The sequence below is a fragment of the Ochotona curzoniae genome, unplaced genomic scaffold (genome assembly GCF_017591425.1).
Source record: "Ochotona curzoniae isolate NIBS_2020 unplaced genomic scaffold, NIBS_Ocur_1.0 scaffold_4505, whole genome shotgun sequence".
Classification (NCBI taxonomy): domain Eukaryota; kingdom Metazoa; phylum Chordata; class Mammalia; order Lagomorpha; family Ochotonidae; genus Ochotona; species Ochotona curzoniae.
In genome coordinates this window covers 32,940,923-33,063,523 of record NW_024467118.1, presented here as the reverse complement: position 1 = coordinate 33,063,523, position 122,601 = coordinate 32,940,923, and the positions used below count along the sequence as shown (strand labels likewise).

The 122,601-nt window shown below is 47.4% G+C and overlaps 1 protein-coding gene across 1 annotated transcript; it reads right to left on the bottom strand.

Moving 5' to 3' along the window:
- Positions 1 to 23,508: 23,508 nt before the first annotated feature.
- SCARA5 (scavenger receptor class A member 5) lies at positions 23,509 to 115,827 on the bottom strand. The gene is made up of 8 exons (XM_040966109.1): positions 115,716 to 115,827; positions 98,114 to 98,242; positions 63,068 to 63,730; positions 57,055 to 57,135; positions 55,073 to 55,171; positions 53,428 to 53,484; positions 32,421 to 32,615; positions 23,509 to 23,982 (listed from the first exon to the last, which is right to left on the bottom strand). Exons 1-8 carry the CDS (start codon positions 115,825 to 115,827, stop codon positions 23,846 to 23,848), a joined length of 1,473 nt encoding a protein of 490 aa, XP_040822043.1. The 3' UTR covers positions 23,509 to 23,845.
- Positions 115,828 to 122,601: the final 6,774 nt, after the last annotated feature.

Sequence of the window (122,601 nt, the reverse complement as noted above, 5' to 3'; positions counted from 1 at the left end):
GTGTCCTAGCTGCTTCACTTCCCATCCAGCTCCTTGCTTGTGGCCTGGGAAAGCAGTAGAGGATAGCCTAAAGTCTTGGGACTCTTTACCCATAAGTGAGACCCAGAAGAAGCTCCTGGCTCCTGATTTCAGTTTGGCTCAGCTCTGGCTGTTGTGGCCACTGGGGAATGAATCAGAGGATGGAAGATGTTTCTCCCTGACTCTTCCTTTAAATCTTCCTTTCCAAATAAATAACTAAATGATTCTTAAAAAAAAAAAAAATTCACTCATTAAATTAAAGGAGTGGTACAAACATCAAGCCAGTCCAGTACTCCAGATCATGAGACTCAATCTAATTGTTACCTGTATAATTAGCATGCTCATGTTAGTCTCTATTTTGACAGGTTTCACAGGGACCTCAGGATCTAATTAAACAAAAATGCCAGAGTCCAGCTCCAGCTGAGTTCGGAACTCGAGAAAGGTGCATGGATGAGGTGCAAAGAGAGAGAGAGAGATGGACCACTAGGATTTCATGATCATAATGGACAATGCGGGAAAGCTGTCTGCTTTATTTATACAAAATCAGTCAAACTCTGGCTCAGACTTTTTACGTCATGGTCAAGTTGGGAATTTCTAAGGATAATTCTGCCATTAGTTTTACCTAGAAACAATAGAAGCTCCTGCTACAATTCTTATGCTACAACTCAATCTTGTATCACAAAGAAAAGGGGAATCTAAAGAAAGAGGAAAGAATGAAAGCCTCCAAGACAGTAGGAATAATAGAAGGCCCTTTTGCAAGATAACCTCCAAGCTCACATTGAGTAAAAAGGCCAGCCTCACAGTAGCGAACAATGCCTGGATGGATTAAAATTCTTTCGCAGGGTGGTCCGGTGTCCATGCAAAAGAAGGTGGAGCTGCATTCAGGTGGTTGTAGAGACAGCCACCGGGCCCTGCCAAACAGCGGGAAGTTCCTTGCGGCCCTGCCTGCAATGGAACAACACTCTTCACCCCTTCGTGTCCCCTACATCCACTGCACGTGCCCCGTCACAAAAAGTTACCAGTTGACCCGTAGACTGCAGATGGGCCAGAGCCCCTCCTGCAGCCTCATGGGAATGCACTGGCCTCTGATCCAAAAGCAGGTTGTGATACTGTGAATGAACTAGAGACCTGTGCATGACGGGGCCATGCACTACTCAACTCCAACTTTCATATATAATATTCTTTACCCTTGATTCTTCAGGGAACCTAAAAATTAAACATTAGCTGACTGACTCCTTGATTTGTACATTACAAAATAAACTACTTTTTTCCCATCACCACATATTGGCAGTTGGTTTGCTGGACATCAGTCAGTGAAGTGATCTCATATTTGGGAGTGGGAGAGGGGTGATAAAATGAAATAAGGCCAATAGGGTGGTGCTCTCTGATTAAATCCTAGTGGTGTTATGAAAAGAGGGAGAGAGACACACAGCCCCTCCCTTTCTCATATCTCTTGTGTGCCCTGTGCTCCCTAGGAACTGTGCAAGCAAGAGGCCAACACCAGATGTGGCTCCTCAACTTTGGACCAGAACCATGAGTCCAGATACATCTCTTTTCTTTATAACTTACCCAGTGTACAATATTGTGCCACCAGCACAGAAAACAGCCCAGTACAGATTAGGGAGCTATCAGAAGGATAAGCTAATCTTCATGGTCCCCAAACCAATGCTTGTTAATATTCTCAAAAATGTATAGTAACTCTGAATATAAGAATATGTTTAAGTTAGAGATATAGATTATTAAATGGTTACTATGGTTAATGAAAATTATTTTCTTTATTTGCTTATTTTTTCTTTATTTTGAAACCAAACTAGATGGACTTTGATGAATCTATTCCTTCCTTATGTGTAGAAAGAGAGTACACTTTAAGAAATCCTCATGGAAGTTCTAAAATTATGGGTGAACTCATTCTTTACCTTCATGACTCTCATTCATTCACTGAACAAATGATCCTCAGCCTGGTGTAGGGGGTTTTAAAAAAGAGACAAGATTAAAAACCTAGGATATCAAATGTGCTAACAGTATGCATACAAACCAGCTAACAATTAAATCAAATACAATGCATTACGTATACAATGTGAAGCCAAGAGCGTGGTATGATGGCCCCACTGGCTGGCTAATCCTCCCTCTGCAAGTGCTGGAATCTCTTGTGGGCACCAGTTCTGTCCTGACTGTTCCATTTCCCATTCAGCTCCCTGCGTATGTCCTAGGAACGCAGTAAAGGATGGCCCAAAGCACTGGGTCCCTGCACCCATGTGGGTGACCCAAAGAAGCTCCTGATTGCTGGCTTTGGATTGGTTCAGCTCCAGCCGTTGTGGCCATTTGGGGAGTGAACTAGTGGATGGAAGATATTTCTCTGTCTCTCCTCTCTGTAAATTTGCCTTTCCAATAAGAAGAAATAAATCTTTAAAAAACCAAAAAAAAAAAAAAAAAAAAAGTGAAGCCAAGGAGTCTGATTGTACTTGAGGGATCAGGAAGATTGCATTGACCTCAGTCTTGAGTGATGAGCTGTTTCATCATGCTCCTGGTAGCTGGAGTGGCAGGGCTCCCTGTACAGAAGCTCAGACTCTAAGGAGGGTTTGAAAAAAGGATGCCTAGTCTTAGGAAAATAAAGTGGGGGGAAAATGATTAGGAAAATAAGGAACAGTCAGATCCTGAGCTTTTCAGAGGGAAGGGATTTAGATTTCATTTGGTAAGGGATTTCTAGCAGAACTTAAAGCAGAAGAGACATAATCAAGGTTATGTTATTAGATGAAGAGAACCTTTGATGCATTAAAAGGGAATGATAATGGAAGACTGTTTTAAGTCCAAGCGAGAAACCATAGGGGTTTAATGGATGGTGGTTGTGAGCTGCAAAGGACAACGTTCCTCAAGGCAGTGCTTCTGGAGTAGAAGTAATTGTGGGGCTTGACGGTCACGAGCAGACTATCGCCAGATCATGGGGAGCTGATCTCTTGGGAAGAGTATTACAACATGGACAGAAGAGAAAGAACACAAGGACTTTCTCAAATGCTACCCCTCTCTGGCAGAGACAGGCAGAGGGCCGGGAAGGAAGGAAACCATGGGAAGGAAGGAAACCTGGGTTACACTTCTGAGTTCACGCTGTGGTTTAGGACTAAAAACTTAGTGGAATATAATGAACAATTCCAGCCTGGACCACGACCCAGGGGATGTCTTTTGGTATCTGCTGTAAGTTTCTTAATTGAACTTAATAGACATACAGAAAAATCACGTGATTTATGGGGTACTATGTGATGTTTCATTACATATATAATCATTGTGTAAAATCCAATTAGAGTAAATCTATCCCTCCAAGCATTTAACATTTCTTTATAGTTAAAGCATCACAAATCCTGTCTTCTAGATTATTTAACAGAGAAATATATAGTACATTAACATTATCTATAGTCCCCTGGCTGTGTAATAGATTTCTCCCTATTATCTTATTCCTATAAAGCTATAAGCTAGTAACCATTCACCAACCTTCTCCCAGCCATCCTCCTGCACTTCTCTCTGCAGCCTATAACTGCCACTATATGAGATCATCTATTTTTTTTTTTACTGAATTGGAATGTTATTAATAGATTTGAGTCAAGATTAACTTAGTTTTGCATCTTAGTACTTAGTTCTGAGTATATACAACACCTTAAATTTTTTTTCTTTCATTTCATTTTTTTCTTTTTTTTAAGAGAAAGTTTGTGTATCTCACGTGTATAATAATCTTTTTTTTAAGATTTATTTTATTGGAAAGGTGGATATACAGAGAGGAGAGACAGAGAGGAAGATCTTCCGCCCAATGATTCACTCCCCAAGTGAGTGCAACGGCCTATGCTATGCTGATCCAAAGCCAGGAGCCTCTTCCGGGTCTCCCACGCGGGTGCAGGGTCCCAAAGCTTTGGGCTGTCCTCGACTGCTTTCCTGGGCCACAGGCAGGGAGCTGGATGGGAACTGGAGCTGCCAGGATTAGAACCGGTGCCCATATGACTTCTCGGCATGTTCAAGACGAGGACCTTAACCATTACGCTATTGCACTGGGCCCTTTCATTGATTTTTGTTGTCTTGACAGTCTGTTTTTAATGTGCTATTGGGTTTGATTCGCTAGCATTTGTTCGGCCTGTTTGCAACTATGTTCATTAAGGATATTAACATTTTCTTTTCTGTTGTATGTTTGATTTTAGTGTCAAAGTATTTCTGGCCTCATGGGATGAATTTGGAAGAATTTTCTCCTTTTTTGTTTTTTGGAAACATTGTAGTTCTCGGTTCATGACTCTGCTCTCCATTTTAGCTGCATGCTCACGTGCACCCTAGGAAGATGCAGGTGCTGCCTCAAGACCCTGGTTTTCTGCCACACACATGGGAGAGCTGGGTTCGAATCCAGCTAGACCCGTGGCTTCCTCCTGATCCAGCCCCAAGCATTGTAGGCGCTGGAGGAATGAAACCACAGAAAGGAGATCTATGTGTCTGCCTCGGAAGGAATAAAAACAAGTACATATCACCCTGGATCTCATTTTGGCTTGAAAGAGTCAGTCCAGACAGGGAGACTCTGCCACAATTGTGATTTATTTTCAAACCTGTTGTATTGCAAAGAAAAAGAAGACTTGAATGCATGTTATTTGCTTTGGGAAATATTTTTCTTTGTTCCATTGATTCCCTTTATTCCAAATCATTTGCAGGAAGAGTGAATCACTTGATTTCTCTTTGAAAAGGGAAAAAAAGAGAGAAAAATCAAAATTCTTATAATTGTCTATGGAACAGCATGGAATTACAAGTGGAAAAATGAGACACAAATGATGCATTGCAAGCACTGCGGAGGGGTTGCCCGGACAGCCGGCAGTGAGTACCGGCTCTCTCTTTTCAGCATGACATATTTTCCACAGGATTTGATTCTGATCTTTACCCTGCCTGGCCTCTTAGTTACTGGAAATCCACTATGCCAGTTCTTGGCTAAGTGGCTTTGGCAAGGCCTTTGCTAGCATTTAATCACAAGAAGAAGGCTCCAGAGACGTTATTAGCTGTGTGAAGAGTTATAAAGATGTTAGTCTAGATTGAATGAAGTCCAGAGCAGCTGTTCTGCTATTCAAGTGTATATGAATTTCTCAGAGGTGGATTATGCTAATGAAACAGTATTCTGGGATTTTTTTAAACTCTAAATCATGCTATAATAAACTTAGGTGTTTTATATTTTTACAAAATAGGTATATTCCTGAAAAATGGTTGTATAATTCTGTCTTTTAGCCAGTCCTACTTCTGCATTCAGTACAAAGTGGTTCATCTCCATTAATGGCTAAACATCAATGCATTTACTTGTATCCTTTATTCTTTTACTTTTCCATATTTCTTTGGCAAATACGTGACTTATGAAATATCTATGTACAAGGGCAGCTAGCTACTTAAAGGAATTCTTGTAAAATACTTTGGTAAATATTCACCCAATATTTTACTTTTTATATATTGACAGGAATTAAATCTCTTTGTCCAAAATATACCATCTGGGTTACTTACCCTTCCAAAATGTATTTGTGTATATTAAAAACATTCTATCATGAAGTGATGGTAGGTGGTTTTGGCTACGAAAGAGACTAAACTGTTCTTCCTTTTTAGGTTATAGACAAAAATACTTCATGTTGAAATAAGTATAATTAGTGTATATTTCATTAATCATTAAATGTTATGAACTTCCATTTAATCTAAATCTCAATTTATTCCAATGTCTGATAAGATTACATCAATGTTCTTAACATAAAATCTACAGAGCATGCATCCCTCCATAATAGTTTTCTGTGTTGCACAACAATTTACTCCAGCCTTAGCAGCTTTAAGCAGCAAACACTTAGCTTTCTGCTTCTAGAATAATAGCAGGAGGAATTCCACAGTTTCCAGCTAGTCAAGCATAAGTAGTGGAAAATACTTTAAAAATTCTAGCATTTAAGGTCTCTGGAAGTTGTCCAAAGGCTATATAGTAATTAAACAGAAAATCTAGCAAAACTTGGTAAGAGCAGGGAGACCCTATGGTATTTGAAGCATGACTCCTTGTTATTCCCCGTTAACTGTAATAGAAACTCCACTGCAGGCCAGTGAAGCCAGGAACTCAAAAAGTCTCCTAGCTCCCGCTTGAGGATGTCAGTGCCTTCCTGAGAGGTACAGGCCGACAGACTTTCAATCACAGCTGGCTGCATGTCATAGGACCTAAGTTCCAGGTGAGTCCTGCTCAGAAGCCTGATAGTTTCATCTTCCAGGCAGCCTCACTCACAGGGTGGCGGTACCACAGCAGATGCATCATGTTGAGAATGCTGGGGCTCTAATCGCGGTTCTCCAACAGGTGGTAAGAAAGCAGCTTCTTGCAGGTGGAGTGAGCCAAAAGGACCAGAAGCTGCCACCTCTACCAAGTCCCTTGCTCCTAAAATAAGGTGTTTTAAAATCCAGAGTCAACTTCAGGGTTTTGGTTTGGTTGGACTTTTTGGAGAGTACATTTCTATGAATTTTGACAAATGTTTGGTTCACTCAACCACCACCGCTGCCCAGACATATAATTTCATCTCCTAAAAAAATCTCCCTTGTGGTCAAATTTCCTTATTCCTAAAGCCTGGTGACCACGGCCACAGTCCTGGGCTTGGCACTTCTGCCTTTTCGAGAACAGCTGTCAGTGTAATTACAGAGGATAGAACCTTTGAATCCTGGCTTCCTTCACTTGGCATTAGGCATTTGAGCTTCTGTATGGCGTAGAGCAGTTCAGTTCTAATTACTCCTAAGCGACATTTCATTGTAGGAGTGTGCCTCCATGTTTTGTCCACGTAACCGTTGTCAAAAACTGGTTTTTAGTTTTGACTATTTGTGATGAATGCTGCTGTAAATTTTCATGTACAAGCTTTTGTGTGAACATAGGATCTTAAATTCCTCCAGGGTGAAAAGCTAACATTAAGGTTGCTGCTTCATGGAAGTTTTACCTTTAATCATAAAAACCTGCTCAGCTAATATAGCTGTGCTATCTTACATTCCCAACAAAGGATGTAAGTTCCAGTTGCTCCTTGTCTTTGTTACAACTTGGTATTATCAACGTTTCTTTGAAGAGTTTGACCATTGTAATGGCCATGTAGTGATATGATCTGAATAATGTTGATTTTCTTTTTTATGTTCTTTGCTGAAGTTCCTGTTCAAATCTCCTGCCTAATTGTAATTGGAGTGTTTGCTTTCTGATGAGTGAACTGATTGTTTTACACTTGGAAGGCCTTCGGGATATCTAGGTGATAATGTTGGCCCTTGGAGACACATGTTGGGATTCAGAGATGTCTGGCCTGGAATCAGTGGTGTTAAAAAAAAAAAAAAACATGTTATGGTGTAGGTTGTGCTCAGAGCACTGAGCCTCAAGGAAATCCAGTAATTACTAGGCAGGGGGGAGAAACCTGAACCTGAAAAGACAATAAGGATAAGCAATTACAGTGGTTGGAGGGAACTCAGAAGAGTGTAGTGTGAACAAGTCATGAATCAACCTGCTGGACAGTACTGCAGATAAGAAAGGCTTTAGGGGACCAGCACAGTGGCACAGCAGTTAAAACTGCCGCTTGGGACCTGGCATCCCCTGTGGACACCAGTTTGAGTTCAGGCTGTTACACTTCTGATCCGGCTCGCTGCTAATGGAAAAGCAGTGGAAGATAGCTCAGGAGGTTGGGCTCTTGCCACCCATGTTGGAGAGCCAGAAGAAGCTCTTGGCTCTGTCCTGACCAAGCCTTGCTGTTATAGCCATTTAGGGAGTGGAACTAGGGGATGGAAGATCTCCCTCTTGGTGTCTCCCCCTCTCTCTGTAACTGCCTTTCAATAAGTAAAGCCTAAAAGTGAGAAACAAATAAAGGAAGGCAGACTGATTTTAGAGGGTTCGATTAATCTATATATATGCAGAAGTCATTGGCAAGCTTTTGGACCATTCCAGTGGCCTTGAAAGGATGCTTGGATGGGGGTCATGCTGAGGCAGTAGAAGGGAGGAAATTATCTTTTTTGATTCTTTTGACAGACAGAATAGAGTCTTCAAGTAGGACCAAGGAAATCGTATTCTTAAAGCATTGCCAGAATTTTAGAATTTCCAAATCAAACCTTGAATTTCTTTTCATTGCCTCATTCAATATTGATGAGGCGTTTCACGGAGCCAAATACCATGTGCCTCCCTGAAGAATAAATGCTGAATGTGATGGAGGCCTCAGGGGGACCAGCATCAAACTGTGGAGCCAGTCCTCTACCGAGATCAACCCACCCGGGAAGAATAGTTTGGCATCCTTGACATGAAGGCATATGAGAGTCCTGACCACTTATGTTTGCCTTCTGTGGACATTGTAAATTTTGTTTTAGGTTAGTCTGAGTCCCAACAGCTCTAGTTTGCTCAAGGCCACACGTTCTGGAAGTGACAGGTTCAGTGATAAGACCTTTATCTTCTGCTTCCCAGTTCACGAAAATTTCCACCACCCCATGCCACATTGTGCACACATGTGTCCATTCCTGCACTTCTAAATTAATATAGCTTAACCATTCCTTTAAATGGCAACGTTAAAGAATTCCACGAGGCAGTGCTTTCACTGCCTTCATCTCCACCATATTCTGCCAATTAATTGTGGTCTGGGGGTTAATCAGTTCCAAGGTCCTGGATTATAAAATGTGGTATCAGCTGTTTTTTTGGAAGGTAATTCATTCCAAAGCTTGGACTAATTACACCTAATAGAGTTGCAAGTTAGCTGAATTTGTCTCTAATGTCCTTGAATTAAAAACCAGCACTCCTGTTTGTTTTCCCCCATAGCGTGGCTGCTAGAAGCAGTTGTGTTTGGGATCGGGAGAGTGTTCTGTGCTAACGGATACTGCAGGGCTTGCTCAGGCTCGTGAAGCAACCTGTAGTCACCTGGTGGGTGACAAGCCGGGGAAGTTGGCTTTGGGAGCTGGCTCTTCCTCCTTGTTATATAAAACAACTGCTTTTATGCTCAAGGCTTTGGACAATCCTAACGAACACTGGTGGCCTCTGCCATCCCGTCAAATCTCTCACCAGAGCAAAAACTAGTCCTGCTCTGCTTCAGCGAGCCACGCGGCCTGGAGCAAGTAAAATCATTGCTAAATATTGGAGCTGGAAAATGTGGGGAAGGAAAAAGTTATGTTCCCTTTATCCTGCTACCTTCTTCTCTGGGACCCCTTTACAAACAGTTTAACAAGAGTAAAGTGAGAAGGGTCTATAAACGTGCAGCTCACATGCCATGGGAACATTTAGGGACAAAGTAGCCCTCGAAAAGGCCTGTTATTATAGCCTCTTCAACACAGAGCAATGTAGTTTTAAAGACTGACAAGAAAGAACTCGAACTAGAGTTTCTGGGACAACAAATTTCATGGGAAGGCAAACAGGTGAAATCTCGAGCAAGTTCCTCTGGGGCCACTTCACACACAGTGGCCTTCAGATGGCCACATAGTGCCTTCGGCTAGAGCAGAGAGAGCAGGGACAGACCCCTTCACAAATTTGTGTCTTGCTTGTAGGCATCCGGGGGAGAACAGAGCACTTTTATCATATATGTATTTTTTTGCTGATTACCTTCAGTTGAAAATAATCCTATGCCCGGGCCCGGTGCAGTAGCCTAGATGCTGAAGTCCTCCTCTTGCATGCACTGAGATCCGATATGGGCGCCAGTTCTAATCCTGTGAACACTGCTTCCCATCCAGCTCCCTATTTGTGGCCTTGGAAAGCAGTTGAGGACTGCTCAAATCCTTGAGACCCTGCACCCATGTGGGAGACCCAGCACCCATGTGGGAGACCCAGAAGAAGCTCCTGGCTTCGGATTGGTTCAGTTCCGGCTGTTGTGATCACTTGGGGAGTGAATAATTGGATGGAAGATCTTCCTCTCTGTCTCTCCTCCTCTCTGTATAGCTGACTTTCCAATAATAAAAATAAATAAATCTGTAAAAAAAGAGAGAAAATAATTCTATGTCCAAGTGACATATTCCAGGGCCACATGTGCTACTACCCTTCGAGCTTTTTCTTTAAGCTCACATAGTTTGATAATATGGACAAGAAGCCCAGGCCAAGGTCAATGAACCACTCTGCGTCCTGTATATCTGTGGTGGTGCCTGCCCCTCCTTTGTTTTCCTCTCCCTCAACTGCGAAATGCGAAGGTTGATAAGATGACTTCTAGCAGCCTTTCTGTCTCCGACAGCTGCATTCTGGAAGTTTGTCCCTTTATGTTTTGCTGCTCAACAGGTGATGTTGAACAAGAGCCTTGCCACTTCAGTCAGAAGCTTCTTAGAGTGAAGTGTTTTGAGTGGGTGAAAATATGGATTTGAGCAATGCCCGTGAATTACCTCAGTACTTGTTAGAGTCAGCTTTGGGGAGCAAACTGGCTTTTCCCCTGGATATTTTGTCATTACCCTAAAGCTCTCAGGTCTTCCTTTCTAGTTGGCCTGCAGGGGTCAGCAAAGAGCTAAGCATGGTCTTACTTGAGACAGGGAAGTAGTTTCCCCTCTCCACACTCGAGCGTTTCAGCTGCCCTGAGATCCGGTGGAATTACAGGGCAATGGGTTCTGAAGCTGTAGACATCACAGATACCCCCAGTTCCGCCTTTGCAGAGAGGAGCTGGACCCAAGTCTATGAGAAGAAAAATTAACGGCATGAGTTAAAAAGCAAAAAGTTTCAGATAAATCAGACCTAGATATTACTATTTTAACAATACAATCTAACGAATCTAATTTATTTTGGTACTAGAATTTATTTACTTATTAAGGCATTTGTATGTATTTTATTATTCTATCAGTTCCTACCGTTTCTAAATTTAGTAACAATCTTGCCAATAAGTCAAAAGCCAAAGTTTACTTGCTGTGCACAATTGTGTATATATCAGTGTAGAGTTTGTAGAATACTTACAAGTTAACTTTGGAAAATCCTCCTGACACAGGATGTGGAGTGTTTCCCATTTAGAATAATGACTCTTAAGTCGGAGGTTCATCAGCAAATTGTGGAACCAGGACTTAAATCCAGGCCTTCCTTTTTTGAATGTGCTTATTAAATTTTCATATATTTGAAAATCCCAAAGAGTGTGTGAGAGAAAAACTTACGAGAGAGAGAGAGAGAGAGAGAGAGAGAGAGAGAGAGAGAGCGAGCTGCCTGTGATGGTCCAGGTTGGGCCAGGCTGAAGCTGGGATGTTAGAACTCACTCCAGATCTCCTACATAGATAAAGATCTTTTTCCTCCCACCTTCCTATCTTTATTCCTTTCAAATACATGCTTGCTGGCTCCTTCAGGTTGTTAGAACAAACTCTCACAGAGCGAGTAACTTGAAACTAAAAGAAACTCACTTCTCAAGCTCTGGCTTGGCAATGTCCCAGATCCAGGCACAACCAGATTCCGTGTCAGGACTCCCTGGTTCCAAGTCAGCTGTCCTCTCACTGCCTCCTGATGTGGCAGAAGGAACAAGGGGATTTTCTAAGGTGCTAATCTATTCATCTGGAACCCATCTTGACAAAGCAGCCCCCTCCAAAGGCCCCACCTTCTAACACCATCCTATTGAGGGGTCAGGGTTCAAGTACATAAACCCAAGCAGGACACATTCAGTTAATGTACCTAGTGTTTGTCAGGCCCTCTAGTGAGGTGTTGATTCAGCGGAGAATAAGCCCCAGCTCCTGTCCTCATGGGGCTGATGGTCTCTCCACGAAGTCCACAGTGGGCAGATAGGGGTAATGATGTGAAAGGGAGGAGCAGGGGTCTGTGGAAGTTGATCCGGCAGGACATCTGCTTGTGTGGGGATGAGGGAAGGCACCCCTCTGGAGCAGTGATGTTTAGTCTGAGACCTAGAAGTTAGGGGTGGGAGTGGGGCAACAGAATGCACTCCATGCTGTGTTGGACAGAGCAAGAGGGATGAGAAGTAGAGATCAGGAGAGTGTGCCCGGGGGCCAAGATGTGACTGCAGAGATGGTTCTGGGCCACATGGGAAGGAATTCTCAAAATCAAACTTGGTGCTTCTTTAAAAAACAATTACTGATGTGAAAGGCAGAGGTTCAGAGAAGAAACAGATCTTTCATGTACTCCAATGGCTCCAACAGTTGGGGTTGGGCAAGGCTGAAGCTAGGAGCTAGGAACTTCATCTGGATCCCGCACATGGGTGACAGGACTCCAGTCTGTGGGCCATCACCTGCTGTCTCCTCAGGCACATTAGCAGGAAGCTGAATCACAAGTGGAACCGCATGCATCAAAGTAGTACTCACGGATGCCAGTGTCCTAAATGGTGGCTTAGTCCACAGCACCAGAACACTATTCCCTATATGTGGCATTTTTTTTGCTCCAAAATTGTTGATGGTGAGTTCATCTTTTTAAGAGCTCCAGAGGGGATTAGCCATTTGGCCTGGTGGTTAAGATGTCCTCTGGCACTTCTGCATCCAGTATCAGCAGTTCCCAGATTTGTGCTGGTTCTGGTCCCATTTCAGCTTCCTGCTAATGCATACCCTGGGAGGCAGCAGGTAACGGCTCATGTGCATCCCTGCCACCGGGGAGAGCTGGATGCTGTCCCCAACTCTAGGCTTTGGCCTGGCCTCATTTCAACTGTTGCAGGAATCTGGGGAGCAAACCAAGAAAAAGGCAACTCTGATTCTCTTCCACTTCCCCCAACTTGCAAATGCATAAAAAAATTAAATATCTCAGTGGGAGTATTCTGTTACTCATTCATATTTTTTGAGATGCTTAAAAAATTAAGACAGGAATTTTTTTCCTTTTCATATGCTTTTGCGTCATTTTGTTATGAAAGCTATTCAGGTTTCATGGGATGAATTGGGATGGAATGTTTTTCTCTATTCTCTGAGAGTATTTGTATGGGATTCAGATGCTAGGGTCTTTGAGTGCTTGTTAGAGCTTATCGTGTAAATGATCTGGGCTGAGTGTTTCCTTTGTAAGAATATTTTTGACTACAGATCCTATTTCCTTCAACATAGTTACAACAGGCAAGTTTTACTTGGTATTTTAAAAACTATTTGCAGTTCCATCTAAATGTTCTCCCAAAACACACTGGCAGGAAGTTCCTTATAAAAGCTTTTTAGCCTCTATTGTGTATCTCACTGGTTCACACTGAAATTCCTAATATTTTTTGTGTATTCTCTTTTTCTTCTTGGTCAGTTTTGCTTCAAAACTGTAAATAGTGTTGTTTTTTAAAATTTGAAGAGTAGACACACACACATACACAGATTATTTATCTGCCGGGTCATTTCCCAAATGCCCACAGCATCCAGAGCTGGCCTCCCGAAGCCAGAAACACATAACTAGATCCAAGTCTCCCATGTGGGTGGCAGGAACCCAGGTCCTTGAGCCTTTACTGCTGCTTAGTGGAAAGCTAGACCTGGAAGCAGAACCAGGTCTAGAACACAGGTGATCTGATGCGGGACACAGGCATTTGAAGTGTGATCTTAATGGTTGTGCCTCATGTCCACCCTTATTTGTCTCAATGAAGTTCCAATTTTGCTTTGCCCATTCACAATTCTAGCCATTCTGTGGGTACACCACAATTTGCCAATTCATCTGTTGGTGGACCTTTAGGTGGTTTCTATTTCTTGTGTACTATAGATACAACTTCTGTGAATACCTGTGTATACAACTTTCTGTGTGTCATATGCTCGCAATTATCTTAGATAAGTACCTAGGATTCAGATAGCTAGGTGGTATGGCAAGTATATCGATAACTCTGTAAGAAAGCTGCCAAATTGTTTTTCCAAAGTGGTGATATCATTTTACGTCCCCATCAGCACTATATGAGAGCTCCAGTTGCCCCATATTCTTTTAAATGTAAATTGTTATTATTTTTATCTATCATTCTTTTTCAAATAGAGTTCAGTGCCAAGAAAAATATTGGTTGCATATATCTGTGCAGTGTGCATTTCCAGCATTATTGATCTTCTCTGCATAATATCTGTATAGCAGCTTTTGGTTAATCAGTCTGAAAAGATTGAATGGAAAATTCCAGAAGTAAACAATTCTTAAGTTTCAGATTCTATGTGCTTCTGAGGAGTTTCTATGTTGTTCTGAGGTGGTCCTACCTCACTCAGGAAGTGGCTCAGCTCCAGCTATTTGAGGAGTGAACCATGAACCAGTGGGTGAAAGATCTCTCTGGCTCTCCTTTCTCTTTAGATTAAAATCTCCCTTTTCCGTAAAAATAAGCCCCCCCCCTTTTTTTAAGGAATAAGAAAGAAAAGAAGCCAACTGAAAAGAAGGGTGTTTCTTTTTATTTATTTATTTATTTTTTAAAGATTTATTTATTTTTGTTACAAAGTCAGATATACAGAGAAGAGGAGAGACAGAGAGGAAGATCTTCTGTCTGATGATTCACTCCCCAAGTGAGTGCAACGGCCGATGCTATGCTGATCCGAAGCCAGGATCCAGGAACTTCTTCTGGGTCTCCCACATGGGTGCAGAGTCCCAAGGCTTTGGGCCATCCTCGACTGCTTTCCCAGGCCACAAGCAGGGAGCTGGATGGGAAGTGGAGTTGCCGGGATTAGAACCGGTGCCCATATGGGATCCTGGCGCATGCAAGGTGAGGACTTTAGCTGCTAGGCCACCCCGCCGGGCCCAAAGGGTGTTTCTGAATCCTCACCTTAGTTGAACTCTGTGTAGATATGGTTTGATGAGAAACTAGTTTATAGATTCTAAGCATGTTCATGAAGGTTGATCAGTATATGCTACCTGTAAAAACATACTGAAGAACAGGATAGAGCTGTTCCTTCCTGACACAGTCAGAAGAGAATCAATCTGATTTTTTTTACCCGAAGGAGTGCTTGTCTCTTTTCTTTGAGAAACACGACAATGGGAAAGCACCAACAGCATGTGTACGACAAGGCTGAGGTACCTAGTGGTTGGAAAAGGAATTTCTCATCTGTCATTTTAAATTAAGGAGACTAGCAGTCTTGCAGGTGTTTACTCATTTCCTAAAGTTCTCTTCAGTCTAACCCCTTGTGTCCATGCCCATGGCTTTAGTCCAGACCTGAGTTTAAATGTCAACTCTAGGTCAGCATTTGACCTAGCAGTTAAGATGCTGCTTTGGGTATCCACATTCCCTCTCAGAGTGCCTGGGTTCAAGTCTTGGTTCTCCTCTCTGTTAATGCGATGGCTCAAGTACTTGGGTTCCTATCATCCACGTGGGGATCCTAGGTTAAGTTGTCTGCTCTTGACTTTTTCTTGGACCAGCCATGGATGTTGAAAGTATTTGGGGGAATGCACCAGCAAATGGTGCAAATATCCATTCTTGATATTCCACAGCAGAGCCCCTTACTGACTGCTAAAGAAAGGCTGGCAATGATTTTGTAATCTAAGGATAATTATCCATAATAGCAATCATAATAAAAGTTAGTCTTTATCTCAGTGCAATGTGTTCAACTCTTCTAGATTGTACTAATTGTACTACATGGTAATTGTCTTTCCCATTACATAAAGATCTTACTGAAAGGAAATAATTCTACTTTATTCATTTCAATATCTAATTTCCTATGTCTTAGAGCACAGCATAAGAATTTAGGGGCCTGGCACAGTAGCCTAGTGGCTAAAGTCTTCACCTTGCATGTACCAGGATCCCATATGGGTGCCAGTTCTAATCCCAGGGCCCCACTTCCCATCCATCTCCCTGTTTGCAGCCTGGGAAAGCAGTCAAGGATGGCCCAGCCTTGGGATCCTGCACCAGTGTGGGGGACCCAGAAGAGGACCCTGGCTTTGGATCGGCTGAGTTCCAGCCGTTGCGCTCACTTGGGGAGTGAATCATCAGACAGAACATCTTCCTCTCTGTCTCTCCTCTTCTCTGTATATCTGACTTTCCAATAAAAATATAATAAATATTTTAAAAAAGAATTTATTTGGAATTCACTCATTCCTGTTCCTCTGCGAAGGAATGGAATCGTGCTATGCAACTCATGCAAGCAACATGGTAGGACTTCCGGTTCAAGTTTGCAGTAAAGTCACAAGTCTGACACTTACCAACTGTATGACCCTGTACTAATTATAATCTTTTCTGAGTTTCCATTTCATCATCTGTAAAGGGAGAAAACTAACCCATGGAATCATGTCAGGGCTTAGGATGCAAGTATAGCATCTTGAAAGCTGTAAGTGCTCCCTAAATTTCATTTCTTACATTCTAAATAAGGTGAGAGCCAAATGTTGATGCTATTGTTGTTGGTGGTGGTGTTGATAACAACCTTGAGAATTATGTTTCTTTGTTTTCATTGTTTAATAATATGACTTGACTTGATGGCTACCTTTGAAGATGGGAGTTCTCAACCATGAGTTCATGTCTCTTTGAGTAGATCAGTCAGGGAGCTGCCAGCAGGCAGAACCACACCAGCTATTTGACAGGAAATTCAATATAAAAAATTGTTAGGTTGGTAACTGGAAAGCATCATGGTGCTAACAGCTCTGTGGCACAACTGTGTTCCCTTACAGCTGAGGGCACCAAGAAAACTCAGGGAGAAGCTGGGAGCCTTTAAGGAGGGGCACTGCAGAGCTGAACCTGTGAGTAGGGATGCTGTCTGGGAGAGGAAGTGAGGACGCAGATTCTGCATGTGTGGGGAGAGACTGTAGACTAGATCTAACAGATTCTGGATGCGGGGAGACAGAGCCTCAGGTGCCAGGGAGCAGGATGCCTCACTTGCGGGGAATGCTTGTAGAAATTCCATACAAGCAGGAACAGTTCACAGCTCCAGTCTCCCTCCAGTGCTGCTAAGTGCTGAGCCCACCAGGAAGCCCCCAGCACAGAAACACCATGGACAGATTACCTGAAAGCATGGCAAAGCTGGGTGGGAGGGCAGAGTCGGGGCTGAGAGGTTGCCATGTGGCAGCTGACGTGCCAAGCTGGTCGGTCCCTCGCCCCTGACCATATGGACAGGACTTTTGACTCTATAAGCAGCGAAGAATTACGACAGCAGCTTCCAATTCAGCGCTTGCAAAAACATTTAGAGTTTGAGTGGGCATTCAAATAGAAATTGGTAGTTGGCTGAATATTTCATCAAATCTGGCATGTTAGTCACCTTTGTGTAAAATGAGTGAATGTTATTATGTATACCTGTTTTAGTGAAGAATTCTTGTTTTACATTTACTAAAATGAGGAGAGAATGAGTGGCTCTGGACCTTCTGTTGATACCTGCAGGCAGGTCATTGCAGCAAGGCTCCTGTGTGGGCAGGATCATCACTGGCCACCTGATGGGAGATGACCCTAAATGAAGGCTTTGAATCAACAACCACCAAATGATGTACTTAGTCTTTTCATGGAATTTTACATTTGAGTTGCACATTGTGATAATTCTACATATTTTTTCAATGTGATAATGAAGTCAGGTAGTCAGGTTCGTTAGCATTTCCATCTCCTTTAAAAACTAAAGCATGTTTTTGATGGAACTCAGTAATCTATCAGACATGGCTTCATATTTCAGTAAATGCCTTCAATGTGTACTGATCAAATCAGGGCCAGCCATTCTTTTTCTTAGAGTCTTCTGTCAGAAGCTAATACTGCCTGGGACTGTCCATACGAAGCTGGCAGGATGAGGGCTATCACACTTCATCAGACTTCCTCACGCTAATGAGCTTCCTCAGGGTATGCTTATAAGACAGAGTCAGAACTTTCTGGTTCCACAACATAAAACTCTGAGCCTTCACAGAGCCTCCAGGTTTCCACAAGGTCAACTGCTATCCAGATTTTCCATCACCTCTGCTCCCACAGTCTGGCACACCACGCCTATAAAAATGCAGGGATTTCCACCCACACCATATGCCCCTGTCGGCCAATACTAAGCTCTTCAGGAAGGAGCTCAAAAGACTAAGCTTTATGATAAGTTTCTTAGCTCCCTGGTTTTGTACACTTGTGCATACGTCTCCAAAACACGTGGAAAAAGTAAACTACTGTCTGACTATACCTAGATAACCCAGAGAATAAGTTCCATGTAAACAGTTAAGTGACTTTTCATCCCAACTCTGGAGATGCCACTGAATTCTCCACTGTAAGCCTGTGCCATGGTGAGAGCTGCCTCACATTCTTTGTCTAAAGTTATACAGCCCCAAAAGTCCAGTAACTTCCTCCTCAGGCTCATTGGTGATTCAAGAATAAAAGCATCAATGTCAACTGAATTCTGAGAAGAGAGAAATCATGCACAAAAGGTGGTTTAGCTTGAAGCTATTTGCCAAGAAAGAAACAAAGTTTGAGGAACAATTTCTGAAAGGCCAAAGGTATTGCATAAGATGGGGAACAAAGGAACCCAGAGTTTTCTGCATCACAGATGGGCTCCTGTGAGGTGCAGCAGGTGAAGTTTAGCCTCCCACGCTCCCTTGTCTCCCTCAAAGGCTGATTTTCTGACACAGCTGATCCCTGCTCTTGGCTTCTATCTTCTTCTTTATTTAAAGATTTATTTTTTATTTTTATTGAAAAGCCAGATACACAGAGAGAGGAGGAGAGACAGAGATGAAGATCTTCATCCATTGATTCACTCCCCAAGCGGCTGCAATGGCTGGAACTCAGCCAATCCGAAGCCAGGAGTCTCTTCCAGGTCTCCCACGCGGGTGCACTGCTTTTCCAAGCTACAAACAGGGAGCTGGATGGAAACTGGGGCTGCCAGGATTAGAAATGGCATCCATATAGGATTCTGGTGCGTGCAAGGAGAGGACTTTTGCGCTGGGCCTGGCTTCTATTTTCTTTAGCGCTGATGTTTCAGAATTCTACTACTACTACTACTACTAATGTTTCTGTTACATTAGTTACATCAAAGTAATGTTTATGATTTCTTCTATTCAGATCCTAACTTCTCCATTTACTATGTGATTCTCCTAGTGCTTGATTTTCTGCCCCTCACACTCCATGTAGAATGGGAATGATGAAAAAGGAACTCACAATTATAAGATTTCAGGAATTGTTGCCTGTGAAACCCTCAGAGCTTCCACATGGTGATGCTCTAGGGATGCCTGCCCTACCACTGTTATGTGCACAAATGGGTTAGCGGGTCACCTTTGCTACTTCTAATTCACTAGTAGTCAAGACAGTGATTCCAATTGTTTTAAACACTGAGTTACATTTCTGTTTTGCTTAAGTAGTTCAAGAAACAACATCTGTCCTCTTCACGTGTAGATTTCCTACTGTTGGGCATTATTGTTCAAGTATGGCTAATGTGATATCAAAAGTCTGTGGACAGGATGAGAGCTACCAGGTCAGCTCCTGAGAAACAGAAACTGATTCACTGAGTCTGCTAGCAGATGTCCTGTACTTAGTACAGGGCTTTGCACGTGGCAGGAACTCAACAGTTAGGTGAATATGCAAATGAATGGCAAGAATTGTGTTCATAATATTCCCCTGTGAGTAGGGCATAGACCCCCACAGGGAAAGAAAACAGATTGTGTCCATGAAAATGTTTTTGGATCCATCAGTTGCAGAAGTGTGGGATCTGTTCCTCGGAGCCAGGGCCGTGTATTAACGTGTAGCAGGGAACACCGGATGGGTGGGAAGAAAGTACGCATGATGGAAACCTAGACAGGAGCTGAGAAGGAAGCCAAGCAAGGGGCCAGGATATTGTTTCCAGCGCTTTGAGAAATGCAACAGGAATTACTGAAATATTTTGGATGCTTCTTTATGTTAAAGCTGTTTGGATTTTTCTGAAATTATTCCCTATTGCTCTTCCATAGGTGATTTCTGCCAGTGCTAAGAAGAACGAGTCTTGGAGTTGATTTGTGAAAGGAATCTGGTGGGGAGGGAGCCATGGCAGGGATGACGAGAGAATGTTAGCGGAAGCCTCTGCAAGCTCAATCACCCCTCCCCGCCGGAGACTCTCCTGCCAGAGCCGGTCTTGGCCAGATCTTTGTGTTGCATTTTGTTTGAACAATAAAGATGTTTCCCTGTGATTCTCTTTGACCAGAAAATAACCACAGGGAGGACTTCTGCTTCTAGCCGCCAGAGAGTATGAATCAGAATAGCCCTCCCTATCATCACTACATAATTGTGAGTTGTGCAGAAATATTGGAAACCTACTGTTTCAGAGATTTGACAGCATGTAACACGAGGCCGAGACCCCTGAGAAAGGGGAAATGGTGAAGTAGATCCCTGTTTTGACTTGGCTTTTCTGATTGCAACACCAGGGGGAGACCCCCAAAGTTGGGCTCTCTAAGATTAAGAAACAAAGGCTGGAGATAGGAGAAGGCAATGTGGCCAGGATTGGCAGGTTATAGCACCCAAGGGAAGGAAACTACCCAGAAAAGTTCCCAGAAAGGTGCATGGGGGTTTGAGTCTTTGGCTGGCAAGATCAACATCTGAGCAAAGAGCCATGACCATGGCACACAATTCATTAACCTCCGTCAAGAGGAACACCTACCCAGGCACTGGAAGTCCTTGTTGGAAGTTCTGTAAGCCATTCCACCGGGCAGAGGGAGCCCACTTGGTCAGGGTCTTGCTTCAGTTCCAAAAAGCCAGAAGAGGAGGGATGGGCTTCGGTGAAGCAGAATGAAAGTACAGCTATGCTAAGAAAGAAGACCGGTGTTTAGGGGGTCTGTGTTGTGGTGTTCTAGGTTGGACTACTATCTGTGGCAGGAGCAGCTTGTATTGGAGTGCCAGTTTGACTCTTGGGCAGCTCTGCTTCCAATCCAGCTCCATGCTAATGTGCCTGGTAAGGTAGCAGAGGGTGGTCCAAGTACTTGGCCTTTTGCTACTCATGGGAGAGACCCAGATGGAGTTTCTGGCTTTTGCCTTTGGCTTGGTCCAATTCTGGGAGTTTTTGCCTTTGTCATTCTGCCATTCAAATAAGTTAATTTTAAAAAGTGATCTATGTTTGTGACATCTTTTTAAAAATATTTATTTGGAAGGCAGAGTTCTATATAGAAAAAAGGGAAGACAGTGGAAGAGGTTCATTCCCCAAATGGCTGCAATGACAAGAGCTGGGCCAGGTTGGAACCAGGAGCTTGGAGCAGCTTCTTGGTCTCCCACGTGGGCGGCAGGGTCCCAAGGACTTGGGCCATCTCCTGCTGCTTTCCCAGGCACATCAGAAGGGGCATAGCTGATACTTGAATTGCTGCCTACATGGGATGCCAGCGCTGCAGGCTGCAGCTTAACCCACTGAGCCACAGCACAGGCCTCCACACTTGACATCTTAAAGATACACTACAATAACTGATTATTATCAGATAATGACACTGAAAAATCTAAGGGGTGTCTGTGGTTGAGTCTAGTACAGTGTTTGCATTGAACTTTGATCCACATAGGGAGCAAGACAGGTGCTCACAGGCACTTGAGATGAGAGAAAGTATGGTGACTTCTAGAGAGTAGCCAGGGCAGGGAAAGAGGCTGATGGACTTCTCCGTGGGGCTTATTTCCAGAATGAAAGCCATTCTAGGAGGAGGGGGACACCTAGCACTGGACCTTGTAGAGGATGGGGAAAAAAGTACATCCTTTGTGGATTTTCAGAAAGACATCTTTTCAGTGCCTTTTAGCCAATGACTGTCCCATGGCCATCTTGGGGCAATGAGGATTTCTGGAGGAGCTGATCTGAGCAGGTGGCCTGGACTCTGAGGGATCTGGGGGTATTCCCACACTGCCCAGGCCCTATGCCTTGAACTCCTGTCATATTAGATGGATGACCAGGCCGAGTAGCTTCATGGGCCACTCACCAAACTCGGAACAATTGTGCTTATGTGTGAATGAAACTCCAAAGGGAAGTGCAGCCCCAAGAGAGAATGTTGGGGATGGCAGGAACAGGGAGATCTCTTTCCTGTGGGATACAAATGCAATTCTCTGATGAGATGGCCTTGTATTGCTTGGGACTTGCTTCCTCTAGTTACCAAGTAAAGATTAAGAGATCATCTTCCTTCATGTTCTTGTCCTGGACCATGCTGATGGTCTTCAAAAAGTATTCAGTTGTCCACTGAATCAACTGCTGATCCCTGCTGAAAAATGATCACACCCTTCTAGGCCTCCTGCCCTCTCCACATGCAGTGTTTTTTTCAGGAGAAAGAACATGATGAAATGCTACTGAGTGACAAGTGTTTTACTTTATTGAAATTTTTCCTTACAAAAGAGTATATATATTTTAGGCCAGGCCTAATTTTCTTTAGTCCCTGAAACACAGGTCCATGGTCATTTCCATGTCCTCTTAAATAGGCATGTAAACTAATAGATTGTTTTAAGTTAAAACACTTTTTGATAGTTTTACTTGGTGTAAAACAAGACTTTTTCATTTGTTTTCCCAAATGAAAAGACCAAGTGAGATGGTGATGTGTTTCTCTACAGGTGGGATGACTGGAGTCTTGGCAGAATTGAGTTCACAATTTAATCTCATCTGAGGTGGCATCTTGCCACCTGTAGTGTATAATTATTTTAGTGCAAACTTGGCACTGTGATAAGCTAAGTAGTAAAGGGTGCTAAGTTTATATATGCATACATATATTAGCTCTGGAAAAAGATGAGTACATGTGTGTTACATAAATGTAGCAATTGTAAGAAGGAGAAACATTTCTGATCTGGCATTAATGAATACTAAGCATCCTGTAAGCAAACAATGACCAAGATCACACATTGGCTTAGTTGTGAGCCAGGGGCCCTGGGGAGGCCAGTGTGCATTGTGATTGTGCGTCCAGGGCCTAAATCTGAGTTTCTGATGCCTTCAAGGGGAGGTCAGTCTGTACTTACTTGCTGCCATGTGACTCCCCTAGTACTAAAACACACAGATGGAACAGAGAATCTGGATCTCCCTATCCTAAGAGAGCAATGTGGATCAGCAACTCACAGAGGCCCCTAATCCCTTCCAGGGCCCAGGAGTTAGGGGTAATCCTCTCTTCCTCCTATGTCTGTAGGACACATCAGAACTTGTTTTCCTGACCAAGGGTCACATCTGAAGTGACCCAGAAGGTGCAGCATCATCGCCAAACAAGTCTGAGACACAAGTGACCCAGCTTTTAACCCAGCCTGCCCCTGTGGCACCCTCCAAACCAGCTCTCCTCCTACCTAGACCATTGACCTGGAAGCCCATCATGTTGTCTCAGACTCACATGCTTTAATTTTGGGAGTAGGCAACTTTCTAGCCACACTTGTTTCAGTCTCAATCTTCTTGCGCAGGCAGAGCGGACACACTGAAGTTCCAGTAGGAACCTGATCTCAGTCAGTCTGAGTCTTCTGGCTTGTAAGTCAGGCCTTTCATGTGCTACTTGGAGATTAGGGCTTCCATGGGGCTGTCTTACACAATGCAGCAAAGGAGATATAATGGACTTAGCACCCAAGATACTATTGAGCACACAGGGTAGTCATAAATGCTAATCTCACACCCTTTCTCCAAACCCAGCTGGATTCCTGCAGGTGTGATTTGCATTTCCCTCTAGCTCTTGCAGCTGGCTTCTCCTCTATGTCACTTCCTCAAACTAACAAATGGTGTGTGGAGGCAGAGGAAAGAGAGGAGCATGAATCATGCAGTGTTGTCACTTGCTGGGAGGAAGATATCAAATTTCCAGGTTTGGGAAGTATATGAAGAGTAAATGGTCCATAATACCGCCTATCCCCACTGATATGTATGTTTTTTTGTTTTTGACATCTGGGCACTCTTCTTGAACAGACCGAAGCAAACCTGGATTTTAAGACCCAGTGCTGGTGTTCAGGTGGCTGGGACAACTGGTGATCCAGCTGACCGGAACTCCCTGTGGAAGAACACTGGTAGAAAGCAGTAGATCCCAGAGATGACTTTGGAGTCCAGGAGGAGAAAGATGACAGTCACCATGGTCCTGCATTAGGGGTGTGGGGGCAGGGCAGAGGCATGGTCAGGGTTGCCTCTAGTGATGCCCTCACTCTAGGAATGCTAGAAGGAGGCTCCTGGGCAGGGTCCCAGCCATGGACCATGCTCACATTCAGTGTGTGCTGCATGTCACCCCAGCATCTTCAGCGTGTCCACAGTTTGTCACCCCCCATTTGGAGAAGCTGCAGCGGAAGATGGAGTCCTCCGTGCCCTTGCAGGCCACATCATCCATCCAGATCTTCCCAGTGCCTGTGGAGACAGGTCAATAGGGTTTCTCAGCAGGTGCACAGGAGTAAGAAGGAATGGGAGCACCCCGGTGTCTCCTCTGGACCAGGCTGCCCCTGGCTTTGCAAGCAGTCTGATGGCTTCCTGTGCCTTCTCCACCCCTTCAAGAACTCACAGTCATTCACAGCTCCTGGACCCCTTGTTGCTCTCTGGCCTGCTATGAACATACCAACATCGTTTCTGATCCTGTGATGTTTATCGTGCGGGGTGCCATTCTGTGAGCCTGGAACAGTGGTACAGACACAGCAGGGGAGCCCTACATTTCACATTATAATCAGACACATACACAGGCACATGCAGGGGCAGCCTACAGTGGTGATGGATTTGCCTTCTTAATGGTCATGGAGAAACAGAGTGAAGAGATATCATGACTTGTTGGGAATATAGAGAGCGACAAAGATCTTTCAACCCCAGGTCACTTTCCAAATGGCCCCCAGTGCTAATGCTAGGCCAGGCCAAACCAGGAACCTAGAACTCCATGCAGGTGACAGGGGACCCAGTGTTTGGGCCTTCCTCCTTTGCACTCCCAAACATATTACCAGGGAGCTAGATAGGAAGGGAAGTAGCCAGGATGTGAACCAATGCTCAGTATGGGATGGTAGCATGACAGGCACATCTCCATGGCACAAGACCTGCCCATGATATGGGGGTTTTGATGCTAAAAGCTCGTAAATTCTGGCCAAACCATGATGGTTCTTAGCCAATTGTTGGGTCTATAACCTGGCACCAAAATGTATAGGGTTCCAGGTAACAAACTGGGCTCCAAATGGCCACAATAGCCAAGGCCGGGCCAGGCCAGGTCAAAGGCCGGGGCCTAGACCTGCATCCTCATCTTCCACATAAGTCTCAGGGAGCTGTGCACTTGGGCCATCTTTCACTATTTCCTAGGCACAATAGCACAGGACTAGATCAGAAGTGAAACAGTTGGGACTTGAACTGATGCCCATATGGGATGTTGTGTGGCAGGAGGCAGCTTAATCCACTGTGCTACCAGGCCGGCCCTGACAGCTAAAATCTCATGCTCTGTTGTTCACTTCTGAACTGCACGGGTGAAGTCCCTTTTCCAAGAATGTCAAGGGGACATCTAAACCATCTCATCATTGATGAAGCCACAGTGTGAATTAAGCTGTTTAGCCATGTGTTTGCTATGCAGGGCTGTTCAGCATGAATGTCATGGAAGGGCCACACAGTGGAGCTGGAAACAGAGCAGGGAGGAGAGGCCTCCTTCTGCCACCCTCTTGGACTGTGTCTTATCCAGAGCTCTCACTGGCCTGCAGAGCTGTGGCCCTTACACAATAAGCCCTTTGAGGCACAGCAATAATTTGCAGATTAAACATCTCCTGGAAAACACATCAGTTTACAAATTACCCAGGAAAAGGCCGCAGGCCCAAGAGCTCTGTGGGATTAGTCACACCCAAAGCAAATCAAGAAACACAAAAAGGAAACTGACAAATGAAGAACAGGCCTGAGGTTCTCCAGCCCTAAGGCGTACATAGGATCTCCAATCCCCAAATGTTCATTGGCATTTTGCTAGAGTTCTGGCCAATGTCCCGGCACGGGAAGGCCCATAAAATGGAAGTAAAGTCATTGCTTGAGCAGCACTGTGGCTTTGCAGCTATGACGATTAGGTTGTCCTCATTGAAGAAAAGTTAATTACCCTGCAAGCCAGGGCTGTTCTTCACACCCCACCACAGAGGTTAGAACTTTGTGGACTGTGGGTACCGACCATTGCTTTGGCTTTCAAACGGAAAGGATGGTTCCAGGTGGGGTGCCTGGGCCAGAAGTATAGATACTGCTGGGAGCCCAACCAAGGTAGTGTTGTGGCAAATCCGGTTAAGCTGCTATCTGCAACATCAGCATCCCAGATGAGCACTGGTTGGAGCACCAGCATCTTCACTTGCAATGTAGTTTCCTCCTAATGCATCTGGGAAGGCAGTGGAGGATGGCCCAAGCATTTGGGCCCCTGACACCCACATAGACCTGGATGGAGTTTCAATCTCCTGGCTTCAGTGTGACTCAGCCAGGGAGTGAACCAGAGATGAGACATATTTCTCTTTCGCTGTAATTCTGCCTTTCAAATAAACTTAAAAAAAAAGAAATGCAACCCCAGGTGAGGCATCTGCTTGTTAGTGTCCAGGTCTCTATTGTCTGTACTTCCACACCAGCTCCCTTTCATGATCTGTGCAGTAGAGCCTTTTCAGGTCAGCAGGGGAGGGTCCTATGCACTCCGTTTTACAGATGAGAAAAACAAATCACGGTTCTCATATCCTCTTGAGGAGAAAAAGCCCAGGTGGTTGGATACAGCACCAGGAACTCTGGGAAGGTGATCTTGTTTGGATGAATAAGAGAAGATTTTATTTTGCCCTTATCATTCATTGACTCAACTAACACGCAGAGCATTTGGAATACATCACTGAATAAAACAAACAGAAGTGAAACTTCTCCGCCTCATTGAGCTAACATTGGAGCATCTCTGTTTATTTAGAGTAACATTAAGAGTAGGAATAAGTTATACTGAATCCTACAGCCTGCTGCTGGGCCTCACTAAGAAAGCAGGCCAGTTATTTAGCAGGTGCTTCAGAGTGAAGACGACTGAGCTCCTCCCAGGGCCTGGATGACTTGTCCATGATCCTGTAACTCTTAAGGGGGCAGAGGCTAAGCCTCAGGCCTGATGCTCAGCCCACACAGGGCCCTGCTCCTCAGAACCACTGCTCACAGCATTAACACTGCCCCAGGGAGTGGCAAGCCAAGGGCCACATCTGGGTCAGTGCAGTTTTTTCAATAAAGTTTTATTGGAACAAGCCTCACCCGCTGGGTTACGTATGGGCCCTAATTTCCTGCTACAAATGCAGAAAGGAGCAGTTGTGATGGAAAAAGCTCCAAATGCTGACTCTCTGGCTTTCTATAGAGGATGCTGGCAGACATTTGCACTGATGCATCTTTCACTGTTCATAACTCAGAACAACTGAATAAAATAAAATAAATGGCTACCATAGTGAAATGACTAGTGAATCTTCCCAATTCTATGCACCCACAGCCACCTACAGCTCTCTGATTTTAACCCATCTTTTCCTCCTTCGCTGTCTCCCAAGGAGAATTTTCCTGCTGACTCCCGGCTATTCCTACTTGTGCTGCATCCCCACTTTCTGCTTTCCCAACATCTATTCTAGCCAGCACCCCCTTTGTCTTCACCATTCACATCTCTTCTCCAATTCCTGCTGGACACATTTAAAATTTAAGACTTCTTCAAGTCTCTCCATTTGGATCTTTCCATGATTTTCCCCCAGGGAAACAGATAATTTTATTTGATTACTAAGCCCTGTCCAAGAAACATTTTATGGTGCCAGAGCACTGGGAGAAGTGCCAGGGGTTGGAGGCATCTTACGTTACACTGGGGAGGGCTCTAGGAGGCAGGCTCTGGGGTTCCTCAGCTTTCCCTTGTTTACTCCGTGCTTCCTGTGCTCCAGGCACAGCCTGGGTTTCTGAACATTCAATGCAAAGCCCTCAAGAGGCTCGCACATATGAATGTAGCAGAGACCTGGAGAATGTGAGAAGTCATCACACACCACACACACACACACACACACACACACACACACACACACACCACACACACACATGCAAGACGTTACAGGGGCTGGCACTGCGTTGTTGGCTAAATCTGCCACCTTCACTGCTGGCATCCCATTTGGGCACTGGGTTAAGTCCTGGTTGCTCCACTTCCAATCCAGCTCCCTGCTAATGTGCCTGGGAAAGCAATGGCTCAAGGCTTGGGCCCCTGTACCCATTTGGGAAACCTGAAAGAAGCTCCTGGCTCCTGGCTTTGGACTAGCCTAGCTCGAGTTGTTGCAGCCATTTGGAGAGTGAACAGGTGAATGGAAACACCTCTCCATATCTTAGTCTCTCACTCTATATCTGTCTTTAAAATAAATAAACATCTTTTTTTTTTTAAAAAAAATGGACACAGGAATATAGAGTAAGGGACATATACAACATGGAGTGAAGGATGGAACAGGGCATACATTTTCTCAGAAGACGATAACTGAGCTGACTTAAAACCTGAGTAAGGAGGGGCCTGCACTGTTAAAGTAGCCAGCTGAGACACTGGCCTCCCATATGAGCCCTGGTCCAAGCCACAGCCACTCTACTTCCCACCAAGCTCCTTGCTTACACATCCCAGAAAGCAGCAGAACATGGCTCAGGTGCTTGGGTCTCTTGCCCACGCCTGGTTCGTCTGTGGCTGTTGTGTTCCTCTTGGGGGTGAACCAGTGAATGTAAGATCTCTGTCTTTACCTCTCTGTTGTGCCTTTCAAAAAACATAATGAATCTTTCATACATACATACATATATACAATCAAAGCTGAGCAGGAATTCACTGGCTGAAGGAGTATCTTGCAGTGAGAGCAGCACTACACAAGACACGACACAAGCAGCACTAAGCAGGTGCCTGGATGGAAGGGGAGCATGGCAAGGTGGGAGGAGGGTAGGCACAGACCGCATCAGGTGTCAAGCTAAAGCAACCAAGTTCTACCCTGAGGGCAAAGATCTGTGGAAGACCTAAATAGGAGATATTTGTGCTAGCACTGGGGCACAGTGGGTAAAGCTGCTGCCTGCTACCCCAGCATTGCATATGGGTACTGGCTCAAGTCTGGACTGCTCTACTTCTGATTCAGCTGCCTACTAATGTGCCTGGGAGAGCAGCAGCAGATGGCCCAAGTGCCTGGGGTGCTTGAGTCCCTGTATGTATGGGGGAGACTTCAATGAAGCTCCCTATTTCAGGCTGGCCAGGCCTGACTATTGCAGCCATCTGGGTAGTAAAGTAATGGATGGAATCTCTCTCTCTCTCTCTCTGAGTTTTAAAATGAAAAAATAAACATGGAGTGACATGAACAAGTGCTTATAGTGGGAAGCTCATCCCTGGGAACCATAAGAGGGAGGCAGAGCGGGTGGGGCTACAGCCAAGGGCAGCCCAGGGAGGACTAGAGCTCCTGCCACACCCACTGCACAACACCCAGTGTGTACTAGGCAGATGTGTGTAACCATGTTTGCTCTGGGCTAGCTGCTCAACATTTGTGGACTCATCTAACGCTTGCAACCATCCTTACAAAGCGGATAAATTAAAGCTGAGACAGGCTAAGAAATCTGCTCAAGGTTACCACCTGCTATGCAGCAGGTACAATAGGGTGCTGGCATGTAGGGGCAGGGTTGTCTCCTGAGCACTGCATTTCCCTGCACAGGCTTCTGAAGTGAAGTCAGTGAGAGCAAAGGGGGAAAGGACCTGCCTCAAATAGGGTTCAGCTGAGGCAGTGATGCCAGGGTCCAACGGGCAAGGTACAGCATGTGGGGGAAGGCAATGTGTGTCCTTCAGATAGGAGCACAAGGGGTGCCGGTGGGGTCTCAAGTGGAGCTGCCATCTGGGGCAGCGAGGAAGACTTGGGTGGCGACTCAAGCTCCAGGTCTGGGAGAGCATGCAGAGTGTGGGAGAGACAGGGGGCAAGGATGGCAGTGTCAGCTGAAATGGAGGAGGAGGAAGAAAGGGCACGGCAGACAGGGCCAAGGGGCAGAGTGATGGCTCCTGGTGGACTGGGGGCAGGGAGGGAGAGAGGGAGGAGCCTGTGGTCTTGGCCAGCAGGGAAGACTAAACTGAGAGGGACAGAATTGGTAGAGAGGCCTGCACATCGGAGGCTTCACGTGGCTTAGGAGTAGATGAACTGGGAAGGCACAGCTGGGCACTGGTGGGGAGGAAGCTGGAGTTGCAGACATCATGTCCACAGCATTGCCTGCTGCCAGAAGAGGTGGGTTTCCCCTCCTCCCCACCCGCAGCTCCTACAGAGCAGGCGTCCTTTCCAAGCTGCTGAATGAAAACCCCCTTCCTCAGCCCTCTGTTCTTACTCTCGCCCCTGGCACGTGGCCCATGGCACGTGTCCAGAAGCTGCTATGGAGAGAAGGAAGAGATGGTCTGGAGTGCAGTCAGGGCTGGTAGGAGGGTTCCCAGACAGGCCTTAGCAGTGTCATTCCTGCCTGCACAGGCCCTCACTTCCCTCTGTGCACTCACTAGCGACACCTGCAGGGAAACCTGTCAAGGTCTTAAATGGCACCTGAGAGCAGTTGCTAAACTATAGTGGAAAGGCCACAGGACAGAAGGGCTGCCTTCACAGCAGCTTAGGGCTTTCACAGGGGTGCTCTGTGGGGGTCTGGAGGAAGGCATGAAGCCTGCATCAAGGCAGGCCAAGCACTCCACGCCCACGAGTTTGGGCCTGGGCTGCTTCTCACCAACTTGTGGTTTGAAGCTGACATGACCCGTGACTGTCAAACCACCTCTTTGGGCTTCTTGGAAAGAGTTTATGATTTTTTTTTCCTTCCCAAAATGGCTTTACACCCACTTGGGAGGAAAAAGTCCTCATTAGAACCTGAAATAGAAAAATGAGGGCTGTTGATGCTTTTTCTTGGGAAAACAGTGGTGGCTGACTTGAAAGAAGGCAGCGTCAGTCCAGCCTGCCTTCTGGAGGAGGGACTTTCTCCCAGTGGGTGCTGGGCCCTGGAACTCCCAACATGCTCCCCGCCTGGGGTGCATCACACTCAATTGGCGCTCTTTGGTAGCTTTCTCAACAGACTTCAACAAGAGTCCCTTTCAGCCCACCTGACAGGGGCATGGAAAGGATGCAATTCTGAGCAAACCTCATCTAGGGTATGAGCAGGGAGGATTGGTGCATCCACAGTGGTCTTCATGTGTCCTGGCTCAGTTTCCCAGGGGCAGCCAACACAGTGGTCCTCACACAGTACCAGGGGTCCTTGGAGTCCATTAACAAGAGAGCTGGATAGCCAAAGCCTTGGGCAAGACTCCCAGCTCCTGCAGGCCATGAGACTAGGAGCCCACACATCACCAGGGGTCATGGTACATTAGCCCTACCTTGACCACCAGAGCAGCGGCTCTCAGCAGGTGAGCAGCAGTGTCTCCCAACTGCATACCCCTTTAGTGACACATGAAGACCCTGAGACCCAACGGAGAAGTGACAGGTCCAAGACCACACAACTAATGGCAGCCCCCTGTTCTATGGGCATCAAGAGTTTGGGGTGTGAGTCAATATGGGTCTCTCCCTTTTCAAGGTCGAAGAAAGCTGGCGTGATTATGAGTGTGCAGGCTGCACTGGGTGCTCAGCCAGTGTTGGAGTTGGCATGCAGGTTCCCTGTTTGCCTTTCTGAAGATCTTTGCATCACTTTGGCCCAAGACTACCTGTCATCCCAAAACACATAGGTGGCATCTTGGGAGGTCATTATGTCCTGGGGGTAGAGCCCTCAAGGATGTGCTTAGTGCCCTTATGGGAAAGACTCCAGAGCACCCCTGCCCCGTTTCTAATGTCAGAACACAGTCAAAAGATGGTGTGTGTCTCAGAACCTGAAGAATGCCTTTGGGTAACACGAAATCCACCAAGGCCTTGATCTTAAACATCCTGGCCTCCAGAACTAACAGTAGGATGCAGGATGTGCACATTTTAACTGCCAGTATGCAACACTGGTTGGGGTAGCACTTGTGCAAGAACCCTGAGAACCAACCTGAGAGATACACCAGGGAGTGAGAAGAGACGGGAACCAGGAGAGAGCTGGCCTCCACATAGTGGGGACTGGATGAGTGGTTCCAGTTGGCCACTTTCCTGGGCAATGTTCCCCCATCTGCAGATGTGCTCAACAGTGTCAGGAGAGCAATTCAAGGGAAAGGCTTTGGAAACGTGATATGAACACACAATGGACTACCTGGGGATCTTAACTAGGGACAAAGTGACTCTGAGAGGCACAGGCAGCCAGCAGAGTGGCTGAGGGCATTGCCTCCCAAGCCATTGTTTGAGTTTTGCCAGACCTTCTTGGGTCTGGATCCAGCTCTGCTGTCTGCCAGCTGGTAGATACTGGGCAAGTTGCTTGCCCTCTCTGTCTCTCATTTGGAAATGAAGGGGTGTTAGCCATATCTCCTTCAGAGGGTCATAAGGACTGAGTGCGTGACTATTTGTGACACATTTAATAACAGCCTGGCTGGCAGGCAGTGAGTGCTTTGGAATAAACATTAAGCAAGAAGAACAACATGACTGAGTTAACAGAGTGCATTAAGAGCTGCCCAGTGCGGGAGAGACTGGTTACGTACCCAGAACTCAGGAATGCAATGAGAGCCAATAGGGGAAATTGACAGAAAACAGAATAAGGTGAAGCAAAAGGAAGAATGCTCTCACGATCAGAATTGTCTGAAGACACTCCAGACACATATCTGGGTAACAGTGAGACCTCTAAACAACAACTCCCCGTAAGTGTCCAGGGGGTGGCCTGGGGACAGTCAAGAGGACCTGGGTTTTGGAGAGGATACCATTTCTAGGATTGGGAACCATCTCCCTGTGTCTTGTCTCTGGAAGCATTACCTTGCCCGAAGCGAGCTGTGCGGTACACTTCCTCCACACCGCGGAAACCCAGCATGCGGCACACCACATCGCCGTCCTTCCTGTCCCAGCCGTCATCACACACGGTGCCCCAGCGCCGCTCATGGTACACTTCCACACGGCCTTCATAGGGGCCTGAGCCGTTCACCAGGCGAACCATCGAGGCCTCCACGACACCTGCAAAGACAGTCACTGTTAGGGACAGCTGCGGACACACCCCACCACGGAGCACCTTCTCTGATTCCCTGGTACCCTGGGCAGGAGGGAAGAGAGTGGTGAGGTCCCAGAAGTCATAGCAACTTTCTCTTACCCTGGGTCAGCCGTCTCCCCATCCCTCTTTCTATATACTTAAGACTTCATTTATTTATTTGAGAGGCAAATATATATATAAATAAATATTTATATATTTATAAATATATATTATAAATCCATTATATTATAAATATATAAATTTTATAAATATATAAATATATATTTGAGAGGCAAATATCTATCTATCTATCTATCTATCTATCTATCTATATATATATATAGAGAGAGAGAGAGAGAGCGAGAGAGCTCCTATCCACTGATTCACTCCCAAATACCTGTAGGGCTGGACTGAGCCAAAGCCGAGAGCTAGGAACTCAATCTAGACCTCCCATGTGGATGGCAGGGAGCCAATTGCTTGAGCCATCTTTGCTGCCTCCCAGGGTTTGCATTGGCAGGAGGCTGGACCCAGAGGTAAAGCCAGGTACCAAACCCAAGCACTTCCGTGTGGGATATAGGTACCTTAACAAACATTTTAAGTGTTTGGCCAAATTTCCATCCAGTCTCCCTCTCTTGAAAAAAAAACTTTTTAGCATTGTTTTTGTCATAAAGTTAATTGGGAAGTATCCAGATGAATGCATTCATCTCACGACATCTGTACCACCTTCTCTACTGTCAGCATCCTCCACTGGAGGGTGAATCTACGTAATCAGCCATGTTCTCCCAGAGTTCACAGTTTGCATTAGAGTTCTCTCTGGAAGTGTATAAATGTCCAACAACATGAATGAACCATCCCCATAGTCACAGTAGTTTCACTGCCTGCCCTTCACAGCCTCCACCCTTGGGTCCCCTGGGCTCCACTTAGTCATCACCCCTCACACCAGCAGCTGCAGCTTTTCCCCTATCTTCAGAGTTTGGTCTTTTCTGGAAGCCAGACTGGCTTCTTGTATTTCATGATATGCATGTATTCCATGTCTTTTTGTGGCTCGAGAGAGCATTTCCTTTTAGTGCTAGCTAATATTCTATCGTTTGGATGTGGCCCAATTTGTTTATCCCTTTGCCTGCTGAAGACATCTTAATTGCTTCCATGTTTGGACAATCATGAGAGAAGCTACTGCAAACATGAGCATGTACAGACTTGTACGTACACAAAGGGCTTCAGCTCCCTTGGGTGTATATCAGAGAATGTGAAGCATGGATTTCTCCCCACTGTTCAAGACCTGGTGACCGGCAGCCACACCTGCTAGGAAGGAGGGTGTAGGAGGTAAACAGAGAAACCCAAGGACAGGCCAGGCCTCGCTGCATGGCTCAGCAGTGGGAGATTCTCTGAGGAGTGTTTATGCTCTGAATTTGTCATTCACGAGGATTTTCCTGCTAGACTGTCAGTGTGACAATGCCTGAAGCCATAGAGACAAACTATATATATTGCTGGGTGCTTCCTGATCCATTACATGCTAAAAGGTATCTCAGAATCGATGAAATACAGGAATATAGATACAGAACAATCTGGCACCTGGCACAAGGGAGGCTCCCCATTCTCTCTATTTCCTCAGCTATGACATGGGGACAGTACCTGCTTCATCAGGCCGTCCTGCAGGAGTAATGAAATGATGCCTATAAAGCTTTGAGAATAGGGCTAGGTACCATATACCCTGGTTTACTCCTTCTCTAATTGCTGGATCACTGGTGTCTTCACATCTCTAAGTCACGATTTGGTGTAGAACCTGGCTGGTAGAAACAGACTGCAAATGCTTGCAGGATGACCAAAAGTTCATTTTTTGGCATTACAAAGAATTTGCATGAGTTCTCCATAGGCACTTCTGGGCACTCAGAAAGACACTGCGGCAACTGAAGAGCAGTAGACTTCTTGCAGCAAAGGTGGGGGTTTGGCTGAGGGGGTCACAGTCCCAGGGTAACACACACAGTTAGCATCAGAGTTAGGTAACTGGTGTGTCTTTGTTTATCTATTTTATAGCTCAGAATTACAGAGAAAGAGAAGGAGAGACAGAGATCTTCCATCTGTGGGTTTGCACTTCAAATGGCTATGACAGCCTACAGTGAGCCAGGCTGGAGCCAAGAGCTTCTTTCCGGGTCTCCCACATGGGTACAAAGGCCCAAGCTTATGGACCATCCCCTGCTGTTTTCCTGGGCACATTAGCAAGGAGCTGGATGGGAAGTGGAGCAGCCAGGACTAGAACTAGTGCTCATATGGGATACCAGCAGCACAGGTGGCAGCTTTACACACTTTGTCTCATGTCAGCCCTTCTGGGGTATTTTTGAACACCCTCTACCATCAGGCCTGCCCTGCTACTCATAGGAGGCTACTTAACTCCTTCAGAGACTTAAGCACCCTTAATTATTAAAGACACTGACTGGAATAGCCAGTGGGTCCTGAGTTGGGGTACATATCCACATCATTAGGACTGTTCAAATGCAGATTCCTGGACTAAGCTGGCCCTTTGGAGTCAGAATCTTAGTGGCAGGAACAGATCAGCTATATTTTCTTGAGTCTCCCAAATGATGCAGTGGCAAACAGCCCATCCACTTGCATTTGGGAAGTACAAGATTAGACAACTGTCAAGGTCCATTTCCAGAGCCAAAATCCAGTTCCTAAGAGGTCAGGGTCATTGATTTCCTAATCAGAAACTATCATGGACATATGGGATAAGAATGGGGAGTCACTGTGACACAGTGACAAGTGGGTAACAATGCAGGAACACTCCTATGGGAACATCCAGGGGAAACAGCATCCTCCATCAATACTGCTCCCAAGAAATATTGCTACAATAGGTACCACACCTCATTTTGTTTTTGGTGGCAAAGCAAGCTTAAGAATCTTCCTTACAGTTGCTGTTACTGGCAAAGATCTTGTAGGCCCCTGAAGGAGACAACAGAGCTGCCAAATCTACATCTGTGCTCCATGGGACAAGGGGGAATTTGGAACTGGCCATGCATCTGTTACATGCTACACGGGCAGAGGAAAACCTCAGAATGTTCTACAGAATGGAGCCAAGGAGGTCCCAGGAAACCACACCATCCCCAACATGCCACAAGATCACTTTGAACAGCCCCTCTCTATAGCTAATGCAATGTGTCAGGCAGCCTTTGTTTTGGGCAAGGCAGCCCTTCTCCCTAGACTAAGTCATCACCAAGTACAAGTTCCCACAGACTGCCCAAAACAGGTGGGGGTGGGGCGTAGGGTGTGCAAGAAAACATAGCCATCACAGAGAAGAAGGTGAGAAATCTGAAGCTGGGTTGGACTCAGAGAAGCCCCCACAAGGGTCCATACTGCCAAGTTCCCGTGAAGTCAGCAGCACCAAGTGAGAACAGAGTTGGCTGGGGCTGAAGGGTCAGTCCTGGTTTCTTCCAGACCTGCCTTGTGGTCACTGGGCAATGAACCATGGGCACACCATGAGGCCCAGATCAGGGGCCTTATATAAGGTGGATGAGTTGAGTGAGCTGGGATAGAAGGATACTGTGTGCTCCAAGCTGCAAGGTATTGGGTGGAACTAACTCCCAGAGTCAGGCTTGTGGGGTGACTGGAACTGACACGCCCACCAAGATCCTCTCACTTAGTGCCTGTGCCATGGCCAGCTTCAGCTCACTGTGCATGTGGTCCTTCAGCCACATGAGGGACAGGGAGTGCTGTGGTTAGTCTATTAACTTGGACATGGAGTGTCCTCTTATTAGACATGGAGTGTCCTCTAAAGACCCATGTGTCAAAGACTTGGTCCCCTAGGTCATCCGTCAGTGGAATTCAGAGGATAGAAACGTAAGCCAATGATGCTATTCATAGTTGGGGCTTTTGCGACATGATCAGGTTGCTAAGGTGGAGCCCTCCCCTCTTCCATTAAATCTTGGTGACTTTCCAAGGAGAGACACAAATTGGAGTATCTTCCCCAGGGTACCCATGGCTCCAACGTCCTGGTTGGGATATCACAGCCCCTTCCGTTCACTTTTCCATTGGCTTCTATTTGATGATTCTGGGTTTTAGATTCAGAGCTCAATCTCTTGGTACAATGACCATATGTTTCACAGGAGAAAACAGGGATGTGGTCTGTCATATGTTTATAGTGGGTGCCAGAGGAAGTCTGGAAAATATCACTCAGATGCTGAAATATTGAAATTCCTGGGAGGTTTCAATGTATATGGACATGACAAGAGAATATTTGCCAACAGGGCAACTGCTAAAGATTGGAAACATGTGGTAACTGTAATGATGGGACTACAGAGTTGATTTCTGGGATGTCTCTGGCTTGTGGCCCCCATACACCAAGCCAATTCAAGGCCCCCTTGGTGGGGGTTGACCTGCCCCCTCCTAGGACCACACTGACCTTGGTGGCTGAAAAGAGGTGAAATGTCCTTGAGTGGGATGAAGAGCCAGAGAGAGCTGTTCAGCAGCAACCCATTCAGGCCTTAGCACTGGTTCCCAGAGCACCGCTGGCTGCTCCCAGTGGTTGACCTCTCGCCCACTGAGCCAACAGATGCTGCAAGCTTCAGAAGGGTCAAAACTATGCTGCAAACCCCTGCACTCATGCAAACCAGATGGCTCATCTTGCTCCTGCTGCATCTTATAGAATGTGGCCCTACGCTGTGGTTTTCACATCCTTTCTGCTTGCTAAGCCTCAGTTGCTCTGCAGTCTCCCTGGGAAACTGTAAGCTGAGGCTGGATCTGCTTGTGATCTAGTCTGTCTCTGGTTCAGGAACTCAAAGCCCAAAGTGCTGGTCCACGAAGCATTACCACGTTGCTTTCCCCCGAACTACCCAGGCGAGTCCAGTGGGCAGGTGAGCGCCTTTCCCAGGCCTAAGTGATGATGCCACCCACAATAATGCTCTTGGGGATTAACAAAACACATGCCAACAGTGATCCCACCCATCCCCAAGCCTGTGAATACCCTGTCTTGCTAAGAGGTTTGGATTTCTGTGGGCAGAAAGTTTGCATTCTGCTTTTTTTCCCCAGGAGTTTCTGCCCCGGGGTGAAGCTGTCCCATCCAGTGACCAAGCACCACTTGGAAACACTCTCACCCCACACAAGTGCCAGCCCCCACTTGACCAGACATGGTACCTGAGAGGTGGTCCCAGCATGCTGTGTGACCCTCCTATAATGCTGCTGACTAATCCTGGCAGCTTCTTCCTCAAACTACCCCCCTCCATAGGGGGTCCCTGCTGGGAGTGGGTGGCTCCTTGGGGCCAGGGGTCTGTGCTCTATGTGTGATGCAAGATGCAAAGGGATGGCAGGAAAGCTAGTTGAACTCCACTCAGGCCCTCTCAGCTCCACAGCAGGGAAAAGGGATCTGGTGAGAAATGGAACCCCAGGCTTTAGAGCCAGCAGCCACTCCATAATCTCCCTCCATCCACCAGCAGGCCCCTTTACCTTCCTCTTTGCATCCAGCTTCACCAAGCCCTGGAAAATCCTTGTTGAGCAAAATGGAGATTAGCAACCCCCAGGAAAGCCCCCAGCCCTGCTCCATTATCCCCATGTGGATTCTTGATATGCATTCATCAGTCAAAGGTCTTGGGTAAAGAAAACCACACTTTGGCTCTTCCTCTGCATCCCCCACCTGTAGACTGGATCTGTGTGCCTGTGCGCCCATGGTTTGCAAGAGAGAGCATTATTCTGACCGTAAGGCCAGCCACTGAGCTCTGTGCAGGATTTGTACCATGTGCCCTCCATGTCTTGGCTGGAAAAGCCAGGCTTATGAGAAATGCCAAATAGCTGTTTCTCACTCAAAACATAGAGGAGAGGTAGAGCATGTTCTAATTCAACAAGTTCTGAGCAAAGCTTCTGTTTGTCAACCTCACTCCCACCTAGTGGGACACCAGGTGTCTACAGGATTGGGTCTTTGTACCCTGCTGTCCTTGGTTGAGTTAGAAGCCCCAACACCACCTGGTAAGGAGGTTCACTCTTTTTTTGACAGAGAAACAGCCAAAATGTACTTTCAAGTCAAATCCCAGTTGAGGACAGTAACTGTGAGGAATGGCTGTATACCCTCAGATGGGGGAAACTCAGGGTACGAGGCAGCCCCCCTTTTGACTGGATGGTCTCCTTGTTCCCTTCTAGGACACCGGGCTTGTCATTTCATTCCCTGAATTTTCTAAAGCATTCTAAACCTTTGCTTAGAGCTTTCTGCCTCACTACAGTCCCAAATTACAGATCCCGCTGTCCTGTTCTCTGACTCACACTGCCCTGAGCTTACCCAGCACGAAGGCCACACCAGGCACTAACCTGGTGGCCCTTATCCTCCACCCTCCTACTCAAGCCTTTTATCTCTCAAATTCTGACCCAGTTTTCTACCTAACAGGGGATTGGGTCACGGAGGGCCGGGACTGGTGTGGACCAGCAAGCTTTGTAGTTTTGAATGCATTTCTTGTAACAAGCTCCATGAGCCTAGCTGTGGAACACAAATGTCTCACCATTTGGTGCATGGAGCTTCTTTCAGGCAACTGTGGCCTAACCTTATATCTGTCTGCATGTTTCTGCTTCCTCTGCAGGATCACTGGGAGCACTCCATGAAAAATGGCCTTTCCCATGCTCCTCTGAGTCTTCTGCTTGGAAAGACTATAACAAGCACTCACCTGGTGTTAAAAGCCCCAGACCACATTTGTCGAATGACCTTAAATTCCTTAAAGTTCCTGCCTGAGAAAACTCAAGGCCACCAGAAGAATTTACCACGAATCCTAGCCAATACCCGAACAAAAGCTTAACTTGGATAAATTCCAGTTAGCAAAGTCACAGGAGCTTCCTGTATTTCCTACCCCTACTTTTCTGTCTTTGTAATTTCTTACTTCGATTCTATTGTACCCGATTTACCCTGTTCCTTAGTCCCTTGTTCTCCCTTGTTTTAATCATTTAAAAAATCTTATTTATTTGAAAAGTGGGAGATTTTCCACCTGCTGGCTAACTCTCCAAATGCCTGCAACAGCCAGCGTTAGGCCAGGCTGAAGCCAGGAACCAGGTACTCAATCCAGGCCTCCCACATGAGTGGCAGGACCCAAGTACTGAGTCATTACTTGAAGCCTTCCAGGGTGTACATTAGTAGGAAGCTAGAAGCAGAGACAACTCAAACCCAGAACTCTGATCTGGGATAATAGCACCCCAAGGGGTATCTTAGCTACTGTGCCCAATATCTGCCCCCAATTTCCCCTTTTAAGATGCCTCTTCATTTTGGTGGAAATTGGGTTGAGTCAGTCTATGCTGGGTTCTTTAGTAAAAGTTATTCCTGATTCAAATCCATCCTAACCATTTTAGCTAGTGTCTGCCGTTGTCTTTGCCATTAGTTGTGGTAAGACTATAGCTGCAGATAAGCTGCCAAGGCATGTGCTATGCTCTCCTCTACAGACACTTCCTTATGCATGGGAAAGATGGTGTGGGATTAGCCGAGCTCAGAAGTTCTGTCTAAAGCACTATAGAAGTACCAGAACCACCCATTTCTGCTGAGAGAATGAGCTGGGGAACACAGGGAGAACTGAAAAACAAGGCAGAAACACAAAGAAGAGAGGCAGGATGGTGGCGGCCATGAGCCTGTGAAGGGGGAGGCATCAGAGCAAACAGCCAAACCCTGGGTCCCCCGGTCGCTGGAACTTCTAAATGACCAGGTCATTGTGGGCTCTGCACAGCCTACCTGCCATATGAGTCCTAAGCTTAGAATGTCTTCCCAGGCCTCTTACTGGGAGGTCTTCATTTAGTCTTTGGCCTTTGCTGCCAGTAAAGCCCAAAGAGGGCAAGCCTGAATCCCATTTAAGGGCTGATTAGCTCCTTGCCTCCTTGTGGACTAGGGAGTTTGAACAGAGGCAAACATGTTTGTAGGAAGACAACCTGAGAAGGTGGATGGGGGCTAACTCTGCACTTGGAATTAAGGTTTGGATTCAACTCTACAACTGGCCAGATGTGACTTCCAAATGCCACCTCTTGAAATGGATGGGATGGTGGCACTGGGTAGCAGCAGCACTAACCAAAGGTCTTAGGTGCAGTAATTAAAATGCTACTGACATTCCGGCTCCTCTTCTCCTGTGCAGCTTCCTGATAATGAGCATCCTCGGGGGACGCAGGTGATGGTTGGGGTACTTGGGTCCCTACCAGCAATATAGGAAACCTAAATGTAGTTCCAGGATCGTGGCTTCAGCCAGGGGAGAGAACTAATAGACTGACAATCCCTTTTTGCTTGTTTTTCAGTCTTTCAAATAAAATAATAAAGGAAAAGTGTTTAAAAGATACCCGATACTGTGAGCTCCCAGCCTTGGCCAGCGGCAGTCCGCTCCCCAGCACATGGATCAGCTTGGAGCAAGATCCCTACATTGCTGAGGACAGCCTGGCCACCAACAACCTAAGAATGGATCAAACCCTTGAAAGCCTCTTTGCAGAGCAACTGAGCTGTGTGGGGAGAGGGACAAGGGCTGGGTGCATCCCCCCAGTTGGATCAATCTCCTCCTAACTTTGGCTGCTCAGTCCCTGGCTCCTCCCTGTATTCCAGGGAGGGGAATGAGGACAAGTGGCAGAAGGCTGGCTGCTGCCATCAGCAACTTTCTGTTCACTAACGCAAATGGGACGTGACTAGGCGAGTAAGGCAACTCCAGAACAGCCCAGGAACTCAAGGCCACTCCTGGGCTCCTAACACAGACCTTGCAAATCCTCCCTGGTGGTGGGAAGCAATAAGCAGGGAGAGAGAATTCTCTCAAAATACTCTGCTTTCTCTGTTTTGTGTATCTGTAGGTAAGAAAAGCAAGGTTTGGGACAAAAGCAAGCTGGTCTCATCCCAGGTGCTGTGGCTTTGGATCTTGGCACTCTGGAGCTGTAAGAGCATTGACCACTGGCCTGAAGCCCCTCCTACCCAACTCAAGCTCAGGAATCTTCTTCTGTGTGTCTGGCCTGATAATTGCTCTTCCCAGCCCTGGGTATGCCAGGGAACTCACCCATATCTCAAGGAAATCCACTCCAGGGTTTTGAAACCAGCACCTGGCCCCCTTCACTAAGCACTGGCATCTCTGACTGTCTGGTGGGCTTTCACCCCAACTTCCCACCTAACTCTATGCTCTGCTTCCATGGCTATTGCTAGCAAGTGAGCTGCACAGTCTCCCATCTGCTCAGCACAGCTGAGCAAGTAGGGGCCCCTTTGCAGGTGTAGGAGAAGAGGCTGATAACTACCATCTCTCAGAACCAGCCACCATAGCCTCAGAATCGTCACTGCCATCAGCACTTGGCCATGTCTGGTTCACAACCTGCCCCAAACCTGAAGCCAAGTTCTGGTCATATCCCAGGAGAGATGTCAAATCAAGCACCAAAATCCAAGAGAATGAATATGTCTACTGAGCTTCCTCTATACACCAGGCCCCGTGCAAAAAAACTTTCCACAGGCATTTTCTCACTTACCCTTCACAATAGCCTTGCAGTGTGTTATGACTTACGAGCCGGCAAGGAATTTGCCCAAGGTCACACCACTGCTCCAAAGCCGAGCAGGAGAGAAGAGCGAAAGTCTTTCCTTTTCAACCTCTCAGCACCAACTCTAGCTGTGAACTTTCAGAGAGATACGGGACCAGACCACATTCTTCTCCCTTCTACAGAAACTTTCCCACCAGGTTCACATTTTGGGTTCTACTGCTCTCACCATCTGGAACTTCCAGGACTGTATCCTGGGCTGAAGTATAGAATCCTGGTCCCGACTGCCTCTGAGAGCCCTCTGGGGCAGCTTGGCAGTGTGCCAAGGCAAGTTCTGACCACTGGGCTCACAACTATCACATACAACAACAGAAAAGCACAGGTTTGTGGAAAACACATCGTGTGAAAAAAAAAAGCCACGCTTGGCTTTATCAACATGTTTTACACCAAACTAAGCTTGTCTTTCAACTTCATTTTCCCACAATTTTTTTAAGTGCCCTTGTACCATCTGAGAGGTTGGGTCCCGGGTCAAGTGTGGGCAACACAACTTACCCAGATGTCAGACCTCATGAGCCCAGTGTTCAGGTCACTTTCTCTGGGAGGTTTCCTGACCTGTGACCCCTAATACATGTTCCCTATGTCCCACTAGGTTATCAGAAATATTGCCCTGCTACTTTCTCCCCAGCCTATGCATTCTGCATCAAAGCCATGTGACAGGCACTGTCAATCAGCCTTCATGTTCCATGGCATTCCCATGTGCACACAGAGAGCATGGCATGCAGTAACACTCTACACATTGCACAGGGAGCAAGAATAACTGTCGGGACCAATGGCACTCTGAGGGGCTCTAGAAGTGGAACTGCTCCCTACCACAGAATCTGCATGGCTCACACATCCCAAGGGCCCTGGGGTCCCCAGCCACTTTGCTTCTGAAGAAGAGGAGGCAGGGAACACACAAGCTGGAGGCTGGAGTATCACAGCCTCTTGTTTGTTTTTCCTGCCTCGCAGTTCCCCTGCCAAAGAACAACAAGACGCAAGAAAGGAGGTTGTGGAGAACAGAAATAAACACAGGGCGCTGGGAAAATCAGCCCTGATTCTCCGCAGCTGCAGAGGAGAGCCCCAGGGATAATTCGGACCATCTGCCCATTAAGGAAGTTGAACTTTCATTCTCTTGTAAAGAAAGAACTCTCAGTGCCCTCAGCCAGCCTGCAGCCCAGGGGGCCCTGGGTCCCTTCCTCAGCACGCAGGCTGGGGTGCCACTTCTCAACGGGAAATGGGATCCACATGGGAAAGACAGAAGCCATCATCAAAGAAAAAAAAGACAGTTCTAATCATGACGGGCACTGCTTTTTAAAGGTGTCTTGCAGAAGTGCTCCATAGGCCGCTGCTTCCTGCTGGTAACTTCTTCCGACTCCACCTGCAGCCTAGGGAGAGCTTGGCCAGGCTCCTTAGCCTGGCTCCCTTGATCTTGGTCCCTCCTCCATCCCCATGGTACAGGCACGGAACCTGAGGCTGGGAGAAGGCCAATGTCTCTCTCAAGGTCACCTGGCTGCTCTCAGATCTGCATTGTGTTTCTCTTCCACGAATCACATAGAGCTTGGGAAGGAACTGAAATATCTCGAGTCAGCCCTGTCCAGTCACATCAGGCTCACATTGTGCGTCATCCAGCGGCTGACTCTGCTTGCTCGTTCTCTGGGGACTGAGAATTGGTCTGTGTGATGTCACTGTTGCCAGGGACAGCAGTGTATCAGATCAATACTAACTGAAGGGCTGCCCTGCCCCTTCCTTGGTGGTGGTGGTGGTGGAGAGGAGGGGCATGCCCTTGAGGCCCACAGGCAATGCCCAGAACTGAATTGTTTGGGTTTCTTGGGTACCTGGGCAGCAAGCTGAACCTCCTTTTCTCCTGGGCCTTTCACAGGGCAGTGAGAGCCGTAGTCAAGAGGCCCTGGGTACCCACCTCCTTGGGCATGCTGGCATCTGCAAGGCCACATTTCATGGGCTTCCTGAACCTATTACAATGGACTCCATAGACGCACTAGTGACCATCCCTGGGGACCTGGGGGACTCTTTCATGCCCCTGCCTTTGTTTGTGGTCCCTTCCTCATCATCATTCCTATCTCTGTCCTGCACCTCCTTCAAGTCCAGCTTCCCAGGGACAGCCTGTAAAGCAGGCTTCTACATTCCAAATCTGACTTGGGCCAGGGATATGATCCCCCAGAGCAGTTTCCCCCTTGGTGCAATGGGATCAGGACCCTGCCCCTTGGAGTTATCCTGAAAGACACGTAGGCTTGATGAATGGTGAGGGGGCGGGTTCAGGGACCTCATGCAGTCCCCTGAAAGGGGAACAAGGACAAGTCTGAGGCCAACTTGAGTCAGTGAGAAAGCAAACCACCTAACCTTGTTGCCACAGCCTCCACAAGGGACCACAGGCATTGTCTTTCTCATTTTCCTTCTCTTCCACCAGTTCCCCAGGGAAAAGAGGCTGTGTGCCAGTCCCAGGGAAGTCAATCCAGCCATAGGGCTGGTTCCAAACCTCCTACCCCTGCAGGGTGGTTTCTGCATCAAAGAACAGCAGGGGACTTGGAGCCCTGAGGGTGGGTGATACAGTGGTAGCAAAAGCCAGTCTAATTTCAGAATGAAGGCATCGTGGGGACCCCCCAGATTTCACCCACATGCCCACAGCACACACTTGGCCCTCAGCATTAGGACAGGGGTAGGGTCATGGGGGATCCAGAACAAGCCCCAAAGTTGTTTGAAATGTTTTCTAAATAAACAATGAGCCCATGCTTGGTTTTAACATATGCCTTTCTGTCTCAATTGAAAAGTTGTTTCTAACCTAAGCCACATCAAAGACCCAAACAATTCTTTTGGTGGCTTCAAGGCCCTGTGTTTGAAGTGAACTTGTTCTGTGCTTACCTTCAATCTGAGGTTTGCATTACTCTGCTCTCATGGGGTAGAGGGGATTTCTGGAAACTGCTGCCTGTTGGCCCAGGAATTGGACAAGGCAGCCTGTGGGGTTGGGTGGTCTCTAGGTCCCTGGTGGGAGGTGTAGGCTCAGCAGCCTGAGCTCAGCACAGCCAACAGGAAATGGAGAAAGTGGGGAGCAGGCTGGTGGCTGGGCAGCTCCCTCATCCCAAAGCCACTGGAGGTGGGGGGAGCAGCACAATGGCTGAGCCATGCCCCAAGTTCCACTTACACAGCTGGCTTCTCCCAACACTGGCTGGCTTTTAGTTTATCCACCCAGCAGCCTTCGTGGGGCTCAGGCCCAGTTCTTGCTTTCACCTAGCTTACGTTTAAAGCACAAATGTGGGTCACCTGGTGAATGACATCCACTAAGGGGATTCGTTGCCCCAGCCCTCAGCATCTCTTTCTCGTCTTGGCACAGAACCCCAGCTTTTGTCTGGCTGGGGATGCTGCAAATGCCTTTCATGAGAGAGGAAGGGAAGGGAACAACCTTGGCTGCCTTGCCTCACAGGAGACACAGGCAGGCAGTTAGCTGAGGTCCTCTAAGTGTGAGTTACAAGCCCTCATATGTCATTCTATTCTGCTACCTATCAATCCAAATGCCCCCTTTCCAGCATGTACTTGCTTCATTCGGGACCCATAGTGGACAACATGAAAGTATGGGTACAAACCTCCAGGTGCAGCCAGCAGAGGTATCATAAAATTGCCAGGTGGCTTCATACTGCAGAGGTACCAACCTCCATTTCATAAAAAGAGGCCAATAACTGGAGGGAGCTCTCTTGCTGGGGACCACACCTGGAGCTGCTTCAAGATACCCTTTTTCTCTCTCCTCCTTTTTCTCTCCTGACCCTATATGGGGGTACCCTACTCTGATGCGTATCTATGTGCTCACTTCCTCACCATTTGAATACATCCCGTCATCACTCCACACCTCTTATGCTCATGTCTCCACTTAGAACTCTGTATTCCTGTGAGACAAGGACCTAGAGTAAAACATTAAAACCCCCATGCCCACATCAATTTGGCCACCTAACTTCTTAAGGGAGCCAGCCTTCGAATGCCACCAGGCCCTCTTGGATCTGTGTGAAGCGAGCATGGAGGAATCTGAATTGCAGTATTTTCTGCACATGGCTCTGGGAGGGCTCTCCTGGGAGTGGTCAGCAGGAGCTTCAAGAAGAGTCACTGGGTTTGTTTTTGGAAGACTTGAGACAGGATCTCAGCAAACCAGAACATCCGGGAGGCCAGATTCCATCCTCTGTACAAACAAGAGCAACAAGAGGCAATTGTGGCCAGGGAGGCTGAATAACTGTTCTCAGGGCCACACAGCCTGTCAGCCAGGAAGCCAGACCGGCTACTGGGATCTTGAGACAGTCAGCAACATGTATTCGCTCTGCTGCCCTAGCTCTTGGCCAAAGCGCCTTAAACTCTTGTAACTTCCTAAGTTGCAAGAATCCCAGGAGTATCTTCGTTTGTGTGTGTCATTTGCTATTTGTCCCTGGCTTGCCAAACATGTACCAGGGGCATCTTTTATTATTCATGATAAGCCCTTTTCAACCACACCTGAGTTACAGAGGTGACCTTAGGAAACCCCTTAAGAATGGGGAATTTAGAAGTGTGGGAGCTGGTTGGCAGAGAAATCAACAACAGGATTAGGAGTTTGTGACATTCAGTGCCTTATCCCCCAGCCTCCAGGAGGGGGAAAGGGGCTGGAGATATAGGAATTCTATCACCTCCGGCCAAGGATTTAGCCCTGGATGCTTACATAGTGAAGCCTCCTTTAAAACACAACAGGTCTGGAGAACTCTGTGATTGCAGAAGGAGCTGGGTAGTACCTCCTATAGGCAGGGATATTCCCCTTACCTCCTTCCCCCCACCCAGTACTTTGCTTTGTGCACCTGTTCTGTGCAGCTGTACATGAGTGCTATCCTTGGTAATAAGCTGATAGATGTGGATGATTTCCTGAGTTCAGTGAGTAGTAATCAAACCCAAGGAGGAATTTGAGCTGGGTAGTCAGAAGTTTTGCACACCTGAGCCTTGAGCTTGACACCCGAAGGTGCTGGCAGCCTTGACAAATTGAGTCCTTTAGCTTGGATGCTTGCCAAATCCAAGCCACGAGTGTTGGAGCTGAATTCAATCAGGAAACCGGCTGGTGCCAGAGCATTGGGGAGTGTCAGAGAGACTCACCCTGGGGGCCAGAAGCATGCGAATGAGCACAGGGGAAATGTAATTTTCCTTTCAGTTACTCCACAGCCAGGGCTGCACCCTAGAACGCCATAACATTCAAGTGTAGTATTCTGGGGTAAATGTATTGCTCAAAAAGCAAGCTTTACAAGGGGGCAGAAGCTCCAACAAGCAGAGGGAGTTGGAACAGAAGAGAAATGTGGATTTGGAACAGGGACTCTCCCCTGGGGACAATGGGCTGCCAGCCAGCCAGACTCCACACCTGTGGATGCCGAGGCCTTGCTGCTAGGGCTTTGGCCTCATATTATCCCTGGTTCCTGTCTGATTCTCCTCCCAGCCTCCTGCCACTGCTGCCCTGCCACCCGACGATTTCAGTCCCTCCATATCTTCCTGGGGCCCAGAGAGACAAGCTCAAAGTCTCCGACATTACCAGGCCCTTTGGATCCTTGGCTGCTTATATCCCAGACTTTTGCTGTGCTCACCCTGGACTATCAGTGCTGTTCCATGTGAGGGACACCCTCGCCTTCCACATGCAGCTATTGGACACCAAGGTTAAGACTCAGGTTCAAGACTTTCTGCCCCTCTCTATTTAGCACAGTCCCTCCCACACTCTTCCATGCCAGGGGCTCCTCAAAGGTGAGGTTAGGCCTTCCTCTTGTCTGGTCCTTTAGCTAGGGGCTAGGTAAACCTTGAATATTCTACAAAAGTGTACCGAGTAAGTGAGTAAGCCAATGACCTCTGCCCTGGATGCTTCCTCTGTCTACATACCTGCCTTTCAGTGTGACAGGAGTGAGAGAAGCCAGCTCCTGCTTTCCTGAGTGTCCCCCTCAATCTCTAGGCCTCATTTCCTTTGGGAAGCCAGCACCTTCCAGCACCTTCCCTGGCCCTGTCCGCACTGCAGCGTGCTCTGCCAGGCATCATTCCACTCTCCCCATTATCTCATTGACCACTGCTTTGAGCTCACTGCTCTCCCTCCCTGGTGCCTCCCCCTCTGCTTTGGTTTTGGCCTGAGGACACATCCCTGTGTAGTTTTAGTTACCAGGCACAGACTCAGGGGAGAAAAGATTTGAAAAACACTTTTCCATTTCCACATATACTTTCATGTTTGCATCTGGCAACACATGTTAGATATTATAAGGACAAGAGAGAGAGTGAATGAGTGAACAAACACATGAGTAAACAAGCTCCATCAGAGGAATCCTGAGTACCCTGGCAGCCTTCAGCTCGGTGAGCCTGTGATTGATGTACAAAGCCAGGAAGCCTGGGGAAGGCAACTGGGTGGGAAGGGCTGTGGCCCTGCAGAGTCCCGCTCCTGTCATGTGACAGTTTGTGCTTGTTTAGCTCAGAGTCTCAGAAGTGAATCAAGGCAATCAAAGCTTGGTGACTGACAGTAACAGTGAACTCTGGGACAGAGAGGGTGCCTTCACAAGAATGGATTGCTAAGGACAAAATTAGCAGTGTCATTTCAGACCACTAAGAACATACAGGGACCCATGAGGACTCCAGACTTCAGGAACGATGATCAAAGATGACCATGAAAGGAGAGACAGTGAGGGCCCCTAGGCCAGACAGGACTGGTTCAAGTGTTGCTCTTTTACAAATTCTGGTGATGGAGGCCAGTCCATGATCTTGTCTTCAATCTGCCATCTCACAGGGGTGGACTCCTGCCTCCCACATCTCTCTTGGAGAATTATGTCTTCTGCTAAGGAATATGGTTCCTGCTGGCCCAGGTGTGAATGAATTAGTTGTAAAATGTGAAGGAGCTATTTTTCTTACCAGTGTTTTACTGTTTTTAAAAAGTTGGATTTTAGGCCCAGTGCAGTAGCCTAGTGGTAAAAGTCCTTGCTTTGCACACACCAGAATCCCATTTGGGTGCTGGTTAGTGTCCCAGCTGCTATACTTTCCATCCAATTCCCTGCTTATGGCCTGGGAAAGCAGTAGAAGATGGCCCAAAGCCTTAGGACCCTGTACCCATGTGGGAGACCTGGAAGAAGCTCCTGACTCTTGGCTTCAGATTGGCTCAGTTCTGGGCATTGTAGCTACTTGGGGAGTGAATCAGTGGATGGAAGATCTTTCCTTTCTTCTCTCCTCTCTGTAAGTCTGACTTTCCAATAAAAATAAATATTTCTTTTTAAAGTTGTATTTATTTGAAAGCTAGAGAGAGTGAGAAAGGAGATATTCTGTCCTCTGGTTCATTCTCTAAATGCTTGCCACATCCAGGATGGGTCAGGCCACAGCCAGAGCCAGGAATTCCATCCAAGGCTCAGTGAAGCTGGCAGGAGCCCTAATATGTGAGCTGTCATTGCCACCTTCCAGGTCAGCCCTGACCTAACTCTGTACTGCAATGTCCACCCTGGGTGGGCAGGAGTGTAGTTTACTATTAAATCACACTATCACTGGGCTAGTGAAGCAATGCCAGACATTAAGGATGTGTGTGTGGCCGCCCTGTCTCACTGGGCCTTAATGAGGCTCACTTTTGAGGCTGTGTTGATTCCTAAGTTGATTCCCCTAGCTCACTCTAGGAAGTGTTGGGAGAGGTAGGTGGCTCCCAGACTCCAAAGCTGACCCTTTGCCTCCTCTTCATTGGAACCAAGGTGCAAGCTGCCCAGCAGGCCTGGGGACAAGCATGTGGAGGCCCCTCACCTGACCAGTGCTTCTGAGTGTCCCCAGTCCCCCACCCATAAAGACCAAATACACACTAATTATTCAATGGATTCCAAGGTTTCTGAGCTGCCAGTGGTAACTATCAACTTCACGTCCTCAACTGGCCCAGACTTCACCTCTGCATCACTTTGTGTATTCCTTTCTGTGTGGAAACAAATTGAGAAAAGTTCCGTAAGCCATATAAATTTACACCCTGCTGTATGTTCAGGCTGTGGGACTTAAACGAAACAGAATCTTTAACTCACCCGCTCACTGCAAAAATACTACTTATTTTCCCTGCACATGGACCATTTACCAGGGTAAAACAAATGCTTTTTTTTTCTTAAGTTGTGTACATGTTAGTTTCTTTTATTTTTCTTCTTGGCCAAACTTCCAAAAGTTAGGCAGCTAACAAAGTGATTGATTTTGTTCTACTTTGAAAAACGAAATGAAACAAAAGGGAAGACAACTCAAAAAAACATAAAAAGAAACACTCACAAAACTTTCACCTCTCATCAAACAGAAATCAAGTGATCTGGACTCTATACCCAATTTGGCTGTGGCCTCTGTAACGTGACCTTGGGATTCCCTCCACTAGTCTGTTCTTGTGTTTCTGTTCACTGGTGGGGTGGGGTTGAGAGAGGGAACTGACCTGAAACACATCCAACCCCCAAATCCCGTGGCTCCAGTTCACCGCATGGTTAAAAAATGGCAAGACTGTGCTTTGAAGCATATTGTAATACTGACTCAAATCCTGGCACTGAGACATACATCTCAAAGGAAAAGCCCTCTGTCTCATTCCCCAGGCAGGAGGGGTTTCTCTTGCTTTTCTCACAAATACCTTTGACGGGGGAACATCTGCCGAAGTGGAGGTGCTTGCTGCTGAAGGTACACACTGAAGGTGTGTGTGGGGCGGGGGACGCAGGGGCACGGGAGTGGTGGTGTTTGGAGGGGAGGAGCTTTTTGGTGTTCAGAACTTCCTCTTCCCACCCTGTGTGTCCTCGGGTGGGGCTGCCCCAGCGCCCAGGGGACGACAAGGCACTCTCTAGAATCGGCAATGTGCTGGTCAGCACTTTGGCACTTTTCTGAAAGCTGAGCCTTGGCTCTCTGCTTGGAACCTGGATCTCTGGGATCTGGTTAACACCTCTGGGACATGGGGCCTTGGAAACACAGCGGGGGAATCTGAATAAAGCTTGGCTTTGGTGTATGTAGCCCAAGGCAGGCAAAGGGGTGGAGGCCGTGGGAAGGCAGTGAGGCCGTGGGAAGGTGGTAGCCTTCCTATGTGCTGTGGACACCCTAAATGCCTTCAGCAACTCCCCACCCATCTGCAGCCACCAGTGGGGCAGGGTTTGGAGGAGACGGGATGGTTCTTCTGTCCATTGACTTAGTCCCACGTTCTCAGCCCAGGCAGAAGGAAGTTGAGACTGAGGGTTTTTCTTTTGGGCTCTGCCCTGCTGCAAGACATACAGAGGAGCCAGCCCTGTGGCATAGTGGGTTAAGCCATCACCTGCAACACCAGCATCCCACTGAGCACTGGTTCAAGTCCTGGCTGCTCCATTTCTGATGCTTCTTAATAATGTATTTGGAAGATTAATGGAAGATGACCCAAGTGCTTTGGCCCCTGTGCCCATGTGGGAGAGCTGGAAGAAGCTTTTGCCTGGCCTAGCCACAGAAGTTTCAGCCATTTGGGGAATCAGTGGATTGAAGAAAGATCTTTTTCCCTCTCCAACTCTCTTTTCAATTAAAAAAAAAGTAAAAAAAAAAAAAAAAAAAGCCATGCAGAAATCAGTACTCCCATCTGGGCCTCTCCGCCTTGCTCTCTGATGCTGGTGCCCCCAGGTCCTCCCCAACACTGTATAAAGCCCCCGGCCCATGCAGCCATCTGTGCAGTCCTCTCACATTTCGGCTCCATGGCTCAGGCTGACTGCTTTGGAGGTTTTGGAGGGAGATGTGTGGAGCTGGTGTCTGAGTTCAGGGCTCCAGTGAGGGTGTAGCCCAGTCCCCGAGGATGGCTGGTCAGAGTTGAGGTCAGCCTTTTGTAGTAGGGCCAAGAAGTACCAGGGCCAAGTGCACTGGGCGTCCTTCCCCCAGGCCTTCCCGCCCATGACTGGGCCCCTGCTTCCATACCTCCCTCCCTACCCAGATACTGTGTATGCCTCACCCTGGCCAAGTCCAAGTGCAGAGCCCATGTGGCTCAGCCCATGGTGGGCAGGTAAACATGCACTGACCAGAGTGCCCTTCCTATCAGGAGCAGCTCCAGCTCTACCCTCCCACGGCCCTCCATCTCCTCGTTCCAGTCAGTGGCCAGGGTACCGCTGGCAAGACCTGTCCATCCCCTGGCAAGGGGATCAGGGCAGCATGTCTGATTCCCTCCTCAAAGGTCATCTTTCCCCACAGCTCCTCCCTTCCTGCCCACCCCAGCGGTGGTTGTTATTTATTCCTCAGAACTAAATGCCTCGGTCCTTCTGAGCTGACTTGGCAGTGTTCTGCTACACACACACAGCCAGCAAGCCAGGCAGGGCCCGGCAGCACCCCAAAGAGAGCTTTCAGCACCCAGCCCTTTAGATAAGCATGACCTAGATGTGTCACAGATCCCTTCGCCTCCCAGCCTGGTATTCAAGATGCCTTTCTGGCCACTGGCAGCATCCGCCTGACCCCCTCATCTGCTTGGACACTCGCATGCAAGCCCGCTGGAGGGACTCTGAATGAAACCAGGAGCACTGTGAGCACACAAATTGGGGGAGAAGGAAAGCTTGTGTCTGCAGTGGTCCATGTCCCCAAGGGCCCACATGAGAACCTGGAAGGTAGGTGCTCCCTCCTCAGGCCTCAGTGCTCCACAGGAGAGCACAGTAGAGCATGCCCACCTGGCAAGGCGATAATCTAACCCTAGAAAACAGCAGTCCAAAATATGCTGGCCTCCTTGGTGAACAATTAAGAGGAGACCCTCACCAGAAAGATGCCCAGTCCTACTCTGGGTGGCCCATCACATACAGAGCTCTCCTAACTCACAGCACAAGCCAAGGCAAAGGAAGGAAGCAAGTGGTTCTCACTCTGCCTCTGTACAGCTCCCTGTGTAACACAGAGACAGTGATACTTAACAAGCAACTAATGGTTTTAGGACATCAAATTGTACTCTGACACATACATGGGAAAATACAATTAAAAGGCAATGTTAATTTTCTACAAATATTCGGAAGCTCTTTCATGTGTCAAAACTGGTGGACAACATGGCAAAATGATAGTGAACACTTGCTATGTCCTAACCTGGTATTAAGGCACTGCAGCAAGCACTTTGCACGGATTAATTATTGCAACAACGCTGGGCTAATATTATCCCCATTTTTACAGATGAGAAATCTGAGGCCCAGTGATTACACACAGCCAATGACAGACCGGCAGAAGCCTCCAGGTGCATCCGTGAAAACACAAGGTTTATCCCTTCCTGACCAGCAGCACCCCAGAAATGGGGAGTGTGGCTGGAGCCCAGCCCACTAAGTCACCCCATGTTTGTGGGGCTGCCTGGGCCACTGCTCCACCTGTGCCACCCCAAGACCCAGTGACCCAGCAGAATTTCCTTACTGCCGTCTCCTGCTCTGTCTCCTCTTTCTCCCTTCTCTCCTTTTGGGCCTCGATCACCTGAAACAGAGGAAAGTGGTGTAAGGAATGGAAATAAACCCCAAGCATGATTAAAACAGCATGTGCTGAAGACTTCACTAGAGAATGCCTCAGGCAGGAACCCGCACCCATGCAGTGGAGAGGAGCACAGAGCCCGGGAGACCACTTGCTGTGATCAGCCCAGGCAGGAAAGGGCACAGCAGAGGATGGCTCACTCCCTGAGAAAAGTGGCATCCACAACACAAACCCAAAGACTGCAAGATAGTTAGCTGCCAGAAGGCAAAGCAAAGATGCTCCTATTAGACGGCCAAAGTTTCAGCTGTGCACAGCCAAGTGTGTTCCATCGAAGGGGCTTCAGTTATGTTAGGATAGAGGCATGTTGTCTATCAGATGCTAAACCATGAGTAAGGATCACCACTGTAGGATTTCCTTCCCAGGATGTGGTTAAAAGAGCAAGATCTTTCCCCAGCTGGCGTCTCCTTCTACAGGGATGTAGAAAGTCCTGGCAGCCTTCAGAGGACGCTAAATTGATGAGGGCATGCTAGTTCAAGAATGTCTAGAAAGATAGCTGCAACCCAAAAGCCCAGAGCACACTGGTTAAAAAGAAATTTAAAAAGCAAGTCAGAAAGTTCTAAGGGAGAAAGCCTGAGGTGATCAAAGTTTTGACAAATAAAACAAACAAAAACGGGCAACCACACACGTGTTCGAAAGTGGTTTGAGAAAGGTCTGGCAGGAAGTGCTCCTGAACACTGGCAGTAGTTATTTTAAAGGAGCTGGGGAGAAAAGAACCCACTTCTTTACTTGATCCTTTGTACCTTTGTTTATGATTTAATTTTTGTCAGTGAATGTGAATGGCTTTAAAAGCTGTTAGAGGATTCATTTTTGTGAAATAGGGAAAAGACAGGAAAACTTTAGCCTATCTCATTATCAATCAAAAAACAAAATAAAAAGTCCCAGGGATCCAAGATCAAGAGTCCCTCTGAGACATTCCCTAGGGAGGAATGATGAATGGGGTTTTCTGTTTTCACTCTCACAGGTGCAGAGTCAGAAGCCTGGCGGGAGGGCATCGAGGCCCTGTCTTCTGCTGTGGTGACAAGAGGTCTGAGCAATCTTAAAAAACACCATGAAAAGATTGGGACCTATTACTCTAAAGTGAGTCCCCCCAAAGCATGAACAAAGGGACTTTTTAGGCATTGCAGACTTGAAAAGTGGATTAAAGTTGTAAATATGAGAAGAATGAAGAGTCTTACAGAGAGGAGGAATGTGGCAGTCCTGGCAAGAAGGTGCAGTTCTGGGCCTGCTGGACCCACCCTGCTGGCTGCCTCTGCTCACATCTCTCAGCTGCACTCAGCAGCAACACTCTCCTTGCAGTATTGAAATAAGCCTGCAGTATTGAAAACAATTATACAGCTATGTGCTTTTTTTGTGCCTGGGAAAAGGCGTGTGTGACTTGGTAACTTGAGAATCTCTAGTTTTTAGATGAAAAATCGATGCTGGTTAAGAGATAGTGACTTGCCCAGAGTTGATCAGCCAGGCAAGGCCCATGCCCCTGTCCTGCCCAGCAGCTGCCAGTGAGCAAGGTCCTGGGTGCCCTATCACCAGTTATTACCTTTGAACCCACGCATGCCCATTGGTCCTGTGGCCCCCAGTTTCCCATCATCGCCTTTGGGGCCGGGCAATCCTGGAGTACCTCTCTCCCCAGGCAGGCCTAGGGAGGAAAGAGACAAATGACAGAGCATTAGACTTGGAACTGTAAGCATCCTGAGAGGTCATGGTCTGGTTCAATGATAGCCCTTGCTTCCTGATTTTTTCTTGATTCATTTCAGACCACAGCTATAGCCAAGTCAAGCAGGTGGGCATGGACCTTCCCTGTGAGCACCTCTTTTGGTTGGTCCCAGATCCTGCTTCACTGAAAAGTGTATGATGGTGGTGGTGGCAGCACCCATCCATCAGGGAGATATCCTTTCCCCTACATGCTGCTGGAGAGAGGCAGACAGCCAATACTCCCTGGAGCACATTACAGGTGCCAGGCACTGCATGGGATGCTTCTCATAAACTGTCTCACGGAGGCTTCACGGACATTATTCCACCTGAGGACACAGAGGCCCAGAGAGGTTAAGTAACCTGCCTGAGGGCACAAAGACAGAGCAGGATCAGAGCCCCACTCTTTCTTAGCCAAAAGTTCATAGCAGGTCAGCTCCACCACATGCTGGAGCAATAGGGTTCCTTCAGGAGGGTAGTAGGGTGGGCCATGAGGAAGGGGGAGAAAGAGGCAGGTCCCCATCCTATTTGAAAGCAAAATGAAAAGATCTCTGTCCTTCTGTAAGCATGGGGAAGTACAGCAAAGGGGACTGGAGGCCGAGGGAGATGAAGTCAGTAAGGTCACTAAGTGGGATCAGGCCTCAGGGCTCCTGGGCTCCTGGCCCCACGGCCTGCACTGCATCACTGAGAGCCAGAATCAACAAATGCTTTGGGCAGGCGGGAGCTCTGGGCTCCCAAGAAGCCTGGCCTAAGCTCATTGGAGTACCCTTCATTCTCTGACTAATTGTTCTTTCCTACTTGGAATGTGAGCTTCCTTGCAACCTGTCCCCCAGGACTTCTGCCCACATTGCTAACGTCAAGTGGCCAAGGCAGGGACTCAGGAGAGAGGGCGGACCCGGGGAGTGTAGATCAGATTTCTGCCTTTTCCATCCTGACATGATGTGTCTATTCCCAGGGTCTGTGGCCACAACAGTTTGGACCCAGTGCAGGCTATGCCCCAGGCTTCCCACCCTATCTATGGTTCATTAGGCACAAAAAGTGATCCCATGGCCCTGGGCGCCTCCATTCTGAGTTTGGGGAGGGGAAGCCAGAAGAGGAGGCATGACTGGGGCTCTGTCTCCTCTGCCTCAGCTTCTCCCCTATGTGTGCGACTCCCATACAGACTTAGGAAAGAGTTGCCTTGCAGCTTTAATTCCTATGATAACCAGATACTTTCCCCTGTTTTGTCACCTTTTACTTGTTGCATTTAGCAGACAGTTCTCTCCTAGGAAAATGTTGCCTGTGGCCCACCCATGTTCAGGAATGGACTGATTGGGATCAAGTAACTAGATAACTGGATATCTGAGACAGTGAGGCTATTAAAAGTGTCGCTTTGCCCTGGAAGGACCCTCTCTACCAGCCAGTGAGTCCTATAGGGCTGTCCCTGTGGGTAGCAGGCTGGGGAGGTAGAGTGGGGGTATCGGCCACCTGGTGACTCAGGGAGCAAAGAGGGGATACAGCATTACTTACACTGGACCCCAGAACATACCCCTTCCCCCAGTTCTTTCTGAAGGTCATGGCCACACAGCTCTAAGAGGGTCAGACAGGAGGGCTGGTTTCAGAGAGCCACAGGCCTCTCACACAATCTTTCCCTTCAGATCCTGGCACTCCTAGGAAAAAGTATTTGCTGCACCCCCCCCACCCTGTTGTGCCAACAGCCTGCTCATCCCCTGACAGAACACAGCAGAGCCAGCAGAGTGTGCTGACTGGGTATACCAATGGGAAGGGGGTAGCAGGGACAGATTTAGAGGTCTTCCTCAGTACCCCCACTCCCAGGGGCTTCTCCATTACCTCGAAGTCCAGGTAATCCAGGGATGCCGGGCTCGCCTTCCTTTCCTTCATTGCCTGGATCTCCTTTGGGTCCTGGTGGCCCTGAAAGGGTTGAGAGAGCACCAAGGTTAGAGGAGCAGGTGGGCCTGGAGGAAATGCAGACTCCTTTCTCTTTAAGAGGAAGGGCTGCTGTTGCACTTTGCAAGCACAGAGGGAAGTATCAAATCAGGGAGAAGTAGAGGAAGGCTTCCTGGAGGAAGTAGTATCCAAAGAGAAACCACAGAAGATGCCAAGGTCAAGAGAGGATGGCCATGTGTGATGGATTGAGTCTGTGTTTGCTGGGCCCAGACACCTACCTTGAGGCTGTCACCCCTCAGTGGAATGAGTTTAGAAGTGAAGACCCTGGACAGGTAATTAGGTTGAAATGAGGCTGTGAGCACAAGGATCTCACAAAAGACAACTTTATAGTGAAAGCCCACAGAAAGTGCTCTTCCTCCCCATCCTCTCCTGGGGGAGGAGATAGCAAGAAGGTGGCAGTCACGCCCACCTGGAACCCCCAGATGTGACCTCATTAGGAAATGAGGTCTTTGCAGTACAGTAGTCCAGATGAGGTCAGGTTAGGCAAGGCGGGGCCTACTAAACAAGATTTTTACAGACACGCAGGAAGCACACCATGTGATGACAGAGGCAGAGCTTTGAGCGACACTTCTGCAAGCCAAGGCACACCAAGGGCGGCTGACAATGAGCAGCTAGGCAGGAATCCTTCTGTGGGGCTTTGCCAAGGAATGCAGCCCCACAGACACCTTGATTTCCCACCTCCAGCCTCCAGAGCCCAGGCAGAGTAAGCTGTCGTGTTGTCTTCAGCCGCCCAGGGTGTGGGACCTCATCATGGCAAAGAATCTTACACGCGAACACTTGTAGCCTAGCAGCTTTGTCTTGCACAATACATATTTGATGAATGAAGGAGTTATATGAGCTCAGAGGGTGTTAATACATGCAAAACAACCAGGACGCCAGGATCGCGATGTACTGATACATTCCCAAAGTTGGCACTGTCCTCAGACCCTAACCGAAGTTGACAGCTGTTTAATAATTCAATGGCACATGCACAGGGAAAAAGCAATCAGTCTTGTTAAAACTATGAGTTGCCCAGTGTATTTAAGGAGGACCGGGTTATGGCACCATCGACTGATTTTCTACAAAGAACTGGCCACACTGACCTCAGGATTGAGACACAGACATGTTGGAGCCAGAGTGAAGGTTGTTCAGCCAATGGGAAGCCAAGTTAAGACACAGATGAGCTCCATAGTTTCCCTCCCACAGTTGCCCCTCCAGGTCAAGACTGCAGCAAAGGGAATGGAGAGGATGCCTGGGCAGCACTCCAACCCCTAGACACCCTTCACCCTCCCCACTGGGAATCCAGGGGCTCTAGACATTGAGCTGGTCTCAGATGCAAGGCACTGTACACTTGACTTTGTCCTATTCAGGCTGATGCTGGTGAAACCAATGTCTGGCCCTTCCTAGAAACAGTTCCCACAAAGGGAGGCCACTACTCAGGGCAGCCTACAGGCAGGGCACTAGGGTGGCAGAGACTGGCAGGTAGGGGGACAGGTAGAAGCCAAGTGTGGATACAGAACATCTTGGGTCTAGGTCATGAATTTGATCATTGTCGTTGCTACCCCTTTCCTATGCTCTGCAGTGAGGAGTAAGTGGAGTCAGTGACATAGTAGGTCTAAAATAGCTCCAATGCCTTGTGTGGGAGATCAACCCAGCCATCTAAAATTTCACCGGAGCACCCAGGGCCTAGTCAGGCAGACCCTGCCTACTGATGTGGTCCCCTGTCCTGGTACTGTGGTCCCAAAGATGATAGGTCTGCCTGTAGGGTCAAAGCCTCCACATCCCCCTACACCTGGGACACAGCTAGGGTCCAAACAATAATGGTTGGGTGGCCCCAGAAGAGGTTACAGCCTCATTGGTCCCAGCTGCTTTCTCACTTCTTCTTCCTCAGCCACATGTCATCTTCTGCATTACTGGGGCAGGCCAGGGTATGGAGGTGGCTGGGAGGACAAGCAGGATCCTAGGATCCCTCTCCTCCCAGGACCTATCCAACTGTCTAGCACCCATCCCTCCTCACCCCCCTACATACTTTATGTGGATCTCACTGAACTACTAGGAAACACTGCTTGGAAGTATGCTCTGAACAGAAGAGAGGACCCGGGACTGAGTATTGAGGGTAAGCACTGTGGTTTTCCTGGGGAGCAGCCAATGGGAGGGTAAAGCAATACTTTCTCCCTTCCTGCATCCTAGAACCCTCATGGTGAGGCCAGGACCTGTGTGTGTGTGCCAAGAGCAGATGATCAGACCCACCTGAAGCCAGCAGCACAACAACCAAGGTTTTGATGGAGACAGCACCCCCAGGACCACACTAATCCCAGGGCCATGGGGAGAGAGTCGAGTTCTTAGACTAAGCCCTCCATGCCTAAGCCCCTGCAGTGGCTCCTGACACTTACTCCCTTTGCAGTCTCGGGAGCAGCCTCACCTTCGTCATTGAGGACCCCCAATGAATCCTCAATCTTGTGCCATGGCCAAGGAGACTTGTGCCCTGTAAGGCCCAGGGACCTGTCCAGCTAGTCTTCCAAGCCCCAGGGGTCAAGACAGTGCCTAGGAAGTGCTGAGGCACCAGTTCATGTTCACGGTATCCCAGCGACCCCAAGCCTGGCAGAGGCAGGTACGGAAGATGAGAGGCCAAGGGGTCGTGAAAGTGACCTGGGATCTCTGGGTAGTGCTCTGGAGTAGAAACCCCAGATCTCCCATCAGTCTCTTCCCAGGGAAGCCCCACCCCTCCTGCAGACCCCTGTTAGCTGGGGTCAAGGTCAGAGCCTAGGGTCCAAGGCCCCCTCTACGACAGGCCTTCCCTATATAAATGCTTGTTCAACTAGACTCTACTCTCCTACATGGTGCTTGAAGGAACTCTGCCTTGTGATCTTGTTTTCACAAATTAATAGACCAATTTGCTAGTCCATTTGCTAGCCATGGGCTTGGTATTCCAGTTGGACCAATCAAGTCTCCTCTCTGGGCCCAGGTCCTTCTCTGCAGAGCCAAAGGATAGGACTGGGTGATGTAGAGATGAATGGCCTCTCCACTGTGCTGTGCTTCCGTCATATTTGTCCCAGCCGACCGAACCTCTGAAAACGGCTGGGTGTTTGTGGGGGAGGAAGGAGGGTAGTGGGCCTACATCCCCTTCTGGTGTGACCCCTTCCCTTGCCACCCCTCCCTATTCTGGGATGCCTCCCCTCTCACTGTTGAACTTTCCATGCTTTTCTCTAGCCCAAGACAGATTCCAACAGATCTGACTGATGCAGAAAATCCCAGACACAACCCAGAAAGCCCCAGGGTGGATGCACACACAAGACAAACTGCAGACCAAACTGATGGGAAAGTGTGTAGCAGAGTGAGGAAATGAAAACCACTTGAGTTAAGCTCAGGATAATGTAAATAAGTTCATATTTGAAGAATACATGGAATTTAATCTATGTGAATTCTGAAGCAGGAAAGGGCAGAGTGGGAATGGTGTGTGTGTGTGTGTGTGTGTGTAAGAACACATATGCACATAAGTGTACACACAGTTCTCAGCCCATAAGAGGAGCTGGATATAGTGAGGGTGGCAAGGTCATCCCAGACCGCTGTATGGGGATGCATGGAAGCTTATTTGATGAAAGATCACTTGTCCAGAAGTGAAGGGAGTTTTTTTCTTATTAAGATTAAGTGGTGCAATGGTGACAGCTCAAGAAATGTGGCTGCTGCCACCAATACAGGAGTCCTGGCTTCCAATTGGTGCCCTTCCCTGCCATGCTGTTGTGGTTATTTGGAGAGTGGGAGAATGAACCAATTGATGGGATTTCTCTTTCTGTCTCTCAAATAAATGAAGATTTGTAAGCATATTCACAATGGGTGGACTGGTAATGACATATAGATTTATCAACAGGAACCTTTTACATAATAATAGTTACTTGGCAACAATGAGAAGGGGAGGTGGGACTGGGAGCCAGCAGATAGGATGGTGATACTGAGAGCCAGAGAGGCCAAGTGATGGTCAGCTGAGAAGAGCCAGGAGCCCCAGTGCTGTGATGGGAATGTTAGAGCCCTAATCAGCAGTGTGATGGTGTTGTTAGGTGGGGGTTCGAAGGAGGTGACTAGGTCACAAGAGTGGGGCCCTTGTTGATGGCATTCATGGTCTCAGAAAAGAGATGCTGTTTGTCATTATAGTGTTTCAGATCGAACCTCTCCTGTGATGCCTGCATCCCATATTGATGCCTGTTCAAGAACTGGTTGTTCTACTTCTAATTCAGCTCTCTGCTAAAGCATGTGGGAAAGCAGCAGAGGATGGCCCAAGTGCCTAGGTTCTTATGGGAGACCTGAAAGAGACTAGTTTCTTGGCTCCAACTTTGCCTTGCCATTGCAACCATTTGGTGAGTGAACCAGTGGATGGGAGACCACTCTTTCCTCTCTGTCTCTGCTCTCTGTAGCTCTGACTTTTTAAAAAAAAAAGAATTTTTAAAAAAAATTTTTATTGGAAATAATATTCCACCTGCTGTTCACTCCCCAGATAGCTGCAATGGCTGGAGCTGAGCCCATCTGAAGCCAGGAGCTTCTTCCAGGTCTCCCACATGTGTGGCTGTCTTCTTGGAATTGCCCTTATGAAATGCCTGAAAACTGTTCTCTTTACATTAAGACATTTTTTTAAAGAAAAGTTGTGGACTGCTCCTTGAATTGTACCCTGAGTATGGGCGAGTTTTAGGGATGTAATCTTGTTGAAAACAGAGGTCCTGTGTTCAATTACCAGCCGTGTGGCCTTGTGTAAGCCAGGTATTTGCTCCTCAAGTCTCAGTCACTTTCCTGCAAGAACCCTGCCCCTCCCTCAGTAACAGCACCTGCATCAGATCAACCCTACAGCTTGTCACGAGAACCCACTCAAAACAAAAAATGACATCTACCGCAAACGCCCTGCACCCTGGAAAGGAGGACCCAGATGGAAGGCCCCATCACAACTAGTTTTTGCTCTAATGAATGTGGAAGTTCGGGGGCGGGGGGGGGGGACACCTCACCTCAGTTGCAGAGTGGGTTGGAGATGGACAAACCCCTACAGATGCCCCCTCATGTAGCCATGCAAAAGAAAGGTGAAGGAACACACCCCAACTCTCAGATCCCTAACTCCTGAGCACAGCTCCTACTCCATCACCTCACAGTCAAGCAAAGGGACCACATAACTTTCTTGGAAAATTAGTTTGAAAAGATGCCTTATGAGCTGCAGTTGGCATGGTTCCCAGCATATAGTAGAGGGTGACAGTGCCTGTTGAGCTATGGAGTCGTCCATCACTTGAGCACACTTTTGGGGAGCCATGGTGGGTTTTGTCTGAGGGGTGAGGAGTGATGTGGGTAAAAGGCTCTTCAGGAAGGCTCCTCTGGCAGTGTGTTGGGGGCAGGAAAGCAAGGGCATAAGAGGAAGCAGGGCACTAGCTTATTCTGAGTAAAGAGGGGAAAACTGGATTCTGAGGCACTAACCTTGGTGGCCGTATGGCACACATCTTCCCACTTCTTAGAGCATCACCTGTTGGAAAAGCTCTGTTCTGGAGAAGGCCTTTTTATTCCAGGGGTGAGCCTGCAGCCCAGTAGCTTCCTGCTCAGCCCCAGCTCTCAGGGATCCAGCTTGCACATACCAGGACCTCATTAGTCACCTTGGCCAGTACCAAAGGTTGGGATATAGACACTGAATCTGCTTTATGCCCTAGGGAGGTCTACCCAGGAACAGAATAGTGCAGGTCTTGGAGGTGAGCAGAAAATTCCAGAATCCTGTAGGACAAGACTTAAGAGAAGGATGTATAGGTGAGGCATGGCAAAACAAGTAGAAATGGCACAGCAAATGCATTTGGGGATGTGGGGACACCTGGAACCTTGGGGAGGGGTACACCTAAGAGTTAGCTAAGCAGAAGAATTGCAGAGAGAGGTAGGGAACTAGGGTGGGCTAGGCGGGTACCTTTGGCCAAAGAGATGTTCTTAAGCGCAATCGAGTGCTCCCAGTCCTTGAGGCGCAGGTCCTCAGTGACAGTGTTGAGCATGGCCAGTTCCTGCTTGAGCTGAAGTTCCATGGCCATGTGCACCAGGCGCATGCGACGTGTGTCCTCACTGGCGTTGCTCACGAGCACCTGCAGGTCCTGCAGACGCGTGCTGTGCAGGGCCACGTCGTAGGACAGGCTGTGGTTGAGGCCACGCAGTGCACCGCCCATATCAGCCATCTCCTCGCCCAGGCCGCCCACCCGATGTGCCAGCCCATCCAGTAGGCCCGCATGGCGTCGTAGCAGCAGCTGACTGCGATTGCTCTCCACCTGCAGCTGGTACAGCTCCAGCTGCGTTGCGTCACTCTGCTGGCCGGTGTGGTCACGTAGCAAGGCCACCGCCTGCTCTGTCTGTGCCGCCTGAGCTTGTAGCCCCCACAGTGCGCCCTCCAGCCGCTGCACGGCCCCTGCCAGCGCCAGAAGCGAATCTGTCTGGTTCTGCAGTGCATCCTGCACCTTCCATGCTTGCTCCATCAGGTCCGCCTGCAGCAGCCGCAGCTGCAAGTCCCGAAAACTCTCATTTAGCCGGTTCACGTGCCGAGTTAGGGCCTTCAGGTCGTCGGGAGAACTGCGGGGCCTGGACACTGCAGAGGAGGAGGGGAGACGTGAGCAACACTGCCGAGGGAGATCTCGATCTAACAGGAATCAAGCTTGACTGGAGCTTGGCATTCAGTTGGAGCTCCAGCCAGGAAAGAGGAATGAAAAGGCACAAGTGGCTAAGGTGGAGAGCTTTCACAGGCCCCAGGCATTGTGGGACCTGAACCAGTGGAGGGAGATCCTAAATTCACCTGTTCATTTGCATCACCTGGCCAGGTGTCCCACCTGCAGAAAATAGGATTGAATTGCTCTAGGGTGTGGCCTGGCCTTTTCAAAAGAGCTCAGTGTGAGTCTAAGGTGCTGATATGTCTCTGAATTGCTCAACTAATCGCCAAACTGCCTATCAGGTGGATGCTAGGGAAGCTCTCAGTTTCTCATACCTCGAAGGGATGACGGTAGCAGCAGCTTAGTGTAGGACAACTTAAGATGTCCAGGGTTGTGATTCTGTCAATTTCAGGAGGGAAGGTCTTCTTAGGTCCTCCCTCACCCTGTTTATATGTGGAAACTTCATTGCCAAGATGACAGTATTAAGAGGTATGGCCTTCAGAAGGGTAGAGCCCTCATAAATGAGATCAGTAGCCTTGTAAAAGGGGGCCGAGGGAGCCGTTGGCACATAGGAGGTGTCAGCTATGGGAACCAGGCCCTCACTAGCCCTGAATTTTCTGGCAATCTTGGCCTTGGATTCCCAGCCTCTGGAACAGTGAGCAATACATTTAAAAAATATATATTTGTAAAGGAAAGTGACAGAGAGATTTTCCATCTACTGGTTCAATACCCAAGTGGCCCAAATGGCTATGGCTGGGCTAAGCTGAAGCCAGGAATCAAGAATCAAGAATTCCATCTAGGTCTCCGACATGAGTGGCAAATGTCCAGATGATTGGGCCATTATCCTCTGCCTTCTCAGTAGAGTTAGCAGGAGGCAGGATTGGAAACAAAGTCATCATGATTTGAGCCAGCACTCTGCTCTGAGATGTCAGTATCACAAGTGGAGGCTTAATCCGTTGTGCCAGCTCAGCAATATAATCCTGTTTGTAAACTGTGCAGCCTGTGCTATTTCCTTACAGCAGCCCAAATGGTAGATGGAGACTGTGCTGTCCTTATCCCCTTGTATGGTTAGAGCTGTTGGTACAGCCCACGGAGTCAGGGCCCCAGGGCCTCACTGCACACATGTGGCAGCCAGGAGCGATCAAGGTAGCTGAAGAATGCTTTCCTAGCCATCTACCTCTCCCTCTCCTGCATCCACCAGCCCTCCTCCTATGTCCCCTGTTTTCTTCCTCAGCTAATGACTACCTTGGGTCTTCTCTACCTTCTCCACTTGGAGCCATCTCCTGCTCTTGGCTAATGGGCAGCAGTTGGTTTCACAACCCTAGGAGGAAGACATGAGCCTCAGTCTCCTAGCCTCCCTGTGCCTCCTTGGAGCCTGGGAACTGCCGTGCTGAGGCCCACTACAAACCCTGCCAGGAGAGGTCTAGGATGCTTGTTCCCTGGCTTTGTTTTGTGAATCAGGGACATGGCAACTGATAGTGGGGGTCAGACCAGATAAGAGTTGGGGGCAGAGAAAGCACAGAGGGAACTAGACCTGGGAATCTTGGAATGCAGAGAACCAGGGAACTTGGTTTCTAGCTGGTTCAAATAGCTAGAAAATCTGGACAGAAAATTTTTATTCTGCCTGAAAGACAGCACTTCAAAATTTCAGACTTATCACATCAGGTTACACAGTAACTGTTCTGGTGGAAAACCTTTGATTCTTTCATTTCCTTTCTCATGACTAAATCTTCTCACACTGCCTTTTGTCAGTACAGATTCCTGTCTTGCAACTTCCCTTGGCAGGTGAGGCTTCAGCAAAGTGAGGTTTTCTAAGGTGTGGACAGACTGGGCAAGCGCTGGGGAAGGACTGCCTCCACATGGCAGGTGGGGAACAACCAGCCTGATGGTCTCCAGTTAGTCTCTCTCACTTGAGAGAGACCAGATCAGGGAGACCCATGGCCTCTCAGAGGCAGTAGGGACACTCGCTGAGCCATGTCAGTGCTGGCTTTACAGTGGGCCTCTGCCTCACTGGGAAAACTGCACAGCCTCCTGAATTGGAATCACAGGGCTGCTTGGAGGCCACATTTGTCCATCATGGGCACCATTTGCTTCCTCCCCTCTCTCCAGCTCCCTGCTTCCTCCTTTCTTCCTCAGGTAGTCCCTATGTCCACCTGGCCCTCTGTGACCTTGCAGGGCCCTACGTAGCCCTGCCCACCAGCCAACTCTCCTGGGCACCTGCCAGTTCAAGGTTTTCTGTCTGCACAGGAACCTGCACTGGAGCCTTGTTGGTGGGGAGACGGCTGATGGTCAGCTCCCCTCCCTAGACAGTCCTCGTGGGGCCATCATGTTGTCCATTGCACAACCAACATGAACATGCATCCAAATAAAAGAAAGGAAAATTCTTCCACTACTCCACAGCTTCCAACAAAGCACAGTCAATCTTTACAAGTTGATATCTGGGCTCCCCCTCCCATCCATTATTACTATTATTACTATTATTACTATAATTACCTCTTACCATTTCCACTCCTTCTTCTTGTTTTGATAATCAAGATTCTAATGATTCCAATGGACTGTGAGAAAACATAGGCATGCTCCTGCTGTTGCTCAACAATCAACACAGGACATTGCTGTGGCCACATATGTCAGAGTTTCCCCACATGTCAAGCAAGCAAGCAGTTGTGCATAGATGCCAGCTGGGTATTCCCTAACTCCATTTTAACATTTAGCATTGCATCCCACAGGTAGAGAGCTCAGTCCCCAAGGCTGCCTGCACTACTTCTAATGCCATCCCAAGCTCCAGTTAGCTGTCCTTGCGACAGACTGGCGGTAAATCAGGGTTCCCACAGCTCCTGCACTTGGGTTTGATAATTTGCTGGAGTGGGTCACAGAACTCAGGGAAACATCCACCCTGATGTGTTATAAAGGTTGTTACCAAGAATATGGATGAAGAGAAACACAGGGCAAGGTATGGAGAAAGAGGCTTGGGCTTTCATACCCTCTCCAGCTGCCCAAGCTCCAACCACCCCCACATGGTCAGTGGTTCAGTCTTCGAGTCTGATCATTTTCCCCCTTGTGAAATATTTCCAGACAAAAAATTCCTAGAAGTTAGATGACTAGGTCAAAAAGCTTGGGAGTTTTTAATGACTCTTAATTCCAGGGGCAGGTGTTTGGCACAGAAGTTGTGACATCTCTTGGGTTGCCTACATCCCATGTTAGAGTACCTGGGTTCCAATCTTGGCTCCGATTCTTCCCTCCTGGGGAGGAAACAGGTAATGGCTCAAGTACTTGGACCCCTGCTATTCACACAGGTGATCAGTACCAGGTTACTGGCTCCTGGCTTTGACCTGGCCCAGCCCTGGCTCTTTAGGGCATTTGAGGAGTCAACCAGAAGATAGGAAATCTTTCCAAATGTCTCTGCCTCTCAGAAGTAAAAAAAAAAAAATCTTTAAGATTCATTAATGTAATTAGCAGCTTTTAAATCTATTTTTTAAAGACTTACTTATCTTTATTGGAAAGCCAGATTTACAAAGAGACAGAATGAAGGATCTTCCACTCGCTGGTTCACTTCCCAAATGGCCTCAATGGCAGAAGCTCAGCCGATTTGAAGCCAGGTGCCAGGAGCTTCTTTCAGATCTCCCACTCGCATGCAGGCTCCCAAGGGTCTGAGCCATCCTCCACTGCTTTCCCATATCACAATCAAGGAGCTGGATGGCAAGTGGAGCAGCCAGGACATGAACTAGTGCTCATATGGGATGTTAGTGCTTGCAGGCAGAGGATTAGCCAATTGAGCTAGTGCAACAACCCCCTTATTTATTTATCTATTTATTTATTTTAAAGACAGACAGAGAGAGAGAAAGAGATCTAAGATTTACCAGCTCTGATTCACTCCCCAAATAGCCAAAATGACTAGGCTAAAGCCAGGAGCCTTAATTACACATGGGTGTAGGAGCCCAAACACTTGGGCCATCTTCCACTGCTTTACCAGGTTCATTATCTGGGAAGTGGATTGAAAGCAGAACAGTAGAGATTTAAGTCAGTGCCCCTATGAAATGCTAGCATTGCAGGTGGCGACTTAATCAGCTGCACCACAATGCTTGTCTCAATAATAAAGTAATCTTTAAAACATTTCATTATTTATTCCAAAGACATGATGTCAGAAGAACAGAGAGCAGAAGGGGGTCGAGTGGGCAAGAATAGGGGAGAGAATCTTCCATCTACTAGTTCATTCCTCAGATACTTGCTAGTATCTGAGAAGGCAGAAGTCAAAAGCCAGGAACTCCATCCTGATCTCCTACATGAACAGCAGGAACCCAAAGCACTTGGGTTATTATCCACTTCCCTCTCAGGAACATTGGCAGGAAGCTGGATCAGAAGTAGAGTAGCTGGGACTTGAGCCAGTACTCTTATGGGGGATACCAGCATTGCAAGTGGCATTTTAACCTACTGCACCACAATACACGTCCCAAATAAATTTTTAAAATTTCAGCCAAACTATTCCTACAAATTTACATTACAGATGGCTTAATGTTTCCCACATGCCCCTCAGGTCTATTCTATTCTGGCCACTTCTCACTACCTCCTGTGAAGAATATACGGGGTCCTAAAGACCTTTCCCTACCTTCAAGAGGGCAGCAAAAACCCTTCGTGACTCTGTGGTGGACTGAACATCTGCACCCCTCTCTGCATATTCATACACAGGGAGTCCTGGCCCCTAATGTAACTGGATATGGAGCTGCAGCCTAAAAGGAAGCCATTCAGTGAAGAGGCTTGTCAGGGTGTGTCCTAGTCCCCTGTGACTGGGACTATCACTGCTGTTGTAGTAGGCAGTGTAGGACACACCAGCAAAGGGGCCATGTGAGGACACAGGAAGAGTGTCTTGTGCAAGCGGGGAGGACAGGCCTCAGGAGGAACCCAGCCACCAGCGGCACCTTGATCTTCACAGCAGGATAGCAGCTATTTGCTGTTGGAGCCTCCTGCCCTGGCCTCTGGACGCTCACATGGCCCCTGGGACCTGCTGACGCACGGCCCCTCTCCAGGCCCCAGAACATCCAAGGCTGTGATTGCTTCCCTGCATCAGTTTTATAATTTGCAATCTCCGTGCTCAGCAAAAACAGTTTTTGTCCAAAATAGCTCAGGGGAGTATTTCCTTGTTTCTATAGTGCCTCTCTTGACATGTCCCTGTGGGTTTCATTTGTTGCTACTGTGTCATCTGTCCCTCTGAGGGTCCAGTGCAGACCAACCCAGGTGCCTGGGACTCGACCCTTACACACACACACACACACACACACAGGTCCTACTCTGAGCAACCCCACAGGGGCAGAGGGGACAGAAAGGTAGAGGCAGGAGGCAGAGCCTTCATCCTGAGCTAACAAGGGGGTCGTGGGAGGTGGAAGTGCACAGAGGCTAAGTTCTACTGTCCCCAGGGGAACCTCACCAAGGAAATACAAGCTCCAAGATCAAGTCATCAGCAGTATCAGGAAGGCAACTGCAGAACACTGGATTCCAAGCTTGGGGCCTTATGCAAAGGTGCAGACACTACATCATGAGGGCAGGCCTTGGTGTTCTCCCACATCTTTGGGGGTCAGGGACCCCCTTATTGAGTCTGTGTGTGTTACTTTAAGTGCTAATGCTCTACTGATAACCTGTTCGTTAGGAGATCCTAATGAACATTCTGCACTGCTTTGACATGAATTGCCACTGAACTCCCAGCCACCGTGACCTATCTATCTGAATAGCACAGCCTTGAGATTGCCTGAAGAAGTCCCCCGGGCACACACTGCCACAGATAAGTGTGCATGGCAGCTGCTCTTCAGCCCCTTCTTATCATCATGTTCTAGGCATTCTGATTCTTGCTGTCCTCATGGGTCACTGGCCTGAAGGAAAGGCAGGACCTAGGCTGGACCACAGAAGGAGCCTGGCTCAGTGCCACTGTCTCCCGGAGCGGTAGACTTGAACTAGTTTCTGAAGGGCTCTAGTTGGGTTTTTTCTTCTGGGAAATGGTGATACCACCTGCTGGCAGCACGGAGAGCCCTGTGGGAGGCTAGAAGGACCTTTGACACCATGCTTTCCACCAGGGCTCTCCTAGGAGGAGAGGAGATGCTCCCTGCCTCTTCGCATGCAAGGGAAGAGAGTGGCAGAGCTGCTGTCATATCCTGCCACCCTCCTGAACTTCCCCATCCAGAAATGGGCATGGCAGTCCCAACTTTGAAAAGGTTACTGAAAAAGGAAAGGAAGCAATTTCTGGTAAGGGATGAGAACCATGTTTAGCATACAGTTGGTGTTTACTAAATGTCATCTTTCCTGCTTCACCAGTTTGGACTTCAGCCAGTGGCTATCTATCCCAGAAAGAGATTTTGAGGACAGAATACCAGAAGACAGGGTAGATGGCCTGAACTCATACTTGTTTTGTGCTTCATCCATTTGTTTGCTTGACGTCCTGAGCCTTTATCAGTTCATCCTTCAGTGAGACTACGAAGACCAGCCCTCCTCACCTTCCAAGGTTAGTTAGGCTGAAAATTAAGTGAGGTAATGCATGTGGAAATCTATGCAAAGGGTTATGAACACCAGTGTGTAGGCTTTGGGAGGCTAAATGCCCAATACAATGCTGAGCATCCCCCTCCCTACTATACACATTCATATATGCCTAGCTGGTGTTGTGAGTCTGCCTGCAGCATTTAGGGAAAGCACCAGGCCTGAACCCTCATAAAGGCTAACTAGGGAACAGAGCAGACTTGGGTGGGAGGCACCAACAAGGAAGTGGCTGGAGCTTCCCACTTGTATATGTGAGCCACCTGACCGCAGCTACTGATATATTCATCATATACCACCATAAACATGCATTCATGGACTATTAGTATTCTGTAATCAATACTTATTCAGAATTTAAAGTTGCATCTCAACTGCACTCCTCCAAGCAGGCTGAATCCAGCTAAGTTTTCTCACGGAGAACTCACTCCTTGTAAATCTCATTTCCTTGTGTGTCTGACCATTCACAATCTCATTCTCAGTCTGCTACCTTTTCAGCTGGTATGGCAATGGGGTTAGGAGTTGAGACCTTAGAATCAACCTGTGGGGCAAAGTCAGTTTCCAGCATCTACTGACAATGACTTTGTCAGTTGCTTACCATCCCTGTCTTAGTTATTTTTTTGGAAAATGAAGATATCAGCAATACTTACAGAGTTGTAAATGCTAGCTGTTATTGTTATTCTTTGATTTATATTGATATTTGTGAAAGTATAAAAGTTGAAGAATCAACTACATATGCCAGGCAGAGAGAAAGATGAGCTGTTTGCACAAACACGAATTAAGAGAGTCGCACTCAAGTAAGACTTGTTCCCTGTTGAGGACAGCAAACATCTGGAAGGAATCAAATGAGGGGAGGATGGGAGGTGGAGGAAGGGAAGCAGAGAACACACTGTGACTGCTGGGAGGAGATAATTCATCCTGGAGTGTGTAAGTGATCCTCAATCAAGAGGATCATTCTAGGCTATTCCTGATGCTCTAATGCCCTGAGGATATTTCCGCCACCCCCACTGCAACTGTGCCCCACCAAGTAACGTCCTTTCTGAATAGCCTGGTTACCTAGAACATCTGTATCAATCATATGAGATCATGCATCATCTTAAAAAGGGCACTTGGGAAGCACAAGTAAGGAAAGAACACAGCACCACTTGCTAGCAGAGAAATTAGCAAAATGAACATTGTAACACTCAGCACAGTGAGGCTGCATTAAGATTTTTCATAATTCAGGGGCTCAGCACAGTAGCCTAAGAGCTAAAGTCCTCGCCTTCATCGCACCAGGATCCCATATGGGTGCCAGTTCTAATCCCAGTGGCACCGCTTTCCATCCAGTTCCCTGCTTCTGGACAGGGAAAGCCTTGGGACCTTGCACCTTCTTGGGAGACCTGGAAGAAGCTCCTGGCTCTTGGCTTTGGATCAGCTGAGCTCTGGCCATTGCGGTCGCTTGGGGAGTGAATCATTGGATGGAAGATCTTTCTCTATGTCTCTCTTACTCTCTGTATATTTGCTTTTCCAATAAAAACAAATAAACCTTCAAAAAAAGATTGTCATTTTTCAAAACCTGAAATGAAAATACAAATTAATATAACTTTTGAAGAGTGGTTGGGCTAGAACATAAAAATGTCCCTGTCTTAAACCAACTAATTCAACTTCTGGGAATTTAATGTTCAGAAAGATTTCAAAAGAGAGGGAAAGCTTTGTGTACTTATTTGCCATTATGGTGAAAGAGGCTGCATAGTAAGATAATGGGAAAATTACAGTGTGACATCTTGGGGGGGGGTTTCTTTCTCAGTCGTCATAACTTTAATTGTGAAAGATGGGAAAATGCTTATGAAGCAATTATAGTAATAATAGTAGATGAGGAGGGACCAAAAATCAAATCGTAAAGATTGAGTGTGCATATGGAAAGGACTGGAAAAAGAAAATGAGAAGAAAACCAGCATACTTTGTTGGAAGCTGTGGAGTAGTGGAAGAATTTTCCTTTCTTTTATTTGGATGCATGTTCATGTTGGTTGTGCAATGGACAACATGATGGCCCCACGAGGACTGTCTAGGGAGGGGAGCTGACCATCAGCCGTCTCCCCACCAACAAGGTTCCAGTGCAGGTTCCTGTGCAGACAGAAAACCTTGAACTGGCAGGTGCCCAGGAGAGTTGGCTGGTGGGCAGGGCTACGTAGGGCCCTGCAAGGTCACAGAGGGCCAGGTGGACATAGGGACTACCTGAGGAAGAAAGGAGGAAGCAGGGAGCTGGAGAGAGGGGAGGAAGCAAATGGTGCCCATGATGGACAAATGTGGCCTCCAAGCAGCCCTGTGCTTCCAATTCAGGAGGCTGTGCAGTTTTCCCAGTGAGGCAGAGGCCCACTGTAAAGCCAGCACTGACATGGCTCAGCGAGTGTCCCTACTGCCTCTGAGAGGCCATGGGTCTCCCTGATCTGGTCTCTCTCAAGTGAGAGAGACTAACTGGAGACCATCAGGCTGGTTGTTCCACCTTGTGCCATGCCCAACCTTATCACCCAGGGTGAGTGAAGTCCTAGACAGAGATGCCATGTTCTCATCAACTCCTAACAGGGGTGATTTCAGCAGTTCCAGGGTGAGATGGGCTGTGGCCAATCCCTGGAAGCCTTGCAATTTTAGGGACTCCTTCTTCATATGGATAACTCAACAGTGAAGCTTCTGGAGGGAGCCATGTCCTGAACCTGGTACAGGGACCACCAGGTGTGTCATGAGGTGTTGCCCTCCTGGCCTGGGTCTCTGCCTCTGTAACATGGGAATGATGGGCAGGTCAACAAGCCTGCCCAGCCCCAGCACAGTGGCAAAGCCCTTAGGCAGCTGAACTAAGCTTAGGCTGGGCCATGTCAGGCCCCAGAATACAGAAGGTCCTTCCCCAGTGCTTATCCAGTCTGTTCACACCTTTGAAAACCTCACCTTGCTGAAACCCCACCGAGGAACCATATCAAGTGCAGGCCAACTCTAACTCTGATAGGTTCTAGCTAACAAAGCAAAGGGCTCACCCACTGGAATGGTACATTGGCCACAATCCAGTTGCCCTGGATCTACAATTCCATCCTATTTCTAGCCCATTGGGGAGCACAAACTGCAACTGGAGGATGCAAAGAACGCGTGCTGCCCTGTCGCCAGTAGGTGGTCACAGAAATCTGTACTAGGATGGTCTTTTAGAAGTTCCAAGGAAGAAACTCTCATCAATATGTTTATTATTATCCCAGAGGTGGGGCTGGATACTCTATGCCCTTGGCACAGAGGTTAGCTATTGGGGGGGGTGGGGGAGGAGAGGGAAGAACGGTCCAAGCACATGAGCTCTCTGATAACTTAGTGCTGGATGGTATAAACAATGAGATTCAAGACGAATTACAAATCAAAGCCTCCTCATGAAGCTATTATCTCCAGTTCTCATTTTTGAGGATAGAGCGCCTGAAATCATAGATAGCAATGCCAGGAACCCACAGTTCTGTTGGAAACCACACACCTAGGAGGCAGAGTCCAATTCTGCATGGATTTAAAAATTAACTTCAGGACTTTCTATTTAGACTCACATACAACCTTGAACTTGGGAAGTGATCAATAAACATACTGAGCATTCCTGATCTGAAAATCTAAAATCTGAAATCCTTTGCCATCTAACATTTTTTGAGTGTTGTGGGAAAGCCCTCAAAGTAGAAAATACAACCACAAAACTTTGTTTTATGTGGAAAATTACTTAAAATATTGGGCAAAATTATACTCAGCCTATGTGTATAAGGTACCTATGAAACAGAAATAACTTTTATATTTTAGACTTGGTTCCCATTCCACAAGATATCTCAATAAGTATACACAAATATTCCAAAATCTGAGAAAATACAAAATTCCAAACATTTCTAGTCCTAAGCATTTTGGATATGGAACACTCAACCTCTATTTATCAATTGTATATAGTGACTTATGGAAAGCAGAGTGTGTTATGATGCAGATCGGTGCCATTCTAGGATGTGATCGTTGGAAATTACTTGGGGCTCAGACTTGCATGGCCACTGAGAGCAAGAGCTGAGGGACAAATGCTGTCTCTAGACAATACAGCCCTTTGTCCTGATGGGATGGAACCCTTGTTGCCACAACAGGGAACAACTCAAGGCCACCTGTCACAGTTGCTTTCTCGACTTCCTCGTTCTGGTAGCTCCAAATTCCCATTCCTGCTTCCCAGGACCATTTGTCACAATCAGCCACCAAATCTCTGGCTCAGGCTGATGTCCAATGAAATCCCTGGCTGAGACAAGAAGCATCCTTTTCTCCTGTAGCACAAACTGGCCAAGTTCTTGTCATATCTTCCTCTTTGCTCGTGGCTCTCTTATGTCCAGATTCCTCCTTATCCCAGGTAAGTTCAACTTTTGGCTACTAGTTTGTTCATACCTGCATTAAGTCATTCACAATGAGTATGTGAGGCACCACCTCCCTTTCTAACCTGGATGATGGTGAGTAGAGAAGCCTAAATCACAAATCCTCCTGTTAACCTAATGCTTGGGGAGAAAACTACACATAAAATAGGAATCTACATATACCTCTATTTTAAAATATTCTGTCCTAACATATTAGAATGTGTATTGGATAAAGGCAAGTGTCAGGAGGTTGGTATTATAATGTAACAAGTTAAGTCCATTAGGGCAATGATTTGAGTCCAAGTTGCACCATTTCCAATCCAGCTCCTTGCTAACTCACTGAAGAAAGGTTCAAGTCCTTGGGCCTCTGCACCCACCCATGTGGGAGACCTGGAGAAAATTTCTGGCTTCTGAGTTCAGCTTGGCCCAGTCATTTGGGTAACCGCAGCCATTAGGGAGTAAAACAGTGGATGGAAGATCTCTCTCTCCCTCCCTCCTGCTCTATAATTGTGTCTTTCAAATAAATAAAGACAAATCTTTAAAAAATTTAAGGACAAGCATAAAATTGGATATTGAGATGATCTAAAGAGGTTGAATACTAGTAGTGTAATTAGTGACCACCCTTCATTTGTCTTATAGGGGAGGGGAATCCTTTTTTTTTTTTAATTTTCATTAAATCTCTCTGCCAGTGGTATGAAGAATGAGCTGCAAAGAAACTGGAACTTGGGTGAGGGAAAAAGATGATGAGTCTGTGATGCTGGTGAGACAGAAGGTCCTGAATCTAAGGCCACGCTCAGGCTGGGGTGCTGGGGTGGACACAACAAATAATACAAGAATCAGCGGCCCCAGGGAATTGGAGATTGAAGAAGAAGAAGACCCTACCATGTCTAAAAGAGACAATACTGATGAAATGCAACCCTCGGTTCCTTTGGGTCAGTGGGCTTGTTGCTGAAACCCAGCAGGGGCAAAGTTGCTAGAGTGATACGGTAGATGAAAAATCAAAATTGTCTTCATTGACACACAATTTCCACTGAAGGTAATATGATTACCTTGTGTGAAAGAACAGATGCGGTCATTTGCATTTATAAGACTCTAAAAGGGATCATTTGATGCACCATGGGCTTCTTCCATTTATCATATTCCTAAGACATTCCACATAACTCATGTCCTGTAATCTTTAAAGCTACCCTTGTAAGTGGTCATTCTTACACCTATTTTAAAGAGCTGAGAAGGATAAATTCTTGACCACAATCCTTCTCTTGGCTTCACCTCATGAGGGATTGGAGTGAGGGATATTTATATATAGTGTGTGTGTGTATGTGAGATTTGTTTATTTTTATTGGAAAGGCAGATTTACAGAGAGAAAAGATCTTCCATCCACTGGTTCACTCCTCAAATGGCTGCAACAACCAGAGCTGATCTGATCTGAAGCCAAGACCAGGAGTCTCTTTCAGGTCTCTCACGTGGGCGCAGGGTCGCAAGGACTTGGCTTTTTCAGGCCACAAGCAGTGAGCTGGATTGGAAGTGAGCAACCAGGACACAAACATGTACCCATACTGGATGCTGGTGCCATAGAGTGGAGGATTAGCCTGTTGAGCCATGGTACCAGCTCCAATACATATTTTTAAAAACACCCATGAGGAATGTGTCAGTTTGCTCTGATTGCCCTAACTTGACTCCACAAACTGAGTGGCCTGAATACACATTTATCTTCTCACAGTTCTGGCGGCTGAAGTCTGAGACCAAGTTTATCATTAGCTTTGGCTCCTTCTGAATCTTCCCCTCCTTGCTCTGAGATGAGTACCTTTTCTATGTTCTCACACAGTTTTTCCTTTGTGTTTCCACATCTGTAGTGTCTTACTGTGTGCACCAACTTCCTCTTCTTTTGGATACCAGTCTTGCTGAAGTAGGGTTCACTGCAAAACTTCACTGTAAATTAAAACTTTTTCAAGGCCCTATTTCCATATTCAGTCACATTCTAACATGTAGACTGTGAGGGTTTCAACAAAAGAATTTAGGAGGACAAAAACTCAGCCAAAAATTAGGGATCAGAAAGAGCTCCTATAGGACATGACTTGAAAAGAAGTTTGGGGAATAATAAAGGCAGGTGCTGGCTCCCCAGCCTTAGCTGCATTATCAGTACACTGACTCAGCCAGTTTTGTGGTCTGCTTCTGCTTGGGCCAAGCTGCCCGCTCCTCCCAGGAACAAGTACATCTTCAAATTGTTTCTACTCCTGCAATGATGTGCTTTAAGAATCTGACTACTCAGTTTAGAAACTTTAAAATCTCCCTTTGGGAAATCTTCTCCATACTTTAACGGTGGCTCTGGCACTTTCTTACAGTTATTTCTAGAAAGGGACACTCAAAGAGTTAATAACTGAATATTGCTACCAAGAAATATAAAAAGTCTTCTCATGAATTTAGATCCTTTTCTCAAATCTCACAGGGAAAGCAGGATCCCATTTAGAAAAAAAGTGACTTGTTCCATGGCGGACACTGACTAGGCCAGGTACCCTTCTTTGGCACTTTGGCCAAACATGCCATAGTGCACACAACACAAGAAAGCCCCAACCTGCAATGAGAAAGATAGGGGTGAGCACTACTCTTTCAGAGCCTAGGGTTAAACTTGTTTCTGGCACTTTTCATTTTATTTGGAAAAGGGGAGGATCCTAATTTGCTGTGTTTTGCTTAATATGCAGCCCTTTTATATAAATGTAGAACCCACCCATCATAAAGCAGTAACTTCTTTCTGGAATTTCCTTTCATTACAGAGCTGGCAAGTTGGCCACGTATATATTTTAACCTATAAGTAAGTGTTTCAAACTTTATTAAGAAAAAATATGAGACAGTTTCAACACTTACTGAAGACATATTATCTCTGTTTATATAATTATTGGGTCCTGAATAACTAATGGGAAAAGACTTTCATATTTTCAGCACTTAAGCATGAGCAGGCACTGTGTTGGCTGCTTTGTCATATATGGGATATCTACTATGTGCTTAGATCTTTTGGCTTTTATAGCTGTCCGTGGATGTGGTGGAAACTTAGGGTTCTGGATCTGCAGACCAGATGCTCACATCACTGTAAAATTAAATGAGTGTGGTGGATCAGGTCCTTCCTATGCTCCACCATCCCAAACACTATGTCCTTTCTCGTTGACTCATGAAATGCTGGGACCCTGGTTAGGACCCAGGGGTGGGAGGCTGGGGGACTCTAAGGAGAGCACTCAGGTGCAGGCCACTGTGTCAGAGCCGGAGTCTGTGCTCACATGCCCAGTTGCATGCATCCCACCTTCAAGCTAGCAGATGTGCCTTGTCTTTTCCAGGTCCCCCATCCGGGCCACTTGTCTCCGTCCTTTTAGCTCCCCAAATGCCCTTATGTTCTCAGCAGGAATTAAATAAAATGTGGTCACTTCAGGCCTTAAAGTCGCCTTGGTGACCTCTAGAATGTCCTCCCTATTTTCCAGGTAAGGAGATGGAGTCTTAGAAAAATTCTCTTGCTCCGGATCATGACATTCAATAAAATATAGATGAGATGAAGAGCCCAAAGGTCTGTTCACTTCTCTGGATGGAAAAAGACAGGAAAGGAACATGTGAGAGTATCTGCTCAGTGTCACACAATGGCAAGTATGAATTTGTGTCCTGTGAGCCTCAAAGATCATTGTTCACATGTCCAGGTTTATAGGTGAAGCTTAAAGAGATGAAAACTTTTTTTCAACACTGCAAGCAAGAACAAAATCCAGACTATAAGCCCTGACTATATGACTCCTTCTACTACACCGCAGTGTGTAATCTACCCCTTCTTACTGCAGCAGTAAGGCTGGGATAGAGACTCATGGCCACAGTCCCATAACACTGCAATCTGAAATCAGCAAGGACAGCCAGCATGTTTCTGTTTCTATCTTTCTGGACAATTTGTTCCTTAAGTACTTGTTTTCAAATGGTTCAATATCATTCCCCCAGGGTTTCCACATGGCTTTGGGTTAGAGTGCTGTAAGCTCTCCCTATTGGCTGCTTTTTTCTGATCCATCTTTCTTCACTCGTTGAGCCTGTCATAAAGTATTTTAAGAAAGTTGAAAATTATTCTCACTAATAAGCATGTAAGGAATCTAGGCCAAGCTTGCCAGGAATTGAGCTATTTATTGGGTTTCCTCTCTCAGAACACCAGAGCCCACGTGTCACATTTCTCATGTTACTGCTCTTCAAAAAGTAGACTTACGGTACAGCAAAGACCATAGACACTCTGAACTGAAAGTGACCCTCATAATTATTTACTTCTCATTTTCAGATGAGTAAACAAAGATTTCAAAGTTGATATGAAATATCCCAAGCCATCTAGGTAAAAAGTGGCACAACTAGAGCCAGTCACACTTCTAAAACCCAGTACACATCTCTTTCTACTATAGCACTGCTGTGAAAGAAACCAGAATTATATGTTTACCTCAGACCACCCATCTATTTATCTACCCACCACTCTTCCATTCATTTATCAATTCATCCATTCATCCAGCCACCCATCTATGCCTTTATTCATCCGAACTATCTGTGTGTATATCATCACCCAAGCAGGCAGAGTTTATCCAGTTAAAAATATTAAGACTAAGAGTGAGAGTTCCTTTGAAGGACTATTTGGTCCCCACAGCATTTCAAATGTTAAGTTGGCTGGAAATTTCCAGTATTGTAAAAATATTTAATATTGCAAAAGAGTCGTATGAAATTGTGCCAGTGACAATCATCAATCACAATGTGTTATTCACTGCCTTTTCTACAAGAGTGAAAAATTTTGATGACAATGTTTAACATCTTGTGATAAAAATCCATTGTATATGTCTCATGTTTATAAGTTTTTCAAACACTGGCAGATATATATGAAGTGCAGATAACAATATAGAGGAAGTAGGTTTAAGGATTTTCTAGACTCCACAAATTTGCTGGCTCCTGGGACATAGTTGAAATAGAAAAGTAAGCATATCCATTAAAGTTGGAATTCAAACACCTGTGTTCAAGGTCTGGACACCCTGCGTTGTCTAGTTTAAGGAAATGAATCTTTCTCAGTTTCTTTCTTCCTTTTCCTCTAAAAGTGAGGAATGGTAAAAGATCCGAGTAAGGGGATAAACTCTAAGGCAGCATCTACTATGGGCACTGTGCTTTATGTTTTAGTCAGATTTTTTTCATTTGAGGAAGTCAACTACATGGGAAGAAAGGCACTGTTTAAACCTGAGCTCTTGGTGCCATCATTAACTCCTTCCCACATACTTCCTCCCTTTCAATGCCTCCCTTCTCATTAGCTGTCAGATTTATCAGTGTTGATATTTATTTAGAGCTTCATTCAAACAGCAGTATAGAGCTTCAGATTATAGACCACTGTTAACTACCAACACCTTGACCAGAAGTTAATCCCCAGTTACAGTAGGTGAAGAACCCAAGCCTGTAAGAGGAAGGATTCTCTCCACCCCAGTCAGTAAGAGTCAGGTTTTCAGACTAAGTTAAAAGATATAAGTCAATATATGCTCCAACCCTTTTATACCTTGTCGTTTTCACACAGTTGCTGGTTACCTGCACACATAGCTAGCTATCTTCTTCATCACCAGGATCTTCCCCAAGACCTGGCAGTCACTTGGTACTCTCCAAAGAAATCTGGAACATTCATTTTTTGTTTGTTTGTTTTATTTTTTTCCAGCCACCTCTACTGAGGTTATCAGCTCTTAAACCCAAAGGGAAGCATCCCATTGTCCTTAAGGACCAAGTGGGTCCAGCACCTTGACCTTCTTTCGCCTTTAGCTGATAATGGAGCCTGGATTTGGATTTGGTGCCGCTTTTACATGCCCTCAGCTTTTGGGAGGAGTTTGTCTACATCTGCATTCATTGGTTATGGACTCAGCTACGACACCCACCTCCTTTCCATATTTTAACTCTTGAATCAGTAAGGACTGACTGAGAATTGTATTGATCCACAATTGCGCTGTCAGTTCTTGTGCTATGTCAACATACCTGGGTTTGGACTGCCTAGTACAGTTTGCTGGCATGGGAGAAAAACACTTTGTTGCTCACCAAAAGTCCCTGCTCCTCAATGCACAGGCTGGCTTTATTTCTCATTCCTGGAGATAGGTCTGTACCCATTTCACCAAAAAAAAAAAAAAAAAAAAGTGATTGAACAGGAACTCCATCCTCTCTGTACCTCACTGTATCCCCTGTACCCACATTGCTTCTGCCAGAATCAGAGTAAAAAGCAACTGTTCCCCTTTTGCACCTGACTGGAGCCCTCTGTGTTTTATTCTTCCTGCTGCAAGCTCCTCCATGCAGAGGTAGAGGTGGGAGATGTGCAGTCCCAAGAGTCCTTTAAGGACACGGGCATGACTAGAGCTCCAAGGAACAGGAGGTGGGGCATATTAAAGGGTTGCCTCAAAAATGGCCTTTTAGATATTTGAAAACAGATCCATTTTCCTTAGAGGTCCAAGTCCTCCATTCCTCCTTGAATGTGTTTCAGTTTTCTGCATCCAGTGAGTGGTATGCTGATACATATTTAACAACGGATTCCCCAGGCAGGGAAAAGTCCTTATTTATAGTAGTTTCCAGCTTCTTCTTTTTAAAAAACTTTTCCTTATTTAAAAGGCAAAATTATAGAGAAAAGGAAAAGGAAAAAGAGACAGACAGAAAGAGAATCTTCCCTTAACTTGCTGACTCCCCAAATAGATGTAATGGTCAAAGCTCGGTCAACCTGAAGCTTGGAAGCTGGAGACAATCCAGCTCTTCCATGTGGGTGCAGGGGTTCAAGCCATAAGACCATCTTCTGCTGCTTTCCCAAGTGTATTAGCAGGGAGCTGAATCAGAAGGGAAGCAGCCAGTCTTGATCAGTGTTTATATGAAATCCTGGCATCGAAGGCTGAGGTTTAACTTGTTAAACCACAATGCCAGCTTCTGTAATTGCCAGTTTCTAAAAGTGTAAATGTCCCCACTATGAACAATTTCAAGATAGCAACATGATGTCACTGAATACAGATTTAGGAAAACATGAACTTATTTGGAGCCTACCTCAGCATGCCACTGCCTACATCCATCTCAAACTGTGGTACCCCAAAAGAAACATAATACTAAGGATGTTAGAAAGACCACCATCACATGAAAATCTTTATAATACAGATTGGACATTCCTAACCTCAAATCTGAAATCCAAAATACTTCAAAATCTGAAGCTTTGAGCACCAACATGATTCCACAAGCAGAAAATTCTACATTTGATTTTGCATGACTGGTTGCAGTTAAAATGCAGGTGTACTAATATATCAAACACAATCCCCTTCAGATGCTGTGTGCATATGAAACACAAATGAATTTCATGTTAGATTTGAGTCCCATTCCCAAGATATCTCATTATGTTTATGCAAATATTACCAAATCTGAAGCATTTTGGACTCAAGAAATTTGGATAAGAAATGCTCAATGTGTAATTCAGGAAAACATCAGTAGACTGAGAGATGGAATGTTAGGAATCAGTGTACTGACATATCATTAGTGTCTCCAAAGGACATTTCTTCATTATGGGGGAAATCAGAGGGAATCAAAGATATTTTTGCAATTGATAATTCAGGTGGGGCTCACCTTAACTAGGTAATCAAATGGACCATCACCAGTGCTATGGACGGACAGCAGTCCACGTATCTCCCTGAACTACTTTGGTTTCTAGGGCAGTGCTAGTGGTAGATGGTGGGACCTTTAAGAGCTGGGGTTTGGGAAAGGTCCTTAGGTCTTGGGCTATGCTATAGTGAGGCAGTTCTCATGTGGCCTCTTGAGTTCTCGAGAGAGATTGGTTTTCAAAGCTTAAGGTGGGCTCATCTTCTCTTTACTTCCTAACTGCCATATAGCCGCCACCAAAGTCTACATCTTGCTGTTCAGACTTTTGACTCCAAAACTGTGAACTACATAAACTTCTCTTCCCTCCATCAGCAACTTGTCTCAGGCATTTTGTTGCAGTAATAGGAAGCTAACTAATATAACTGCTCAAGCAGCAAATTCACATGAACTTCCTCCTCAGCACAATTCATACATTGTCGGCATTGAGAAGGTTTAAGCTACATCAATCACGGGGAAACAAAGACACATTGGTATGTGATTCTCAGGGAGCCAAATAAGAGCGGCAGGTCCCTTGTTCTTCATATTGCATCTCTGTTACTATAACTTCAATGGCAGTAGCTGTTAGTGGGTGGCTGCATCACATATTTACACAAACTGATCAAATAGTCAGTCTTAACCCCTATACCTTCCACTAAAAGTGCTGCCAAACATCTGCTGGAACATCACATGGTCCTCCATGAATATGTGTGATTGTAAAGTATCAATTCAAAATTTAAAAATCAAAAAAATTTTTGTCGTGCCAGATCTTCCCCCACTCCAAAATGCACTAATCATGTTCATCCATATTAAATCATCTCTCTGGGTTCCAAGGTCATTTTGCATTCTGACTCTGCATTCCTTTGAATTTGGTGTAGATCTCCATGAACCACAAAGAAGATAAACATGCCATCTGGGATTAAACCAAATGCAACAAAAATTTATTGCATGTACAAACCAGTGGGTTGTGTGCAAAGAAATCAATAACAAATAAATAAGTCATGATTGCTTATTATTGTTTTCTGAAAGATAAAAACCAAGTCTTTAAGTTTCTCGGTCACCCCAAATACATTATGGTACTGAACATTGAGTAAATACTTAATAAATGCCCAATTTGACCTACATAGCAAACAGACAAAAGGTTTAAAGAATCTGTTCCCTTTAATAAATGGTACAATAATCAAATGTATGAAAAAATTTATGAGATCATTAACTATCAAAGAAATACAAAGTTTAAGAAAGGAAATCTCTTTTAAAATAACAAAACAACTCTATATCATGCTGACAAAGCTATGGTGAAAACTGGTGTTTGTGCATTGCTGATGACTGTGCAAAACAACTTTGGAAAGCAATTTGGCAAATGTATTAAGAACCATAAAAATGTTTATATCATTTGTAAAATAATCTTACTCCTGGGAATTTGTGCCAAGGAATAATCCAAAAGAAAGGAAAGGGTGTAGGGGGAAAAAAAATCAATGCAATCTTACTTGTAGAAGTGAAGAGCTGGATAAGTCATGAATGAGCAATTGAGAGTAACCAAACCAATGCACATCAACTAGATGGGCTTTGATGAAGCTCTCAAAATGACCGCTTGTGGGGTCTACTAAATAACAACATGGGTTATGCTCATGCCATTAATAGTAAGCAAACATATACACACCAACACAAAAAGGTTTCTTAAAAACCAGAATTGTCCAAAGTGACTTTGGAGTGATAGCACTGTAGATTTTAGTCCATATCCTAATAGTGTTGCTACATTTTTAGTTCAAATAGTATTTGTTGACTAAAGAAGGCAGTAGTGTGGGGGCTCCGTGTGTTTGTGGTTTGTATGGCCCAAGACTTGAGAACTCTTCAAACTGGCCATTCCCTTGGGGTTTGGTGGGTAACATTCCCAAGTCCCTCTCCAAGGAAGGAAAACAAACAGCTGAGGGTTGGCTGCTCCAGCTGTGGGATACAGTCCAAGACACAAAGGCAAAAAAAAAAAAAAAAAAAAAAAGTCTTCTAGCCCCAAATGCCTACTCAATGGGAACTTTTCCATAAGTCTCAATTTTATCAAGGACATTTGCACACCCATCTCTGAGAGTTCATATGCTTTGTTTAGTCACTGGCAGCATGATCACATAACCCTTTTCTGTGTGTATATGAGGTATGTGAATTCATAGATCTCACCCTAAGAGCAGACCCCATACAAACGCCCACAGCTGTCCTGTGTGAGCTGCACACAGATGGGCAGAGAGAGGAGTAGCTGGCACACGGCCTTCCCTGTGGAAATCACCCTCCTTTCTCTTCACTCTTGGAACCCCACTTGCCCTGTCTCCTTCTCCACTGGAGGCTGCTGGTATGTTGGCCAGAGCAGTGGACTTGGGAAGACTGGAGTCCTGGGAGAGCTGTTATCCAAGAGCCAAGCCCCACCTGGCTCAGCACTTTGGTTCCTGGTTGATCTGCATTCACTGGGAGGGGGTCCGAAAAAAATCCTGCAGTGAGGATGAGGGCCACCTCATCCACCTGACTAGGTGCACCTCAGCCTTCAGGTCTGTGACCAGGTGGGCCAGCCCCTGGAGAAAGACTAGAAGACATCTGATACCTCTTCCTAATGGGGACAGTCTAAAGCAGGTGCTGTGAAGGCAGGGTTGAGAGGGATCCTTGGTACTTTGTAAGAAGGTGGCTCCATTAGCAGCAACATGAGACAACTGGAAGAGAATAATTGGAGCACAAGCTATACCCCCCCACCTCTGTCCCGCCCGACACACACACACACCCCATAGCTGTTTGCATTCCTCCAAGCTCCCTTCCAGCCCTTGTCCTTGTGTATATATATTTGCATAACAGTGCTTACCACACATGCACACAGCTGGGGTGCCTATTACCTTCATCTGATCTCATAAACATGAAAACCAGCTCATGGCTTCAGTTATTGTTGGGAAAGGCTGTGTAATATTCCTTTGTGTTGAGTTGCTGTGATTTAGCTAAACCACCCCCTAGGACTGGCCACTTAGGGTTTATTGTTTTTTTTTTCCGGTTTTGATGATTGTGTGTCACGTGCCTAAGAGTTTACATATGCCAGTCTCCTTGTAATCATATCCTTGAGACAGTAGAGAAGGAGTTCTGAGCTAAAGACTTATAAACTGTTTTAATGGGCTCTACAAGGACACAGACTCCCTCAAAGAAATCTGTTTATCCATTGCTCAATGATCATGGCTCAGGGTCGGGGGTAAGTGCTAACGGCAAATGAGAGATGCCTTTCCACAACTCCTCCCAGAATGATGCAGTTTTCCCAAAACTCTGGCAGACAAGGCACAGACAACGCTTCACAGGGGACACTGGCCAGATCCTGTTGTTTTTGACAACAGCAAAAAGGAGAAACACAGTGCGTCCCAGCAGGACTCCCTCTGGAGAGGAACAGCACGGGCCTGTGGAAGTGGATCCTTTGCCATCTGGAAGTCAGTGTGGACACCTTCCTCATTGTTCTCCTCCATGTTCATCCAGGGGACAACTGAGGGAGAGGTACTCCAAAGACCCCAGTAGAGATGGGCAACCCTGAGACAAGGGATACTGGCTACCAATGACTGCTGAGCATTGATTAGTAACGCTGCCCAAAACATATGGCAAGGAACCACTGGGTTTGCTGATGGCATGAACAGGGGAGGTGGGTGAGGTAAGTGTAGACACATTCCTTGGTTTGGGGTTCATACACCTGGGCAGATCAAGGTGTCAGTACAGATATGGAGAAGACCTAGGGAAAACAGGCTTGGGAAGGAAAACTGTAAGTTTCGATTCCACGTTGAATTTGAGGTGCTTCCTAAATGAACAACTGGGCATGTCATGTTAGTTTGGAATTCAGGGCAAGAGTCAGAGGTTAAGACAAGACAAAATCTGATGGAATTAATGGTCACCAGGAATATCATTCAGCGAAAAATTTGCAGGAAGAAGCCAAGGACTGAATTTCTAATTATGTCAAGGTTTATAGGTGGGGTAGGCAGAGATGAGACAGCAAAGGGCACCCAGATATTGCCTCATGGAATTTAACTGGAGCTTTCCAGAATACTTTAGGACCTCTGTCTTGATATTTTCAGGGACACGTCAATTGAGACCTGCTGTAAGCGAGACATTGGGTAAAGGCTCTTCATGTGCTAGCTCACGGAGTCTTCATGACGCAGACAAGTGATCATTATTATTCCCATTTTAATGGCTTTTGAAAGAAGCTCAGAGAGGCTTGAATAATTTTCTCTCATCACAGCTCATAAATGTCAAATTGTTACTGGAATTTGGGCTTGCCAAGTTCCCAAACCTCTATTCCACATCGCCTTATAGTTTTTGTTAAGCTATCTGCTCTATCTGTTCATGCTTTCTCAAGGCAGGCCCCTCTTGATCCTTCCTCACAGCTCCCCATGTCTCAAACAGCAGTGCCAGGCTCATCATGGGCACCCAATAAGGAGCTGTTGTTTTGGTGTTGATAGGACAGGGCTCAAGGCCTTGGGCACGGTCAGCCAAGGCACAAAGCTTACAGGATTGAGGCAGAAACCGTAGCGTTCATAACTTCTCTCAAATAAAAAGGTGAGGAACAAGAGTTTGCTTGTTGCAGGGCTTCAATTAAATCCCACACTCAAAGGCTCCATTTGTTTCCTAGCAGTGGCACACCTTGCTGAAGAAGTCACAGAAAGCAGAGGAAAAGAGGGATCTGTCAGACAGCAAGGCCAAGCAACTGATAGGGAGACACGAATTTGTGGAAAGAAGCAAGGAATTATTTCCAGTCCACTCTAGTTTTCTTTTTGATTAAGCAGGTAAGCTCGCTTTGCAGTAAGCCCTGAGACCCACACAGCACCCCAAAGTTCCCTCCATCCTGTACTTTCAGTACAAACCAAAGCTTCTCTTGATATTTTCTATAGGGCATGGTGAAATAAGGACTGGATTGTTACACAGTGGGTGGCAGTAATATGTGGTTATAATCACCCAATAAACACTGAGGATACTGACAGCTTGCCAAACACTATTCTACACTGCTTACATGGATGAACTACTTTCAATCTCATCACAACACTTTTTGAACAATAATTTATTTGGAAGCAGAGTATGTAAGAGAGAAGATCTTCCATCCTCTGGTTCACTCATCAAGTGGCTACAATGACCAGGGTTTGCCAAGATGAAGCCAGGAGCTTAGAACTTCATCAGAGTCTTCCATTTGGGCAGCAGGAATCCAAGTAATTGGGTCATCTGCCATTTTCTATTGTACATTGAATATAAGATGTTGGCATCAAAATCTATGCCCCAAGGCCAGCATTTGCCACAAAATTGAAGCAGGTAGTGCTATAAGTTTCATTTTATAGGTGAGGACAGTAAGAATCAGGTATGGGGGCAGGCATTTGGTTAAGATGTCATTTGGGATTGCCACATCCCATATCGGAGTGCCTGAATTTGAGTCCCAGCTCAGCTTCTGATTCTTCTTGCTAATGTGTACTCTGAGAGGCAGTACATGATGGCTCAAGTAGTTGGGTCACTGCCATCTTCATGAGAGACCTGGATTGAGTTCCCAGCTTCTGGCTTTGGGATAGCTTAGTCCTGGCTGTGTAGGCACTTGGTGGAAGGTCTTTGTTGGTTCCTGTTACTATGTCCCTTCTCTCTTCTGCCTATCTTGTTTTCAAATAGATTTTACAAATTTATAAGAACCAGCTAAGTTGAGAAACTTGCCCAAGGTCCTACAATTAAGTGGCAAAGCCACGAATTGTGCTCTGACCCATGCTCTTTGCTACTGGATGAAAGAGTCTGCCTTTGACCAAGAACCTGATAATTCATGTCATTCCTATCTAAGTCTAAGTCTAGGCTCCCAACCCCCACCTGAGGACTGTGAGCCAGAACTGGAAACTCCTTTGGGTCTCAGTTTCCCTTTCCATAAACTGAACTATTTTCTGGATTCCTTAAATTGCTGTAGGGAATAGATGACATCACTTACATAGAAATCTGTGAAAACTATAAAGCATAAGCCAGGAGCAAAGGCTGAAAGGGCTAATTATTAGTGATCAATCAAGCCAGACACAGGGAATATACAGTCCACAGGCCATATAAGGCCCATAAAATCATTTGGCCTGGCCCTGCCCAGGCAACCACAGGCAGGACTCAAAATTCAATAAATCTATAGCAGGCTAATTTTGAAACTGATAATTTTGTATGGCCCCCAAATGATGTTCTAAGTATCCAAACAGCCCTTGGCAGAAACAAACTTCTCCACCCCTGAGTTAAGCCTGGAGTAGGGTTGGAGAGCATTTTCTGTAACAGGCCAGGCAGTAAATATTTCAGGCTCCATGGGCCACGTAGTCTTGAACACAGCCACTCAGCTCTCGGTGGTGGTGTGAAAATAGCCACAGACACGATGCACAAATGACTGCGGGTGGCTATGTTCCTATACAACTTTATTTACAAAAACAGACAGTGGCCAGATCTGGACCTTTGTCTCGTCAGGAAAGGTTTCAGCAAGACCTGTCCTCCTCATGGTTCACCCTCATCAATGAGGAGTCTTCTGATGCCCCCAGTGGTATGCCTGTTATATTTGCAGACATGTTGGCTGCCTCCTTTCTTTCTAGTTACAATTGATATCAGACACATCATCGTGGGAAGTAGAAGCTTTCACAGAGGAAGTCAGGATTTCAAGTTCTCTTGATCCTCTTTCCTCCCAGTCTCCTGGGCCCAAAGTGAGACTGAGGTACTTCCTGCTGGGGAAGCCCAATAAAGCCCAAGATGGATGCAGGACAAAGGGGCATCAGCATCTCAGGGAAGTGCAATTGACATCCAGAGAAGAGACTATGGGGGTTTCTTAGGTGAGCTTGCCTCACCACCCACAACACAAGCACATGCATGAGCTAGCGAGCCCTGGGTCATATCCTCCAGGGAACTGCAAACGTGGCACCAGGCAATGAAATGGGGATCAAGTTGGGGCAGAGGCTTAAATATGACTGATGACACAAGCTGAGATGACAAATGTTTGAATCCAGCATCAGACTAATCCAACAGGCTGTAATGCTTGGCAAAAATCAACGTGATGACATTGAACTGAGATTACTAACAAGATCTGCACTGTAGGTGAAGCAGCAACAAAACAAAATAAAACAAAGTCAGTTATACTGACATGAAATGCCCAGGGTCCTCACTGGGCATTGAGTCTTTGGAAAGAGATCTTGAGTTGGTGTGGGGAGGTGAGAGGGTTTGACCATTAAGGGTTGCACAATATTTTATTTGGATACAGTGTGTGAATTACTATTAGCCATTACTAGAAAGGCTCATGCAAGTTAATGCTACATCAGCATTTGTGGACCAGATCAAAGATGATCACAGCTCAGCGCTCTTGGCCCTAGCAAGAACACACCAAGAGGACTATCTAATTGATCTCACTACACAAATCTGGAACTGGTTATGCAGAGATAGGATGGGAAGGATAGTCATTATGTGTAGCCTTTTAGTTTAGCCTGTCCATTTGCTGAGCACTTGCTATACACAGGGAATTGTGTTGAACTTTGAGGGCATAAAAATGAAGAAGATATGGCACTTTATTGTGAAAGAATAAGACTGCCAGGGGAGCAGGTACATGCTAAACTTTGGAAACAGCTTGAGTGATCCTGTCCCTCAAGGGCTCATGTGTTGAAATGAATCCCCCATTAGAAGTTATAAACATATATATAAATTTAATTCAGCTGCGGTGTTTAGAGGTTACACTTTTGGGGGGTGATTAGGATACAATCAACATGGTAGAGTCTCCATTACTAAATATAGGTGGTTTTATAAGCAGATAGAGACCACACACACACACACACACACACACACACACACACTCTGTATCGTATATGCAATGCCCTTTGTTGCCTTTGGACTCTGCCAGTGAGGAGACCATTCCCAGAGTAGGCCTTCAGCCTCAGACCAGAAAAATGAGCCAAAATAAACTTCTTTATAAGCGACTCAGCCTCAGGTATTTCATTATCATAATGAAAAGCAGACTAATACAGCACACAAAGTTATGATTTCAGTATGATGGGACAAATGTGAAGGCAGAGGCTTCTACACTCAGAGATCTCCAAACCAGGTCTGAGGGTCCACTACTTCTGGAGGAACTGGGCTTGCTCAGGAAGGCGTTTCCAACTCCCTTGTGAGCAATCTTAAGAATGCAAAGAATGCTTAATCATGTGTTCTTTTTGCAAGAAGAGTTAGGAACAGCTTGTGGGGCAGTCAGAAAGGATGAGGAAGAAGACTCTGTCACTCAGAGCTGCTCTCGAGCAAACGCGCAATAGTTGGTTCATCTGGGAGGTTGAGAGGTCATCTGAAGTCCCTTCCAAAGTTAAGCTTCTCAGTGCCATAGTGAGGGAGGGGAGTGAAGGGGAACCAGCACCCAGCTGGCTTGGGTGCTCTACTCAAGAGCCACAGTGCAGAAAATACTGCTTATAGGCTCACTGAGCCATGAACTCTCCCAGTAGGTCAACAGCAGTGCTTCTAGACTCCCTTTGTGTATTTGTAAGGAACATGCGGGATTGGGCACATATTGCACATTTCTGTTTGCACACATAGTCCTAGGTGTTCACGCTAAGCAAATAGGTCTCTGACCCTTTGCTATTCTGAAAGCAAAATCCCCACGGCTGTGACAATACCTAGCATAATATGAATAATACTGAATAATTTCTTTGTGTCAGGCACTAACAGTTTGCACACATTACTTAATGCAATCCTCATAACCACTCTACAGGATTGGTACCATTACTATCCCATTTATAGACAGGGAAACTAAAGAAGCTTAGAGGTTAAATTATTTTTCCCAAATTGATAAAGATTTCCAGTGGAACAAAATCTGAATTTGAAGGTGGAAGTTTGGCCATAAAGTCCATATGTTAGAGAAATACAGCTAGTTTCTTGAAATGTTTGAAACACATACAATTCAGTTGTCATTTAGCATATTGTTATTTGGACCATAGCAATAGCAATAGCTATGGTCCAAATAATAGACTGAGGTCTTCTGCTACCATTAGAGTTCTCAGAAATGAGGCTCTATTTGCCTAAGTCAGTACCTGATATAGCTACATCATAGCTCCATTGTGTGTGTGTGTGTGTGTGTGTGTGTGTGTGTGTTTGAGAGAGAGAGAGAGAGAGAGAGAAAGATATTAAATCCTCCCCAGGCAAGGACCATGTCTCAAAACTTTAACTTTCCAGGGTTTTTTTTTTAATCTCTGATTTCACTCCTCAAGTGCTCATACAAAAATTATGTACTTGTTGAGGATGTTTATGACGATGACCTGTTAGTTCCTCCACAAAGAAAGAATTGAGATAAAGAGTCAAGGGGCTGTGACTGTGGTATAGTACATTGAGTTACCAGCTCTGATGCCAGCCTCCCATATAAATTCATGTCCCAAATGCTTCCATGTCTAACTCCCTGCTAATGTTCCTGGGAAAGCAACAGAGGGTGGTCCAAGAGCTTGGGCCCCTGAACCCACATGGGAGACTTGGAATAAGCTCCTGGCTTCAGGTCAGGCCATCTCTGGCCGTCATAGCCATTTGGGGAGTGAACGAGAAAATGGAAGGTCTCTCTTATTGTCTCTTTTTCTTGACCTCCGTAACTCTGCTTTTTTAAAGTAAATAAATAAATCTTTATTTTAAAAAAAGTCTGAGATGGTGATGGGCTAAGCTAGGTATGACCAGGGAATCTGCCATCATTCAAGGGTAAAGAAACTGACAACAGTCTGGGCTGGTCAAAGCAGCAGCACCTGAATGTACACCCTAAAAACATGGTGTGGGGTAGGCTGGGCTGCAACATTCACCAGCTCATACAGGCCAAAACAGAAGGCCAGACTACACAGGGCACTGGTGTAACACCCATTGGCATGTATGAGAATTGGGTCTGGGAGTGGGTCAAGTGGAGGAACTTGGGAAACTCCCCTAGTGGGTTGCAACTCTCACTGATGATCACATGGTCCAAGTCTGGGGGTCGGGCAAGCTGGGCAGAATAGTTCCAATAGCTGGCTAATGTGTGGGCTGGTTATGGAAGGGAGTTGGTTATGGAAGGGGCAGGACCAAGCAAACTTTAGCTCACAACCAAGAATAGAAATCAGGATGGAACACAGGTCATGCTGAGTTAGGCTCTTACACCTACTGGTCTGCATGAGCCAGGAATGCTAGGCCACAAAATCTAAGGCAAAGGCCAAGACAGGAAGGGGCTATGCCAACCACTGGCATGCGAGAGATCTATGGCTGGGAACAGGCCTAGTTGTGGAGTTAAGAGGACACTCTAACTGGGTTAGGGTTCCACTGATGAGTGTGGGGGTTGGAATGGGGGCTGCATTCTGGTCTGGATATGGCTGCAGTCTCCCTTGGCACAAGTGTAGACTGGGACTAGACGCACCAAGCCACACTAAACTCCAGTACCATCTGGTGCTCTGGAGGACCAGGGTAGATGTAGGATGAACTAGGCTAGGTCTCTGCTCCTACTGAGCCATGTATGAGCCATGTCTGGGTATGGACAACCCTTGGCTAGGCTGAAACATCCAATAGTAAGAACCAGAATGGTTTGAAAGCCAGTCAAGAAAGGCCACTGTTCCTGCTAGGACAGGAGGTGGACTAAGTAGGGCATGCTCATGGACCCACCGGTATGTGTGAGATCTGGCATTGGAGAGGTTCTGATGGAGTAGCCTAGGCAACTCCTCTGGCAGGACACAGTCCCTGCAGTTGAGCACAAGAACCACGATAGGGAGCATCCCAGACCAGGCCATGGAAAGGTACCCATCAGCCTATATTTGGCACAGGTTGGGGCGGACCAGACTGAACCAGTTTCCATCACCCACTGGCAAATTCAAGCACCAGAACAGTGTAAGTCAGGCCAGGTTCGGTCACAACACATAAAAGTACACATTACAGCTGGGATTAGATGCTGGCTTGGCTGGGCTAGACTGTAACCCTCACCAGTGTCAGCTGGAATTGGGGGTGGGTCCATCCAGCGCCAGGCTCCTGCACCCACAGGCAAATGCCAAGGCGAGGGGGGCCATGCCAGACAGGGTCACAGCACCCAACCAGCACATATAAAAACCAGGGAGGGAAGGGGTAAAGCTGGTAGGGGTAATGTGGAGAGCCCCACTGCTGGACCACCACTCCCACTGGAGAGCATGAGTTGGGATGGGGGCAGACCAGACCGGGCAGAGCTACAACACCAGTGGACCTCATGTGAGCCAGATCAAAGAAGAGCCAGGCTTGGTTGACTGTCCCTACTGGTGCAAACATAAATCAGAATGGGTGAGGATTGGGCTTTGTGGCAGCATCAGCTGGCACATGCTGGCACATGGGGCTAAACTGCAGAGGCACCTGCAAAGTGCATGATTTGGGAGTGGGCCCAGAAGGGAAATAGTGGGCACTTCCTTCTTGGGTTACTACTCCAACTGGAGAGCATGAAAACCAGGACTGGGGCAAACCTGACTGGACAGAAAGGCACCCAGCAGCATGTGCATGGGCTGGATAGTGGGCCTAACTGGGTTGAACTAGGTTTCAATGCCCATTGACATGTAGGAGAGCTGAATGGGATGTGGGACAAACTGGACATGTCTACAGTACATGCGGACAAGCATGGGAACCAGGGCAGGAGGCAGGCCTGGTGGGGGTTATTGCGGGTTGCTCAGACTAGGCTGCAACTCCCACTGGTTTGTGTGAAGGCTGAGTGTGTGCTGGGCAGAATCAGGCTGAACTGCAACACTCACTGGTTCATGTGGAAGACAGGGCTGGAAACAGAACTGACCCAGCAATGGCAACCACCAGCTGATCAGGGTGACAGATTGTGCCGGGCTCTGTATTGGCAAGCACACACAAGAATCTGGTCTAGCATCACCTCAGACAAAGTTCCTTTGGAGATCTTTCTAATCGAACTACTAGACTCAAAACCCCAACCATGAAGAGAAGTGCAGGTTCCATGGTCTGACCATGGAATGCATGTGTCAAAGCTGAACCTCCTCAGAGGCTCAGATGAAGCAGTGGACAGCATATTCAGGTGCACATAGAGGATATGTGCACCTGCAGTCTATAGGAACCTGCAGAGGACACCTGGTAACGCAACAGAGGATGGAGGACAGAACAGATCAATCAACTACCCCAGTCATGTGTTGGCAGTGAAAATCTGGGCTGATGGAGACTCTAAGGTGGACTATGTCAGCCAGTAGATTCTGGAGAGATTTCATCGTGCTTGGAATGGTGAGATTGGCAACAATTCAGAACTGTTGAATATCAAAACCACTAGAGCAGGACCCTTGGAGCATGCCCCATACTGGGGACCTGTGATTGGTGGGAGACTGGGTGGGACTTCTACTTTTATCTCTCTCTTTACCCCAGATTTAAAAAAAAAAAAAGCAAAAATGTGGAAATAATAGTCTTACCCACTTTCCTGTAGCCCTTGACCCTTTGTGCCCTACTCAACTATGTCAATATTGTCAAAATAAAGCAATTTATATCTATATGTATCTATATTGTCTATTTTGACAATACATATAGGTAGATATAGATATATATAAATTGCTCTCAGATATATATATCTGAGAGAAGACCATGTTCATCAGAAACTTCCTGACGGTTCCTTCCAAATTAGATCCTCAGATGCCTGCACTTTTCTATAGGAGAAAAGAGGAAGAGATGGTTCCTCATGACCACACATTGTCACTCCAGTGATTCTTATACCAGGCATGAGTGAGACGGAACCCCTATAAGTACTTGAGCCCCTTGCTTTGCTTAAAGTGCTAAATTCAAGATCACCTGATCACATAATCACTCACTATCAGTTCTCTTGTTTCTAAACTTAAATCCAATGGTGTACACTGTCCAAAATGAATCTGGAGAATGAAAACTAGTAGGGAACTATCATCCCAGGCAATGAACAAAATGTGTTGAAGAGAGAGAAAAGTTTAGAGAAATACAGCAGTACAGCCTCCTTAGGAGATGGTGGGAATCTGTGAGCCGAGGCAACAGAACCCAGAAATGCTGAGAAACAGTGCCTCAGAGGATACTAACCAGGAATACATAGTTAGATGGTAGCTGAAAGTCCAACTAAGAGAATAACTGGGGTGATGGCTAGTTTAGCCTCCAACGGGAAACCTGGATGATTCACAGGTACAAGGTACAGTATCTGCCTTTTACTTTGAATAATCAGACAAGGAGATGAGTTGAGAGAAGTTCCATGTAGGGATTATAATATATGTATGTCATTGGTTATAACCATATTGTGTTGGGAAACAATAAGAGTAAGCATTTATAGCCTAATGAGCTATTCTCCAGGAAGTATTCAGAAATGTCCCTGGCTGCAGTGCATAATCTCACCATCCAGTGTGGACTACATCAGATTTGTGTTGATGGGAAGGTTTTGAAGCCTGAGAGTGGTTCACACAGATCTTTCTCTATGCCAGGTAACTGTTGCAGGCACGGAAAATCAACAATAGAAAGAAAAATAGAAATTTACAATGCCATGAAGTCAAATGACATGTTACTAGATATGACAGTCTCCATTACACAACTATTATACCTTCCCTTAAATGAAGAGCCACAAAACAAAATAGGAAGCAGCTTCATCAGAACACCCAGAAGAGGTCCAGGAAAGCTCTGATTCACACTTCACTGCCCATCTCCCATCTCCCTGCTGTTTTGGTATTTGCTGCAAGACAGCATCTCTGAGGCCATCTGAAGAAAGCTCTCCCTACCCCGTCGGATGGGTCCTCCTTATAGAACCCCACTCCTCCACATACTGGGCTCCTTGGGGAGAGGCCACTGATGACTCCTCCTACCACCCTGCTCCAAGTAACAGTGTGACTTTCCAGGCAAGAACCTGGAGAGGCAATAGTGGCTAAATACCCAGACTCACAAGGTCAAGTACAACACTATGTGTCATTGGATCAGTTCCAGTCTACCCAGATGTTTGTTTCACCATATCAGGTTTCTGAGGGATCACAATGATGCTCCACAGATACTCCACAGATTTCCACCTGGAACAACCTGGGAGCACGACAACATTTTTTTCAGATGGAGAGACTGTGGTCTACCCTCCATTCTGAATGTGCCAGGTTGTTGCCATAAATCATGTCCAGCCTCCTAGGCAGGACAAGCTCTTCCAAGTCCTGCTGGACACTCTCCTCTGTTCTGAATGGTCAGCTGCTTCTTCACAGCATCCTGGCTCGATCCTTGGGTCACACAGAACATTCTACCCTTTTCACAGGTCAGACCTTCAGACACCAGAAGCCTACCCTAGCATGTCTGTCCAGGCTCTCCAGGCTTCCAGAGTCCTTTCCTGGCCCCTCCTAGTCTACTCCATGTCCCCTAGACCCTCTTCTGTCACTTACCAGGCTCTGCTCTGCAGAGCACTTGTACCACCCTAGTCCAGCTTTCCTGCTGGGCTGAAGCTCTTTTCATACATTCCAGAAATTTGTTATGGTCCTGATGGCCAAACCCACAAAACCCCAATCCCAAGCTCTCACCAAACAGCCCAAGCATATGTTCAAGTCTTCCTGGCTCAGTCTGTGATAGTTCTTGCTGGACACCATCCTCGGGTCCCTGGGATGAATCATGAGTTTCTTTTACAGTTGTAGTTGGCTGCCCCACAGGTCACTGGTTGGTGGGACAGGTACTTGCCTGATGTGTGTCCTTGCCCTAAATTTGGAGATTTGAAGACATAGGCTGCATTGACTGGCCCCTTACTAAGCTCCAATGACTTGCCTCATTTCATGGAAAAAATTCCAAACCAGAAAGGTCCTGGGCTTCTACCTCAGGACTTCCAGTGAAGGGTCATCTATTAGGCTGAACTTGAACCTCCTGATTTTTGCCCTAGAGTTAACTAAAGGGTCCTGCTTTCAGTGCTACAAGTCAGCTCTGGCTAGCCAACAACCTCACCCAATCAACTCACCATGCTCCATGAAACAATCCTGTTTCCTGGGTGGCTTACAGGTTTCCTGCGCATCACCAATGCTCTGTGTTGATCCCATCACAGTATCTTGCTCCTCCTGTCTTGAGATTGGGCCCTACCTGCATGAGCCTGCCTTGGGGCCAGACTAGGAGGTCCACAAGAGAAGCTCCCAAGTCTTGTATAGCTGCATCTCTAATTGTAGCACAAGGAAATTATTCCTGCAAGACCCACTGGATTAAAACTGGTCTCTTGCCCTTACTTCTCACATCTCCAATGGGAGAGGTGAGAACTGAGCCACTCTTACACTGGGTGGGAGTCAGAAGAGACCACCACAGCCTCTGCTTCATGCTGTCCCTCACAGTGGGACTGCCAGAGGCATTCAAAGCATCCAGTCAGTGAGACACTCTGCCCCCATTTGATCTATTCCTACATCTATAGGCTCTGCTTCTTCCAAGCTAGAGGATATGGTCCAAACTCAACATCATCACCTGGCCATCTCACAGGCAGAAATTGTGGAGGAGGCTGGCTGAAGCAGGGCAAACCATTCCCACACTCCACATTACTAAAGGAAGCAGGTTGACCATGGCCCTGAGTAGTGTAAGTCACCAAGTGCATTACAGCTATCTGCATGGCATCCCAGGACAAGGAGTGAAAGCAATGCCCAGGCTGTTCAGGGCAAAGCATAACACGAGGGTGTAGGGAGGCCCACAGTGATGCAGAGAATGCCAGAAGTCACTGCAAGCAGCTGGAGATTAACTACTGGGCTTTTGTAGATAATCTACAAGTTCATGCAGCCCCTTCCAACCCCAGATGAAACAAGGAATTCTACTGTTGTGCTGGGCTGGAAAGACGAAAGCTACCATGGTGACAAGGACAGGCTCCTGACAGAGGGAGTGAATAGTAGACTCCAGTTCTCCCTTCCTTGTCTCAAAACACCAGGGCAGAAAGGCCGCTCTTACCTGCCAAGATGAAGATGCCGACAAGAATCAAGAAGACCAGCAGGTAGAGTCCCAGGACAGCATGCTTCAGAGCTGACAGCGAACCCAGCTGGGTACAACAGCCACCTGCCCGTCGCTTATGGCATGGACCTGCACAAGAAAACGAGTCAAGAAAAAAACAATTGAAATGTTTACTTTTTCTCTTTTGGCCCCATCTCTTCATGACACATACAGATGTTCTAGAGGGACCTCTTGTACCCTCTGGCACATTTGTAATACAACTATCTTGGTGATGAGCTTTCCAGCACTGCTACAAGTGGCTCAACTTGACTCTACTCCCATAGTCTGCATCCATGAGAGAGCCTAACAGGTAAGACCACAGTTTACAAGCTCACCCAGGCCAGGCTCTGAGTCAGTGCAGCAGCAAAACACTGAGATAGGCTGGAATATGTGGTCCTTTGTGAGGCAGGGAGAATCAAGATAGAATCAAGATAGCGGAATAGGTTTAAGGACACATTTAAATGGACAAACATTAGCCAATGTGAAGCAGAGAGGGCACATTCCAGGAAACAGAAGAAAACGGAATAAAAGCAGAGGGGTACCCAGAGAATGACAGACACTGGAAAGCATCGGACACAACAGTGTGGTGTTGCAGTGACTGATACCCCAATAGCATTCAGCAAGTGGAGATCTGAACTCCACTGGCAGCCAAAACTCCACCAGCAACAGGTGGGAAGGAACGTTTACCGGGAGCTCAGGCGGTGAAGCCAGACAGAGAACTGCCCATCCTGCTGGTCTGTTTGATTTTACCAGGAGCATAGACATACCAGCAGATCCCAGACAAGCAGTGCAGGAACAGGGTGGATTTCACAGCCCAGTCCACTCGCTAAAGCCAAATTTGGTGCCATTTTGTTTAAGGAGGCAAAGGCTATGGACAGTACTGTGCATGCACTGAGCTGAGAGTGAGCTAAGTTCTGGCTCAGTGAGCTGCAACAACAATGTGACATCCTACAGCTTCCACCCAAGATAGGTCCAAGTAGCCCTCAGACCTGATGGCCAGAAGATCAAGAACTCTAGTAGTGGCTCATCGGACACCATTTTGTACGGTGTGGCAAAGAATTTAAGACTGCAGGGACAGTGGTAAGCTGTGCATGCACTGGTCCCACAGCGAAAATAATACCGACTATGGTATCATACGGGTCAAAATAGGCCAACAGGTTCCTATAAGATTACTACCAACAGCAACCTAGCTATATACGACACCTGGTGTCTCCTTAATCATGGACCTGGCCTCAGCACAGTATCAAAGGTGGTGGAGAGTGGTGAGCCAGGAGTTGGGGCTACGGAGACCATGGTGGAAATTTAACATAAGAACCCAGACCTAGAACTCACTAGAGGGAGTGGCACAAGTGACTGCAAACAAAGAGCCATGTATCAACTGCAATAAATAAAATTGAACTGTAGACTTGTGGGTGACAGAGCTTTGTGATGCAGGATTTTCCCCTTGTGATCCAGGGAATGTTGCAGGAATTCAGAGTTGCAAACTCAGACTTTTCTTGTGGCCAGGAAGGGATGTAAATGGGCAAAATGGGCTAGGTGGGACCGAGGAGAATCCAATAGCACACACCAGAAAACATGGCAGCCCCAACCCTCCTACCTACAAAGGATTCACCATCCTCCACCCAAAATGGAGCCACAATATCAACACTGTAGTGAATTCTAACGATCAACCCCTTTTGGTTTAAAGGTCAAAAACATCAAGTGTCAGATCGTGGCAAACCCTGCACCAGGTCCCAGGTGCCTTGACTCCTGGTTGATCCTTCAACTCTATTTGTCCTTCAAGACAACCTTCTCAGACAGTTATGCAGGGACCTGGAAATTTACTAAGGTCTATCCACTATGTCAAGTAAAAGCAAAGAAGGGATAGTCTCCCACCCTGATCCCATATAAGGCATATAAGGACACATTACACTAATTCCCAGCCCCTGTGGGTAATAAAGCTATTCTACCAGAGGAACTTGCTGACTTGCTAAGTCTGGCAATATAAGTTGAAATCACTGAAAATGTCCTGAAAGGTGGTGTAATGTCTGCAATTCCTTGGCAGGTTTCAGGTGCTGTCTTTCCTCTCAGGAAACATTAGCACCTCCTTGATATTCAAGAAGTTTTGTCATCACAAGTGAAACTGCAGTGACTCCTGATGCCTTAAGTTCCAAACAGCCTTGGTCCCTGAAGGTAAGGGCCAATGCCTTTTGTAATTCTGTGTTTATGTGTTTGTTTATTTCAGAGTGGTAGGAGTGGAGGGCCAAAGCAGGTCTCTCACATGGGTAGCAGGAACTCTACCTGCTACAGGTACTTGAACGGCCACCTGCTGCCTCTCAGGGTGTGTGTCTTAAGAGGAAGCTGGAATCAGAATCAAAGCTGGGGCTCAAACTCAGGGACTCTGGTAAGGGACATGGGGGTCCCAACAGCGTCTTCATTGCTGGGCCAAATACTCTCCTGGAGAAATGAATTCTCACCCATTTGGTCCTTAGACTTGGAAATGTTTCACATTTTTTTAAGCTTGGTGGGGAAGAGTTAAAAACACCACATGGTACGATTTGCAAAGCCAGTGTGCTTCCTATTTTATTAGAAAGAAAATGAAAAAAAAAAAAACCCAACATATAAAAGAAATTAAGTATAAGCCATGAAAATAGAGAGGAAATTTAAAAACATACTATGATATGAAACAGATTAATTTGAAAAGAATATATTTTGCATGATTTCAACCACACAAGATTTGGGGAAAGGTAAAACTATGGAGACAGTTTGTTAAAAAAATAAAATGAAATAGCCAGTTGCTGTCGGAGGTGAAGGGAAAGGAAGGAAGCATAAGTAACCCGTGGTGACATACCCAGTGTGATTCTATAACAGTGGACCACATACTCTGACTTTATTTCCTTAGAGGCCGTGTGTCTCTTTAGCCTCTACTAACCACAGGCCAAGGTGCTGGCCAAAGTGTCTCCCCAGTGTCGCCCTACAAGTTGGCTTGCACTGAGCTTACCTTTCACATGCAAAGGTTGATGCAAGACATCCCCCACTCACCACCTCATCCCTCTCATACAGCCAACCCCCAGCTCCCCAACCTGAGTAATACCAAGGCCAAGTACCAGGCGCTACAGACCACACCCACAGACCAGAGCCTGCCAGAATCACTGATACCAATCCCAAAGTGTTGACCCCGCCCTGCCCTTACCTTTCCCAAGGACACCTGTAAAGACATTTGCACTGCCCTCGACTCCCTCCAGCATCTGCCTGACCAAGTCCTGTGGCCCTGCATGGCAAGGCATGTCCTCTTCTCTCATGAAATGCTGAAAGGAGGTTCTCATTTCAGTAGCATTTCCCACTCCATGTTATTACCAAGTCGCATCTCTACATATTAAAAGTTCTGATGCATTTTCAAGACATTCTCATTATGCATATGTTGAGATCTATAGAGAATGCCCAACATCAGGAGAGAATCCTAATGCAAGCCAGAGATTACAGGACAATGGCATGTCAGTATAACTTCACCCATGCCAGAAAAGGTTCCACTCTAAGTGGGGTATGTTGACAGTGTGGGAAACTAAGCAAGTAGGAGAACTCCATTCTATCCGGTTAATTTTGAACTTGCAACTGTGCTAAAAATGAAGTCTATTAGAAATAAAAGTTGATAAAAATGAGTAAACACAGAGGTTTTGGCTTAAGAATTATAGGGGCAACCCCTTTCCCAGATGTTCATTGAATACCCACTCTCTATTGCCTGTCTGGGGTAGTCAGTCTTCAGGACCACCTCCTCCAATGATCCTTTGCCCCCTTGTATAATCTCCTTCAGAACTGTGCCAGGATGGCTTTGTGTGACAAATGAAAAAAAGAAGTGACTATGTGTCACTTCTGAGATGAGACAGAAGACACTGCAGCTTCTTGTGGAGCATTCATGTGGGAATCAGCCAGCTGCCACATCATGAACATCCCAAGGGGAGGTGTGGTGAGAAACAGAGGCCCTAGGCCTGCAACCACATGTGTAGCCCTGAAGCCACATCCTCCAGCGTGGTCAAATCTTCCCATCACTGCGGTCTGGCTGCCAGCTTGACTGCACTCTCAGGAGGGAGCCTGAATCAGAATCACTCCCTAAACCTCTCCCGGTTTCCTCTTAAAAACCCATTTCTCAGCACAACAATTATCTAAACAAGTAAAAAAATATTGACATCCATAACTTCCTTAGAAACGATGGGTGGAACACACTTTTGTTTGTTTTATATGCTGTTTTGGGATAATTTGTTAGCGGCAATAGATAGCAAATAACAGACAAAGAGAAATGCAAAGATAACAAGCTACACAAAGGTGAGGCATTATCTGCATCAACTTGCCACTTTCCTGGCACTTTCAGGTGCTCAGTGATGAAATGTCAAGCAAGAGAGGAAGACAGAGCCCCTATTCTTCAGATGGTTCCCCGGGAAAGGGAGAAGACATGTGACCAGGAAGCCAGGATACAAGGAAGAATGAAGCAGGTGTGTGACAAGATGCACACAGGCAGCTGTTGCATAGAGGTGGTCACTGCCTCTGCCTTGGGGCGGTTGTTGTAGGGGCTATGTCGAGCAGCCAGCCATTGCACTTAGCTTGAAGGACCAGCTTTTCAAGATGGGCTGAAATTCGTTCTCTCTTTTCAGCCTCAGTGTCTATTGGAACAGCTACTGCAAGTGTGAATGCTGTGTCTGAGAACACCTCCTTCCTCTGGATGAGAACAGCTTCGGAGATGTCAGACAAAGCTGTTTGTTATTACATGAAGTTCATGTTTGCAGTCAAAGGCACGCATGAGACCAGATCGATAGGGGGAAATGTTAACAACAACGATGACAACAACAACCATAGCAGGAACTCTTCCAAGATGCAGAAGAGTCACAGGGAGGAGAGCTCCATCTCATAGTGTCCTCCAGTAATGAGGGTGGCATCACCAGGAGACACCAAGGCCAAGGGAAGGGGACCCAAGAGGCCCAGAGAGCATAGGGGCCAGTGGCTCCAAACAAACCAACAGAAATGAAAAGACAAACACAAGGTGACATGGAGTCAGTACAGAGTGGGATTGTGGCAGGCATTTGGTGGTAGAGCTGCAAGTTGGGATGTGCTTATCTCTTATTAGACCCCTGGGTTCAAGTCCAAACTCGCGTTGATTCCCATCTCCAGCTAATGCACACCCTTGGAGGCAGCAGGTGATGGGTGAAGTCATCGAGTCCCTGTCACCCAAATGGGAGATCTGGATTGAATTCCCAGCTCCTAACATTAGCAAAACCCAAACCCAACTATTGTGGGTATTTGGAGGAATAATCCAGGTGATGGGAGCTCTGTCTGCCTTTCTTGCTCTCTGTGTGTCTGCTTCACTATCAAATAAATAATCAAGCCATAACGCCAGGACAGGAGATACTCTTTATCTCAGCCTGGAGAATAGCACCCCAGTGAGTGCTGGAAGCAGGCAGATCAATGGCTTCTTCATCTTAGGCTTCTTTGTGTGCAGGGCGTGCACAACTCAGACAGATCTACATATTTCTGTGTTGTGATTTTCCTGAAATCACCCCACTGTTTTAAATTTATTTAAGCAGCAAACTTTGCATCACTAGAAGTGAAAAATTAGTATCTTCTTATCATGCATTAAAATAAATATCTAACTCTTAAATATTAGCTATATATTTAGCCACATTTCCAGAAACATCGACTTTAGTAAAAGTGATCCACATCAGTTCAAAACCAACACTGAGGAGCACTAAGATTTCATTTAGAGAGAAGACAGACAAAACTTTTTAGTGCCCAGAAGGCTCTGGATGGTTAAGTACTTTAAGGAATGTTATGTACCACTATCCTCACTGGGTGGCATTGCCTGCTGGCCTCGCTAGCTGCCCCAGCAATGCAGAGGCTCTTCTGAGGCAGGGTGAGCCTCTCCCTCAGCCAGCAGCACTCAGAAAACACCAAAGCCTCCCTCAGCTGCTTTGTAAGAACAAACACATGTGTCCAACATGTATTTTTGCTGCCAAGATCATCTCTTACATTGGCCTTTTGCAAACAATTGACATATTCAAGTTGGTTGTAAAAACATATTATTGAGCAAAACTCCATCCTGAAGTCCAACAAAAGCTTGACTTTCCTTGCATGTCCATGGCTTCTGATTGCAACATCACTCCCAGGTGATAAACTGTAGGGTTAGCTCACTGGCACTGCCTGGACATCTGACTCTGCAGCATACAGAAGTCATCCTCACAGCCTCTTAGCCACATGGAGGCCTGAGCTCTGTCCTGGATGCTATGATTCTGATTTAGTAGTAAATCACATTTTTAAAAGATTTATTAATTTTATTGGAAAGGAACATTTGCACAGAGAGAAGGAGATACAGAAAGATTTTCTGTCCACTGGTTCACTCTCCAAGTGGTCACAATGGCTGGAGCTTAGCCAATCCGAAGCCAGGAGTCAGGAGCTGCTTCTGGTCTCCCATGTGGGTGCAGGGTCCCAAGGCTTTGGGCCTTCCTCTACTGCTTTCCCAGGCCACAAACATTGAACTGAATTGTAAGTAGAACAGCTGGGACACAAATCAGCATCCATATGAGATCTCAGGTATGTGTAAAGTGAGAATTTAGCCACTTAACCATCATACTGCACTGGACCCAAAATCACACATCTATAGCCCAGAGGTATACCACTGTAGGGGCAGGCATTTGTTATATCAGTAGTGAAGGTGAAAACACATTCTTAGAAAATAAACAAGAAGTCTATTCTAAGAGTACTATTAAAAAAACAAAATCCTGATTTGTTTTTAATGTGATACTTTCAGATGATATTCTCTCAAAATACTGTATTAATCTTCAGAGGTAATAATTGTGATCGGCTCCTTTTTATAATGTGAACAAGGATACATCCAAAAAGCTTTGCTAAAATACCGCGTGCTGAAGGGTGGGGAGGTGAACTGGCAGTAGAAATTAAAGAGGAAAGAAAAATGCACACAAAAACAGCCCTGGAGAACTACGCTAAGGATGTGCAGAGAGGCCCCCACCAATGAGAAGGTAACACTGCAGAAGGAATCTTAGTACCTGTGAACCCAGCCTCCCCAGCTAGGCAGGTCAGCATCCCTGATGCCTGACAAGCGTGGGTTCAGGGCTCTTTGGAGACTAATTCAAACTCTGCCTCTGCCATGTATGGACAGTGAGACCACGGGGGAGAGTTCTGAGTTAGCCTCTCCACCAGTGTATCACTCCCTTGGAAAAACAGAGCTTCTAACTTCTTGAAAACTAGTATTTCAATTTCTTAATCATCATTTCAGAACATGTGGGAAAATTATCTGTTTTGATTTCTTTTTTTGCCATTTAAAAAGACACTCATAAATTGGAACTGATAAAAGTGCATATTTCATTTCCAAAGAAACTGGGTCTAAACAACATAAAAACAGGACTCAGTGATTCAACTGTCCCCTACTTGAGCTTTAACAACAAATAGTCATTTTCTTTTTGTTTTCTTTGGTCTCCATAGCTCATGAAAAGCAGGTGGAGATAGTGTTTTATTGATGGGCGGGAAGTCAGCTCATGCAAGGAACTTGATTAAACCCACTCGCAGCTGACTTCACTGGGCTTAGCCTCTCCTCTCTCTCCGGTTACTCATCACAGTACAATCTGCGCTGTAACAGGCAGCCCCAAATAACCTCTGCCTTTGCAATCACCACAACTTCCTGGTTCTAGGAGGGACCGCTACTCACCTTCCTGAGGCAGGGACACTGCCCAAGAGAGCAAACAGCCTGGAGTTAGGGGACCCAAGAAAATAAGCCTTGCCTGGACCTGGAGGAGAGACTCCTGAACAGCTGTGATCCTGAGTTCTACATCCTCCCTCTAAAGTAAGAAAAAGCAACATGATTAGAGGGTTGGAACTTTCAGTCCCACCTTCTAACCCTGGGAGAGGGGCTGACAGTTGAAGTATCCACCAATGGACAGTAATTTCATCAATCATGCCTGTGTAATGCAACACCCTCCAAAAATTCAAAGCAGGGGCAGGCATTTGGCCCAGTGGCTAAGCTTACATCCAAGGTGGGAGTGCCTGAGTTCAAATCCCAGCAACTCTTGTTGCCTGTTGTCGGCTGACGTGCATCCTGGGAGGCAGCAGGAATGGCTCAAGTTGTTGGATCCCTGTGCTCACCTGGTAGATGATTGTGTTTCCAGCCCCAGAGCATTTGGGGGGAGTGAATGAGTGGATGGGTTCTCTATTTCTGCCCCTCAAATACAAAAATAAATATAAGCATACACTAAAAAAAAAAAAACCCAAGGACAAGTTTTGGAGAGCTTCTGATAGCTGGACACACAGAAGTTCATATGCTCCTGATGGTGTCCTCAGAGAGGGAATGGAAATGCCACCTCCCTCCTCCCACACCTCACCCTGGGCATCCCTAACATCTGACTCCTTTCTGTTTTCTTTGTAAGTTGTTTTATAAGTGGGTAAATGGGAGAACAGTGTTTCCCTGTGTATCCAGTTAAATGAATTGTTAGCTGGTTAGCCTGAAGTTTACACCCTGTAACCTGTGTTTGTGACTGATCTCAGAAGTGGGACTGTTTAGGGGCCTGACACCCCTCTGCAGGACCTGAGGCTACCTCCAGGTCAACAGTATCAGAACTGCACTGAGTAAGAGGACACCTGGGCAGTGTCCACTTGATAACCATTACAAAAGGAACTCATTGTTGGCAGAGAAAACCCCCATCAGATGCAAGGTTTCCATCATCAACTGTTGAGAGAACAGAAAAACAAAACAAAACGAAACACAAAAAAACAACTTGGCTTGTTTTTTTCTCTGTGTCCAAAAAAACCAGTTTGCGTTCAGGAACAGTTGTGTTATGGTGGATCCTGAGACCAACTCAGCCTCATTAAAATCTTGACCACACCTTCAAGTGGTAGGCACAAGAATTGCCCAGCCATTTCTTAACTGGTTGAGACCACCTGCCAAGGTCAGCAAATTCCTAGAGACAGTAAAGCCACGCACACACTTTCCACATTCAAGTCAACCAATGCAGGCCCTGTTTCCTTCCACCACCCCTCAGTGGGATCTTCTACTCTGTACCTCTTGGCCTCTCCTCTAGTCACCCCAAGTACCAGACAACTCTAGGGTGAGAGCCTGATAAATTATCCAGACTAGATAATCAGGAGCCTGCCTATCCAGTCTCGCCGTCTTCTTTTCATGGAAACCGTCTTCTTTTCATGGAAACCGTAAGAAAGTCTCTTGCTCAAGTTTTCCTCCACTTCCTTTGCCTCCTGCCCCCCACTGTTGCTTTGTTGGTGGCTCTGCATGAACAGGATGCACTCTCCTCTTGAGAACTGTGACTAATGAACTGCCATCTTCCAATGCTCTCGCCTCAGGAGTAATGATGGATCCTAATTTTTAGAACCTCTCTGAACACTGTGGCATTATGAACAACAGCTCCCCAAAACTTGGCACTTTGGATCCATTAATTCAAAGCACAACAGCAACCATGGAGATGGGCATTATTACTCTCACACTGCATCTGATAAAGCTGGGCCTCAGAAGTCAGGTTGCTTGTGCAACACTATGACCAGAGCTGAGATTTTTCAGCTTTGTAGAAAGTAAGAAAGGTGAAGTCAATAGAAGGAATGCATGTGTGGGTAACGGGGAAGGCAGTGAAAAGAATGTAAGGACATGCAGACTTTGAGCAACCACTTTACGAGCAGGGTGAGGGGTTAAGAGAGTGGACTTCCGGAGTCTGTCTCCACACTGCCCATTTATGTTCTTCATAGAACAGACAGTTACTGTTCCTTAAGGCCGCCAGACCCAAGACCGGTGACTGGCAAATCCTAGAGAGCTGTGCTGCTCCAGGCACACCCAGGGCAGCTCTCTGGCTTCTGGCTTTGTCTCTTCTGATTTTTTTCTAGGCAGGAACTGGAACCAGAGAACCTGAGATTGAGAATGTTCTCCTCTTGGCTACTTGCTCATCTTTGTGCCTGGGCGATGCTCTGCTGCTGAGGTTTTCTTTGGTGATGGAGCTTTGTGTCCCCTCTCCCCCAGGAAAGATTCCTCTTGACCTAGAATCTAGGACCTATAATAGTTACCATAAAGACAGTGGAGCTTCAAAAACTTTTGTAGAACTAGAAAAACAATTTTCATATCCACAAAACCTGACTCCTTTCTTAGACAGCCGTTCACAGAAGAGTGGGAGAAAGAGCACACCCTCTAAGCCAAGGCCACCAGACACGTCCCATAGTGCTGAGCAAGCAGACACACCCTGCTCACATTCACTGACTGATGAGACAGGGCTCCTCGTGTCTTCAATCAGCTGGCTACAAGGATCCCTGATACACATCTGTGTTAGCATCATTCCTGCTGGATGCCTAGAAATATTTAAAATATTGAAGATACTAATTTTAATCATTTTAATTTAAGAGCTAAAGAGCTCCCCTCCTTTGCTTCACTCCCCAAATGCCTAAGATGATGGAGGGTTGGCCAAGACTAAATCCAGGAGCGAGGAATTCAATTCAGGCTTTCCAGGAAGGTGGCAGGGACACAGTGACCTTGACCATCATCACTACCTCTTAGGGTCTGCCTGGTTAGGAATTTGGAGTCAGGAGCTGGGTTTAGGAATTGAAGCCAGGCATTCTTGTGTAAGACCAGGACATCTTAACTGTAAACAAGGCATTCACAAGGGCATTCACATTTTAATAAACTCTCTGGAGTCTAGATTGGGAAGTGGGCATAACTTCAGAGGGAAGAAATGGTATTCCAAGAACTGGCAGAGTACTATGAGACCCAAACAAGATGAGGAGTGAGGATGCCAGGATAAAACCCACTAGCAAGGGGATAGGGCCACCCTTACTTTGACTCATGGGAAAATTACAACATCAATTTGCAAAGAGAGAGATTGTCAAGAATGAAGCATTTCTGTTAACACACAAGGAGTGCAGGTAGGCCTATGAATTGTGATGGCTCCTTCAAGCTGAGAGGACTCTTCATTTCTTCATTCCCCTTAGTCCTCAATCTGTCCCTCTCTATCTCACTGCTGCCATGGGTTCCCCTCCAGGCCTCCAGCATTTCCTACTTACCCAGTCCCTCCTCCACCTATGAGGTTCCCTGTGTCCACCAAGGTGACCCTGGAATGATGAAAACCACCTCCATCCAAAGAGGACCCCAGGGGTAAGGAGAGCCTCCTTAACAGGGTCTCAACACAGACTTCATAGTGACAAGATTACTGCCCCAGCTACCACCCACTCCAATCATCTCAGGCTATCTTACCTTGGACTAAAACTCCAGCTACAGAATAAGGAAGGTGAGGCAGGCCTGCAACAGAGACAGAGGGATTGACAGGCTTATGGACACCATGCTGAAGGCTGGGCCATCCTGGGTCCCAGAAGGCCTTGACATTAAGTCACAAGCAAGTCTTGAGAGTGGAGTCAAGCCAATATAACACCGTCAGAGCCACTCCTTGTGGGTGTGCTTATATGTAAGCCTGCAGCTGAGTTATGCCATGTGACACTAGACTGTAGGTCAGACAGCTCTGGGGTGAGGGTAGGGGAGAGGAAGAGGGAGTCCAGGTTGGGGTGACAGAACATTCTCTAACCTAACGTTGCTTAGTGTCCCTCAGAAGCCATTTAAGACCCTGTTATTATGCTTGTGTCCAAAGTCAGTGGAACTTATATCACTTTCCTGCCAGCAGTACCTCTTAGGATAATGCATTCCATCTGTCTGAGTGCTTAGCCATTTATTCCCACGGCCCCACCCTAGCTACGTCACGACCCGGAAGAGCTCCACCTCAAAACACTGAATGCCAAGAATCTGTTCCATGGCCACACCACCATGGGGTGAACTCCCAGCTCCTGTTGCCTCCTGCCACATGCAAACAGACTCATTTAAACCCAGGACCCAGAGGACTTGTCCTCTTGTCCTGGTCTCTTCATTCTGTCCCTTTGCTGGACACTGTCTCACAGTTCCTCCTGCCTTCTCATTTTCTTCCCAGATGACAGAGAGAACAGAGGCAATGAGGAGAGCACTTCCCCAAGCTCCTACCCCAAGGCAGTCACCAGCTGCACCTGCCACCCTCTTGGCCTCCCCTTTGCTCCTAGTTGAAGGTCAATACCTCTGGCTGGACTTAACAATGCATCTCCTCTGAGTGGCTCAAGGTGGTAACTTGATCAATTCTGCTTGTCCAGCGCAGTCCTCTAGCCTTCACCACTCTGTCAGCATGAACTGCACTGCTATAGCTTCCATCTTAAGACATAAAACAAAACCTCTGTTGACCTCTCCTTTCTGCTCCCTTTTGTCTTCTTACACAAGACTTCTGAAAAGAATCACACACCCCTTTTTCCCCAATCCATCTCTTGCTATTCTCTCTTCTCCCCAGTCAAAGGTTAACCCTAACCCTAAGCCCATTAGGGAGACCTGGATTGAGTTTCTGGCTCCTGGCTTTGGCCTGGCCCAGCTCCAAGTCCTGCGAGCATTTGGAAAGTGAAACCAAGGATGGCAAATATATCAGTGTGTGTAAAAGGGATTCTGAATCTCAACTTTAAAAAATAAACTTCCACAAAAAGAGGAAGGAACTCTACCTATACCCTGCTCCTGGTCACCCCGCCTCTGGGACAGTGAGAAAACAACTATGTTGTTAAAGCCTGTTACACAGTCTTGGTGTCCTGTCACCACAGCCCTATCACAGTTAACACCAGGTCACCCAGGTCCTCCAACAGGACTAGCCAGTGCTCAGGGCTCTTCCAACTTGACCTGGAGCACTCGGCCCCTTCCTCTTCTGCACATGCCCCACACACCTCTGACGTCCTCTCACCTGCTCCTGCACAGCCTGTTCTGCTGCTCTCCCAGACCTCTCAGCATGACTTCTGTTCTGGACCTCTTCCCAGCACCTCAGAACCCACCAAGCAGTGGAGTCATTTCTCTTCACCAAAGATATCACTTCCTCCTCACCCAGGGCATTCTAACAGGACTTCACCTGATTATTTTTTCCAGGTTCACAGCTGAGCACCTTGAAGACAGAGTATCTGTGATCTTTCAAGTTTGATGTAAATCCATGACACTCTAGAACCTTCTGCACCACTCTACTAGGACAATTTTGCAGGTATCTGTGATCTTCCCCCTGAAAACAGCTTGATTGCTGCTGCAGCTCAATCACCTGTTCTGAAACCCTAGCCATCTCTCAGCCTTTGTTTGCTTGGAAACCCTTGCACAGGTGCCCTGGTACCTCCAGAGATCCAAACTCCCCTGGGTACCACAGGAACCCTCCCTTGGTTTTTACGTTAGTGTCATTAAGAGAGTGAAGGTGGCATAGTGAGTCCTGACTCCCGCCCCTCTCTGTGACCCTGATTACTGAGGCTCTTTGCCCACCTAAGTAACTGGGTGGGAAAGTGGGCTGATTTAGAGGTCAAACGGTCTAACAGATCAGTGCCAAAACCAGCAGAATTCAAGGAAAGAGCGCCCCTACCTCCTACTGCTGCACTACCCCAGCCTGGGCCACCCTGCTCTCTGGGAAACTGGGACAGCCTTTCCCTGCCCTTGGCAACACACAAGCCAGCTCCTCCTTCCATCCAGATCCCCTCCAGTGTCTGTTCCTGCAGGCCTTCCTACTCCCCCAGGAGCCTGCAGGGCCCTCTTGGACTTCTATTTGTACACTCTGTTTGCATAGCTGTGTCCTTGGGGCCTTCAAGCCACATGCACACCAGTCCCATTGCAAAACCCTATACTGCTGCTGCCCCTATTTCTCTTACTCTACCCTGGTCCCAGCAGCCACACCCAAGGAGGCAGAGGAAGAGAGGGAAGGCAGGAGCAGAGAGCCAGCAGAGGTTTCTGCTTGTGGTCCAGGAGGTAGACTTGGACAGCCCATGAACTCAAGCCTAAGCTTGACAAACGGGCACACCCAGCATCCTTACATCACACCATATGAGTGCTCCCATCCCTGAAGGTTGGTCTCCTGGCAAGAGAGACCAGGAATCCCAGTATTCCAAGGCTTATCTGGCATTACTTGGCTTCCTGCTCTGCCTTAGCCAGGACAAGTCCCTGGCTGTGCTGCAATACTGAAGGAGTTAATATTCCTGCTTGTCCCCTGCACTAGGGCTTGGAAGCTCCAACCTGTGGAGGGTGGTGACCCCTCGAGAGGCCCCAGCCAAGACCCTCCCAGAAATCTATTTCCATGCTCGGGCAGCTGCCCAACATCCCTCAGCCCACCAGCTGAACCAGGGAGGTTTGATGGATGAGAAGGTGGATATAGGGTTCCCCTAGGAGAATCATCTCATTTTATGGGGAAGGAGCACAGGAATGGGGAGCCCCGCACCCAGCAAGCGGCCAGGCTACAGGCGTCCAGCTGCCGCCAGCAGCATGTGCAACTCATTACCTCCACCAGCCTCCCATTTGCAGCCACAGATGACGCCACGTGTGTACTGGTGGGACTGGGGCCACAGGGCCAGTAGGGCTGTGATGTTTTTCTGACATTAACACCCCTCTCCAGTCCTACAAAGCACTGCAGAGAAGCCAGGCCCCAGCGGGCCTCCACCCACCCACTCCCATGGCTCTACCTCCACCACCTCCTAGCGTCAGGCGCGGTTAGACTCCCGGCTGTACGGGCATAAAGCAAAGGCAGGGAAACGGAAGGTGATAGAGAGAGGAGGGAGAAGGTGGAACAGGAGAGAGAGAGAAAAGGGGTAAGGGCAGGGGGAGCTGGCCCTGACTTGATCCTGCTCAGGAGGGGGCAGATAACAAACGTGCTGGCTGAGATCCTCCCAGGCCACTGAGGCAGGATCCCAGGAGATGACTCAGTCAAGCACTCAGAGCAGGGATGGGCCTGCTGGCATCAGGGACAGGGGATGAGCTGGTGCCGAAGCACACCAGAGTTGGGCAAGGTGCCTTCTGAGGGGGAGGACAGAGGAGCCAAGGGACTGACAAGCCCTCCCAGCACCTTGTCACCTTGAAAATGACACAGGAGAGGAGTGAAGACAGCATGGGCCCCAAAGAAAGGAGAGAGCTTTTCCCAGTGCCACCTCCCACCTCTGGCTGCTGCATGATCTCTCTCTGCCCACACCCATCAAATAAGAGCTTGCCCCCACAGTAGCACTATCTCATGTGATTCCTATACCCTTTATGTCCTTTGCTCCAGTATTCTGGTTGTATATGTTGTATGGGGGGGGGGGTTGGTTAACCATGGAAAGGCAGGTGTCCTGGGGAGACATAAATGCTTGCTGGCTGAGTGTCTTCCCATGAACTTGTCTCTAGCACATGGCTTGTGGTGGCTGGAGAGTATGCTGGCCAGCTGTCTTGAACACAGCTCTGTCAGACAAGAGGCAGAGTCCATGTTTGAACTCCCACTCACCACCCGGGGTCTCCTTCCTGATTGGTTCCTTCAGGGAAGATGACCTGCTGGCAGCTCTTGTCACTGCTTGAGCAGCCTTGGGCAAGTCCCTTGCCAGCTGTCATGGTTGTCCTGAGCACCTGCCAAGCACAAGGCCCCCAGAGGATTCAAAGCACAGCAAGGCACCTTCTCAACAGCTCACATCTTTATTACTACCAAGAAGGACAAACAACCTCGCAGTCCAGCATCATGGCCACAGCCAAGTAGGCCAGATCCCCCCCGCCAAGAAAGACCATGGAGGAGCATTCTAGAATTTGGACTTGTAGCTCCTGGGAACTAGGGCTTCAGGGGATGGATGGATGTTGTGAGATAGGATGGGATGGGGACAAAGAGTGAAACCCATGAGGAGGGCACAAGAGCCCAGAGGCAGTAAGGCACAGGCAGACCCCATGGATTCCCATGGAGGGTCACAGGCAAGGCCCAAGATTCAGCCTCCCAACCTGCATTGGTTGGAAAGGCTGTGCCGGGCACTGCCTGCACACTCACATGACACCTGCATCAAAGTCCTAATCTCATCCTAAGTATTTGGCCTTCTCTTGTTGCACATTTGCTCCCCTGATGTCAATCTCTCCAGGACCAGCCACCACCAGGGGGAAACGACAGTATCTCTGCCCCTCTTCTTCCATCTCACCCAAGGACACTTCTAAGGAACTGAGAGTTCCTCCCCAGCCTGTATGTCACCAATCTTACTTATCAAAGGCTCGCTGGGTGGTCCCCAATCCCATCTCCCTCCGACCTTCACCTTCTGCCCCTTGCCCATGGCCAGGCCCCTCCCTTCTTACTCTCCCTCTCCTGTAAAACTCTCTAGAATCAAAGAAGCAGCAAACTCCTTTGGAAACAGATCAAACTTGGCTAGGAATCTCCCAAGTCCAAGTTCACCACTTTGTTCCCAGACATGAAAGAGAAGTGGGGAAAGCAGGGAATGCAGGCAGTAATTAGGCGATAGGTTTCACCTCAGCAACGCCCTCCCCCAACCCAGCAACTAGGGACCAAAAGCGAAGGAGACCCAGAGAACCTGGAAATGAGACTTGGTTTTGTTGCCTTCAGATTTCAAGGAAGCCTCTGTTCCTTCAATCAGTACTTACCACCTGTGGCACACGACTCGGTTAACCAGCATGGGTGCCCACCCTCATCCAGCCTGGCTCCTGGCACAAGGGAACACACCACCCAAGGCAAACCCAGTAAGTGATGATGGGCTCTGTGCATCATTGGGGTGGGAAACAGCCTGGCAGAAGTGGGCAAGGAAAGTGGAGAAAAAGGAATCACGGTGGACAGCAAGGCCTCAGGGAGGAGCCAGGCTGAAGAAAGAGCTGAAGGGATCTGGATGGAATGCCAGGCTGCTTGGCCCATGCCCAGCTTGTTGTGGCCTTTCTGGGAATGAAACATCAGTTGGAAAACCAATCTCTCTCTGTCCAGCCCCATCCTGCTCTCTAATTTTGCCTGTCCAACAAATAAGCACACATAAACGTTAAGGTTGTTGGTCTTCGAAGACCTGCCTGTCAGCTTCCTCATGTCCCTCCTGCCTGTGGGAGTGACACCATCCTCTCCCCCCACATGCTGTGACGCAACATACATTTTCTGAGCATCTGCTGAGTGTCACACACTTGCTGAGCATCTGCCTGTGCTGGGTGCCCAGGGTCAGGCTGCAGGCAAGGTGCTCTGGGCACCACTGGAGCCAAGTGTGCATCAGTTGGGTTCAGAGTTGCAGCCACTCACCAGCCCCAAGATGCAGAGCCTTGGGGTTGCTGGCTGGAGGACCGCTCGGCAATACACCCCAGGGAAGCTGTGTGTTTCCCTCCTGGCTACTCACCCCAGACCAGTGTAGGCTGGAAGTAGACTGGAAGCTTTGCACCTGAAAAGGTTGGTCTAGGATAACTGGTTCAATCTTGTCTGACTCCACCTTGCCCTCACAATGACCAAACAGCTGCCCTAAGCCATCAGCAGACTTGGGGCTAGAACATCTTTTTGATTCATGAGCTGTGGATTCCCTCATACTGTTCTCAGACTCAACTAGACAAGCTCTTCTGTGAAATGGGCCCACATCTTGCTCATCACACAGGTGTGTCATGATGAATGAGTGAAAAATCAAACAGACCTTTCCAAGCATGAAGTTCAACCCTAGGATTGATACCAAGGTTGCAGGTGGTGGGAAGCAGCTCCTTCCTCACCCCAAGGGCAGCATCAGAAGCACTCACCACCATCACTTGCAATTGGCTAAGATCCAGTGTAGAAGCACTCACCATCCTCGCACAGGTTTAGCTTAGACAGGCTCCTGCCATCAAAGGGCTCCTCGAAGATGGAACCGGTGTCCCGGTCACTCACGGTGTGCAGGTACATGCCTTTGTTTTCCATTACGTCCTACAAGTGGCAGAGGTGGCAAGAGGAGAGGGAGGGAAGAGAGAGACAGAGAGAGTCAACTGCAGGTAGAAGTGGAAGGCAAGGCTAGAACAAGGTGCCCACTGCTGTGTCCCCGAACTTGTGCCCTGGGGTCTCTCCACACCCCCAGCCACTCCTCATCCTCCAGGTCTTTGACACCCCTGTGGACCTGACGGTGGGCTCTGTCACTTTCTTTCACTAACTCTTGGAGCTGTGAACTGGGGACAGGGCACCACAGGGAGTGGTCTAACAGCCAACTCAGCTGACCCCAAAGGTAACTAGGAAGCATTCTCAGAAGCCCCCAGCACCCTGGGCACATCAGAGAGACCTGGCCTTCTCTTGATTGAAAATGAAGGAAACCAGGTACAACTGGGGTGTGGAGATCAGGGTGCAAGGCCACCAGCCAACACAGGTGTAGCCTGGTGAGACCTTAGCGAGGAGTCACCGCTCACGGAAGCCCTAGGGGTCCTAGAGATGCTCCAGGACTGAGCAGCCTCAGGCCAGGGGAGGGTTGGAGCCAGCATTGGCATGATACTGACCCACAGGGTGCTCGGGCTCACCCCACAGGATTCCAGGAATGAACCCAAAGACCCAGACAGATCCTGTTGCCAGAGAAATGGCCCCATACACTTCAGTGAGCATGTGAACAGAGTGAAGGCTGCAACTGGAGATGCTACAGCTTTCAAAGGGTGATGGAGTGTGGGACTCAGGCTAGACGGGCAGGTGGGGCCTAAGTGTCCTCTCATGGGTGGGTTCTCTGGACTTCTCAGGTTACATTTGTACTTTTGATATCACAAGACAACTCTCATCTCTAAGTCAGTGTGTTCATTGACATAAAAAAACCTGATCTTACACACATGCTCAGATGTTACAAATCACTCCATACTTTCACTCAGTTCCAGCCATCAGTTCTTTCATTTCTGATGTTCTTTCTTAATTGTCTGGATATCCAACCAAAAACACCCAGGTTTCAATGATGGGGCACCCTGCAGGTGGCAGGAAGGTGGACAAAACCCATTGGTTGAAGGGCTCAGAGGCAGGGTGGGAAGGGAGGCTGTGGCAGGAGGGCTGTCTCAAACGTCCTGCCAGCCTGAGCAAACCACAAATCCCAACCGCCTCCTTCTCCTGACTTGACTTGACCCACAGACCTCTGAGTTTAGGGCTATGCAGCAGCTGGAACTGACCAGTTGTCCAACTTTCCTTGCAAGAACTTAGGGCTTTTGCTTTCACTTCTTTAAGTAATAAGACTACGTGTGTCACACACACACACACGGGTGTTTTAAGACATTCAGAGGAAAAATGCAACAAAAAGATGAGTACGTTGTGGTGCAAAAAAGTTTAAATCCATGTTGTTTTCATAATATGCAAGAACTTGCTGAGGCTCCCTCGCACACACTTGCTCACTCACTCACTCACTCACTCACACTCACAGCATTCCGGGTCCCTATGGGAGTGACAGAGGCGGGGGTGGTCCACAGTGCAGCCAGGATCTCTGCTCCCTGCCCAAACACCTCCCAGCCAGGCTCTCGGCGCCACAGCAGTCTCTGGTCTGCACTTCTCCCAATACAGCTTTCAGCCCAGGTCCTCCACCCAGGGAGGGCCTCCAGCTCCGTCCCCGGCAGGCTGCAAGGGACCCTCCCTCATTTCCCCCCATCTCTGTGTGGGCTCCCCTCCCTTTGGCGCTGCTCCTAGCAAGCCACACAGCAGAAGGCCAGTATTGCTTCTGCCTGTGATAACCCTTACTCTACTGACACCCAAGGGACATCCAAGGCCCGCTGAGTGCTGCCCTGTGGTGTGGGGGAAGGGAGCCCCCTTGACAATCCCCCACCTTCCTGCTCTGGATAGCTTCAGGAGCCAGGAATGCATGTGCCTGCAAGCTGCCCCTCCTCTGCCTGCTCCACACCCCACAGCTGGTGGGAGCAGGAGCCCACTGGGGAGAGGGCCTGGGGCCGAGAGCACAGCCAGATGTGAGAGGGCTTTGGAAGCGCTCAGCCTAGGACGCTGCTTGGAAAGGAAACTGGAGCCTGTCCTGCCTGCTTGGGTTCTGTTTGAGGCTCTCCGTCTTTCTTAGAGAGTCGGGCCAGGCGTTCAGACCCTCGGGTCATATAGGTGTCATCATCCCCTGTAGGCCACTTGCAGGCTCTCAGTCAAGACACAGCTGACTGTCCACTGTGGCAACTGCAGCATCAATGGCTGCTATGCACACACACGCCCTGTAGGGCCCAATGTCTCTCCTCTAGGGTCTCCCAGTAAGCACCACCAAGCAGCACTGTGGAAGGGGGTGGCCTGGTATCCTATCATTCCCACTGGAAAGAGAAACCACCAAGACTCAAGAAACAAGGACGGCAAGATATCAGAGCAGGACCAGGCACTGGCCAGGGGCTCCCCTGCCCATAAAACTGGCTTGGGCATAGAATTGCTTGGCCCAAGATGTGTCACCCCTTGTAGGGCCACCCTACATTCCCCAGCAGGTAGGGGTCCAAGGTGAAGGAAGGGATCTGAGGAAGGGACAAGGGACTGTGGCCAGGGTGTGAAGGCCACGGTGATTGGGGATGCGGGGAGAGCGAGGCGATCCTGTGCACAGGGAGGGATACCTGATTGACCAATTAAAGCTGAGATTCCCTTCCCAGCCCTTACCCTCGGCCCAGCAATTTTACCTAAGATGCTTTAAGGGACAGGTGAGAGGTCAGTGATAGTTCTACTTCCAGATTCTGTATCTTTGAGCTGCAAGTCCCCACCCCCATCAAACCCCTAACCTCCCTCCCACTTCCCTCCTCTTCTCAACCAGGAGGTGGCTTATGCAGGCTTGTGGGGAACAGGGAGCTAAGAGGATGAGAGTTCCCAAGCTGGTTCTGCATGTTTCCTAACTTGGGGAACTTGCTCCAGTCCATACACCTCATTCAGTCTCAGGACACCACCCCTAAGATGGGAAGGTCCTTGTGTGCCAGCCCCTGGGGGACCTGTGCACATGGGTAAGAAAACACAGGAGTACAGAAGGGCCTTGTCACAAGGCCACTCAGGAGAGGTACCAACACCCCCAGCATCTTCTCACCTTCTTGCCCAGCCATTCCCAGAAACAAGGTTTTTCCAGGAGACAGGGATGGGCAGGGGGAGCGTGGGGAGTCCCTTGGCAGGCAGGAAGAACCAGTCACGAGCTGAAACCTGGACCCCGACTCTCCAAGTCCCTGCCTGGGCAGCAGAGGGATGCGATCACTTCTTCCTGCCCGAGCGCTGGCACCAACCTCACCTGCTGCTCTACAGAGGGATCTTGAGCTTTCTGGGGCTGGCAGCTTCTCCTGGCATCACTCAGTTTTAAACTCATCAGCACCCAGGAGATGTCGCCATGAATGTGGCCCCAGGGGAGCATCGCTTAGTAGCTCTTCAACCCTTTCCTCTTCCATCTGCATACCCCAAAGTGGAGAGGTGCACATGCCCACAAACAGTTCCTCCTTGACGTCAGACACCCTGCCCTTGGGCATGTGTGGGCACCCTGCACACTAGCAAGGGTGGGCAGCAGTAACACCAACTTCCTGAGTGGGCTCCTAAGCCAATGCACAGAGCAGGCAGAGTTACCACCAAGGCAACAGTTTCTCTCCGGCACCCAAACATATCCTCACATCCTCCAGCCCAGGCACTGCATGAGGGCCCTGCCAATGACTGTGGCTCAGCCAGCTGCGATCTTTCCACCTGCAGCGCGTGCCTCAGCCCTACCTGCAGACACACACACATACACACACCTGAAGTACTCCGCTCCACTCAGCATGTCCCGGGCTCCTCCAACTGCCCTGGGATGCCACACCCCAGACAGGCAGGTGCAAGGACAAAGCCAGGGCTAAGACTCACCTGAGGGACCCTTGTTGAAACTTGCAGAAACCCCTGCCCTCAGTTCCTAGCCTTCGCCATGGTGGTCGGAGAGAGCAGGCTGCCCCCTATACTGCGATCCAGGCAGCCCCTCACAGCTCGTCCCCACGACTAGCCAGATCCAAGAGAAGTCATAGAAGGAGGCTGCAGGGGTACCCAGTGACTCGTCCCAGGACAAATCCCAAGGGGGTTGTCACTTCTGCAAGATGACCAGGTCGGGAGGAAAAATTGGATCCTGCGGCCAGGTTGATTTCTGCGCCGGGGACTCCTTGTTGTGGAGGTCTTGGTCAGCCTCAGGCAGCAGACGGCAAGGTTCCGTGGAGCAACTCAGAGCTGTGCTAAATACTGACTGAGATGTGAACTGCAGCTGCTCCCGCCAGCAGTCTTTATGAAAAGCTGTTGGAGCAATTGCAGAGGCAATAGCGCTGGGGTCTGGAACACGGCCCCCCTCTTGTGGTCAATATTAGCATTACATCTCCCATGCAAAGATCAGCTTTGGCTTTGGGACTCCAGTGACAGTTCTAAAGGCCCTTGCTAAAAAAATATTTTTTTGGAATGCTGCTGGAGGAATAGCAGCTAGACTTGATTTCAGGAGCTGTACAAGAAAACCAATCTTATAAATTTATTTATAGGACTAAGTAGGCATTGGTTGGCCTGGAATCACTTTATATATTGCCCCGAAGTCACATCCACCCCCGCTAACAGGCACTGACTGAACCACACTGGAGACATCCAGACATTCTGAAGGAACTTCCCAGAGCAAAGCACCCTGAGTCCGCCTAGCTGGTGAACGCCTGTCAATCCAAGCACGACCAATTCTGCCTTGTAGCTAGGGCTCCAATTTAGAGAGCTGTATCCCCTGTACCTCGGTTGGATCCCCCATTCTATCCGACTCCAGCTTTGTGCTAACACATGGCCTGGGAGGGAAAGGGGGATAGCTCAAGCGTCCGGGACCCTACCACCCAGGAGGGAACTTGGGAGTTCTCATGTCCCAGCCACTGCAGGCACCTGGGGGGTGACCTAACCCATAAGCACTCCCATTGACTTTGTCCCTGTGTGTGTACCACACTCCTGCCCCTGCTCTCTCCCTGTCACAAATCAGTAGTAGTCGATGCTTCGACAGCAGAGGAGACCTAACCAAAAGTTAAAGGACCACTTAGACTGAGGTAGTGACAAGAAGCAGATCTCAGGAAAACTCCCCCTGGAACGTGAGCCAGCCAGGAGGGACATGGCCTGGGCCATGGATGGCCTCTGGAGGTGGCACCCGCAAGGCAAGACCCCTGTGTAGGCCCCCACTTGCTGGGTGCAGCTGAGCCCCAGCGCTTCAGGGTCAGGCTTCGTGCAGGAGAAGGGTCTGCCAAGGCTCAGCTCTCCCCGGGACTCTGCTGCCAGCCCACAACTGGCTCAGAAATGACTTAGTCATTTTCAGTCACTGCCCCTGCTCACCAGGACACAGCCCCAGTAATTATATAATTATCATAATAATGAGTGGGAAAGGAGGAGGAGCAAGAAAAAAAAAGTAGAACATGTTTTGGAGTAAAACCTATGTGCCTAGCAATCCTAAGTGATTTTTCTTATGGTCTTTGGACCTGTCCTGTCGTCCCTGGCATCCAGCGGGGATGGGTCTCAGGTCCCACTGGGCAGCCACTGTAGGCCTCCCCCCACAGCGCACTCTCTGGGGCCAGCAGGATCCTCCGACATGGAACCCAGGCCCAGGGAAGGCTGACAGCACCGCAGCCCCACTGGGCAGTGCCCACTGCGGCTGTGCCCACCTCACAGGCGTGGATGGAGGAAGTCATCCAAGGTCCCTCAGCCCATCGGTGTGAGCGCGTGAGCCGCAAAGGCACCACAGGCCGCCTGACACAAGGGTCTAACTGTTTACCTGCTTCTCTGAAGCATCTGTCATGAAAACCAAAGTTCCTGTCACAATCAATCCACCAAGCTTTCTGGTATCATGAAAAATAAAAATTAAAAAGAAAAACAAGTCAAACGGGCCAGTGCCATAGCATGTAAAGTTAAGCCACTGCCTGAGATACCATCGCAGCACTGGTTTGAGTCCCGGCTGCTTCACTTCCCGTTCCGCTCCCTGCTAATGGCACAGAACAGCAGCAGAAGCCCAAGCCCACATGGGGGCGCTAAATGAAACTCTAGCTTCCTGGCTTCTGCCTGGCCCTGCTCAGTTGCTGCCAGTTGGGGAGTGAAGCAGCAGATGGAAGATCTTTCTCTGTCTCCCCTTCTCTCTATGTAACTTTTCCTTTTCAAATAAATAAACAAATGCTTTTTTAAAGTCAGAAAAGTGCTCAAAATGGCACGCTGAGAGCTCTTCACAGAAGATGCATGGATATCAGCAAGAACCTGGGTGCATGGCTGCTGACACGGGTTGAGTGCCTGCCCAGGGCTGGGAAGGGAGGCCACAGCACGTGTGTGAGTGGGGACTCACCCTCCCCTGCCCTTCCTCCTCCACCCTGTGAGGACAGGCAAGACACGCTTCCTGGATGCCAGCGCCTGGATCGGTGGCTTCCCAACCACCAGAGCTGTGGCTGAGCCAGGAGGATGGATCACTGAAGCTCAGACACGGAGGGTGCACGCCCCAACTAAGAGACCCACAGGCCCCTTCAACTGCAAAGCTGCCAATTGTCTAAACCCAGTTGTCCTAGGCAAAGCTGGGACAAGATTAGGTCCTATCATCGTATGCAGCAGCACTTTAGTCTCTGGGTTGTTTTTTGTTTGTTTGTTTGCTGAAATCTATTCCATGATAATGTGTTTTAGCCCATTCTTCATCACAACAAGATACTGAGCACACTAACTTTATAAGGAAAAGAGGCTCATGGGGCTCTCCCTTCTGGAAGGTGGGCATGGCACCAGTGATGGCTTGGCTCTGTGGGGTCT

Excerpts from the sequence above, each read along its gene's own strand:
- SCARA5 (XM_040966109.1), bottom strand. The coding sequence starts at position 115,827 with ATGGAAAACAAAGGCATGTACCTGCACACCGTGAGTGACCGGGACACC. Across the intron at positions 55,172-57,054 it reads TGGATTACCTGGACTTCGAG|GCCTGCCTGGGGAGAGAGGT; the intron begins GTAATGGAGAAG and ends TTTCCTCCCTAG. Across the intron at positions 32,616-53,427 it reads AGACAGAGCAGGAGACGGCA|GTGTCGTGGAGGCCTCGATG; the intron begins GTAAGGAAATTC and ends CTGTCTTTGCAG.